At 47.4% G+C, this 143,115-nt stretch overlaps 2 protein-coding genes and 1 long non-coding RNA gene across 12 annotated transcripts; all 3 read right to left on the bottom strand.

Moving 5' to 3' along the window:
* Positions 1-68,667: 68,667 nt before the first annotated feature.
* On the bottom strand, positions 68,668-112,462 carry PFKFB3 (6-phosphofructo-2-kinase/fructose-2,6-biphosphatase 3). Of its 7 annotated transcripts, XM_030014605.2 has the most exons (18): positions 90,940-91,086; positions 90,628-90,902; positions 85,344-85,469; positions 84,923-85,019; positions 84,342-84,408; positions 84,113-84,187; positions 83,749-83,805; positions 81,806-81,930; positions 80,849-81,056; positions 79,843-79,989; positions 79,426-79,530; positions 78,272-78,401; positions 78,001-78,063; positions 77,778-77,842; positions 76,048-76,218; positions 74,877-74,899; positions 72,828-72,878; positions 71,691-71,808 (listed from the first exon to the last, which is right to left on the bottom strand). In XM_030014605.2, exons 2-18 carry the CDS (start codon positions 90,704-90,706, stop codon positions 71,802-71,804), a joined length of 1,596 nt encoding a protein of 531 aa, XP_029870465.1. In that variant the 5' UTR covers positions 90,707-90,902; positions 90,940-91,086; the 3' UTR covers positions 71,691-71,801. The 7 variants fall into 7 exon arrangements, 6 of the variants coding, with proteins under 6 accessions (XP_029870459.1, XP_029870460.1, XP_029870464.1 ...); XM_030014603.2 differs by lacking the exons at positions 90,628-90,902; positions 90,940-91,086 and adding an exon at positions 112,312-112,462; XM_030014598.2 differs by having other exon boundaries at positions 90,628-91,255.
* A 2,244-nt stretch (positions 112,463-114,706) lies between these two features.
* LOC121233284 lies at positions 114,707-118,277 on the bottom strand. Its single transcript, XR_005932320.1, has 2 exons — positions 117,699-118,277; positions 114,707-116,693 (listed from the first exon to the last, which is right to left on the bottom strand). It is a non-coding gene; the product is annotated as an uncharacterized LOC121233284 (long non-coding RNA).
* A 3,651-nt stretch (positions 118,278-121,928) lies between these two features.
* On the bottom strand, positions 121,929-137,999 carry RBM17 (RNA binding motif protein 17). 4 transcript variants are annotated; one of them, XM_030015331.2, is made up of 13 exons: positions 137,884-137,902; positions 137,372-137,575; positions 135,975-136,115; positions 134,348-134,464; positions 133,274-133,440; positions 131,229-131,326; positions 130,186-130,242; positions 127,452-127,593; positions 125,325-125,476; positions 124,541-124,617; positions 124,070-124,168; positions 123,666-123,738; positions 121,929-123,520 (listed from the first exon to the last, which is right to left on the bottom strand). In XM_030015331.2, the coding sequence occupies exons 3-13, from the start codon at positions 136,095-136,097 to the stop codon at positions 123,417-123,419; spliced, it is 1,209 nt and encodes a 402-aa protein (XP_029871191.1). In that variant the 5' UTR covers positions 136,098-136,115; positions 137,372-137,575; positions 137,884-137,902; the 3' UTR covers positions 121,929-123,416. The 4 variants fall into 4 exon arrangements, with proteins under 4 accessions (XP_029871191.1, XP_040979186.1, XP_029871190.1 ...); XM_041123252.1 differs by having other exon boundaries at positions 124,541-124,614; positions 137,884-137,899; XM_030015330.2 differs by lacking the exon at positions 137,372-137,575 and having other exon boundaries at positions 137,884-137,999.
* Positions 138,000-143,115: the final 5,116 nt, after the last annotated feature.

Genomic DNA, 143,115 nt, shown 5'->3' with positions numbered 1-143,115 from the left:
CTGCAAAGAAGCCTGAAGCTGGATGAGGGGAGGTGATCGCCCCTCAGTCCCACAGTGTGGGAATCACGCATCCTCCCAGATCCCCTCTGAGAGAGATCGGCGGAGCGAGAGCTGCCACCCCTGCTCAGGGCAGGACAACAGGGTGCTCACACCCCTCTGAACCGTTACAGAATGATGCATTCTAATACAGGAGGGCCACAATTGACTTTTTTTCCCCCCTCAGGCCTCCTCTGTGCTGCCTGTGCAAGAGCTGCACGGCTGGGGCTACTACAATTTATTTACAGGACAAGCCGAACTAATAACACCACAAACTCCTGGAAGATAAAACACTGCCTTCCTCCTTTTTCCTAGCTGCTAATATCACAGGTGAGCATGACACCAGGGGTCACAACACGGGAAAAGGCTGTCATCTCTGTCCTGCAGTCTTAAAATGACTAGAAAACCCTGGCTTCAGCAGAAGCCAGTGGTAAGACTCACATTAAGTGAGGGACACTGAGCAGGTTGGAAGCAAAACCTTCAAGTTTTGCTGTACTGCACTAAGGGGGGTCCCAGCCCCTATCAGCATTAGGTGATCAGATGCTCCCTTGTCTTGCAGCAGCCAGTCCCCTTTCTGCTCATCCTCCCCAATTCGCATACCCTTACCCTCAACATCTCTCCAAACCCCTTTATCCCTCTCCTTGAGGCCAGTGTGGCATCAAACGCCTTCATCGATGGAAATTGTCTCCTTGCCACAGATTGATAGATTGTCCTCATGGATATATCTGGTCGGCACCAGCCTCCACCACTGAATTACCTCATTAAGCCAAAACCCATCCAGTAACAGTTGTTGTTAACTCTGTCCTGGGAAATTGGTGACAGCTCTTCAGCAAACCTGGTTGGAAAAATCTCAGCTGAAGCAAGACCGTCAGAGAGATTTATTTTTTTTTAAAGACGTGTAATTGCAACCTGCCCTGTCCCTAGGTTAGAAATAATTGAGGGTCATTCCAACCCAGTGCGCAATCCATGTGGCTGGGAATGAAAGGGGAGGCTTTTACAACTACTCTCCAGCTGCATTATCTTCTCCCACACTGGCATGGCCTGGTGGGCAACACAGCTGGTAATGTCAGTGCAAAACCTCCTTTCCACTCATCGGGGGGAGCGGATTTTTGCCTCTGCACTTGCTGGGTGAGCTCTGCAGAGGCGAGCACGGTTTCCCAGCACCGTTCTGCCATGCGAGGTGTCTGCAGGCAGGGCAAAACTCTGCCTGGCTGCAGTGAGCAAAACTGCCTGCAGATGTGGTGGCGAAACCAGATTGCAGCAGAAGAGGTTGATTAGGAAAATGGATCAGTTTATCACAGATTTCTCATAGGGTAAGATTTCTGGACAGAGAATGAGACAGGTTAGAAAGCCTGAAACGATGCAAAGAAATGAGGATGGATACAAGGTCATTCCCAAAAGAGCACTGCTATTTTTTGCATTTTCCCTGTTCCTGTATCAACCTCTCCTCTCCTGTTTTCCATCTGGATTATAGAGCTTCCCACCTTTCCAGTGCACTGGGGTTAAAACCATCAACACTAATAATCTAAGTATGCCAGGGGATGCTCCCATGTACTGGGACCACCTGGCATGTTGTGGCTTGGCTCTGGGCTACTGACCTGCCAGCCGCCAAAGCAAGGCTGTGAGCAGACTGCCAGCTGGGAATGGTCCCTGGACTGGACTAATTGCCAAATGTGGGAATGGTTCGGGGGCAACTCTTAGTAGAAATAGGCCAAATTTATGCTAGGGAATCTTCTAACATTTCACAAACATGGACAGTGGCCAACAATGTTCCCAGCATATTTGACCGGTTTTTATCTACATGCCTATACATGGAGTGTGTATCTATACTGGTGTAGATATGTCCAGGGGGACCTGGTCCATAGTGGGAATTCCTAGTTATGCCTCAAAACAGATCACATAACAAACAAAATAATAGTACATGGTCAATCTTATCACTGTTTTCAAAACCATGGTCCCTAATCTTGCAGTTTTCACAAACAACAGTTAAAACATACATATTTTGTAACCAGCAGCGAATCTGTCATTGCTTCAAATCTGGCCAAATGTCACCTGGTTTCTCTTGCAAATGTCTAGTGCAGGTCTAGGTCAAAAACCAGGCACCTAGGTGACAGCATGGTAGAAATTACATAGAATGATATGTACGAAAATTGCTAGGAGCACCTTTTTCATACATACAGGTTCACTGGGCAAGATTTAATCTGGCAGTGCCCCACTTTTCTGGCCAGCTGGTACATAGTTGGCTTTCTCATGCAGGTACTTTTCCAGTGCAGATAATACTGGTCTGTGAGGCCAGGGGATGGGGAAACAGAGCCCCAGCACCAGGCTGAGCCTGGGAAGGTGCCTTTGAGCAGGGGCCCCTAAAGGCTCAGGACCTTGTAGTGAGCCCTGCCCAGCCATGGTCCCATCGCTTCACACCAGCAGACGGTGTGTTACATGGACATACCTAAAAGAACTTTGCACGCCTGCTCTCCTGCAGACTTTTTGCAGGCACCCAGAAAATTATGCACTCTTTCTCTGTGATTAAGGTGAATCCATCTTTTCTACCACCATTTCCCCTAAGTCCTTTTCTCTGACAGCCAGGTGATCAAAACACTTGGGTGATATTGAGAACCTCTTTGACCAGATAGGTGAAATCTCATGCCCCGAGGAAGTACTTGCTCTCTGCTCCCTCCTTGTGTTCTCCTGTTTTCCTGCACACATCTCAGTCCCTCCCTTTCTCTGTCACTCCTCCATCATCATATAGAGATGCTTACAATGCGATTTGGTACATCAGAACTGATGTGTCTTGGCGCTGCTCTGCAAATGAGTGAGACTTGATCTTACCTATGGGGAACCTGCAGATACACAGACATTACAAACTTGGGGGATGAGACTTGGGAGATCTATTCAAATATGCAAATGTGAAATAATAGGAGTCATTAATTAACCTCATTGTACCATATCAGTGGCCTGGGATAAAAGCTTTTTTGTACAAAGTCACTTTTAAAACAGGCTGAAACTTCCTTTAATTGTTCCAAGAGCTGTTTCTGGGACAGAATTGCCGGTTGGATTTAATAACATGTGATAATCAAGTCCAGATATAGCCCATCAGACTAGATAATGCAAAGTTTCTATGCATTGAAACTTTACAGGGTGGGAAAAATTCTCAGATGCCTGATCTTAAAGGGTGGTTCTAGTGAATTACCAGAGCATATGTGATAGGAATGAGCACAAAACTGAAGCACCACCCGGGATACAAGTGGCACACACCTTTTATCAATTCTGATGTGCAAACAAAAGAAAAGTGCTGGCTGGAGACCCTGGGTGCGATGGAGGCTTGGAGCCTGGCCTAGACTTTATGCCTCTAGCCCTGTGTCGATCCAGGGTTTGCCAATAGTTATTATTTTTCTCAGGAGAGCTGCCAAAGAGATTGTGAATCTGTTCAGTGATGAGAACAGTCTCTGTCCCTTCTCCAGAAGTGAACACAAGATGGTGCTGCCATCCACCGATAGACAGCCCTACATGTAGCTTTACACTGTTTCTACTTCTTAGGGTGTTTAAAACAAGCCCACTGTGGATCCTCTGTTGATATATCTTGCCAAGAAGTCTCTGGGATACTGAAAAGGACAAGCTAAAACGTCTCTCTGGCAGCCTGGCTCAAACGAGCAGGGTTAAACCCATGTTACACGAAGCAAAGATGCCGTGACATATTTCTCAAGGACTCATCTTAACTCTCATCCAGGGGAGAAAATTCCCCAGGGGACGATGACTACCGCAGTTACGTCCTGTGATGAGTCTCCGTAGGAGATGATGCCTACCATCCCTTGCCTAAATGAGCTGTGTTAATGCCACTCTGCCCAGCAAAATCCTCATTAGTCCAGGCAGAAAGTGCCAGATGGCAAATGCAATACAAGCTGAGCAAAAACTAGCAACAAAAAATGCACTGTCCAGGATTATACTGTAACCAAATTCAGATCTGCTGTGTCTGCAGTGTTCCCACCGCAGTCAGCGTTTGGGAAAGACTTCTCAATCCACTGCGGATGCAATGCAAATTCCCAGGCCAGTTCTTTGCCCCCCTCTAAGGAAAAGCTAATGACTGATGTATGTGAGACTTGAACTACTGGACAAAGCTGAGCCAACAGCAAAAAGAGCACAGGGAAAAGAGACATGACCTACGAGGGAGAGGGAGCAGACGGCAATTCACTGCTCCCAGAGTCGTGTGAATATGTGAGACTCCCTAGGAAAAAGATGTGCCAGACTAACACGTTTTAATGAAAATACTGGAATCCAATTCCTCATAGACTCAAAAAACTTCCTTGCCTGACTTCTGTGTCCAAACCACACAGACAGGTGATGGAGACTTTTATGAACCACACGACAGTGTCCATTGCTCTTGCATGGGGCTTCTTTGTGCCCAGTGACTGCCTTCTCCTCATTAGGAGCTCTTACAAGCCCCTTAGAGACTCTTCTTTCTACCCAGCCACTTGCTTGCAAAATCCATGGGAATGTAAGTTCCTGGGAGACATCTCCCTCTCTACTGAGTACAGTTAAAACCAGCCAACTGGTTCAATGGTTCTTGGTCAGACATGCAGCATTGCGTAAGTTGCTTTCCAAAGGAAAAGAGGCTAAAGGGAGATTTCTGTCCTCACTGGGGAGACATGCTTAAAAAGCATAACACAGATGTCCTTTCCATGAGGAGGGAGAGGGCTGCTCTCTGTTTTTGGACTCTGAGGCTTGCAGTAATTAGCACTGCATTAGCCCTTTCCCACTCCTAATTTCTTGGCTTCCCAGTGCAGAGTAGATTATTTACACGTCTGTCTTTCCCACCCTCGTGGGAGCTTTGCTGTGGCAGGACTAGGGGCTGCGGCTTGCAGAGATGTGGCTTTGACATTTTCTCAGGGTTTTTTTTTTTCCCATCAAAACCTGAATGTTTTCCCCCTCACATGGCCATGCCATTGGATCAGTGGAGGTGCCTCGAGTTGCCACCCTGGTAGCATCTGAATTGCTGTCCAGGTACGTGTCAGCGACACAGGGAAGACACGCAAGATGTTATTGATATTTGCACAACAACCTGAACCAAACCAATCTTCTCCTCTCAGCTCCCCCAAACTGCTTTGATGCCATTCCTAGATGTCTGCCCTCCAGGTTTCTTCCTACGAGGCACAGACACACATTACTAAAAGTCAGTTCTCCCCTGGAAGTGCCTATAATTTTAGGCCAGGCTAGGAGAATCGCTTGCAATTTGACAGTGTATCAAGTTAATAGCTGAGTAGCTGGAGGTGAATAAACCAAGCAGTACAAAATTGCAGTATGGCTCAGATGTGCACCAATTCGGTGGGTGGACCTTGAATACTACAGTCAAATCCTCTTCTTTAGATCTCTACTTAGGTACCCCTTCCCTGCAATTACCTTAACATTTGGTAATAACCAGTCTACTTCTTTGTGCTGGTTTGTCTTCATGGTCACTTGTTTGGAGAGACCTGCCCCTCCTGAAAAGGCTGCTTGCAATTACCTGATACCTTCCACTGTCACAGAAGCATCCTCCTTTTTGTCCCTATTTCTGTGACATCCTATACTTTTAAAATAAATATAGCATGAGTGGGGATGTGGTGAGAAAAGCCCTTCACAGGCAGACCCACACAGCTCACTACTCCTAAGCTCTGGATATTTTTTTAAAATTGTTAAGCAGGTGAACAGCTTTTAGAAAGGAAAAAGTAGACCAAGGAAAGCTGCTGGGGTACAAATCACACCAAGTCTGAGAACTTCTGGTGGCTGAGAGAGCATCTGCTTTTCTGGGTTACCTACTGGTACCACTTTAGCTTGTCAGGGACAGATGGGGAGGATCATAATATGCTTGGAAGTCTCCCATATCATGGCATTTGGGGCCAGGTCCTGGTGTTACAGGAAAGCTGATGCTGAAGGGTAAGACCCTCAAGAAATACAGTGTTGCGGATAAGGTACTGTGTGTTTGAGTCCCAAGCATGCCTCTTTCTATGCACATCTCGTTCACCTGCTAGTGCCACACATCAGATGATACCAGCAAAGGCAAATCCTGGATGGGATTGAAACCAGTGGAAAAGAGGTGACAAAAGTACACATTTGAACTTCCAGTTGCCAAAAAGTAATTCACTAGCAGGCTAACTGCCTGGCAGTGATTCCTCTCGATAGCATGATTGCACTTCATGTCCTACCGCGACGTCAAACCCTTCCTAGTGAAGAGGATAAGTGGACTACAAGCCCAAATTATCCAGTGATCGGGCTACAAACCCAAAGGAATTATCCAATGATCCTATGAAATAGGGCTAAAGCATGGGAGTTTACACTATGAAAAATTAATGCCAGCACAAAGACCATGAGCCATAGAGCTGGCCTGCTCCCTAGTCTCCTAGGGAGCCAGGACTCACCTCGCCCTGCAAGGACGAACATACAGCTCCGGTTGAACGAGACCTGTTGGGGTACAGACAGACAGCAACAGGGATTGTCCATGAGGAGACACAGCTGTCAACATGGATTGGTCAGAAATTCAGGTCCTTACAGCTGCTCATGTAATCTGCTTTATCACCAGTTGAAACATTTGGGCCAGATGCTAAGCAGGAATATGTTGTCCTAGCCACATCAATGGCCCGCCAAATGAGTTGAGGCATCTTTCCTCAAAGGTCAAGCACTGCTGTGCTCCCTGCCAGCAGGTATCATACATCTAGGAATACTGCTAGCAGCAAAATGATCTATCTCACAAGTCCTCTTGATTCTTAAAGGAAGGCGCAGAAGACTGACTCTGCAATGATATGGACATTTTCTGTCCAGGACCACACCAAGAACTGTCAAACTCATTCATCAGCTGCCTCTGTACAATGGTAATTGCATTCACTCACCAGAAGCTTGGCAGGGGTTCGGAGCAGTGACCTAGAAGTTAAAGGCTCTTTGTTTATTACTAATCCCTGGAGCTATGCAGTCCCAAAGCCCTTCTCTTTCTGTGCAACACAAGACCAGCTTTCACAGCCGTACCCTGAGCCCAGTGAAGTCAATAGAAAGGCTGTCATTGTCTCTGGTGACCAATGCACTGTCCCTGGATTCTGCAAAATTAGACTGGCTTCTGCTTTTGTTGTAATCAATACAAGTATTACCACTAACGACCGCTGAATCCAAATGGGACCACAGCATCCGTCCCTCAGGAGTCCCAGTGATGCTGAAATCTGTGGTCACCTTTTTCCGAATATTTCAGAGGATGCAGGATAAAGGCTTAGATTTTCAGCAGGTCTTTAATATTTTCTAGTGCTTTTACTCTCAAAAGGACTTCTTACAACCACACCTGGATCATATACTCCTTGTCCTAGCCCTGCATAACCCTTTCTGAATGCTGGCCATCTCCTGGGAGTTGCTCCTGGTGTGATGTGAAACCACTATTGGGGTATAGCAACACCTTTTCTACTGCAAAAAAGAGCTGGGAAATGGGGGTCAGGCAAATGAATATCAGCTTGTTGTTTTAAACCAGCCAAGAACCTGTTTTACTATTAGAAGCAAAATCCCCTGGGTTACATCCTTGAGCAAAATTTTTCTCCTGGACTATTGGAAATGCCTCTGCTCTCACTGGCTTTGCATCATTAATAACATCACTGATATTAATCAGTCCTTGATAAAGATTAGAATGATTCTCAGAACTGGGGAAAAAAAAAAAAAAAAAAGAAAGAAACAAACAAAAAACAAGGCCAAAGAACTTCACCCTGCAAGTCTGCAACTGGTCCATGCCTGCTGGTCCTTTCTTGGAGGACTTCAGGTGATGGAAGGGACTAAGATATAGGGCAGCATCACACTACCAGGGAAATGTCATAGGGGATTGGGGGCCTTTAGAGGTGCAGCTGGCTTTCTTGGCAAGTTTTATGCTGTGACAATCTATATCCAGCATGCTCTGCCCACCAGCAGTGCCCCATTGCTCATGACCCACTGCCTATGGCTTTTGCCCTGCTCCAGACCCGCATAGCTCTACTTGGCTCAGCCAAGAGCTCTTTCCTCACGCTCAGGTCCAAAGGACCGTGTGTTTAAGGGGAAGAGACCCAATCCACATTTCCTTTCCAACGGCACTGTCCTGTGTGAGTTGTTTCTACTACCACAGTTAAAAAGAAAAGGTCTTGTTTCCGTCTCTGGATAGCTCTTGCTCCTGCTTCCACCCACGGTGTCTCTTCGGAGAGAGGGACAGCCATGAAACCCTGAGCCAGGCATTCAAGAGAAGGAGGACAAATTGCCCTCTGGAGATGTCGCCTTCCCCATATTGGCTATGAGGAGAACAAAAACAATATTTTACACTAAGTCCTTACCTTTTCAGTGACAGAACCCAGGTGAAAACTAACCCACTGAAAGCTAGCCCACCCCACTGACCATGACCAAACCACGTATCAAATTTCTCCTGCGAGGTTAAGCTACAGTGGTTTGGGCCGGATTTTCCAGAACTTTCTTCAATTTTGGATAATTACAGCAGGTAAAATGGCTTCTCTAGGGTGAATTGGTGATCTGGGCACGCAAAATTTTGTATATTGTTATTTTCTACTTTTCTAGAATTTTTTCCACTGGAATTTTGGATGTCCAGAAATTATAATTGGCTCTTTATTGTTTTGTTTCTTTTCCTTTTTTTCTTTCTTTTTTTTTAAGAAAAAAGGGTGAGTCATTTCTATGCTAAGTTCAGTTTGTTTAATGCATCAACAAAAGGGCCCAAGACAGATGCTGGTCGAGGACTGACATTTCCCTTTACGACAGTAGATGGAGCTACATGCTCAGTAATGTCCATTTCCAGACGGGGAGCCCAGAAAAGAGGTTTAATGGTCGTGCTGGTCACTTCTCCCGGTCACTTCATCCAGAAAGGGACCAGCTGGAATAAGATGAATAAGCAGGGGTGGAAAGAATGAAATAAGTGCCAGGACTGGGAGCATTACCTACTTCTCCAAGGACTTTATTTACCAGACGTTTACTAAGGGAGCTGTAACCCCCTTTCACACCACCCGTTGTAACATGGGGACTCACGGTTGCACATATAAATGTTTGCACCTCTCCACAGCCTGGCTGCATCCAGCCCTGAGACCACCAGTCTTCTCCAAGAGTTTTTTTTTTTTACTCTTTTCTGTTCCATGGAAGAGCTGAGGCTCTTCCTTAAATTCCAAGGAATCCTTGTATAATTGCCTGGTAAATGACTTTACTAGCCTACAGCTTCAGTGTCCAGATCTGGAAGACCCTCCTTTCCCTGCCACGGACCCTGCGCTGTTTTGCTTCTTCTCCTTTCCCATGCAACTGGTGAAGTCCTGCAGATCTTTTTTGTTTATATGTGTTAAAACCTCCTCTGGAATATGGTCTTGCTTCACCTTCAGGACTCCATAAATTCCTTCAGTAAACTCTTCCAGACCTGCTACTACCAAGTTTTCATGCATTGTCCTCAAAAGAAGAACAGGGAGACACTTCTTCATCTCCCTGCACTGGCAGAAGCCACAATTTTTAATATTACTTCCTTGAAGTGGTCTAAAAATGAATCATTGTGTTAGCACAACACCTTCTTATTATTTATGGGTAGGCAAATCACAGAAAGGCATTTTAATAATACCGTGTTTATCATCACAAATGCACCAGCAACGTTTCCGCAAGACTGAGCAGCTGTAGCCCAAAGCCTTTAGGTTATTGTGAAAGGCATCTAGGAAAATGTAAGACCGTTTCAGGCTCTAGCAGATCCTGGGTGGGGTAGGAGGGAAAGTTTATTTATTATTTCTAAATTCACTTTATTCTAATCAGGGCTAAACAAACTGTTCCTGGATGACAGAACCTGCCTGGATTTGTTGTTTTGAAGCTCGTGATTGCACTTTCGGTGTTTGTGAGCTCCAGTGAGGCTTTTCCTCTACCTCAGGTTTTAATTTAAATTCCTTAGTGCCTTGTAAGGACTGAGTTCACGGCACAGTCCTTCCCTCAATGGGGACATTATTATGTTCTCTGTCTTCATTCTGGCCACCTATTTGCATTAAACTCCTTGGAATGAGTACTTTTGCAGCCTTTACCTCTCTACCAAGTTCAGTTTAAACAGTCTGCAGCATCCTGAAGCTATTAGGGTGTAAGGACTCACGTCAGCTGTCCGGCATCCTGACAGCCAGAAACTGGGGATGGAGCTGGCAAAATCTGGGATTTTGGCATGCTTCAAAAATGAGGCTGTTCCCATGAATGCGTCAGTGTCACTGGCCTCAGAAAGTCCAGCAAAAAAGTGAGATTTCCTGTGACATTAATTGCAGCTGTTGCCTTAGTCTCTGATTCACCTTGCATATCTGAGATGCTCCTAATTTGTGGATAGGGAGATGCTTGCAGAGCGGATTATCCCTCTCCAGTATATTCCTCTCTCTCTTTCCTTATCCCCTGCCAAGAAAGCAGAGGCAATGTGATTGCTCCCTGGTAATCAACGCACATCTATGCATTAAAAAGGCAGCATCAGGCTTATGTAGCTTTTAATCTGACCTGAAACAAGTTGGGGCCAGGCAGAAGGAAGCGAGCTTCGCTGTGCTCGTGGGAAAAGCTGGCAGACCTGTGTTTTGCCCTGTTGACAGATGACTAGAGCCAGGGCCCAAGCACGGAGACAATTTCAAAGGAGCCACGAGTCTGCGAGACACTCAGGCATTTCCAGCTCGGAAACGTTTCAATCCCCTCCAGCGAGGTTTAGGCTCCACGTGAAGAGAGGAGCCAGGTAAGAGAGGGAAAGCACTTGTGTTTTTAAATCATTCCACCCACCGCGCAGTGAGGGAAGAGCCAGGAACACATTTCATAACATCTTCTGATGTTTTCCCCTCTGCAAGAAAAAATTTTCTGTTGTCGTTCTACCAGTCAGATAAGATCAAGTGGTGCAGGGTGGAAGGGAGGCACTGACTAAAGCTATTGTAACTCGCTCCGAAGCTCTCCGGTCTCAGGTAGGAGCCCTGTGAGAGCAACACGTGCCATGGGAATTCAGGCAGGAGGGGCACTGAGGCTTGGTCTTGTTTATTGTTCTTGCCTGAGTCTGACCTCGAAGCCAAGGGGTAACTCAGGCCATGGTGTACCCTGCTCCTTTCCTGTGTCCACCCAAAGGCAATTTATTCTCAAGCTGAGCCGTGGCCCCAAAGCAAAATAAATTCCCGTGTTCGGCTCCGAACACAGAGTACACTGCAATTATGGAAACCGTCAGTGTAAAATGCTTCGCATGCAGAAAATGTTGATGGAAAATGATCGACAAGGGCTTGTCCCACATTATCCCTTATTGGAACTCCTGGCTGGAGCAGAGGCTTTCTCCTGCTCTTAGCTGGTCTTCACCAATACACTCCCTATTAGAAGGGATTTCTGTAGGGTTCAGGCTGTTGGCTTGCCTTCACTTTTAAGACAACTTGTAAATAAAAGAGCCAAAAATGTGGCTGGTGGGCCAACAAGGCATTCCCTTCCAAGCAGTCATTCTCCCTTTTGGGTTTCCCCAACTATCCAGCTTATGCCCACAAAGCTGTCCCTGGCTGGGAAGGACCGTGGATAGTTTAAGATGGTCATAAGAAGGTCTGGGAAGGATCCCTGGATGTGTTGATGCTGTAGGGATGAGCTAGGTGCTCCCCAGTCCTGGTCCTCCAGTTGCCCAGGCCGTGGTCTCACGCTCTCCGTGTCACACTGAAGATGCCTGGACACATGGGAGCCCCATGTCCCAGCAAGCAGCAAAGGTGTGTTGGTGGTGACCAGGGCTTCAGGGCAAATCACGAAGGGTACAGCACACTGTGTCTCCAGGACCTGGGTCTTACTCATGTTGGAACAGGTCAGTGCCTTAACGTCTTCCTCTGGAAATAAACACAAACTGCAGGAATTCATAAAACGATCTGAAAATGACAACACTGGCAGTGAAGAGTTCCCTGCTCAAAATGACTTTGTCTCTTGAAAATGTTCCCTGGGGATGTTCAAAATCCATTTTTTTCTTGTATTTGGAAGAAGGGGGAACAGGCAAGAAAACTGGAGATATTTATCCCTAATTATCTAGAGTAACACACAGAAACATTGGGCTGGCAGGGAATGACTCAGAATGAAGAAGAAACTCTTGCTATCACAATCTGAAAAGCGGTACAAGCATCTGTGTGGCTGTCCTGTCTGCACATTTGTCAAAGTAATGCAGTAGAGACTGCTCGCTCTATAGAGACTGAGCAGTCACCATTCTCGCTGTGCTGGAACTCATCAAACCAACCACCAATAGATGTCTTCCGCATAAAAAACACCAGGGTTAGGTTATCTCCACAGCCAATGAAGCCAACTCTTCCTGTACACAACTTACCCGCTACACATTTGTGTTTAGAAAACTGAATCAAACATCTAGACAACGTGGTTGATAGTCTGGAGAGTGACATAACTCTATATCAGGCACCTACATATGACTAGCTGGATCCCTACCTAGATTCTGTTAGCTATTTTAACTAAATCTCCATTGGGCTCCCAAATCCCACAGAGACACCTCTGTCCAGATGCCTACACTGGGTGTCTGTATCAGTAGGAAGAATTGGATCCCTGTGTTGGCTTTCCAAGGTGGAAGGAATAGCATGGTCATGACCCTTGTGGTCTCTGACCTTCACAGAGAGGAATTAAAAAGGTAAATGGAAATTTCTCCTGCCTTGCAAATGACCCTGGGATTTGCAGATCACTCAGTGCTTGTTCTGTGGACACAACAGGTGAGTTCATCGCCACTGCAAAAATAGAAGTTGTTTTTAAACTAGATTAGATTATCTTTATGGTAGGTTGCGTTACAGGTTTTCAACATGACTATGCGAGAACCTGGTGTTTCTCCTCTCTTGAAATGGCAGCACCTGAGAAAATATCTTGATAGTCTCCTACTTGAAAATAAGTGGAGGTGAAGTCTGGAGAAGTGAAACTATGGTTTTCCCCAGGGACATTCAGTTATTTGTAAACAGTGACTTGGTTTCTAAATAGGCAATGAGGACAAGGCAGGTCCTCCAGGTATCCCAGATTGCGGATAACCGCAGAAACTACTGTCAGCTCTGTTGGCGCATCACACCGTACCTCGGATCTGAAGAAGAAGGACCCGCAATTCATTTCATCCCTGACTGCACACACTGCCCTGGGGTCCTGGCCCGCCTGACTGCAGAACTTTAGGCAAGGGCCTCTGCGATCTCCACCATTAGAAAAATCTTTGCAGAGAGCTGGGTTTTAATATGTGCAAGTAGTAGCGTAACAGTGCACCAGTCCATGGGCGCCAGCTATTAAAAAGCAGTCGTTTTGCTTAGCTGGATCCGGCTCTTACCAAGACTGCCACCCCTCCTTCTCAACAGGATGGAATTTGCTGGCACTGCTGCAAGTCTATTCTGTCTTTTCAATAATTGCCACTGCAGTGCAGCGTCCCAGGGTGTTGGCAGATACGCGTTAGAGTAGGAGGGCATTGCTCCGCAAGCCTTTGCTTTGAGAAAGAAAATTCCCCAGAATTATCATATTAGGCCCTATTCCCAAAACATGTCTAGACAGAGTTATTTAGGATGGGCTGTATTATAGTGTCCTGCCCTAAAGAACTAACTACTGCTGAATTGGTTATTATTTGTTTATTGAGGGTATTGCAGTTGCACCAAGAGAATTGGAGATCCCTGTCTCCCTAGATGCTATTCAGAAAAAAAAAAAGCTTGAAGCACAGACACCCATGCCTCAAAGCATGTGCAGCCTAAAAAAAATGAGATAAATAAAGAGAGGAAAGAAACAAGTGCAGAAAAAGTGCAAGATTTTTTACTTATTAAAGACTTTGGATCAAGCACAGATAAATGCAAAGACAAAACTCTGATGTTTTTACCTGTATTTTCTCTACCCAAAACTTTCAGAATTCACTTTCAGGGCAGGTCTTTGGCAAGAGGGAGTGGGGAAAAGTATGAGAATTGTTTAGGTTTTGTGAATCTTTTGAACTTTCAAACTTAGAGCAAAGTGAGGCCGGATATTTTGTGAAACTCGGGGTATCATGAAACATTCCTCCCTGCAATTTAAGACGTTGTTTGTACAAGCGAGATGCCCTGATTGGTTTCTTTAACTTTGTAACTGAATGCAAGACTGTGTTATGCAAGCTATAATTATTCTTAGTTGGAAACAATTTTCTCTTTTACTTTCAGGATTCTTTGGGGAATAGGAGGCAGCTCAAAACAGCATGGCTTGCCAAAGTTAAATACAACAAAATCTTCCAAAAAGTTTCATTCTGTTCTAATTCTGTATTGTAGCAATTCTGATAAACTTTAAATTTGGCAGAAGAATGTCTCTTCTCCTAATCCTCTCTTGGGTACCAAATGTTATCCCAGCACTATTGCTTCAAAGTAAAACTCACTGGGGATTTAGTACAAATGAACACTTCAAGATCTGACTATTTCAAGAGAATAACACCAAATTCTCTGAGATTGGAGAAGCAAGTTTATTAACTTTGGGGTTTACACATTTGACAAGAAAAATAAAGGAGTGAAAAATCTCAGGCTGTCTGGAAATTCAACCAGGATTGAATCCTAGTTTAAGCCTCCACACCAAGGGCTTGTCTACACTAGACGTCTGGTTGAAACATCATTCTCTTGCAGCCACACTTTGCACTCTGCTTTTGGTAGAAGAAGCACTTCTGTAGCTAGTCAGCAACATTTATGTTAACTACCATGAAGACACAGCCCTGAAAAAGTAGAATCATGACTATTTAGTCTTTCCATTTTGACCTGTGCCATACAGAAGAATATGAGCATCCTACAGCTGTGAGATAGGTTAGCCTTCTAGGACAAGGGATGGAGGGGTGATATTTTTAATTCTGAAGGCCTCACTCCAGATCCTACTTCAGAGCCAAATGAGGATCGTGTTAGGCCATGGATTTATTTTTTGTTCAGGATGAAACTAGACTCAGCTGAGCTTTCAGGTTGTTTCCATCAGGTTGGTTTTTTTTCCCTACAGCATACTTCAATAGTCTGAAGTATGTACACAGTCTTGTAATTTGTCCCTGCCCTCGGCCACTCTGCTCCTCGGCTGCTCTGCTCCTAATGGCACAAGGGCAGTTTTCTGGGGAAAACTATCGTAAATGGGAGCACTGGGAATGTCCTAAATGTTAATCGGGTCATCTTGTCCATCAAGCCACCATTGCACCCCTGGGCCCTGCACCTGCAGGACCTGTCTACACCAGAGGACACTGCCATTGCTGGGAAAGCCATGCCTCCCAGTACAGACTGGGACAGGCACAAGCTGCTGTGGACAGGGGCATGACGTGTGATGGTCTAAGCCACAGCAAGGGGCTGCAGAGAGGGACCCAGACGGCCACTCTGCAGCAGAGGGGCCGGAGCAAGGGCTGCTGCCCACCCGTTACCCCACCCTCACCTCCCACCTGGGAAACGCAGACCTGTAGAGGCAACGTATGCTGACAAAGGCTTTTTAGCTGCTGAGGTAATTCTGCCACCTCTTTACAGAGATCTAAACCAGGCCAACACAAGCACTGCTAGCCTAATTGCCTCTGCATGAGGGATTTTGCCAGGAGAGCTATGGTGGCTCCCAATCATCTTCAGGCTCAGAGATGCTCAACGTCAGGATCAGGGTCGAGTCTGCCTGCAGGCAGGTGTCTACTTGTCCTGCCAAGGTGTTGCAGTTCGGTTCTTCCTTTCTTTCCCCTTTTTCACAGCTAGCAGCCAAAATATGAACCCCTTCCTATCCAAATCTCAGATATTTCCCACCACTACGTGCTGCAGATGACTGCACACACCCAACCAAGAGAAGACAGGGAGATGAGGGTCAGCTGCTCTGAAGCACTTTTCATCCAGACTCCTTGTTGTAGCCACATCCCACAGGTCCATGCGGTGCTTTGGAAAGGACACTACGTGTCCTTACCTACCCCCAGCTGCAGGACCAGGAATTTTTGACCCAGACCAAGGAGGGGCAGCCACCTCCATGTTGTCCCACGTCAGGCAGCTTTTCCCACTCTCTGTCTGAGATAGTGAGGTTTTCCAGTCCAGGCAGTGGTGTCTCATGCCTTGAGTACAGCTCCCCACAGAGCTGGCAGTGTAGGTATAGCCCCAACCCTCCAACCTCATCCCTCTGCCTCCCCTGGAAAATGACATCACTCTAGACCATTTACTGTTAATCAATAGGATTTAACAGAGCCAGATACAACCCCGAAAGAAACAGCTGATGCAGCTGTATCTTGTCAGCAGTGAACGCCTCGATGTGAACGGAAGCATGATCTGCCTTTGTTGGCATTTTCTGCTTTGTCTCTGACTAGCATTTGCATCTCCTAATTAAAGAAGTATGGGCAACTGTATAAAAATATATATAGCATTGCATTAAAGCCCTGGGATCTATCTGACAGCCCAGCATGATGCAGCAGCATTAGTAATGTTTGTTGTACCGTTTCAAATGACCTCATTTGGAGTGGAATTACTGTCAGCCTGTGCATGTTGTAACCCAGATAGTTGCAGGCACATGAGTGTTATTAGAAATACTTCCACTGAGTTGCATTTAGCCACCCTTTTCTTTATGAAGGCCATGAGTGCTCTAAGTAAACTCGATCTGTGCCTGTGCAACTAGGTACAGATTACATTCTTATGTTTTCCATCAGGTAAGCGAACTTTTAGGTTGAGATGGTAAAGTTAGAAGCTGACAGATGATTGATGTTTGGCAAACTGTAATTTGGCCTCCTCACACACCGGGACTAGGTCTTCAGCTTCTTCTCCCCAAAACGTCTTCCTTCTCCATGCACAGAATGAGCTACTCTTCAAGGATGGGTCAACGTTTTGCTGTGGAGGAAGGAGAACCGTGAATGAAGCAAAAGTGACAGGAGCACTTGTTATGGAAGGTGACTTTTCCTTGCTAGCTTTGCCTCTGAAGAGGATGATTTTAATCAGCTCCACAAGGTTTTCCCTATTTATTCCATATCACCTTTTTCTAAGCAACCAGTGCAGTTCCAGGCTCATTTACACATGGGTCACTTTAGTGCAGGGCAGTGTCATGTGCGGTCCGGGCTGGAAATGCTTTTCCACTGACATCAAGAGTTGAATTTGGTCCAGAGGTGACTTTACAATCTCAGGAGTCATCTTTCTTCTCTACTGAGTTCTCCTTTGTTCACAAAGCAACGTGACCTGTGTCAGCTATTGCTTAGCAAAAAACACACAGGGAAGGAAGGAATTGGATTTCTTGGATTACCTACAAACTGGATTTGGATTTCTTGGGTTACCTACAAACTGGTTCTTAAAGCATCAGTGAGGGTGACAACTAACCCTGCCCTTCCAGCTGCCAGTGTTTAAATATGTTTCTGAGTCTTAAAAGCAGGAAGCAAGATGATAAGTTAGATTATCTAATCATTATCTCAAGTAAGGAGGGCGGCTGGGTCAGTACAACACTGCTTAGCACGACAGCCAGTATATAAATAGGATCAGTACTTACAGATCAGGAGACTGTTGGTGACCAAGGTTAAAAGAATAACTAATGTATAAATATACTACGATCATGTTCAGAGTCTGCTTGTATTTCCTGGAGAATCTGTGCAGAAGGCTGAGCGTAATAAGCATTCATAAATGACCTTGTTATGAGCATCAAGGGATCTCTGAAGGCACCACGGACAGACAGGAGAGGGCTGGATGCCTGCCAGCTAAGGACGGTGGATCTGCGCTCCCCGTTCGCCATTGACTCCCGGGGCGATGATGGAAATCTGCTTTTCCCTCCCCCTGACCTGGAACAGACGCAGCACAGGACTGTCTTGAGGACCGATTAGTTAATAAGATACCGTCGTCCCCCGGGCAGGCAGGCAGTAACATGAAAAGATGCAGGGATGCGCTTGGGCTCTGCTATGAAGGCAGGAACACCGGCATGGATCTGGAGGACTTTCTCTGGGTTCACGCTTCAGCGAAAGCTGAGCCAGCGTCTCTTCTAGAGCCCACAGCGCCATTCACACAGCAAAGGACCTCATTTAATCACCGGGACTGCTGCAGCAACCAAAAGAGATGCAAAGGGGAGGCTCAGGCTGCTCGCTGCCAAGGAGTAGCAGACCTTGGTCCTCTACACTCAGTTGACAAAGGCAGGGAGTAAGGGTCAAAATGATCCCCAGTGAATTCAAGAGGCTTTTAGGCAGGTGAACGAGGAGCCAAAGGAAGGTCTCAGACTGGCCCCTGGGAAGCTGAGGATCATTTTTTCTCTTCCAAAAGCCATTGGCACTAAGTGCATGTTATCCCAGAGGGCTCAAGTTTGTGTATTTCCTGAGAAATCTCCCTGCCTTTGCTGCGAGCCGCAGCAGATGAGCACAGCCTTAGCTTTTGATGGTGTTTTTCCATCCTTTACTTCCCCCCCCCTGCAAAAATTATATAACCCCATCCATTATTAGAAACACAGACCCAGGGCTGCTCAGCAGATCAGTCTGATACTGATGGTTTCAGCCTGTGTGACTTCCGAAAGCCAAACTCTCCACGGGGCAGGACAGGGCTCGAGTCGGAGGAGGAGGGTGAGAACAGAGCACTTAAGGGGCACGGCAGCAGTTTTTTGTGTTGCAGTATGTGCCTTGGTGGAACAGAGGACACATTATCCTTCTTGCACAGCATTTTCTGACCTGCTTTTGAACCAAGAAGCATTTGCACCCCTAGGAGGTGAGGGAAGGAGAGGGAAGGAAAAGAGTGGGTTTGTCAAATCTGGGATCGCTGCAGGGCTTGGAAAGAAATCTTTCTTCTTCTCTCTTCCAGACCAACTGTAAACCAGGCTGCATCCAAGAGGGCTTGTTCATTAGTCTTTGAAATGGACAGTTCTTCCAAGACAGCTCCCCGGTCGGTGACCTTTGGTTGAGAGGACAGTGAAACGGATTCATGGGGTCATCCTGCTCCCCACCATGCCCCCAGAAAGGTGTTGACTGGATGACTTTGGGAGACTTTACCTAGTGCTGCTGTTCTTTCTGGGAGAAAAAGGCCTGAGAAGGATGTATCCCAGAAACTACCCACCTCTCCATTTCCCCACATGAGAGCCCAGAGAGATGGGGGAGCAGTCTGGGGACAACTCAAGGTGGGTGGTGAAGAAGAACATTGGAAGAACAGGAATGAAAGTCAGCATGTAACCAGAAAGGTTAGAGTACCATAGACACCCAGGCCCTTCTCCACATCTTGAACATGAAGCACAATTCTTGTGCTCCAAAAAAGACAAGGAAAACTGGAAGAGATACAGAGAAGAGCAATAAGGAGGGCTGAGATATGGCTCTGACCCTGCATGTCAAGAAATTAAGCATTTCAGCTAGAAATGGGTGGTTGTGAGTGGACTAAGACAGCTAGAAGAACGTGAGTGGCCTGAAAGAGGTGAATAGAGACTGATTGATCACTAGTACTCCAGCCCTGTTATTAACAGAGAAATTACGGGGTATTTAGACAGCCCTTTGGCCCTCCGTACCATGACCACTCCTCTACTATGTCGTGATGTGTGCTAGGCATTGCATGGAGCAATCTCGATACAGAAACTCCACCAAACCTCTACATGGAGAAAGCAGAGGAGCTATTGGAGAAATTCCTGGAGACCCCAGCAGATTTCTTCAAACCAGCCCAAAAGAATACATCAGGGAGCTAAAAAGCAATGCTTTGGGAAAACACAGATGATCACCCATCACTGATAGCTTGCTTTACTGCCAGCTGTTAGACCAAAATTCAGGGGGAACATCAACCCCATCTTTAGCTCCTGAGCCTTGGCCCTGCCACCATATTTGACTGACAGAGCTGTCAGTCTTATATCAGTGTGTCTTTCTTCACAAGGGATTACACTTGCTAACACAAGCAGGCCTTTAGCAGAAAGATAATGCTTTTTCTGTCGAAAATATTTTTTTTTTTTTTCAATGCCTGCAAGAGTAGCCAAGGCATGCTATGCAAAAGCAACCTGAAAGTCCTAGGGATGTACCTAAAGGACATCTACTCACTACGCAAAATTAAGATCTTTAGGAACTTGCTCTTGCTACATATAGCATGGGAAGTCCAGCTCAGCCAGATTGGGGTGGTGAGCAAAAGAGAAAAGGGCAGAGGGCAAAGTAATGTCTTTCATTTACGTCTTTCTCCAGTGAGTTTAAGTCACTGTCAGAAGCCATTTCTGTAACTGCTTGAGGAAATCTGCCTGGAGCAGCTCAGTTCAGGTAATGCTCAGAGGGGACTTTCTGCTCTCTCTTCCCAGTGGCTACCACCGTCTTTTGGAGACATGATTTCCAACCAGTGCAACGGACATCTTCGAAGTGCCAAGTGAGTGGAGCTTCTTAACCCACTGAGCACCAGTCGCAGTGCTTTGCTCTCACAGTTGCCCTCAGCTTCAAGGAAGCATTTGAGCAGTGCTGGGGATGCTTCTTGGAGTCCTGTGGTGACATTTGTGTCTTGTTGAATTCAAGAGGTACTGTGGCTTTTGTTTAGGATTTATCTAAGGTAAGGCAGCTCAGTGGTAAGCAGACATTTAATTTCAATTCCCTACTTTCTTTGCTGGTTATTTCCTCTGGGATCTTCGGTATGTGTCTCTGTGCAGTTCAATTTTCCCAGCAGTCGAACGGAAATAACTCTGACGTCTTGCCTGAAGAGTTGTGGGGGAGATACAATAAAGGTTGTAAAGAGCCGAGATAATGTTGTAACAGGAGCTGTAAAAATACCTACAGAAAATAGGGAGGCCTTTATATTACCATTGGAGTTGATGAGTAATGCATGCTTGTGTAAAAGGCAGATGACTGTTGGAATGTTCACTGGGGTATTCCAGTTACATGCAGCACCAAAATCACATCATCTTGTTTCCCAGCCTTTGACAGGGCAGCCAAATGTTTACACACAACTTCCACTTTCACTTCAGACAATGTAATCTCTGCCTGAAAGCTCATCTTGTGCCTGGGTAAGCAGCTCACATCTGAACGCATCATCCTTTTTTTGTTGCTGGTGGTGGGTTTGGGGGACTTTTTTTTTGTATCACACTGTAAAACAAATTTTGCTTGCACAAAAGCAAGCCCTAAGCACGAGGGTGAGGGAAAACCTGATTTATCGTCACCAAAATGTTCTTCCCCCTCTTTGCAGCTTTAGCAGAGGTGATGGGCTCCCTGCAAGGACACATTCCTCAGTGCCAGATCATGTGTCAGGAACCTGGACAGGAATAAGAGACACAGTCCTGTCACACTTGCATGACTGCTATCAGATTTTGATTCTCTGCCCCCGCCCCAGAACATTGTGCACGAATCATTTACCACAAGGGAATGTGCCAAGAAGCCCAGTTGCAAAAGGGCACAGTCCCAAGGCGGGTAGCACCCCAAGAACCTCAACAGCAGAATCAAAGTGCTCCCCACTGAGCTGAATGGCACCTGAGGAAGAGGAGGGGACATGTTGCAGGCTTGGGGACAGCCACTAGATGGGGGCAAGAGCACACACGGCCGCAGGGCCCCAGCTGGACCCCAGGAGCGTGAACACCAGGTGGTGACACATCACCGACCTTCTCTGCCCCTTGGCATGGCCCAGGTCTCTCCAGGGAAATGGATCTGCCATCCACCAAGTGCATCAGAGCTCAGCCACGCGTGCGCCCATCACCAAGCTGTCAGGGCACTCACAGCCCCTCCACTGGGATAAGACTTGACTGCGGTATGGCTTTTGGGGGCTTAGTGAAGGAGCCAGTGAAACTACGTTGGGGGCCACTTGGCTCCCTGACCCCATGGAGGGGCAAGACAGCGGAGAGCACCTTCCCTCCTTGTGTGCCCAAGGCTGCTCACATTTTTTGCAGAAAGTCAGCTTTTCCAGAAGCCATAGAGCTTTGCTCTTGAGATCTGCTCCAAAAGATTGCTATGCTCCATACTTCCAGCCAGGCGATTATCTCTCAGACTACGAAAAGGCGTCTGCCCACTTCTCTTGAGACCTCAGCGCTTCAAAACCATCCCTGGAAACAGCCTGTGGGGTTCTCTCTGCTGTCTGCCTCTTGATGACGTGTCCCACAAATTGGCTCTGACTGAACGCAGCGCTGCTTTCGTGGAGCCCGGAGGGACTGGAGCATGTGAAAGCTTCCCCCGACCCTGACATATCCTACGTGCCCTCTTGGTGAAGAAGCGAGTTCAAAAGGCTGCCAAACGCATCAGCCCTGGAGCCTGAGCAATGGGCTGAATCGGCTCTGCAAATCTGCCACGAACTGCATTTTATACACACACAGATATATTCCCTGCTCCAAAAGCAGCAGGGGAGGGAAGGGGAACTGGCCTCTTACTGGGAATACTAAGCCCTGTTTAGTGTTACCAGTTTTGCAGGAACATAAAGAGGCCTAAAGAGATTCAGCTAACGATGTGTCATCAATTAAACAGAGGCAAGTTTTACAAGGGAAGAAGCTTTGGCTAATGTACAGTCCTGATGACATATCCATGGAAAGGCTTTTTGAGCAGGCTCCGCTTCACACCCATCCTGCGGGTTACAAAGGAGCCAGTGAAACTACGTTGGGGGCCACTTGGCTCCCTGACCCCATGGAGGGGCAAGACAGCGAAGACCACCTTCCCCCCCTGTGTGCCCAAGGCTGCTCACATATTTTGCAGAAAGTCATCTTTTCCAGGAGCCCTCAGAGGCAAGCTCACACAGCCAGCCTGCCTCCTGAAATTACTTTTCTCACCCCCAAAACAGGAAGAACCCCATCATTTCTTGTGTCCCTGCTGAGCAACATTGGTCCGGTGAGTTTTCCCTCTGCTCTGAGGCATAAGAATCAGTGCTGTGCACTTTAAAAACCTCTGGGAATTTAGAGGTTACAATAAATCCACAACCCTTTTCATCCTCCAGCACCTCATGGCCTAGAAACATTTGATGGGAGATTTTGGACTTGCAAGTAATTCTGTCCAGGCATTTCCCAGCCAGCCCGACCCTTGATAGCCTCTGCCAGATGAGGAAACAGAGAGTTTTTCAGATGACATTGTTTTCTCTCTGGGCCTGAAGTTCCTCATTCAATGCAATAAGAAAATAGCTCATTGTGAAGCCTGTCTTTACCACCAGCATGTGACAAAAATATCTGTTTCTCCTTTTTGCTAAGGCCCGGCTGCTCCTTTGCTGATAGAAGGGAAATCCCTGCAAACAGAGAGCAAAGTCAACGGCACACAGTCTGTACCTCGTGAGTCAGCATGGCAAAGTTCTCCTCATTTCCCTTCTGCCAGCCCAAAGCTGCTGAAAAGATGTTGTTGTTGTTGTTGGGTGGGGTTTGTTTTTTCAGCTCAGCAGTTTCTGGAGTCTAATGGCTGACCCTGACTTCTTCAGTTATGCTTGTGGCGTCTTCATGTGCAAACATTGAGCAGGTCCAGGTCTACTTAGCATCTGAATTCAGAGAAAACAAGCTGTTTTCAGCCCTTGGTGGCAGAGGACCAAGAAGTCTTAGTTCTGCAAGTTGGTACATTTCACTTCGGGGTGAAGTTAGAAGCAACTTTTCCTCTGAGAACTTCTCTTGCCTAGAAACTCCCTTTTCTCTTTCGTCTGTTCTTTTCTCTTTTGTATTGAGATACAATCTTTACTGCAGTGATGGCTATGACAGCCGAGGATGGTGGCTTCTGTTGAAATTCTGGCTTGACTCCCCTTCTTGAGGGGCTCAGAGGACTTAGCTCTGCATGCTTGGAAAGGACCGTCTGGGCTTTGTGCCCTAAGATCGACAAAGACTTTCTACTTGATCCAAGGAGTTCCAGGAGAGTGGAATGGTCTTATTTGGCCAGTGTCGCCAGCCTCTTTAGTCTCTTCTTTGTATGCTGGCAGAAGAAAAATGCTGATTCAGCAGGCACAGGAGCAAATGTCAACAGAGAAAAATGCACAATGCATATGCTGGCCCAGTTTCTGCCCCTTATTTCTCTTTTTCTTTCTGATTTCCTTCTTTCCTGCACCCAACAGGTACATTTGAGAAAGTCAGATTTCCAAAGCCACTGGATGCACCACAGAGATTTGACCTTGTCCATTTTAAACACTTCCTATCCCAAACCACACAGGGGATTTGTAACTCTGCCTGGAGACAAACTCAAAGAAACCTAGTATGTCTCAGGAAATTCAGGCCATGTCGTAACACAACTAAACAGGGACAAAAATAGGTGGCAATGGCTTCTGTGAAGGTTTGTGTGCTCAGAAGTTTTGGGGTTTTTTTTTTTTGGTTTCTCTTGGTGTTCCCTGGTAGGACACGGAGAGTAGTGGCTGAAAAGAGAGGCTGTATCCACACACTCCTCCTGCAGGTCCTGAGATGTCATTCATTGATCCATTTTGTGCTCCAGCTCTAGCACCCCGTGTCCCAGTGACCCGCTCTTGGCCCTCCCTCTTGCAGACTGTCCGTCTTGGCTTGTTGCTTGTATTAGTTTCCAAAAACAACTCTGTGCGAGCTGTCACAAGCTCATGGCAATTGCCCATCTGAAAATCTTCTTTAGACATTTCTGGTAAAGTGTTTGTGCCAGTAACTGGCCTTAAGATGAAACTTTCAAATGAGCCTATGTCTTTTATTGGGTCAGTGCTCCTTCAGGCATATCTGCTTAGAGTAGGCATAAAATTTCTTCTCCCCTAAACAAACTCAGATATTTAGGCTGGAAGTGAAATCCAAAACAGGAGTTCAGTCAGGTCAGAGGGATTTGGATAACTTGCCCTCTTCAGGTGCTTTGAAAAAATACATCTTTGCTAGAAGCACCAGAGCCAGAGCAGGTAGCACAGGAGCAAGGCTGAGGTTTCATCAGCTGCAGGGGACTTTCAGGGTGAACTTGAGAAGGCATTTTACTTCTATATGCCTCTGTTTCCCCATCTGCAAAATTAGGATCTGGTTCCTCACCCTGGCCTCCCCTCGCTTTGTAAAGATCTTTGAGATCAAGGGCTGAAAACGCTAGATAAATCCTTGGCAACGTTATTATTTACCTACACAAACAAGGGAACTAGGTCTTGCAAAGAAAACATTTGGCTTTAAGTCATTCCCCCAGCTCTATAGGAAAACAGTCTATGCACAGACACGATGTTAGTCACACAAGGAAAACAAGCTGTCGGGCAAGAGTTTTGCTTTTCTTTTATCTCCACCTGTTACCCATGTTTCTTGTGTTTGTCTTAGGGAAGCATTTTCAGCCACTATTGCTACTGTTAGAGAAACATAGGAGTGTATGAGTGCATGAGAGACTGTGAGTGCTGCCTTGTTCCATATTTGTTTCAAAACATAATGAAATAGTGCAATGCTCATTGTTTCAGGCAAAAAAAAAAAAAAAAAAACCCAAACCTAAAAACCACTCCAGAAAATACTCAGAAATAATTGACAACCTTTTGGATATTACTTAGGGCAGCAAAGATGCTTTGTGTGTGCATGAAATGTTTGTCTTTGCATTACTTTCTTCCACATTGCTGTATAACCGTGCATTTCCTTTGCTTTCTCCTCTTCCCTATCCTCAGATGCCCGTGCTTTGCATGCAGCCTTCTGCATGGCTTCTACGTGCACATTAGGCAATTAAAACTAAGTGAAATTGTCTTCTGCCACCCCCGGCATTTGGAGCCACAGAAAAATACTGCGGGTTTTAAAGGAAGCAAAGGGCAAAGATCTCATATTACAACAAGGCAGAACTTTATGGGCTCATTAGAAATTTGCCCATTATTAATCCTGCTGAGAGTAAAACTGGCCTGGTGTAAAACAGCCCAGCAACAATCCTTTCAATCGATCATGCTGATTTATTGCAGCATATAGTTTGGTCCAAACTCAATCACAGTCAGTGTTGCTGGACCCTTGGATAACAGGTGCCAATCTGCCATGTGTGAAACATCTTCAGCTTGAAACCTGAGATTTAACTGAGGCAAGAAAAATCAGCCTGAAGCTGAAACCACTTGAAATACCAAATCTAATTTGAGACAGAGCAAACAGTGAGGAAGATGACAGGGGATGCAATGCTCTGTGGCGCATCTTCAGAAGCTTTTTCACACCCATATGAATATTTGTCAAGCCAGACCATAAATCAGACCCTGCTAAAAATTTTTATTTGCTTTTGGCTTCAGGCATCTGCTAGAAAGGACCCCTTGAGTCTGATTATGCTATGTACATCTTGTGAAATTTGCAGCGGTTTTATTCAGAATTAGGCAACAATAGACAATTCATCCCTTTTTTTTGTGTTACCAGCCTGCAAGAAGGGGAATAAAATTAACAAAACCCTGTGAGATCACTCCAAGCACTCTCATTCATTAAAAAATTTATCATTGCAGCCTGACGCTGCCAGGGGACTTTAGCACGGCTCTGTGACAGCCACTCCAGGTTACTTGTCCGAGTCCAGAGCTGGAGTGGGAAGGCAGGAGAGGATTTCATCCCGCGTTGCCCAGGGCAGGTATTGCAGAGCCTGTCACTCCTCTAAGCAGTGACACTCCGGCCGGAGCCCGCTCGGAATTGTTGACTTTGCTGCAGACAGTCGGGCTGGGGCAGACTCAGACAGCAACAAACCCTTTATGAAAGCAGCTGGGAAACAGAAGCAAAGACATCCAGTAATCGCCAGTTCCTGCTGGACAAATTTAACCAGTTCAGGCTGCAGCCTGGCCCCAGCATTCCCAAACAACCAGTTTTCCTGATTTATACCCACTCAGCTCCTGCCTTCACTCAATTAAACCCCTAAATTCAATGTCCCCAGAAACATGGGGCTAGAAAGATCTTTCAGGGCCCATTCCGCAGTCACCCCATAATCCGATGCCCACCTTAAGTTTATACAACATCCTTAAAAAGGCTGGTGTGTACAGGGGATAATTTACCCACTCCCCAAGCTTGCTGAGAAGCTGTCCCAGCACTCCCCGCCCCGGTGATTAGGACGTGTCCTTGGCCCTAAGGTCTTACGGCTCACCCAGGGCACACAGCAGCTTGGAGAACATGGGGAATAAGAGCCGGTGTTGCTTCTTTTCTCCAAGCCATGGTAGCTCCAGAAACTGTGAGCCAGGGTGGCCCCAGTTGTAGGTGATGGCATCAATGAGGCAGAAGGACTGGAGGAGACAGCAGGAAAATAAATCAGAGCAGAACCGAGGGAAGAGGCAGAGCTACCTTTAGCCTTGAAGACCATCTGCTTGGAGCTTTAACTCCTACCACAGTGCTATGGGTGCAAAAGTTGGCTCTCAAGAGGACAAAGCACAACACGGTTTACTCTGAACTGGGGTAACTCAGTCAATGTTAGACCAGCAGGTGACAACCCGAGGTGACATCCCAAACAAAGCCTGACCCTCCCATAAAGTGGGAGGGAGGGGGTTCTCCTCCCTGGGAGGGAGCTGGGCCTGCATTAGAAGCGATAACGTGTTCGTGCCCATCTGTTGCAGATGGCAACCGTGTCGTTTCGCAGCTTCATTTCACTAAGGGATGTCGGATTGCTGCAGCAACTTGCCCAGCTCTCCAGGGTTTCTGCCCCGGGGGCAGGTGGTGACCTCGGAGCAGAGAGCAAACCAAGCAAAACCGAGGGAGAAGCGTGGTGGAGTTGGCCACTACAATCACAGCTTGAGGTGAGGTGTTGGAGGAGCTGGACCGCCAACGACAACCTATCCATGCTCCTTGGGGACAACTGTGTTCTCCTCAGCCGTTGTGATAACCGCAGTCCTTGTGAAGGATCCCAAACCCAAGCTGCACGTGGGTTTTTGCTGGAGCAGTGCCAAAGGCCTGGGAATGTTCTCCCGCCTTATCTGTGTTGGTTATAGCTTATCTCTCCCATTTTATTATGTCTAAAATAGCTATTTCTGCCCCAGGATCACTAAGAGCAGACACATGCCATTCTGTACTCGCTGTCCACCCTCTGCTGAGGAAGCTGTCAATATTGCAGCATCTGCTGAAAAATGTAGAACCGATGTTTCTGTGCAGCAGGTCCTCATTTTAAGTCTCAGCACAGTGCCTCCTCTTCCTTAAAAAGGCACTCCATAAAATGTGCGTGCTGGATGCTGCCTGGTGTCACACCAGACATCAGTCTGCAGGAGGCACTTATACAAAACGCAAGTTTCATTAGGACTCCAGTGTACTGAAACTAAATCTACTGCACCAGGGCTTAAAATACGAATCTGACCATATAGATAGATTAAAAGTTAAATATATTACCATATTTGCATTTTTCAGGAAGTTTTATTTATTTATATCAAGCAGATGAGGGCTAACTGGGATTTGCCCTAGCACTTGCCTATAAGCCTTTTGGGGATTCCTGCATTCATCTTCCCACTCCCTGCGCAACATGTAGATACAACAAAAATGTTTTCTAGCACTTGTATCTACCAAAGAGATGCCACGTGCTGATAAGCGATTTTCTGAAAACCTCACATCATGATTGCACATGTATTAACATTGATAATTGCAATGATAAGAAGACTTAGCTTAGCTTATGCACAGCCCTGTTCGTCAGCAGGTTGCAAAATGCTTGCAGGGAAAGTCATCCTCTTATCCCTTTTTTAGGATGAAGGGATGTGAAGAAGCATGTCTGCAAACATGTACTTGAAATCAGGGAGCCAACCTGTTTCTGCCTGATACTGAGGTCGCAGTGTGAGGACAAGCTGCCTTTCATACCGTACCTTCAAAGACATCGAACCACCAGACACCCAGTGTCCCGCTGTAAGACAGACCCTTGCCCCATCAACTGGCATGAAGCAGCTGGTATATTTGCTTTCATAAGGTCCTGTGCCCCAAGAGATATTTAGGATTTCTGTTAAAATGCCGTGGAAGAGCCTGGCCTCCTCTTCTCCAGAAGGACCCACCTTACATCAGGTATAAGTCTATAGCTCCTTCCCTCCCCATCCTTCATACGATGAGGAGAAAAGGCCTTCCTCACTGTGCCAATTCACCATTGCTTGGCAAAAGCACTCAGGAGAGAGCTCCTGGGCAGAGCGCAGAAATCCAATCATGTCCTGGGACAATCCTGGCCCACCTAAGGTCAGCGTGGTGGGAACATGCTGCTGGGGTGCGTTCCTCCAGGGCAACGAGGTCCCCCTGCTTGTGGGACCTCCACCTCCACGCTGCAGGGGACTACCAGGACAGCTGCACTCACACCTTTGGAGAGGACTTTTGATCTGATTTATTTACCTTTTCCACTTTCTTTCCAGTAAACTGGAAGACTTAACTAGCTGTCTGACAGCTGCAGGAGAGTTCCATTTAAATTCACTGGAATTAATTTGCCTGATTGGTGTTAGCCAAGTTAATGGCCAGTGCATGAAGCAGTCAGTTATTTGGATATTTTTTGGCTCTGGGAGAGGTTAAGTGAGGACAGTGCTGAGAGCTGCATTGAGATTTGGCAGCCCCAAAGGGGAAGTCTGTCTCAGAGAGCAACAGCCTGTTTTTCAACTGAAAACGTATTTCCTCAGCTGCCTCTGAAAGTAAAGGTTAAATTTAATTTAAAGTGGAGCTTTAGCAGCCTGGATAATAAAATTAGCAGGAAAAAAAAACTTGTTTCTCTTTTCTGCCTCTTCAAATACTGGGGGTTTTATCATTGTCTTCTGTCCTGTCATTGTAACAGCTCCTCATCTGCTCTAACAGAGATTTTTTTTTTACTTTCAGCAAACCAGTCACCCAGCACTTCCAGCTACCGGGAAGAGCTTCCAGGTTTCCTCGCTAAAATCCAGGGAAGAAATTCACCTGAACACCTCTTGAGCTTTCAGATTTTGTTCCTCCTGATACTGGCTTCTTATGCAGAGGAATAACCGTTCCCACCTCATAAGGCTGTCGTGAAAAAAAAAAACCCAAAATACAACAAAATGTGTGGGAATGGTAGCCTGTGGTAACTGGAAACATGCCTGCAGTGGTGATAAACAAGTTTTGAGCTGGGATAGTTTAAATTGTTGTATTTTACTGGGGGATTGAAAGGCAATGCAGTTGATCTGCTTGCACAGAGTCACACCTGTGGAAGAGCATGGGACCTGAACCCGTCTGGAGCGGCCAGAGAAAGGGGGTAGAAGGGGATAAATGGGAAAAGGAGATGACAGGGTTTTGTTTGATCTTATGCTAAATAACATCAGGTACTGTCAGATGCAGGGTATCATGCAAGGGGCAGAAAAATCCAGGAGCCTTTGCTGGCGCCTGCACTGATCATGATTTTGGACACAGCCAGCATCATCAAACACCCCACAGCACATATAGGTTGAGAAGAAGAGTCTTTTTAAAGGAATTTCCCAATGTAGAAAAGCTGGCAGCAGGAATAAAATAATGACATATACAAACGCAAAAAAAAAAAAAAAAAGAGGTAAAAATCTTAGAATTTGAGGTTTCCCGCCCCTCCCTGTATAAATATGTACAGTTACTTTCTGACGTGAGGATATCTTGCCGCTGTTGGTGTGTATCGCTCAGCTCTGCAACTACCGAGTCTAACTTTAACTCAGGATAGACATAATGCAAGACGACAGCTGGCCTTTGAGATGCGAGACAAGCAAACCGCTCTGAATCTCATTAAGACCATGGTTTTGCCACTCGGCAGTGATCATTCGCAGAGGCAAAGGTTGGAGCCTGAGGGGGGTCATGGCAACCATCTCATCAGCCTGCTAGTGACTCAGCCCTGCTGTCCTGATTGAGTTGGACTACTTCATAGGAAAACATCTGGCGTGATTTAAGGTGCAGGGGTGGGAGTCAGCGGATCAAACACAGACGGCTCTATCAGGATCTGAGCTAGTTGTTTGCCTTGTCAGTGCAGAGAAACAGCCGTGTCCAGGTGGTGGGTTATTTAACCTAAAGAGGGAAAATGAATCACAATTTCAAGTGCCTGACATTTCCCAGGGATTAAGAGGGGCATTGTCAGTGGTTAGCTCAGAGGTGACGTCTGAACAGTATACATCAAGAGTACAATTTAGCTGCCTAAACACTGTCATCTAAGGAAGACAAGTCAACTAAATGTTGTCCCCTCAGTTTCACACGTCATTTCCCAGTAGTGCGTGGTTTCCTGGGGATTTCAGGAGGGTTAAGTGTTCGCTGGGAGCACTGGACTGGAAAGAAACACAGGCAGGGAGCTGGACGGCTGGGTTTCAATCACTGCCCTGTTGGATTCCTACAGCTCCGTGGATTTTGGAAGGCAGGTCCAGTCTGACCCTTGCCTCCAGCCAGTTCCCAATCATCTGTTGGCCTCCCTCACCAAGGACAGCATGTAGGGAAACAGCCTTCCCACATGAGTGCAACTAACAGGGCAGGTGTGGTCAGCATTGGCTTTTCAGTGGAGATCCCTTGTCTTGGGTAAAGACATGAACCACTTGGATGCAGCAGGATTACTAGAAATGGAAAAGCAAAGCTCTGTCCCTTTACTTCCTTTTTCAAAGCAGTTTTTATAGTCCAGAATGCCTTCTCACCTCCTGGGAAGGGGAGGTTAGGGGCCAGGAAATAGCTTCAAATCTCTTCCCTCATCCCTCCATGCCTGGGAAAAAAGAAGAGCTTTCCTCTTCTAGGGCATAGGTTCATCTGCAACCCCAGGGAGAGCTGACCCAAAGACCTTGCTGCAGTACTGAAAATACAGGGTGAAACTACTTGGCTTCTGATAGGCGTGAAGGCCAGATTAGATTATCACGATGCTCCTCTCTGGCCTGCAAAGCTGTCTGTGATTATTTAAAAAATAACACTCCGATGGGGGCCAGCGAGCCCTTACCTTCCGCTGTGATCTGTTAATTGACTGGTCTGTCTCTCAGTGCTGATGTGCAAAGACATGTCCAAGCCTAACCCATTCCATTTATCATCCAGGATATCAGTTATAATAATAAAAAAGAAACCATTGCCTTTCCTTGAACTAAGTGAGAGGGGGGATGATTGTTATCACAGCATTGTGTCCAGAACCTGCCCATTGTTTTTAAGCACTGGGAAATGCTCAGATTGATAAGGGAAGCTGTAAATCCTGGCAGTCACAAGTGTATTGGACGTGGCTGACAAAGTATTGATCTTCCCTTTTGCCTCGCAGCAAGGTCAAGGCAGTCCGGTGTTGTAAGACCAAGGGGAACTCCTGGGGGAACAAGAGTTGTCTCCATCCAGCCCAGAGCAGGTTACGCCAGGCTGCGGGAGGGCTTTTCCAGGCACAACTTCTTCTGGGTACTTCTTCAAGTCTGGCCAAGGCAGCTCCTGTCTTGGGTCTGTCTTGGGTATGGAGTCTATGGGTCTAGCCTGAGATGTGGGCTTCCCTCGACAGCATCATGCCCAAGCCTAAATCCCAACAGGATGCTTCCCAGCAAACAGCTGCTAAGCACATCTGGGCAGGTGAGAAACTTCAGGTACCAGGGTTGGATGGTGCTGGTGAATGATTGCCACAGGGCTGAAGGGGGTTGTCGCTGCACTTTTTAGGAAGGCCTTCCAGATTTGTCAGAGGGCTGTGCAAGTGTATCTCCAGGGTTTGTGTGATCACCCCATGCTGCCAGCATGAGACAGTCACAGCACGGGAGGGAAGAAGACATGAAAGCATCCTTAGCATTCTCTACCCCTCCTTATCTCTCCGGTAAATTCTGTCTGAACGGATTCAGGGAGAAAAGTGTTGCCTTTGGGTTCATCCCCTCCCATTCTTCCTTCAACCTCTTCTCTTAGACTCTCCTCTCCCTCTTCACTGCTGTTCTCAGTCCCCCACATTCCTGTCTGTCTAGGAGGCTGCTGATGTTGTTCTATTTCTCCTTATTGCCTTCTAGGTTGCAAGTGAAGCTGAGAATCTGCTCTTCTTTCTGGATAAAGAGGCTTTCCTGAAATTTCTCTGTAATATTCATTAATTTATCTTGAATAGTCTTGAAATCAAGCATGTCTGAGCAATCCCATCACTCCATTGGCTTGAGGATTGTCTACCCATTCCTGTGCAGTAGGTTCATGGAGAATGCAGTTTCTGTATAACTGAAGGTTTCTATAATTTGAATTTGCATGCCCACACATAGTTTTATTTTTTTCCCTTGGGGAAAATGAAAAACAACAACTTCATTTCTGCTTAAATTCACTTGAATCCATTTGTTTTGGTTTGTTTTGTTAAGCAGAAAAGAAGTATTTTGCTTGGGTCATGCTAACCTCATGCTCTGCCTATTTTCATTACACAGGGACTTCGTAAAAGTACTTTCTGGCGTCTTGGACCTTTTTCTTCAGCTGTGAGGCACCCTCCCAGTATGGGCAACAATTTCCATGGTACGCCCTGGACCTTGATTCCCACCATGCCCATGTTCATCCAGTGAGAGAAGTGAGTGCAATGCCTGGCCGGGGGTAGATGGGAGCCTGATACAATTAAAGCCAAACACAGATGGTCTCTGACAGCTCAGAAAGATTCAGGTTAATTGTTATAGAAAAATACCTCACCTCATCCGCCCCAAAAACCAACCAAACAGAAAATTTATTAAATTCAGGAATTTGAAAATATTTCCTTTGGACTAGAAATGCCAAAATGAGGTCTTCCCAGAGACATGTTTTAGGGGAGGGATAGTTATTCTGGAAATGCTAATATTTCAGTCTGGTTTTGACTTATTTGAGAAGAAAACAATGGCATTCCTCCAGGCAACAGTTCTTGTTTCAACTAGTTGTAATGCAGCCCCACATCCAGCAGTCTCCACACCTTCTTGGAAGTGAGCGAGCCACATCTTTCACGAGAAACGCAATTCACCCAGGCTTTTGGGAGGCTGGCTCCTGTCCTGGTGGGTGCAAGAGATGGAACAAGTTTGAGGAAAGGACTGCAAGAAAAATGGGGAAAGAAGACCATTGGAGAGCTTCTAAAGCCAATAGAGGAAATCATGAGAGTGGATTTCTTTTTGTACAAAAGGGGAAAGTGTAAGTTGAAATTAGTGTGCACAGCTGAAGCCTGCACCAACGATGCATTCTCTTTTCAGGATCATATGAAAGGCATGAGTCACACGCTGTCCCCATCTCTACCTTGGAGGGACGAAGTGCAGCATCGCAGTTTGCAGTGCAGTCTACTGGAAATAATCTCTTCTGGACAAAAGGCGTTGTTGGAAACGGCTGCCATTTCCAAATGCCAGCATTTGGAAGCGTGCAAAGAATGACAGTCACAGGAACTGATATTTGAACAGGAAAAACAGTGCCAAGTGCTATATTTGGGCATGGTTATTGCCATGTTTATTATTGTTATCACGACTGGAATTATAGTTCTGGTTGGAGACCGTGCCTGAAATCAGATCTCCTTTTAGCAAGGGCTGTCTGCAAATATTGCAAGAGACACCCAGGACAAAAATAAACAAAGCTGTTAAAAAATATTCCTTTTTAGTAATAGCAAGGTTGCCCTGTGTATACAAGAAGAATTGACTTCAGGATACACAAGAAAGCTATGCTAAGGGCAGCCCAAATCGTCTTTCTGAGAGATAGCTCCTCTTATCAAGTTTTATCTCCTAGTAGACAAGAGGTGGAAAGAGTGAAGTATTGCCATCTCCTTCTGAGGCACAGTGAGATGAAGCAACTTGCCTCAAAACCTACAAGAAGGTCTCCCTAAGCTCAGCCTTCCTAGTTCAGAAGAGTAGAAACCTAGTGTCTTCTAAACTGGAGCTTGGTGGCAGGACGATTTGGTTACAGAAGCCAGTGCCTGGGCTACCTGACCCAGGAGAACCCATCTCTTAAATTCAAGCCTTCAAGGCAAGACACACTAAGGTCATCAGGTTGGACTGGTCTCCTAAGGGATGTCCATAGCAGAGTAGGTGCCTGACTCCATGCCAATCACAGCCCCTACACCACAGACCAGTTTGTGCTTTTAGAGATGATTTTAAAATAGGTATCTGTTTTCTAGGGCACCAGAGTAGTAGGATGTATGGGAGACGCTGACTGCCTAAAATGGCACAGGGGCAGGACTCAGTTGACTTAACATAAGCATTGTGTGTCATTTTTTTCACCCCAGAGTTTCCCAGCAGGTCTCCAGCTGCTGCTCCCCAAGGGCATGGATCTCTCATAGACCTCCGTCATATCTGTCTGCCCCCATGTGGGAACATCTCAAGTGACAGCAGACACCTCTGTTTAAGCAACAGATCCTTCTTTATGTGCAGGTGTCTCCCTGGGAGGTGGACATCCCACCTCCTGTTACAGTCAATGGAGAGCTAGGGCTCTACCAAAGTGCCCACTCGGAGGTGCCTAAAGCCAGTGGAGATGTTCTGGCTTCCCTGAAACATCTAAGCAGCATAGATAGATGAGACATAAGACCTTCAGGAAACTTATTCCATTTTGGAGTGGTAGTTGGAGGCTGGGAGGTACTGTACGGCCTCACGTATGGCACCGGGCATCTCTCTTGGGAAACTGAATCACGTCCCTAACCTCTGAGCTAAATCCCAGCCACCCAGTGTACCCCTCCCTGTTGGGTCTTAAAAATACTTCATGGTCTTTCTTATATTGCGTCTTGTTATTAAAAAAAAAAAAAAAAAAAAAAAAAAAAAAGCTCATCTGTTCTTGTGACTGGTTTTTAGGAGCTATTTCACAGCTGAGGAAAGCGTGGCACAGAGAGGTGAGCTGAGATGCCTGTAGTCATCCAGAAGGCATAGCTGGGAACAAAGCCCAGTTCTCTTGATCTTCCATCCAGGCCTCTAACCATGAGGTGCAACTGTGCATCCCAGCCTCTGATCCTCAGATCCAGCACAGGAGCTAGTGGAGTCCAGCTGCTGGCTGAAGGCTGCCCTTTTTCCTGTAACCACAGGTTGAAAAGTAGTGAAGTTCCAACATTCAGCTTGTCTAAGCCCCTAAGCCCAGCCTCACTCTTGAACCTCCTGAAGGGCAGATGTCCCTCTCATTAATATTTTGGGACCCGCAAAGGAAGGTTTGGAGGACATGACCATATTACACTGCTTTGATGGGCAAGGAAGTCCCAGTCGCATTTGCTGCAAGGCTCTGAAAATTTGAAACTTCTCTCTGCCCATTCCCCCTCCTGGCTTTGTGCATTGATATTCTCCACCATCACACTGCACTGAGGTGACTCTGTGCACTGAATTTCAATTAGTGGGTAGGGGGTATGGTCCTCATACAGAAATCCATTAGAAGCTGCCTGCTATTGAAGGGCAGTGAACAGATAAATGTGATTGTCTATCAGTCTGAAAACAAAGGGAATGTGCTGTGATTTTACTGGAAGCAAGGTACTGTCGGTGGAAACAGGTCAATATAATAACGACTCTCAGCTACTGCATTGAAAAGTCTGGGAAAACTGAGATGAATAAGGAAAGCAATTTAGCTAGGAGGAAAAAAAAAGGAGCTTTATTTTATTAAATTACAGCTGTAGCTTGCTTTCTTTTTTTTAAAATTCATGGGTTGCTTGAGAGAGAGGTCAGGATCCTCATTCTTCAAAGCTGATGTTCAAGTCCCATGCACAGCAATTCAGAGCAGAGGTTGCCTTTTCACACTGCGTTTATAATCTGCTAGCCATCCCTGGGGCTTTCAGGGCAGGTTCGTAATAATTTTCTGACAGCGTGTCTCAGCTTTAGCTGGAGCAGGCACTTCTCCCTGGGTGAAGGTGAGTCAGATAAAGGCTCCATAGAGACCTGTGGGTGGCTGAGTTTGAATGGAGGTCCCACACCTCGTTATCTCTGTGGATCCAGCCCTTAGATTCCCACTCTACTGCCCTTACGGTATGGAAATCCCTTGAAGAGTTGGATATCCAGTGCCGATTGACATGATCTGTTTGGCCTCCAACTGCCAATCCCAAGGTTTGTTGTCTTGTAGATCCTGGGTCATATCTGCCAGCTCCATGTGGATGTCTTGTACCTGGGGCGAGTTTGAGCACATGAATCAAGGTCCTGAAGTGGGGTGAGACGGTTGCCACCTCCAACACTAAACATCTTTGGGCAATTCACCTGAAATCGGTAGGTGCAAAAGTAAGGCAGAAAGCCTTGCCAGCAGCAAGTCCCACAGGCTGTGCCGACAACTTCACCTGCATGTTCTCAAAGAGGTATGACATTCATTTAATTTTGATTCTGCATAATGGCTGTCAGAGATGGGAAAGCCAATTTCCTAGCCAGGGCAGGATATATTGCAAGCTATAAACTTACCCAGACTCACCTCTTCTTCACATTTCTGTGTCCTCCAAGCCTGATATTTCAACTTTTCTGCCCAGCAGGCTCTATTTCACAGCCTTCAAACTATATCCGTTGCATAACATATCTAAGTATCACGTCTATAACTTACACTTTAGTGCAGCCCGCCAGAGTTTTACAGAACTGTTAAATAGCGAGGATGACTCCTTGGTAAGTGGGGAAGGCATCCATGTATTGATGGTGTTTTCTGCACTGCGTTCTCCTTTGACTTTTTCTTAGACTAGGAAGCTGGTAATTGTAATGCAAAATGTATGCCCAAACCACAGAGTTTCCTGCATGGTCCACAGTGCTACCAGCACCAGTGCTTGAAACAGGAAACAAATGAGGAAGGAACCACAGGACAAGTGTAGAGACCTTGTTTTCCTGCCAAGCCACTTCCCTCCTGCCCTTCCTTTCTGCTCTCACTAATAGTTACAGTCCCTTGCTGCCTTGAGTCTTCACACGTCCGGATCCCACTGATCAGCTCTTCCAAGCAGACACAAAAATCCCATTTCTGGTCCCCTCTGCCTTGTGGAGCTGGCTGGGATCAAATTCAGGAGCTCGATTCAGTAGGTTGTTTCAATAGCACAGAGGTATCTAGTGCCATTTGAGACCCCCTTGGGTGCCTGAAATATCTGCAAAGGACTTGCAGATGTGACACAGCACCTGTGGGAGGTCAGGGGCAGCTGAAGAGGCACCTTGAAGCCACACAGGATACAGCTCAAGCAGCCCTGGATATTAAGCTTTCTAGATCCTATGGAATATGCTGAGTAAGGGCAGGATAAAGTTGATTAAACCTCTGGGTCTAGAAACGCTTGCAGTGCTCAAGAGTATCCAAGGCATTTGCCCAATACTGACACATACGACACAAGACCACGGAGGACATCGGCTCTTCTACAGCAGCAGTTGAAGACCAGAAGGGATGTATCATAGTGTCTAAGGTGGCAGCAGGCATCTGTGCCTAGGCAGCTGAGAGCTGCCCTAGATCCCCAATGCGTATTTAGGAGCTCAGACATCAGACTCATATGAGGACACCAACACCATAAGCATGAAAAGGGAGGTCTCTGACTCTGGAGCTGAATCCCACCATAGAGTGTAGACGTGTATATCTGAGGTGCTGTCTACACCCCTTTGGAAACCAGTGGATAAAATAGGCCCTTTTAGGACACAATTCATCCCACTGTGGAGCAAATATCTATAAAAGGTCAGAATCATACCCTAAAATATATAAAAAGCTCTATAGCAGACACAAGTCCTAGACAGCGGAACAAATATAATGTGAGTCCTCCCCACTCTTCCTGCCTGTTCCTCCATACTTCCCCACCCAAAACATAGCAGATAGTATCCATTTTCTTCTGACTCATTTGGTTTCAACTTACCTTCTGCATCGAGTTCACATTTCTCATCCTTCTCTCCCAATCATGGCAGGATTACACATCTGCTCTTATTTCTTACCCTCTCCTATCCAAGCAGCCTTTGCTTCAAGAATAAAGCTACTGCATACCTCCATCCTCATCCTAATTCCTGCCTCAGGACACCCTGTTCCCTGCCTGGCATGTCTTCCCTCGAACACCTCCTTAAAGCAGACACTGGAGTGGGGTAGCTGACACATCCCATAATTGAAACAAACAAAGCGGGGGAAAGGTCAACAGAATTTAAATTTGGATCAGTACAGAAGATCAGTGCATGGGGTACCACCACTAGAAGGTCTGAAGATCTGGTGGGGCTGGAGGAGAGTCCAGCCTTCAGTGCTTTTTTTTTATTGTTTTTGCACAGAGCACAATTTTATGGGTGCTGATTTTACTTTAAACACCACATGGTGAGAAATATGCATGTACTATGGGCTAAATCAAAACACTGCAAAGCCCCTTGTGGGTGACTGATCCTTTTAGAAAGGCAGACAACCAGCTGTGATCAGTCAAGTCCTGGTTTCACCTTTCCACCACGTAGCAATACATAGTGTGCTATGTGTTTTGGCTCTTTCCTAGAGAGAGCAACCAGAAACGCTGCTACTATCTCCCATAGCTTTTTTTTTTTTTTTTTTTTCAACTGGGCTACAGCAATGAAAGATAAGAGTGGGACTGCAGGGCGGCCAAGTTATTGGAGTGATCTGAAATCATGTGGCATTAATGAACCAGAGAGCTTAATGCTAAACTTGTCCTTTAATCATTAACCATCTTGTAAATAGCATTAATCTGAGTCTCGAAGGAATTACTCTGCAAAAGGCTTTGATCCCAGCCTTTTGGGGAACAAAGCTCTTTAGGAGTGATTTTAAAATCACTTTCATTATATCAAATATGATGAATTGAAGAGAACCAGCACTTCCTTTTGTTTTCACAGTGCTTCAAAATAGGCCAAAGATTTCTTTAGAGTTAGCCAAAAAAGGAAATTGCAAACACCTGAATTCTCCTTATTTTATTCAAAGTTTTTATTTCCACATGTGCTTACAAGATATTATGCCAATCTTCACTGCCTTATCTGGAGTCAGGAGTTACAGAAACAGACTTCCCGGAGCATATCAGAAGTTGGCATGGGGCAGAGATAAGCTTCGTAAGAGGTCAGAAAGAGTTCAAAGCAGCAAAACAAGGACAAAAGGCAAGAGGGACCTATGATACAAAAATGCAAATGCATCAGATTGAACAGGAAGGTATGTGAGATGCAGCTGTATCTGCTCACTTTGGACCTTGTGGAAGGGTAGGATGTCTAGACCGTGCGGCTGTACGAGTCAAGGGTAGAAGGAGCCACGTATGATGGGAGGAAGGGCAGCAGGAGAAAAGGGGACAGCATGGTCTGAAAACAGTGACGGCAGTTCCCGACTGCCTAAACCCATTTACATCCAGGCTTCTGGGTCCCTCTACATCTTTGGGCAGACCTTTGCCTCTTGTCCTTGGGACTGTGAATGCTCTAGGATAAGAGTTTGTTCTTAACCTGATATCTGGGATGTCAAGCAGTGAAGTAGTCCCTGTGCCACAAGGCCCCCAGTCTTGTGACTACCAGTGGACACAGAAGATACCGTGCTATGGATGCACCAAAGTCCCAGTATCTGCATTTTGTAATCCTGCAACTCATTGCCAAATCTTTCTGTGGCTCTGGCTGGCATTTTCAGTATCGATCATGCCTTCAGCCTCGGTGACATGAAGCTTAGGCATAACGATGCTAACTGGAAATGAGGATTTAATGCATGGCTTAGGCACCACTGGCTCAGGGTGGCTGTGGCTCTGTGGAGCTCACAGCACATTAACCAAGCATTTCCTCAGCTTCTTGGGCAGGTTTGGCAATTGACATCAGGTCCCACAGCTTCACTAAGAAGGTCAGAGAGGGTCCCACAGCCCGAGTACGCTGGGATGTACTTCCTCCAGTGAGGAGGAGGAGGAGAGGGCAGAGGTAAATCTGTAGCCCTCAAGATGAAGATCTCCCGTTTCTCCAAGTCCTGCACTGCTAAAACAACAGTCAGGGCATCTCTGTTTCTGGAAGACAAAGAGGGTTTGGTCACCCAAGCAACAACATAAACACCTAATTTTAGGAAGTTCTGGTGGGGTCTGAAGCCAAGAGCAAGAGAGGACGGAACACCGTTCTCGGCACGACCTCTTTGCTGGCTGCCTTCCCCTTGCGGTGAGGAGCACGTACCCACGGCATCACCAGGGCCTAGATGCCCCCGTGGATGGGTCTCAGGGTCTTTGGCATGGGCACCGCGTCTCTTTTAAGGCCATTCTTGTCTTTAGAAGTAACTGCTTACCTTCGGGCTCTGTAAAATGACATTAGTAATTACAATAGGAAAGATGCCATCGCTGAGCATCTTGATAGAGTTGTACTCTACCCACCAGAAAGTTCAGTTTAGAGAAATGCAACCTAGATTTTCACCAAACCACAGCGTCAAGTTTGGCATTTCTGAGAGATTATGAAAAGCTTCTTCAACGACTTTGGGAAACTGGAGAAAAAGTTCATGATTTCTGGCACAGGACCATCTCATTGCGACATTCCTCTTAAATTTGTTCACATACCTCCTCACCATCTCTCTTTATGTTTCACACACATGTCCCTCAGGAGCAAAAGATGTTCTCCAAGGCTAAACGGGTTTTTATTTCAGACCAAAGAGAGGTAAAAAAAAAAAATCACGTGCCAAAGATGAAAACAAAATGAGTCATGCTACAAAAGGACGCATCTGAAAGGAAACCTGAAACAGCAGCTTCCTCTTTGCTGCAGGCTGCAATGTGCTGCTGCGTATAAGGAGTTGAGAGAGGAAAGTGAGAATGTGTCCCTTCTGCTCCACGGCCAGGCACATCCAGTGTTGAAACCAAAGTACTGGACTCCCCCAGTGCTCAAACCCTCCATTTTCTCAGCCAGGGCTGCAGTGTCAGAAGAAAAAAACAAATTAAATTTTGCTATGCTTCAGCACAGGCAAGCAAAAGCTTTGTATCAAAACTATGCGATGTTGCAGGTGACAGCGAACTCAGACCACAGGCAAAGTTCCCACAGCGAAGTAAAACTTGAATGTCTTCAGCAGATCGGGCAAAAACATGCCAGCTTCACCTGAAGTCATCAGACAGAAGTTTTCTCTTCACTGACTCAGAAGAGGAGAAATCTTCTCTATTTACCTGGTCCTCTGCTTGTCTATACAAAGCCCTGCACCATTGTAACTAAGATGATCTCATGAGGAAAACCTGGAATTTAAAATAGGAGAAAAGTAAAAAAAAAAAAAACCAAAAAACAAAACAACCTTGGCATTTTGCTGTTGGTTTGGTTTTGGGGTTGGTTTTTTTTTTTCCTTTTTCAGAAGTCATGGTCTGCCTTAGCTCCACGTGGTTTCAGACACCCCACCAAGCCACTCGGATCACAGGCAGCTCAGCTTGAATTTATACACAATGCGGAGCAGCAGGGCCTCATGGGTCCTTTGTTGCTCTTCTCCCCCCAAGATTTTCCCCTTTCTTCTACTTATCTAGTGACAAAAAAACTCCCACCAATAAAGTGGGTAAAAATGAGGAAGGAAAATAAAAAACTGCATTAATTTTAGCAGGCAGTGACTACTAGAAGTTGTCTGAATCCTGGCTTTGAAAAAAAAATGATGTTTCCAAATTTTTTTTCATCTGCAATCATTTGCTGAATTCAGGCAGGATCCACAGGGAGCTTCTGCCTGTCTGAAGCTGTGCTTCATACCAAGAGCACCCTCTCAGCTCAAGTCCTGAGCCCTTGAAGTCACTGGGAGGTCAAAGCCCTCAGCATCATCCATTCCTAATCCATATATTGCAAGATTGGGTCTTGTAGGAAAATTAAGAGAGATGGAAATGGGTCAAACTCCCCCTCAACCCCCCCAGAGGAACTGATTGCTTTTCCAATTAGCTGAAGCTGTGAAGAGAGAAGACAGTTTACATTCCAGGACCATGGGTCATATTCCAGCATGTTGCCTCCCTCCTCCTTTACATCATTAGGTAATCACAACAGGGAGGCGTTCTGCCTTAATTTGTCAACCAAGCTGAATATTGGCATTTAACCCAAGGCACTCTTAGCACCGACAGCTTCTCATGCCTTCTTTCAGGAAGCTGCCACCAGCTTCCAATGTCTTCCACCTTAATTTTTACTTCTTTTTCTTCTGCTGATATTTCCTGGCTCTGCATCTCCACGTGACTCAGAGATTTCCCGGACCCCGACTCTGCGGTGACATCAGCTCCGAGAGCTGAAATTAATAAATAGCACTCACTCATTATGTCAAACTGTAATTACGGGGGAGGTGGGGATGGTTGGTTGGCTTTTTTTAGAGCGAGGACGTTGCGTTTCCTCTAAATCCATATTTGGACCTGATCTGCAGCACACCTGCTATACAGAATCGGTACAATTTTAATGACCAAGGGAGAGAAAGTGGAACACCCTGCTTTATTTTGGTCCCCAGTATCTCAAGACACAAGAAGTATGTATAAAGCAAACTGTGCTGCAAAACACCTGGTATAGACATAAGGCAAAAGTCCAGCAGAGCTTCGAGGTGACTTCCATGTCCTGAAGTCACCTCTGAGAGTGACTTCATCTCCATGAGACTTGGCAACTTAAAAAAAAAAAAAAGAAAGAAAAAAGAAACAGTAAAGGTATTTGAGACATGCCTAGCATCTGCCGGCTCAAGCAAATATTAGTAACTGTATGAATACATCTGCTTTCCCTGCTTGATCTTGTACATTCACTTTTTCCTTTAAAAAGGAGTATTTATGTCATCCTACAGAAGCAAGGTGAAGCCAGGACTGATGCAGCGCATTGATACCAATGCTGTTTACAGTGGGTCTCAGCACAGCAAATTTTGCACCGGCCCAAACACAGGTCATTTAAAATTCTTCATCCTTTTACAGATTCTCAGTTTCCACCCAGATTTATGTGAAATCACAGCTCTTCTATAGTTGGTAAGATTTTTTTAAATTATTTTTTCTACCCACGGTTTTTGGGTTCACTGCCCTGAAACCTCAGTTCTTTGGCCAAATTTCAATGGAGCCGCTTGGAACTGCATCACTTTTTCTTTCCAGGACAAGGTGATCACCTGCCCATTGCAAATGCTACCTGGAGCCGTGATGCAGCACCGCCGGGAGTCACGAGCCCTGGGGATCTGCCGTACCGCAGGTAACACGTGCTCATACCCACACGGGGGGTGAATTATGAGCTGTCACAAGAATAAGGTGCGAGCCCATCAAAAACTCAAGCAAGGCAATGCCTCTCCCATCTGTACAGGAACCAGTGAGATTACAGAGCTGGAGAGACTCTTGCAGCACTATACAATGCTACAGCAGGAGACTTTTAATCTGGTTTATTAGCAGGTCATATGAATTTCGGCAAAGTAATTGAGTCTACCTCAACTTTTTAAAAAAAAAAAAAATTAAAAAAATCAGACTTCATAACATAAGCAAGATGTTATGAGAAACGCCCCTGAGTTCTGGTAAGGATATTTGTTTTTTCAGTCTGGATTTCATTTTTTTTTGGGTGTGTTTTTTAATCTTTTAATAACTCTGTCCAGAGTTATTTCTCTGTGAAAACTGCCACCCTGCTCATAAAAGGTAGAAATAATCCTCTTATGCAAACGCAAAGGGGCACTTTTTTAATATTTAGGGATTTTTTTTTTTTTAATAAAGGGAAATTTGGGGTTGAGGGATCAAAGCAGGCAGGCCCAGGTGGGGAAATCTTGCCTACTGTTTGGACAAGAGATTTTGGCTGATATCAAACTTTCAGGGCAGAGAGTTTGCTGGTTTTTCCTCCAGGGTTGGTGCTGCTCCAGGCAGGTTTATTGACCAGGTCTGGCCATGGGTCAGCAGCACCCGCTGCCCCGCTCTCCCCGCTAAGGCGATGCTGCTCTGCTCGTGGATGCAGGTTGGGGCACCTCTCCCCGATGCTCCTCACATTTCTGGGCCTGGGCTTGAAGGCGATAAAAGCACCTCTTCAGTGCATGCAAAGGTAAACCTGCCCCCTGTCCTGAGCCCTCTCAGCTCTCCCGATTTATCCTCTCCGGTGCCTAATGTGGATACAACCGCCTCGACACCAATTGCTCATCGTTCCACAGGTCCCCGTGAATTTCTGCACAGTTGCCTTGCTGATATTTAAGTACAGGGCTTTACACTGAATAACTGGGAGCCAGCGTAGAAGAAACAGGATGATTCAAAATGGCCAACAGCTATGTCCCGAGCTGTTCAACCCCATTTTCCAAGCAGCTCAGACCAAGCCAAAGACACAGGGCAGAAATAACCCACTTTCCCATCAACCTCAGCCCTTCCAATGAGTATTTGTACGTATGCCTTGGTCTTATTGCCTCTATCTCCATTGCAAAGAAAACAGGAGGCTGCAGCAGGGACTGATGTATCCTAGCCTCTGGATACATCAGTTTGAGTGACTATGCAACAAGGATGCTGCAGCAGATTTTAGGGTGAATTAGCAAACACCAGGACCCAGGATGGGCTCTCGCTGTGCACGTCATTGGCAATGCTTGTCCATGACTGCCAAACTCAGAGCCACAGACCACTGGAAGGGTATCCTGGGAGAAGGCTCCCATATTCTGGACAGTCGCTGCTGGCAATGGTCTAGGTGGACTGTCAGTCTGATCCTGTACACGTGCTTTCATGCCCGTCATGTTCTTACATGTCTGTCTCCCCTAATTTCAGGGGTGGCATTGGACTGACCCCCTCTCATCCCACTCTTGTGCTCGTCTTGTGCACTGGGGGCTGGAACCCGAGAGTGCAAACAAAAATGTTGTATTTATTTTACAAAACAACATAAAAATGACTACACTATGGCCATCTAGCCCACTATTATCGTTGACAGCAGTGACCTAAGGGAAAATATGACAAAATAAACATACAGTCACATTTTTCCTGAACGCTCTCCCAGTGAATTTGTCCAAATAACTTTCAAAACCCTGAAAGCAGCAGGACTTTGTCCGTGGCATATTTGGAGATGGAAAATCTGTCCCTGGCAATGGAGAATATCCATGGATATGCACAGCTTTGCTTTTCATCCCCTGTGCTTTAAAGAGGCTGAGTCAAAGATGCTGCAGCCCCAAGAGCAGCACTTGCCCAGGGTAGGGATGAAAGTCCCAGGGAAACCGTACAGCAGCATGCAGCACAGAAAAGCCTCAGATATTAAAACTATGCCTTTTCTGTGGTCAGATCTGGGTTATTTGGGGATGACTAATGAGACTACTACTGTCAAATAAATAGGATTTCACTGGAGCTGTGCTGTCTGGAGTAACTCTGTTAAAGCCAGTCCTGCTGCACTGAAGCATGAGCAGCATAGGGTGAATCCAGCTGTTAGATGTGCTGGATAAGAAACTCTTTGTGTTCCCAAAAGTAGTCATGTCTGTGTTGTATGCCCTCATGGGCACATGTTACATTTTGCTGCTAGGTGTGCTGGTTATTTTAGTGTTTGCCTGCAAATATCCCAGGAGAGAGGCTACAACGTGACTGTGTCTCTTGAAAAAAGTCTGAGCCTTTAAAGACAACTGAATCATTTTGGAATTTAAAGGGCTGGAAAAAATCATGAGGAAGTGTGAAAAAGGAACCTGCGTAATGTAACATGATCAAATCACCCTTCCTTAAACATTAAAAACTACAGGAAAAATGACTGAAACTGCCCGGGCATTGTCTGAACAGCAATGTCAAGGTTTGGTTCAGAACCCATAGCAAGGGAAATATGAACACTGCAAACCTATGTAACAAATATCTCATTCTCAACCAACGACAGAGCCTGCCGTAGCAAACTAGTTCCTCTCATGCCACCTCACTGGAATAATCCTGCAGAGGAACTATTTTTGCCTGACACGTAGCAGAGAAGCAAAAGATTCAACGGATGTGAGAAAAGCGTCACTTGAAAGATCTTTGTAGGCCTAAAGTTTGGGCCAAGGCATAGTCACGGAAGAAAAATTGTCTTGGCAGTGCCTCGGTCCCTGGAGACTCACCAGTGTCCCTGTGGGTGCTTCCCTCTTTCTGGAACCAGCAAAACTAGCCTGCAAATAACACGAAGAACCTGTTTCTTCTCATCTTATTCCTGGAGTTGGGAGATGTTTCTCTGTAGGGGATCAAGGATCAGCATCATCAGTTAGACGGTGTTTCTGTTTGGTACCCACCATCAGTGTCACAGGGAGTTTGGTTCCCATTTAGCTCATTCAAGTGCTGTCTTTCCCATGTGGGGTCTTCTTTCACGGTTTTATTCAGCCAACAGCTCAGAGAGACCTTACTGGTCGTAACAGTCCTACCTTTTCTCTGTAATGAAAACTCCTTACATTTGTATATTCTGCATTTCTGCTAAGGCAGGCAAACATTCACATCTCAGCTCCAGCCTCAGCACATGGCTTTGCTTGGTGCCTTGAATAACGTCATCAGAGCAGAAGATGACGTCCACAGAGGGTTTTCTCCTAGTTGGGAATAAAACCTGCAGACGTGGGAAGGAGTAGGGCTCCAGGTTGTGACAAGGCTCAGAGGTCTCTGTGGTCTGAAGACAGGCGTGCAAACCCTCATGTGGGTGTCTACGTTCAGTTTTACCCCCATCCCTCTCTGTGGAGCTGACTGCCTTGAGCTAAGAGCTGGTTTGAAACCCTCATGGTTCTACTTGGTTGGACATACCAGGTGCTTAAGTTGTCCATGCCTTCTTGCCCACAGCCGAGGTATCTCAGGGACTCTCATCTGTCCTCCATCTGGGCGGAATGGCTCTTCCTGTGGTATATCAACCAACCCTGTGTGGATGTCCAGGGCAACCCTTGCACTTGGAAGCTGTGTTTAGGCAAATGAATCCTACCCCAGCTGTCCCTTTCAGGGCAGGATGAATCTCTCTGTAGACACGATCGGCTTCATTGGTTACATCTCATTCCCATCAGCTGATGGGAACTTAGACACACATCTCGATCTAAAACCCTCGGTGTAGGAGTCTTCCTGTGCAAACCAGAGGTAATTACAAGCCATTTCTGCCCCTTGTTCCTTTGTAGCCAGCAACGTGGAAAGGTAAAACTAATGACAGCAGGACTCAGCTAGTCTGACATTAGCGTAGAATAGGAAGCCTTCAATGAGTCTGACCCATTAACCTTAATCTCATAATTACCCCACTATTGATCAGGAAGTGTGCACTAATTGGCAGAGCACTCGAACAGAAACTCGCACCCAAGGCATGAATCATGAGCCTAATTAGCAACTCCTCCTCACAGGCCTCATTAAGGCTGGCACTGCAGCAGGTAATGCTATGGTCTCCCTCTCCTTTTGGATGGAAAGGGCACACAATTACATGAGAAAATGAGTTTGTCTTGCACCACGTTGTCCTTGCCAGCTGCTTAGTGCCAATATGGTTCCAAAAGAATTTACATAACACCATGGTCTAAATGTCAGCCCAGAGGAGTCCAGCCTTGGTCTTTGGATGACACTAACCAAAAAGGGAAGGTTGGTGGACCGATTCTTGTTTATGTTGTCTCATTTTCTTACGCAAAATGACCTATAGCCCGTGGACTGCCTAAGGCAGCCATGTAGAAATAACTTAAGACTGTCAGGCTGCAGGATGCACATTGGATACGTCTTGCCTTCTCCAGTCTTTCCCCAACTTTGCAGAGCTGGAATTCCTAATGACTCAGCGTGGCTGATCCTTGAAGAGGTCTCCCACTGGAACCGAATTGCTCTAGGTGGCATGTTTACTCCTCCTTGGGAGAAATGTGGGTTTTATCCAGCAACGTGCCCATCTGGTGGGCTCTTATGGAGGTCTAAAGAGAGAGTGCCTGAATGGTTTTACAAAGGCAGGATCTGCTCTGTTCCCAATGCCATTCTCACCAAGATGAAGGGAGCTATTGGGAAGGGAAAGCCTCCTTCCTGACATCTGCTGGGCCCAAGGGAATGGCAGGCCCATGGAAGGAGCATCCTGCTATCGCTGTACAGTCACACCGGGGTTTGATCTCTCAGGGGTTCGGGGAAGACTTCTTGTAGCAGACACATACTGCACAAGGTCCAGGTAAAGGTGTCATCCTTCCACATGTTGGTTATCTCCAGGAGAGGAGCTCTCCCTGCCTGCCACGTTGAACTTTAGCCCCACGAGATTTTAAAAAGTGTGGGGAGCTGGACCAACCCCAGAGCACCAATGGGGACAATGCAGAGGAGAAAAGCGCTTTGGGCTTTGCATCCTTTCACTTTTCAGCTCAAGTTGACAGTGCGTTCACCACAGAGGTGCCTGGGACCAAACAACCTGATTTTCACCTGTAGGGTCTTGTGCAATGCTCAAGGGGAAGAGAAAGAGGCAAATGGCCATTTTATTTCACGTCAGCATTCCCACTGAAGATTAAGCATTTCTAGTCAATGAGTCTGACGAGTCCTGTGATCAAGGGTTCAAGAAAGACCTACCGTAAGAAGGGGCTGCCTTTCCTCTTTCCCTTTCTGTTTCTCCTGGGGATGTCACACTGACCATTTTACCACAAGACACAGCATTTTGCAATAACTGCTCACACCAGCCCTCCCAGTGCTCTCTGCAGCGCTCAGTTTGGTAGTTTGGGGCAGTGACCAGCACCTGGGTGCTCTGGGCCTCACTTAGCAGGTGAATACACATGCAGAAATGCTGCACTGGTGAATTTTGCAACATCTCTGCACCTGCTGGGAAGGATCCTGTGGTGCTCCTTGCCAAAATAAGGTAAATTTTTTCTCTTTTATTGGTTAATGTTGCGGCCAGAGGAAACTGCGGTGTAGGGCTGGAGCACTTCATCGCTAAGGGCATCCCTAAATCAGTGCTACAGTAGTCCTCGAGCCCCAGCAATGAGCTCTCACATGCAGCCCAGACTGAACCCTTGATCCATGAGCATGAGTCAGGGCTGAGTACATTTTGCTTCTCATTTGTCAAAAACAGTTTTACTTCTGGTTTTATTTCTTTCAATTTCCAGTGTGGAATGAAGAGAAAGTTAAAAAACAAACAAACAAACAAACAAACAAAAAAACCAAAACCAAAACCAAAAGCCAAGGAAAAAAAAAAACACAGTATTTTGCTATTAATGCCGAAAAAGTGAGAATAAAAATTTCCAATATTCCAGCAGCTGCCTAAGTCCAGCTCAGTTCCCACACTAAAAGATTAATTTGCTAAGAATAGTGTTATTCTGCCTTGTGTCTTTGAGAACTTTATGAAATTCAATCTCAGGTTTTTCATCCCAGGCTGACAAATTATCTGCTTGCTTTAAAACCCCATTTTCAATTATTGTAAGCAACTTGTGACTGGAAATGTTGTCAGAGGTGGTACAAAGTCCCCTCTCTAATTAGCAGCTCACCCTGCAGCAAGGATCAAATTCCACTGCTGCATGTGATGTGTAGCTCTGTTTTGCCCTGACCTTGGGAATCTCGCTACTTCACATGCCTGGAAGGCAGAATTGAAACTGGTAGTACTGATGTTCTCGCCCTTACACTCTGTCTTTCATGCAAGGATCTTAAGGTGCTTTAGAAAACCTGGGAGGCTCTGGCCAAGTTAAACATCACACCTCTCCCTGAATTGTTTTTATTCACTATTGTTTCAAGCATCACCAGGTTAGCATGCTCTAAACATCAGTGAGTGGTGAGAAAAATGGAAACTCTCAGTGTTGGATGGCATTGTACCATGCATGTGACTCATCTTTATTCCCATGATTTCGGTGTGATTCTTCACAGTGCTGCAAATGGCCACGTCTTCATAGGATCTGTGTGTAAGTGGGACTGAAAAGGCAATTCTGCCTCGACTCATCGTTGGAACCAGGCTGAAAGACACATGGCAAACTGAGTCAAAGTCATGTCCTTCAGGCTCCTTTATTACTTTTACATTTCTTCCACACATCAACTCAGAATGGACAAGAACCTGAAAAAAAAAAAGAAAAAGAAAATGAAAAGGAAATAGAGAAAAAAAATTGCTAAAGTGCTACTGACAGCAAAGGATGAATGGCAAGTGTAAGAGATGAACCTGTGGTAGATGAGAATGGATTAAACATGTCCCTTTTCTCCCACAGGGGAAAATTTAGCTGCTTTTAACTCATTGCTTGGAAATGCTTATCTCCATCAGTCTGAAAATAGCCGTGTCTCTGGGAAGGTGGTCAGAAGCTGCAGTATGACTAATTCAAGCTGTGTTAGAGTAAAAGAGAAGCAACTTCTAAGTGGAGAAATGCCCTGTGGAAATCACCCAGGGGTAGAGTCAACATGACAGACACTCTTAGCTCTGACCAGGAGACCACGTCAGCTGAACTTGATTGCCACGACCATTCATGAAGAAAAATTCAGTTGTTCAGCAAGTTAGAGCCTATTAATATACGGAGCTTTAAAAATCTCCATTACTGTGTGTTTGGAATAGGGCAGAGTAGTCCAAGCTTTTTCTTTTTTCCCCTGATTTTGGAGCATTTTCTACTAGAGGCATGGATCCCGTTGTTCATGTTGGTTGTCGTAAGCCAAATACAAACTTGCTATCACAGGCCCCTCCAGAGCACAGCATGGATGCTGAGACCACAAACTGAAGCCACAAAGAGGAAAATGATAAGCATTTTTACATTCCCTGGCACTCAAGGCTTCTAGTCATCTTGAAGACAGAGGAATTCATGCTTTCTACAGAGTGCTCAGTATTATTCTCTCTGTTTTACATATGGGTGACTGTTTTACATATGGGTAATGTGAGGAGTAACAGTCACAGATTCAGGAACAGAGCTCAGATGTCTCCTCTCCAAATCCTGCTGATTGAGCACTATAAAAAGTTTCTTGTCCCATCACTTCAGGTAGATTCCTTTGTGCTAAATCACTGGTAGTAAAAGGGCATAATGATTAGAATAATTAACTCCTACATAAGCAAGACATGATGCAGTTTGCAAAGATCTCCAAGAACTCCTTATCACCATTTTGCATCTAGGTAAATTGAAGCACTGGAAATTCAAATCATTCAACCCCAGGCCTGTCCTTTTCAGTCACAGGTATGTCCGGGATCAGAGAGACTCTGTAAGGTCACCATGAACTCCTGAAACCCAGGTCTCTGCACGCCAAGCTGCAGGACTGCCAAAGAGAGATGTAAGGTTTGGCAACAATGGGACACCAAAGGTGGGTGAGACACACAGTGTGTTAATCTTATCACATGTCTACAAGCCATCCCAGGAAGGCTGATTGCGGCACGTCATCCCTGGAGCATTCAGCAGGTGATCAGGGTCACATTTTGCATGTCAAATTTCCCAGCTGGAGACCTGGGCGATGCCCACTAGGAATTTGGGTGTGTTTGAACAAACTTACTCTTCTCCTGCCACTCAGCATGCCAGGAAGAGCAACACAAGCTTATTAGCTAGAAGAGATGCTGCTAAGAAATTGGTGAAAAACGTAGTTTTTCAGGACGTTATCTCTGGTTGAGAGAAGTCCTTATTACTCATGCCCTTTGTAGAAGTGGTCAATGGGGCTGTTCTTCAGCGGAGATGGACAAAGCCAATGTTTCAACTGGAGTTTCATTCCTGCAGAAACCACAGGCTTTTTTGTTTGTTTTTCTTGGAAAAAGCCTGCAGGTTGCTATACAGAGGACTCCTAATTTACCCAACCATCTGCAGCAGAAGGCTGGTGATGAATCAACACCAGCTGGAGCTTAGCAGAAGCATTTAGGTTGCAATTATGCTAGGCTATGTTCTGAACCTTCGTTAATGGGAACTTCTCAATTGTTTCTAATATCTACTGCTTTCCTTACAACAGTGCTGAATCAAGCTGATCAAATCCTCACTAGAAGAGCATGCAAGAAATTCTGAGGTTGTATTTAACTCCCAGACCACAAGCACTCCTAGATGACTGTTGGTGGTACTAAGCAAACTGTTTTTAATTAGTTCAATCTCCAGTTTTCAGTTTCTCCTCCAAAATCCCCCTGCTTTTGGCTTACAAGTTCCTCAAAAGCCACTTCCTTCTATTTTCCAGGTCCCAGAGGATCTGACAGCATATCAGACCTTGGGGAAGGCAAAGTGTTTGTGTGGGATCATGCTGAGATCAGTTCCCAAATCCCTCAACCACGAAGTTAGATGAAGTCCAGGCCACCTGTAGGATTCCCTGCCCTGTTCAAGGATCACAGGAGAGAGATTTAAAGTTGAATGTGCACACTTTGTCAAAATGGTGACTTGGAGCCATCCCACAGCCCCTTTCATTAGCTCAGACTGATCCCAATTCCTAATAATGGTTTCATTAACCAGAAGAATTAAAAGCAAACAAACGTACATTAGCTTCTTGGCTATTGGCAAACACAGGAGCAAAAAATGTTGCTGAGCTGGGATCAGTCATTTATGCGTCTGGAAGGCTTTGTACTCCCTAAATAAGGGCAAGTTCTTCTAAAAGATGATTGATGGGTTTTCTGGAGCCCCAGACACCTTCACTCACACCAGAGGCCATACAGAAGATACCCAAGTCCTCCTCATTTCCATTACATTGAAACCCTTACAATGCTCTATGATAGCTTTACAGGTGATGTGAAACACTTTTACACTTGTGGATCATCTTCCCCCTCGCCTAGACTGTGGACTGCTGAGGACTGGAAGACACTGAAGCTTCTGCACAGCCTTTAGCTTCACCTACAGAAGAAGCAAAGTTGAACAGGCTCGGTTTTGGGTCTTCGCTTTATCAAATTAATAACGAGGCTCATGGGCAGGTAGAGAGGATCATGTGTATTTCGAACCACTGCTACCACCTGGGAGTGCAGGGGAGGAACATACCCCACAAAATGCCTTAGAATGACACCAGCTCCCAAATAACTAACAAGATGGGTTTTGTGGCTGGTTGTCAAGTTTTTTCTCGCATGGATGAATTCCTGAGACACGTTAGAGATGACTTGGTGTCCTGCTCCATAAGTTAGAGCTTTCCTAGACCTGGCAGAGCTGTTAAACCTCCACGTTCTTCTACCTGGGAAGAGCACAGAGAACCAAGTTCTGCGCTTAATACAGGGGCTGTAAATTCAATGTAATTCAGTGATCTCAGCTGATTGGTTCAAGTTGATTGAGATTAGAACATGACATAGAGACAGATACATTGCTTCAGCCACAACTATCCTATCAGATGTTCATCTAACATTTCTTTGCTGCTTAATGTGAGGGATGTTTCGTACCTGATCACAGGTGAGTCAATGAACCCATAGTGATAACCACTCAATCTCTGTTTCCCTCTGACCTTCACTGAATGGTCTACTCAACCTTCACTTTGTAACTTCATGCTGGCAGTGGAGGACATCCTATAGGCAGAAGCAGATCAGAAGGAACAGCACCGTAGCTCCCATTTACTCTCTTTTGCCTGGCTTTTGCTCGTTTCCAGATAACACTCCTCAAGTATTTGCTTTTTCTTGCCCTTTGTATAAATTTGTAAGGGAAATAGCACCAGGTTTTTGTCTCCAGACACTAGCATGTTTCTTAGTTTGTACTCAGCCCATAGGAACAGCAGGGCAATAGATGTAGCTACTAATTATCTCCATCCTATAAGCCTGCAAGTATCCCCTAAACCCGTTCCTGGAGGGATGACAAGGGAGCCAAGACTCCGGGCGGCAGTAGATGGCGCTGAAGACCTTGGAGCCCATCAAGGAGCCTTGGCCAACCCACACCCACCTTGTAGGGCTTCCCAAAAAGCCTTCCCCCCACTCTGTTCCTCTCCTACAGTGAAACCACCGCAGTGGAGCACAGGGAGACCTTGTCACCGAAACCTGGGCCACTTCGGGAGTGGCTTATGCTAAGTTCAGAGATACTTTTATCAGAAGTGGGATCATTCCACACGGGGTTGATGGTTAGAGGGTCTAACTGGGAGTATGAAAAGGGCAGAAAGCCATGGACCACAGGAGAGCCTTTTTTCTGGACAGCAGCCGTGTTTAATGCCTTCTCAATAGACTTTGCTACCAGGCTATTTAGAGGGTTCAGCATGATCACAAAACAGCTGATGGCCTTCTTTCTCTGATCTCAGTAATCTCTCGAGATGCAATTACATTTATAGCTTCAGAGGTGTGTCTCCAATTATAGAAGTACTGCAAGTCAGCTCCAAGCCACTGTCTGCCACTGTTACCAAGAGACTGCTGGGAACTTGTGACAGCCTGTGCCCTGGGATTTCAGGTCAGGAGCCATCATACCTCCTCTTATCTGATAGAACGTGCTGTATCTTAAGTGGAACTTGACACATCTGACTGAAAAAATCTACCTTGACCTCCCAGGCTTCCCTGCCTGTTTTTCTGATGGTTTCAGGAAAAAAAGTAGAGGAGGATATTTCTCTGACACACAATGTAACAGGTGATGTACACGTGGTATGGCTGGAGGAACACCATACCCTATGGTGGCTTGGCTCTGGGACCACAAAGGTTTCTTAGCTGGAAAATGCAAATTTGTGTCTATTCCACTGGTGGGTAGGTATGCCTGTGGAAGAAAAGCACATTTAGAGGCACCCGTGGCAATGAGCAGTGGAAGGATGACTTCAGGTGGAGCATGTGTCATATTGAACCACTTTCTGGTATGACTAAGATGAGTTGTGCCTTCTATCCGTCTTAAAAACAGAGAGCAGATCTGAGCTGCCTGACCGCAGCTTCCTATCCAGTCAGTGGAGTCAATGGCACACGGACATTTTGTCACCTATGTCTAAACTGGGCATCACCCCCCTTTCTCTTGACGTTAAAGTGCAATGTGGGCACTGAAGTATCTTGCAGGTGCTGCAGTGGGATATCTCAGTAAAGTCTTGTGTCTCCTTAGCAAATTGCTGTCATAAAGACTATAAAAGCAGATTGTTGCTGATAAGGATAAAACAAGTCCTTAAGTACCTGTTGTAGGGGTGTAGGGGCAGACAGACTTGGGCCAGAACAAGAGTCACCATATTGCCTTCAACACTTCTCTTGAGTTACTAGTTCAAATTCACGAGTCTCACCAGGGCAATGGAGAATCACCCCAAGGATCACTTCTGGTTAAAATCCCAGCTCCATAAAGTATTCAGATATAGCTGAGAAATCCTCTCCTTTTACATCCTTGAAGACATTGAAAAAACCCTTCCCCTGGGGCCAGTTCCCTGACCTCTAGCAGCCCATCATTATTCATCATATCACAGGTCATCATGACCATTTTAGGCAGGAAATTAAGCTTCTCACTAAACAACGTTATCTAATCGCCATGGTCAACATTTCAAACTCACTTGCCCTAAAGATATTTCCCCTAATACCCATAAAGCTGGGACAGATCAAAGGGTAGTTATGACATGTTGTGTGTGCTCACCATTCTGGAAAGCTTTTCTCCCAGGTGCCACACCTCCACATTTTACCTGCAGCCTAATTCAGTCTATCTGTGGATGAAGCACTTTAGTGGTCATGGGGGTCAACCAGGAACTTTTCCTCTTTAGTCATACAAGGACACTTCATTCTTCTCTTGGTAGTTACATCAAGATGATCAGGATATTGATGCATGCATCAGATTCATATTGATTCAACAAAATACTGCAGGCATATGATTTTTAATTACATGGTTCTGCTGACATTTACTCTGGCTGAGATAACCAGTGCTGCGTGCTAACTTAATCCATCCACATTCCCATATAAGAACATACCAGTGTTAAGCACACCTATAAACTGGCATGTTCATAACTAGACAGATGGAGAAAAGATGTGTTTGTGTATATGCAAAGATTAAAATGGCATCATGTGCCACGTATTCACTGATGCAAACATCAGATTTATGCATTATTAATGCCAAGGCATCCAGATTATCATTTCCAGCACTGTGTATTCATACGTAGGTGAATGTGGGTGGGTAGATATACATATATGCTAAATACATAAGCACACACACACATATATATGTAAAAATTTGCGAGTGCATGAATATAAATGGATAGACAAATGTGTCATGCAGAAGAGTGTTTATGTGGAAGTTCAGATATCCAAAAAGAAATATCCTTGTGCATCTAGACACCAAATTGCTAGAAATCCTCGCATATTTATAATGAATCTTGCAGGCAGGATCTCTTTCCTCCCCTGCCTTAGCAGGTAGAAGTGTGCCCAGGTTCGCTGCGAGCGAAGGCATCTGGCAGGCAGCGTGAATGTGAGTGTGGGCCCCTGAAACAGAGAGAAACAAATATTTGGATGTTGAGTGGCAATGAATAAATACTTGCCAGTGTTTATTCCACACCCCAGGGTGGGGCTGGCACTCAGGCTGATCAAGTGAGCCTTTTTTTGTGTTTGTTTTGTCAGTCTCCGGGGGTTTTTCCCATCCTTTCCCAACCCTCCGGTGGGATTTGGCTTGGGAGGTAGGTCCTCTCGGACAAAGCTACTCCATGTAAGAAGAAAAGCTGCAGAGGTGGGCTGGGGACCGGCTGATCAGGGAGGTTTAATGAGCGGTGTGGGGAAAGGGGAAGCATCCCTAAATACAGAGTGAGTCAAACTCACCTCTGGGGAGGGGAGGCGAAAACCTGAAGCAGAGAAGAGGCGTTGACGAGGCACCGTATGTGCTCTCAGTCACATCCTCTGCTGTTTACTCAAGCTGGAGGGATGTGAGCAGAAGTAAAACCTGATTTAGGTCACATATGCCTTTCTCTTTGCTCAGTGCCGGAGTCAAAACATCCCTTGGGCAAGAGAAGGAGGAGACGAGGAGCCGGTGCATTGTCTGGGAGATCAGATAGGACTTGATGTACAGTCCTGGACTAGCAAGGATGCCATTTCTCCCAGCTTCAGTGCTCCAAGCAGAGGGCGGGTTTTGCATCTCTCTAAACACTTTTTGGTTTTTGTGGACCTCATGACAGGCTAGTTTGGCTTATCTGAGACTTTATTTTCATAATCATGCAGCTTTGCATAACTAATGAACAATGTTCCCAGCATGTTCGGTAAAGCAAGCACTAGCTGGCGAGGAATTTGCTCGATTTATGCACCTAAACAACGGGCATGGTTTGGTTCCTCATCTCCTCCCCTTCCACCCACAGTGCCTGCTTAGTGCACAGCCTCTGGGCTCTGCATAAAACCTTCTGGATTGTTAATTCAGCGTGGCAAGGGCCTAACTACAGCTCCACATCCATGCAAGGCTTGGCGCAATATTGGTTGCAGCTTGGTCAGCCTCTAGGCACTGCCCTCATGACTTAATTGGCCTCACCTCTAATTTACTGACTTGAGGACTTGAGTTTCCCAAAGCATCGGTGTCCTTGGGTGTTTGGCACCTCTGACATCCATCTGGTGAGCAAAGCCAGAATGAGCTGTGCCAGGAGCCCCATTGCAGGTAACCCAAAGCACCTGACCCCCATCTCATGCACTTTAGATGTGGGACGCTGGTAGGACCAGACCCAGGTCCACCAATGCCTGTCCTCAGGCATCCAGGGCCAAGAGAGCAGTTCTGCCAGACCAGTAATTCAAGTAAATTAACTGGAAGAAACCTTCTCACCAGGAGATCACATGTAGAGATGGATCACAAGATCAGTGTTGCTGGTTGCCTCTGGTTGGGGCAACAGCAGAGAAGAAAAAGGAGACTTCAAGCCCTGTGCCCAAGTAATGGGAGAGCTATCCAACATCTGCCTGGCAGCAAATTAAGCACGAGCTTTGCCTAAGCCGTGCAGCACACACTGATTACTGGAAATGACAATCTGTGACACGTGGTGACATCCTCCCCCTTGCTTCCCCTCTTCCCCTGTGCTCGCAGCCACGGCTCTCATTTTGAGCAGCTGCGCTGCTTCTCGCCTCTGAGCCAGCGCCAGGCAAGGATGCAAATCTCAGTCACTTCTTCCACTCACCGCATGTGAGAAGACTGCATTTACTGGCGGAAACTAACTACCCACAGCTTTAAATACCGCTGTACTCAAAGCCTCTGTCTGCCTCCAGTTTCTCCTTCAAGGGAGGAGCCAAACCCGCATGGTTTCTACAGGGTTTATTGGAAACGGATGGACAAAATGCACCTGAAGTCGAACAGCCTTATTGCTTAGGCTGGCTGCTGCTAACTTTTTCCAACCTGGTGGAGAGTTAGGCAATGCGACAATTAAAACCTGGTCGCCAGCTGCAAAAGAAGCTGCAAACATTTGCCAGTGGCAGTACCTGCCAGGCAAGGCACAGGTTGTAAATCAAAGCATCAGCACTAATAAATGCAATGTCAAGAAGCTAAAGACAGTGTAAATATCCAGTTTGGACACCAGTTACAGGTTCTCCTCTGTTTTGTGATTCCACTGGTCCATCATCCACTCCATTAGACAACATCGCTTCTGGTGCAATTCCCCAACCCCAGCAGATTCTAAACTAGAATCTAGTGGCCAAAGTGAGGTGAACGCACAAGATGATTGATGTGCCCTGTGGGAACGCTGTTTCCCCAGGATTGCTTAATGCCGGGTCTCAGGATTGCAGAAAATCCATAACTGGGACCATGGGGGAGGAAGGGGGATGTTGGCTCTGGAAGGCAGGGCAGATGTGTTTCCACCTGGGCTTTCTTTTGGGAGATGCCCTGGCTGATTATGTGTGAAAGCAGAATGGACTTCAGATCTAAACCCTGGCTTTTGACGTCTTCCCCATGCAGGTTCATCGGTCACTCAAACTACTGGAGATCCAGATGGGTACGTGACTCTTGCTAGAGGCTATAACAGAAATTTATCCCCCCAGGGATCAAAGAAGTATGCCTGGGGATCACAGAGGATGAGAAATGAGGCAGTTTACCACCTCTTTTCCCAGAGCCTTCCCAGACAAAGAAACCAAATACAGGATTTGGGCTCCAACAGAGCTATACTGAATCCACTGTGCAGCCTGGATCCCTCTCTGACCTCCTGGCTCCTAAGATGCACAGATGAGCATATGCCACTCCCAGACTTAATAGTAGTAATAGTAACAAAGACAACAATAATAATAAAAATAATACTAATACAACTTTTCCATTCATTGAGGGGCAGACCTGCCCTGGGGTGATTTACACACATACAGGCTCAGAGACCAGCAACTTTCAGTGGTCCAACGACCCCAGCCGTGCTTTTTAGCTGGGGGCTGCTGTTCGGGAACGGAGGTGGCCACAGAGGCAGGGACAGCACAGAGATTTGTCAGCGTGCAGCTGAGGGTAAAACCATTTTCTGCCTCTGCCCCAAAACCCTGTGAAACAGGTGGTTTCCCACAGCTCTCCCCTTCCACACGCAAGCGGTGGGGACGCGGCCGTTGGGATGGAGTTTCGCTCTGAGCGCGGGGACTTTCCCGGGGCTGTGCATGGCACGGCCATGGTGTGCATCACGCTCACGTGGCCCCCTCTCTGCTCCTCGCCCAGCTGCTCCCAGTCTTATCCAGTTCATCCATCATGGAGGGGCATTGGCCTCTTGACAACAGGCTGCTGCCCTCAGCTGTGTTCACAGACCCCTAGGTTTAATCCACATAGTCCTGCGGTCCACGGACTGCATCTGTAGTCAAGGTCTCGCTCAGCGTGCCTTAAATCAGGAGCTGATAGGAGCACTCTGATTTATTGTAGGAGAGTCCCTTTGGAGAGGAGACCCCCCCAGCTGGTGCACGTACCCAAGCTGGGTGGTGGGTATAGTGCGGCTGCATCCAGGAGCCATCCCTGAGTCACGCCGTCCCCTGCACCCATCAACCACGGTGCCCAGTTAGCCCAGGCCAACACCGCACCGGGGAATACACCAAAACACCGCTGACGGTCACGGCCCCGGCTCCAGCCCTTGCCCTGACCCTGCTGGTTTGCCAATACAAACATAGCCTGGCATCTTGCTGCAGAAAGCTTCAATTTTTGACAAACCAACGTTTTCAGCTAGGAAAAAAGCTCATCCGGAAGAATCCTGCCTAGCTTTTCTGGCGTTCCCAGCCTTACTTAAACACAGCTGATTTCTCCCATCAGCCGCAGCCCCTGCTATGCTCCTTGCCTGATCAGATGAGCTCCTACAGACAGCACAGCTATAAATAATCCCAGCCGGCATAAGAAACAACCTCCTTGACAGTTTTATTTTCTGCAGGCATGGCCAATCCACAAAGATTTAATTTGCTATTTGTGCATATTTGCTTTGGTCCCTTGGTTAATTACTTGAAAGAAGACGCTACTGGATTTCCACCCCGGAATATATCTGGTTTGCAACTGAATGCTTCAGCGTTGTGCTTTGTCTCATCTGCCGCAAGCAGAGGTGATGATAACCCAGAGCGACTTGGTTGCAGCTAATGGGATCTATCTAAAACATATCCGGTTCAACAGAGGAGACAAGGACTGATTCTGCAATAGCTATTAGGCCCATTTCCTTCAGCGGATTTATTCCTAAGCCCTTGCAGCAAATGGCTACTCATCCAGAGGTATCCTGACCTCTGGCATTTGTGTACTGAAGCATGCAATTTGATTGTGAGTTAGCGTGGATCCCCCACACAGCCTGGCTTTGAACATCCTCCTATGAAACTGGACCCAGACCCCTTCCAGCAATGGGTCCCACAGCTGTTTATCTCAAATCGCCTCTTCAAAACAATAGAGGGATGTAGCAGCTGCTTGATACTTCATCTGACCTTTGCACTGGGGCAAATGCAGCCCCTTTTGAAGCAGATGGCCAATTTGCTGGTGCTCATTAGCGCTATAAATACCAACTTCCCAGACAGTATGTATTTATTAGTTGTTGCTTGTATTTCTTTTTGCACTGATGATTTAGTTTTAAGTAGTTCTGTGAGGAGCAGGGAGTTGGACTCGATGATCCTTACAGGTCCCTTCCAACTTGAGATATTCTATAATTCTAGGACTTTGATCCATAACCTGCAAGAGATGCACTGACACAAGAACTCCTGTTATCCCACAGCCAGCTGATGGGCTGGACATTGCGATCGCGTGGGTTCCTGCCTGCTCTTGGCAAACGTCATGCTTTGCGAAAAGCCTGGCTGTGCCAAAGACAAGCCACGAAGCCCAATCCTCTCTCCCAGACCAGCACAAAAACCCACCAGAGCAACCAGAAACGGAAATATTGTGCAATGCATTGCACTGCCGCTGGGAAATATCAGAGGGTTTCAGATTTCCAGGTTGCATGTGAGAAGAAAAAAAAAAAAAGCCTCCCAAAGAAGCTGCAAAATTCACATTACAGGCTCAGACACACAACCAAGCTATTGCAATGGCAGCCTGTCAGCCAAAGCCCGGCTGCCCAACACGTGCATGTTCTCACCCCGTGGCAGGCGTGCGATTGCCTGGCTTAGCATAACCCTCACAGCACCGCTGAGTCAGCCTCTCTGCAGGTAAATCGGCTTCAAGGCCATGGCAAAAAAGCCTTCGTGGGCTGGCTGACATCCTCGCAGCCCTTAATCAGCACCGGTCCCATCCTTCCCGGCCCTCAGAGCGGCCGTGCGAGCACGCAGACAGCAGCAGTTTTGCTAGGAGCAGCTTCAGGAGGAAGCATCCAGCCACAGATCAGCTTAGCAGATAGGAAGGTAATTAATACCCGAGTTAAAACCACCAAGGACACACAGGTGGGCTTTTTGTTGGCGACTACCTCTCCCAACCTTTCTCCCTGTCCAGGGCATTGCTGGTCATCCAGCTCACGTAGCTTCCAAGAGCGTTTCAAGGGTTGATAGTGAGATGCCAGAGATGCTACGCTGAGCTGTAGCTCCTCTCTGCTGGGTCTCCCAGGTGGGCAAGGTGGGCATCCACCCTCATGCAAGATAAGGGCAATGAAACCCCCATTTCATCTTTCCTGAGTGATGAAGGGCCATCCCCCATTCTCTCATCAGCGGTGCGTCGTCCCCCAGCGTTCCTGCGAGTTAATTCAGTGCAGTGTTTTCCCAAAAAGGAGTGTTTTGTCAAAAAAAGCCAACGCTGTTTAAAACGTCTTCAGCAAAACAGGGAAAATGATATGTCAGTTCATGGGGTCAAAAGGAGCTTTGGAAATTTTGAGAAATAGTGGTTTCCATCCCATTTGGACAGGAAGATATTTTTATTTTTATTTACGTTTAAAAGAGAAGATCTCTGGTGAACCGAAAGCCTTGGGTTTCAGCCAGCTTTAACCATGAGTCTCGCAAACCCCTTATTACAACTATTCTGACTTAATTCACTTTCCTCCCAGTCCCATCTCTCTCCAGGGTTTGCTGACTCTTGCAAGTGATTTTATGGAAGGGATGCAGATGGACTTCTCTCACTTCTGCAAGAGATGCAGTCGTGGGCAAAGATAAGCCAGAAGAAGACACTTGAAATTAGTCTCTGTGCAATGGCCATGCTCAGAAATACTCACTATAAGCCTGCACGCTGGTTTAGCAGGTCTGCAAAGGCATCCCAGTCATTATGACAAATTAATTATAGTGAATATTAGTGCTTTATTATTTTATTATGCCTTGCTTATACAGCACCCAGTCCCTGCTGGGTAATTTATAGCCAAATAGGAAAATAACTTCCCTGCCCCAAGTAGCTTCTAAAAAGTGGGCTCATCCACACCAGTGGGGCCTGTAATGGTGCAAAAATGTCACTGAGAACGTGCCCAAATAGATTATATCCTCTTAGGGAAAACTTGGAGAAAATATTAAAAAGATAAATCAAAGAGGTGGCTGGAAAGACATTGGGATTTTGTGGCAATGATTCTGACACTGTAGATGGGTACACCTCAGGTAGAAAGGGCAACCTCCTCCTCCAAAAAGCTCTCCTGGGGATGACTCCCAGGTCTTTTCTCTCACCTTTCTCCAGTAGGTTAAAGCCACCAGCGCAGACCCCCAAAAACCTGACATCTAACCCTTGTACCCATACAGCAGAAACCGGGCATGGGGAGCTGCTGGTGGTGGTTGAGCAATTACAGAGCGGGTTAATGAGCAGGATGTCTGCAGTCTGTCAAAGGACAAAAGGTGGCCTTGGGGTACTGCGCAAGGAGGACAGGCTCGGGAGATGCCTACACACTGCGTAGAAAATACAGAGCGAGAAGCGAACGTGTGGCGCCGCAAACGCCCAGCGAACGCTGAAGGATGGGGCAATTAGAAGGAGTAAGATGGATGCGTGGCAGGAGAGCACGTCTGCCGCTTGTCACAGATGAATCAAGGCTGGGCAGAAGGAAGAGTGAGTGAGTCAGGGCGCCTGGTTGGTAGGGTGGTGTCACCCATCGGAGCGGGTGACATTAATACTGTCTGGAAGGTAAAAGAGCAGCCCAGGAACAGCCAGAGTAAGTCACAGTCCTTGCAGCATCACCAGTGGGAGAGCCAGGAAGGAAATCAGCCATTAACCCTTATACCATCACCCTGAAATCTAGGTCGATGGTGTGATTTGCTTGCAGAGAAACCCCCGAGGACAGCGTGCTCGCAGCACGGAGTGGATGGGGCGACCAGGTACCCGTATGAGAGCTACAGCTTTGTTCCCCTCCTTTCTTACTGGTGCACCAGTGCCCTGGAGTAAGGAGCAGGTAGAGATGGACCAAGAACCAGAGAAATGCACGGTGACATTTGCTTCTCCACGCTGCCATATGGTGGGACTCCTGCTCCCAGGGGAGGACATCAGTATTTTTAGGTACTCCCCACCTCCCCTAAACCAACACATTCCCTGCTAGCCAGAAAGCCTTCTCCCCTCTTCATCAGGAAAAGGCAGCTCTGCCCGCAGGTTGGCATCCAGCTTTGGTGGAGGCATCCAAAGCAGGCTAACGCAAGCTCTTCAGTCTGGTTTGGATGACATTTATCAAAATGCTGGGTTTTCTTTCTGCTGATGCTGAGTCAGTTGTTTTTGTGGATAAAGGCGGCGGAAGGCAAGACGCAGCTCTGGAAATACCTCCTCATAATGACCAAAATCACAGCTTAATTGTGGGGTTTGAGCTGCAGCTAGAAATATCTGGATTTGGGGCTGTGCTCATTCTCGAGCTGCCCTCCACTATGGTAATTATTCGTTAGGTCTTAATTACTGTTTCTCTCTGTAGCTCTAATTCAGCCATGCTTTTCGGTCACAACCTCTGCTGCCATCCACTTTTCTAACTTCTGCACCAGGCCACCAGTTGGTACAAATTTTTGCCAGCATTGATTTCAGTACAAAGAGCACTCAGATAGCTCTCGTGGCAGTAAAGACCAAGTAATGTTTGCCAGGTATCTGACTGGGAATGGATGCAGTATAAGAGTCTGTACCTTGTACTAGAGAGAGAAGCAATTCACAGAGCCTGTGTGATCCTGAACATTGTCTCCTCACCATCCCTTCAGATCATGCTAGCTCTGAGTCTTAGATCAGCAAGACCTTATCTTCTCACTTTGCCAACAAGTTGAGAGGACAGATGCTTCAGTTGGGTTTTGTCTGGCTTGTCATGAAGCTCACCAGACTCAAGGAACCTTGTCATGGTCTTATCAGGTTGCAAATTAAATTCCCCTTAGGATAGTGGGAGATAACATTCAGGAAGACCTCTCAAGGCATTTAGCCCATCATCAGTTGGGTTGGAGCTGCTGGGTCCTCAAGGGATAATGGTGGCTCATGAGGAGGTGAGGAATGTTGGGCCTGGCAACACCCGGTACACCATTGACCAATTTCTTTGTATTCTGTTGCTGTGTGGACTGTCTGGTCTTTACACATCTTGGCCGGTGCATCAGACCACAAGGAAAGCACGGAGCAAACCTTACAATGAAGGTTTCCCGGGGCACAGAGCCCAGCCTGGCCCCAGCAGCAGCAAGGACTGGTTCCCCCCATGGTCTCCCCAGACCAGGCACAGGTCCTGGGGGTGGACCACGGAGCAGGACAGAGGATCAGCAGGGTGCAGCAGGGCACTTTCAGGGGGAACATGAGACATGAAGCCAACTTTGTGGATGTAGGCACTGTACATGAATTTCAGGGGTATGTCAACCATTTTGGTATTGACTTTTACTACTATTCCTCCGCCCACATGATGTAATTTCTTCTAGCATTGCTGACAACTAGATTCAGTTTCAATTCTATTTTTCTAACCGTTTCCCAGAAGCATTCCCAGCAGAAGCCAACTGACCAAACCTTTAAGGTCTCCCCTGGGTCCTGCCATGGCTGCAGAGACCTGCAGCTCTGCAAACTGCAAACAGAGGCCAGATCGTCCACAGCGAACAGGTCATACACCAAGAGGAAAGAGATTAGAAAGGAAAGGCACATGGCTGGGGAAATGACACAGCCTGATTTCTCAAGTGACCTGTTTACTGTAAAAAAAAAAAAAAACCCCTCTCTGTATTTATCCAGGAAGTTGCAAGGGACTGTCACAAGGTAGAGGTCACTGGCCAGCTATTTCTAAGCAGCACCTCAAAGGCAGAACTGTTTCCAAATGGCTCTGATGGCTGCTCCTCGTTGCTGCGCAGAGTGGGAAGCAGCGCTGGGAGGATGCTCTGCAGTGGTCAGGAGGGTAACAGAGGGGCTGCAGATGGAGGTTTCTCCAACAGGACCAACTCACAGGTCTTAGGAGCATCTGAGCAGGTCCAGCTGCAGACTGGATGGCTGTTACTGGTGGCATGGCTACTGTTGTCCCCTTTCTCTCCTTCTAGATGAGTCCTTTTTTACTTGACCTTTTAAATTCAGAGAGGTTTTCAAAAAAAACCTCAAAGTCTGTGCGGTTTTTAGAAAGAGCAGGACTTCAGTGTCATAGGTCTTCCCGTCTACTGCTGGTGGGACATTGCCCGGTGAAAAGCCAAGGCACGCACGGCCAAGGGTGGAAGAGGCTCTCAGTGCCACGACGGGCAGGTGGGAAGAAGGGGAGCCAGCAGCTAGTGGTGACTCCCATGAAGGCAGGTGAGCTGAAGGACGGGACCAGTGTGGGACCCTTGCCCACTTGACTGGGCAGGCCAGCAAAGATGTGCAGTGCGAGGGCCAGAGGACCCCTTAATGGGCTCCGTACCAAGATCCACAACAGAATGGTTTTACTGGGGGCGTGAAATTGCCGGGTGTGAGCTTGCACCTCTTCCAAGATCCACCCTGAGCCTGACCGCTCACGCAAAGGGGCTGTTTCACACCAGGGAGGGGGCAACTCGGGGAGAGGAGGGTGGCACTGCCCCATCGCACCCCTCAGTCTCGGAGAGGAGAGGACACAGATGCACACACAAGTAAGGGAAATGCAAGGGTCAAATATTCACGTCCATGCAGCCTTCCCTTAGCCACAAACGAAGCCTGGGCTCTGAGCCCACCCTGGGGATGGGGAAGGGACCCCGCCGCTTAGAAGGGTTTAGGCACGGAGCAGCAAGACTGTGATTTACACAGGTCTGTGCACAGCTGCAAAATAAATTTTCCATATTTCAGTAGAAATATATGCCTTCCCAGGACATGTTTGTCATAGCAAAAGTGCATAAATGCATCTAGATACCTGGAGCTGTTGCAAATAATTCCTATTAGAGCCATAAGCAGTAAGTAAGTTGTTTCCCCTTGCAAAATATCCATTTCTTTTTATTTTTTCTCATAGGTTAAAAAAAAAAAAAAGAAAAATCCCTCCAATCCCATGACGTGATGGCAGTCACTCCCCAGCCGGAGGCAGGTGAGTGGGGTGCCGCCTGGGCTTCATCCAACACTGTAAAGGTTTGCCCGTGGTTTATTTAATCTCTTGCACGTATCAGACACATTCCTGAGCCATCAATCAGAGCTGAGTCAGCCAGCGTGACTGGTCTGTTCTTTTTTTTTTTTTTTTTTTTTTTTTTTGCAATCACAAGTTCTCTAGCCTTGTTTGCCAGCAGTGAGCTAGGGTTTTTGGTGCTTTTTTTTTTAAATGAAAATGGGACTTGACTGGGAGCAGGGAAATGTTCCCGCTGTCAAGTATAACCTTTAAAGCCACCCAGCCTCGAGGAACATCTCTTCTCTGCGATGCTACAAAATGCATCACATGAAAGAAAAATAAAGGATGCTGCCTGGGATGGCACTGGCCCACGAACCCCCTCCTTGCATGGCTCTCCTGCACGACACAAGCTCCATCGTGCCCCTGCAGAAATAAAAGGCTTTTTGCAGGGGGGTGTTTTCTTGCAGAGCAACCTTGAAAGCGTTGCCCACAGCCACGCTCTGGGAGGCAAAGCCTTCCCCCTGTGCTCCCCCTGCAAGGATAAGGTTATCACGGCTTCAAAACAGCCCCTGCCCACCCAGGGAAGGCAGAGGAGCAGCGCTGCTGTTGTGGCTACACGTAATCTCAGCCCACCGCAGCTGGCTGCCTTATCGAAGCCCCCCGCATCCTTTGCGGGACGCTCTGCAAGGCAAGGCCACACTCCCTGCCCTAAAATAAGGCAGGAGCGTTTCGTCTCTGCTTGGGTCAAGGAGACAGCCAGGTTGCTGGAGACTTTAAATAAATAAATAAATAAATAAATAAATAAAATTGTGGTTTCTGGCTTTCTGGGAGAGCATGGGTCCTCCCTGCCCCCAGGATGCTTGCAGAGGGGTGAGCATCACTCTAGAGCCTCACATATCTGCATGCAAGCCTAGAAAAAAAGTTATTGCAGATGCCTCAATCAAGCTTAAAATCAGAGACACCCCCCCCCCCTCCGTGGTGAGGGGTCCTGTTGCACAGAGCAATCAGAAGGGAGAAGGCAGACGGCCCCTGTGCATCCCGGCTGCATTGCAGCAAGCCCCAGCCTAAAACAAGGCTCAACCTGCTCTGAAAGCCCAGGGAAGATCAGAGCAAGGGTTGCACGTCAGCCAGCGGTAGCTAACCACAGAGCAGAGCTTGAATATAAGGTGGTCCCCACCTTTTTAGCTCTTTTGCTCCTCTAACAAGATTTCAGAGGCACAACTGCTTGGGGGGGAAAAGCCTCCAACCACATGAGGAGCGTCCACCCGATGTGCTCCGGAGCATCACGTCCAAATTACACCTTCCCCTGCCTCCCCCTCTTCTTTTAATTTGGAGTCAGAAAAAAAAATAATAAAAAAAATAAAGCAACAACCAACTTGGTGGGGAATTTTACAACTTTGCTTGCAGGTGGCATCTGCTGTTTTCTTACCTTCAGGGCAAAGACAACCATGATCTCAGAGGACAGCTCTTGTCCAGCCCTTGGGCTTCATTTAGCATCATCTTAAGCAGGTATTTTATTTCAACTGTATTAGGTTTGAATAAATGCCTAGTCCCACCTACCTTGCAGCCTAGATGAACATCGAGGCAGGACATACTCCAGCACGTCACCTTTATATGATGTAGTGGGTAGAGCTTACGGGGTATTCACTTGCTCTAAGGAGGTGTCAACACTTGGTTGGAGCAACAACACCCTCAACTCCACTGATCATAGAATCATAGAATCATTGAGGTTGGAAAAGACTTTTTAAGATCATCGAGTCCAACCATCAAATGATGAGCTCTTTACTCACCATACCAGAAACCTTAAAATCGCTGTAACGTGGTCAGAAAAAAAAAAGGACCAACCCATAGGATCCAAATGGTTTCTCTCAGAGATGATCCTCAGAAAATCCACCGCGGGGTCAGGAACATAAGTGCAAGGCAGGACAGCATGGCACATGGTGACCCTTGGGGCCACCAAGCCACAAGCGAGACAGGCCTGAGAGCATAATGCCTAACGCAAGGAAGAACTAGGTCACGTCTGTATTTCAACAAGATATTTTATTGGTCCAGCAACTGCAAAATATACAAATTTCTGAAAGGCATACCCTGTTTTTAAGCTGGCACAGCTTTATATCAGGCAATTATTCCAGACGTATATACAGAACAGTTAACATACCACAAATAAAAAAAAAAAAAAAAAAAAAATCCCAAGTAACTACCCTTCTCTCCAAGCTTTGCAGTATACATTAAATAAATAGAGCGCTTTGCTATCAAAAAAAATAATAAAAAAATAAATTCAAGTATCACAAAGGAAAACAAAACCAGAAAAAAAAAAGGGGTGGGGAAGAAATCATTGGTGTGGTTTGACAAGTCCCCTCTCCCCACCCGCCTTGGCTGCAGCATCGCTACCTGGTCCTTGGCTGTTAACCAAAAATGATGGGCAGCGAGTTTCTGGGGCAGCGTGATGGCACAGGGCTGACACCATCCCACCTACCGCCAACCCCTCCAGCACGAGAGGGCTTCTCTGCTGCTCACAGACCAATTTTACCCTTGCTGGAAAAAAATACCAGGTTCAAACGTCATCTTTTTGTAGACCTACCGAGACCTCTGTTAGTCCCAAAGGAAGAAAGTTTAGGGTCATTAAGTTTTTTGCGGTTTGCTTTTTTTTTTTTAATATATATATTTTTATTTATTTATATATATACACACACACACACACACAAATACACACCAAAACATCTGCAGAATTACATGTGTACCGGATTGATCACGGGGCAGTCAGACGTCATGTTTACATTTGCCAGCTTATCTTTTCTTAGCAGGAGGAGAAAGATAAAACTCCCCAGGAAGGAGGCTGAAAAGACAAGTGACTCGCCTTCCCAAAACATTCATTTTTCTCAAAGTCAGAGAAACCGAAAGGGCAGATGTCAACTGTGTGCACAGGGAGAAGCCTGCTTTTAGTGCGGTTATTAAAAAAAAAAAAAAAAAAAAAAAAAAAAAAGAAAAAAAAAAGAGGGGGGGGAAGTGTTCTTTATTTCATCTGTACAGGAATATAATACACATATGCACAAGCTCACACAGGCAGGGCACTGCCGGGACCGTCTCCCCCAGTCAGATACGGACCGAGCTCGGTCCCGGCCCCCTCCCGCCGTCGGTGCCGCTCCGAGCACGCGCTTTGGCTGCACGAGGCTGAAGCGCTAGGCACTGTGGTTCACCTTTTCCCAAAGGAAAAACAGACCGAACCCCCCGAAAAACATACACACGAAAAAATTAAAAAATAAAAATAAAATTAAAAAAAAAAAAAAGAAAAATCATCCTTTCTCCCCAGACCTCTCTGTTCCCATCTGTAGGGTTGTTGTTTCTTACACAAGGGTTGGGGAAAGCCATGGGAAGGATGAAACCGAAGGGCTGCCCATCTCCAACCCCCCAGCCCAGCACCGCAGGGGAGCTTGGCTGCCTTCACCTCCTGCCTCCAGCTCAGCCATGCAGCCAAAAAAGCATGAGATGGGGATGAAGGTGATACTGCACATAGGAGTGGGGGGGAAAAAAAAAAAAAAAAAAAAAATCACAACCCCAAACCCTAAAAAAACAACCATATTCGAAATCCACAGACTTTTGCACAAAGCAATAGTGGTTAATTGCCATTTTTAACCACTGTCTCGCAGCCCGGGACAGGCTGCCAAGAAGGGATCTTGCGTTATCAAACCACTGGGAGTTGGCTGATGGCGGCGTCTAAGTCAGGACCTCGCCCCCTTCTCCCCCCACATACACACCTCGAACACCGTAACTACTATTTTTTTGTAGTCCCAGCTTTCCAGCATGTGGAAAAAAAAAAAAAAAAAAAAAAAAAGTTGCCTGTATTCAGGCTTCCCCTGTTAAGGGGCACGACTCAAAAAAAAAAAAAAAGTTATGCTCCTGCCACAAATAAAGTGCAAAAACCAAGCGGTTTCTAGATATACACATATACGCACACATGTATGTGTGCATGTGTATATATTAAATAAAAAAAAAAAAAAAAAAAAAAAGAGAACACAGACAAAACTGTCCCTTCTTGTGGCTTTTTGCAGCCACACAGGGACTTCTGCATTCCGGCCAGACCTCTGGCCACCTCCACGAGACCTGTGTGTCTGCAAAATGCATCTAGCTCAGCCCATCCACCTGCTAGACAATCCCGTGACGATGCAGGGATTCAACCCCCCCCCCCACCAAACTCTCCGCTTTCCTCCAAGGCGGAGGAAAGGGGAGATGAAGTACTGGCACAGCACCTCAACCGGTGCTCAGGCTCCCCAAAAATCGACACGATCCCGAACTCAGACCATCCCCGGGTGCTCCCCGAGATGAAAGCATCACCGGAGCCAGCATCAGCGTGGGTCCCTCTACACCACAGGCAGCTCACAACCAGTTTTAGAAGCAGATCTACATTCTCTGCAAACCCCTTTAAGGTGTATTGATTGGAAAAAAAAAAAAAAAAAAAAAAAAAAGAAAGAACGTTTTGGGGTGGGGTTTTTTTTTTTGTTAAACCCGGCAGTTCTTGCTGTGGAAGACTTCACACAACTGCCTTCCTGGTGCTCACAGGCCTGGGTGAGCCGGGCTTGCGTGTGCAACAGGTTGTAGCGTGGGTAAAGGACTGCAGCACAGCACATTAGGGGCTTTCTTGAAAAGTAATTAATAATAATAATAATTAAAAAAAAAATGCGAAACCCCTTCATTCCCCACCCCTTCCCCCTATTTCTCTGCTAACCCTGCACCATCCACATATATACACCCCACCCAGAGGCGGATGGGTACCAATCGTCTATACAAAAGGAGATCAAAACCACTGACAGAAGAAAATTAAAACTCCTGTGCGCTAGAAGCACTTTACAGCTTGCTACGATTTAACAGGACGCCAGAGAGGAGAGCAAATGCTGCAGCCTAAAGATCTGGTGGTGACCCCGGGGAGCTTGGCTCCTCTCCTCCGCTCTCCTGCATCTCTCCCCCCTTCAGCAGAGCGGTTTGCAGATGAACGGGCACGGGTAGAAACAGCCGAGGGTCGACCTCACCGCAGACGGAGGAGACCGGTTTATAAGCAAGCTTCGGAAATGGCGATGGGATGGGAAGCTGGCGTCGCCGGTGACGTCGCTGGTGGCCTCGCGACAGCGCCAACAGAGTCACAACGGCTTCTGCGAGTTGTTCATGTTCTGCAATGAGAGGGGAAGGACCGGGGTTGGGGGTCACGCTTGGGTCGGACCCCATCGCGGCAGCATCTTCTATGTGCACGTCAACAAGGGGACGGGGGGAGTAACAGAAAGCCACAGCACGGGTCACTACGAAAGCATCCACCACAGAGGAGAGGACACTGTCCACTCAAGGAGGCAGGTGGGGGGGGGATGCGCTGACTTGGTACCCACATCCCTCCCCCTCCAGCATCACCTGGCTTTAACTACAGGGTGGGAATTTGGCAGAGATGTCCCTAAAAACTGAGCTAAAAACCAAGACAACCCTCCCACCCCACCTGGTCTGCGCTTCTGAAGCTGCTCTTTGGTCCGTGCAAGACAAGGTGACAGGGGACCATGGTGTTCGTTCAAGGAGCCCAATTAAACCCTTCTCTCTTGCTCCTCTTGAGGGTGGGCAGCGTCCCCCACCCGCCTACCAAGGAGGTCACTGTTTGTCCATCCTTGGCACTGCCAAGAAGACGCAGCTCATGCCGGCCGTGCCAAGGAGTCAGCATGGGGACCAGCCGCTGGCAGGAGCGCCTGCTCCCCCGATGACACCCCGTGAGGTTTCATGGGCCCTAGAGCTGCTTCGGACACAGCCCTGGTACAGGGTGATGACAACGGGCACCCACCAGCGCGTGGGGAGGACCACGAAACCAGAGACAACCAGCTAAACACAAGCAGGACCAGCCCCAAGGGTGGTGGCTGGAGGAGAGCATCCGCTAGAGGAGAAACCCAAGGGAAGATGATCACAACAAGAACATTGCCCAATTCACAAAACTACACGAAACGAGGTAGGGGAAAAAAGGACTAGGAAAGAGCTAGGAAGGTTTCTTGACTTTTTTGTTTGTTTTCGGTTTTTTGTTTTTACTACCTAAACTGCCTCTTACAATCACCAAGAATCCCGGCCAGGCTACGAGGCAGAGCGGGCTGAGCCATTCTCTCTGTTATCTAAGGAGACAGGAGGAGGGTTAGGAAACGCCACATGCACCACAGCCATTTACCTTGGAAATATTAGTAAAGAGAAAACTTTGAGAAAGTGACAAACGGGTCGTCTTTAAGCATGAAAAGTGAAGGGGAAGAAGAAGGGAGGGGATCAGGTTGTTGTTAAAAAGTGCACTTTGGATCACAAACCAAGCAAAACGAAATGAAATCATCGCGCCAGGTACTCCCATGACCCCAAACCAGCTCGATCCCACAGCCAGGAGGACTCTGAGGTACACAGCCATGACCCCAGCCTCTCCACGTGTCCCCTGGTCCTCCTGGATGGTGGTCAAGACCCCAACAGTGAGAGCTGATACAACAAAGCCCCCACTGCCAACCAAGTCCCACAGTGCCAATTAGGAAAGAGGGACCTTCCACCTCCCCTGACCCCATACAGGTTGTGGTGGGACACAGTGAGGGACCAAACGCACGCACGTACGAGACAACAGCCTCCAAGAGAGGTGACAGCAGTTTGAGTGCCACCAAGCCTTTGCTTTGGGGTGTCTTCGTGGCTGCCCCAAAAGCAGGCTTGCAGTCCCACACTAGTAGGCGGAGGCAGGCTCCCTTCAGCTGGAGATCTTAAACTTGCTGCTGCCAGCCTACACGTGGGATGGGTAACCATCACTGCCTGCTCCAGCAGAGCTCCTGATCTAGCAAAATCTGAGGCAGCCATCTCCCAAACTCAACATCGGAGCGTGTTTTCAGTGTCCCAGCCAGCACTGAGGCATGCAGTGCTTTTTATTACAACATGGATGGGAAAAAGCTGGATGGAGGGATGGACAAAGAAACAAAAATGCTCTCAAAGCAACCCAAGAAGACCAGGCACTTCATCGGGGGCTTTTATGCCCATGAGCAGCAAGGGAAAGAGCATAGACATGCAGGCCATGCTGAGCAACTCAACCGCTACGTTAGCCCAGGAGCATGAGTGTGATGATCTTCCCCAACCCATCCACCAGCAAAGCCAAGTCTGACCTTCCTAACTTCCCTTTTTTCAAAAGCGTTGACTCTAAAAGGGGAAGAAACGTGAGGTTCGCCAGCTGTTACATGCAAGCAGGGCTGAGTTCTGGCCTGGCCATTTTATAGGAAATCCCTCCGTCTTCAGCCCACAAAATGAACCAGGACAGGGATGCACATAGGCTGATTGCCTACAGGCTGTCTAGAGAGAGCAAAAAGGCCCCTGGGCACTACTCCAACCTCAGCTCAGCCCCAAAATCTCCCTGGTCTTTGAGAAGACATTCGAGCACAGCTCAATGACCGCTGCTCTCAACTCAATGACGTAGCATGAATTAAGTCCAAAGGCTTCACATTTATCCAGAAGCTGTCCTGTCCCTATTACACAAGGATCTAGCAGCACTAAGCCAAACTGTCAAAGCCTTGATTATTCACAATTAGTGCATTAAATGCTCAAGGCATCTTGCTTTCTTAATAGAGGGAGAGGAGGACAATATCCTTGCACCTACTCTGCCCAGGACATCTAGGCAGGCTGTTCCCAACATGCAGGTTTGTAGAACTGCAGATGCCAGGACCCAGGATCAGTCTGGCTCCAGAAAACACACTCCTGCTCCCACGCAGGCAAGAAAACCCTGCTGGGGGCTGAGGTCAGAACCTTCTTAGATATCTCTCTGGTGCCATCACTCATAGACATCACAACTGGGAGCCCTCGGGAAGGACAGACCACCTGGGTCTATCACCTACAGCACAATGTGCTATCAGAGAGGAGAGAACTCCAGGAAAACCAACAGCATCTCCCATCCTGTGACTGTCCAAGGAGGAGGCAAGGAATTTTGACATCATCAATAGAGGGCAAGTGATAATTTGCTTCATTTCTCAACAAAATTGGGACATTTAATCGAGCAAGGATACTTAGGGGTTGGACAAAGCAGCATCATCCATAGTCTCCTCTTTACCCTTCCTAAGATATATGCAAATCCCCCCCCCCCCCGAGAGATATCAACTCCAAGAAGTCCACACCCTGGCCGGGTTTCACAGCAACAACAAAACAACCGGTGGGATGGCAAGAGACATGGAAAGGGGGTGAAAGGAGGAATAAGACGCAAGAAGGTACTTACAGGCATGCCTTCCCTAGTAAAGGCTGCAGAGAGACAGAGAGAACGGAGAGAGAGGTGTCAGTAACGCCGCGCGAGACCGGGCAGAGGACACTGGACGGCAGCGAGGGGCACCCGAACAGCGAGAGCTTCCAAACCCGAAGCCGGGAACGGGTTTGTTACAAGACTCAACCAGCCCAAGCGGAGCCCTGAAAACCCAGAGACCAAGTTGTCCCACTCGGTGCTTGCTGGGGTGGGAAGGCTCATGCGAAGCGGCCACCAAGCAGAGCAGACGGAGGAGCACGGCACCCTTCCTAACCTGCCCGGGACCTGGCCAAGGAGGGACCAGAGGACACCAGACAACACAGACAACGCGAGGAGGGGCTGGGCGAGACAGCGCGATCCAACAGGCAGCTGGTGGCAAGGGCAGCACGGCGAAGGGGCTCCTATATATATACATATGCTACTTCTCCGGTACCACCCCAGCTCCTTAATGAGCACGGGAAGGGGGGTTTTGTTCCCGGAGAAGCGTGCGGCAAGCAAGGTCTCTCTTTCTACATCCCTTCATGGGTGGGTGAAAGAGGAGAGGACACATGAGCATCACGGCAGCTACCCACGGGGTCTCACCCAGGGCCGCAGAAGGCAACCGGGTTCACCGTGCCAAGAGGTTTCTACCCATTTTTGGTCCATTTTGCCTATTGCTCCAGGAAGGAGGAGACCCCTCCAGCCAAAGATAAGTCTTGGCAGCTCCTTCCCGAGCGAAGCAAAAGAACATTTGCTTTATTGCAATGCCCAGGTCTACACCGGAGCCGAGCGCATCCAGAGGGAAGGCAGGAGCCCTTTGGTCCTGCCCGCTCTAGAGATGCGGCTCCTCAGGAGGTTGACACCACGATGCCAGATGGTGAAGGCACTAAATTAATGCAGCCTAGAGCTTTGAGGGGGGCGGGTTATGATGCTCTCAAAACCCGAGAGAGGATCGACAGCAACCCTTCGCCGGGTGCTGCCGAAACCAACCCAAGGCGGGGAGGGACAGCAGCCGTGGGAGAAAGATGCATCTCAGAGACAGCAGCACAGGTTGCGACAAGTGCAAGCCGTTCCCCAGCTTCAGGAGCGACAGGAGGACGACAAACAATAAAACAACAAGAATAACAACAAAAAAAAAAACAAAAAAAAAAAAAAAAAGAGTTCAACTAACTTGTCCCGGTAGCTGCGTGGGCACTTCCTGAGGAACACAGCCTGGCAGGGCGGAAGAAACAGCCACATGCTCCTCAAAGCTGTTGATGCGAGGTTTTTTGGTGGGCTCTGGGCTTGCTAGAGGGGTAACGCTATTACGTCTCATGAGCGGGTTAGGTCCCTTCTTTGCTTCCTAAATTAAAGTGAGACAAAGACAAAAAAAGTAAATAAAAAAAATAAAATAAAATAAAGGGAAGAAGGCGACAGTTATAAAGGAAAAAAAAAAAAAAAAAAAGAAGCAGGTTCTTTTGTTTTTTTTTCTTAAAGCGGCCTCTGCTTTTCCCCCACAATCACTGTCAACGTGCAAAGGATGCATTGAAAGGCTCTGGACACCGAAAAAAAAACCCTGACACAAAACATTCAAGAACTCAGCATGATTTCCTAAGAAGGGGAGGGGAGGGGAAAAAAAAAAAAAAAAAAAAAAAGACCCTGCACTCAGAAACGAGACAGACTTTCTCCTCACCTGAGCCTCTGCTCACAAAAAAAAGTAAATACAGATTGCTAGAAAACCCCTAGCAGTAATCAAAAGACATGACTGCAAGACAGAGATTGGCGCCCATCGGTCTCCTCCTCGAAGCCGGTCCCTCCAGCCCAGGGAGAGATGTGAAAGCAAGAAGAGGGAAGATGAGCCAGCCCGGGCTGATAAGAAGATTTGGGAAGTGGGGGCAGAGCAGCCAGCGAGGGTCGGAACCACGGCAAGCTCCAACTCAAGCGAGGCGGGATGGAGGGGCAGCGCCGGCGCAGCCGAGCAGAGGGACCCAAGCGCTTCGCACGCGTCTCGCTCCGTCCTACCCGCGGCGCGCGGCCCTCCGGCCATCCCCAGCGAGGGTGCTGGAGGAGGGCATCGGTGGTCCCCACGGCGGGGGGGGAAGGACCGGCTCCCACCCCGTTACGGCCGCGGGGAGGGAGAGGCGGCTCAGACGCTGCCGCCTGCTGAGGTCGGGAAGCGAAGGAAAAGGAGATGGGGGCCAAAAGGGGATGGTTCCGACCGTCCAACATCCAGTTGGGCTCCGTCACCGCTAAGTGCAAGTTGGAAAGGTCCCAGAGGCTGGGACGTGGGTGCTGCCAGGGTCCCTGGGGTCCCCTTTGGGTGGCCGCCCAGCCCCGACACCAAGCTGGCGTCCCCCTGCTCTGGCCTCCGAGCTCCCGGTGGAGCACGTGGCAGATGGACCTGACCTTATGGGAGTTTTCCTCCACGTGAGGGGTCTCCTCTCTGCAGCACCCCACCGCCACCCCCTACCCTACAGAACGGCACTCTGGTAGCCCCACGGAGCGGTGGGCATGCCAGGAAAAAAAACCACAAAGGCAGATGTTGGGCAAAGTGTTGAGCCTGGGCTCTGCCAGCCAGCTGGGAGATCTGGGAGAAGTCACCTTCTCCATCTGTGGCTCCGTTCCCCGCTCGGGCAAGTGGATGACTGCACAGGTGAAAGTCAAAGACCAGGGAGGAGCTTTCCCTGGGCAAACACATTGGGAAACAGGCACACGCAACAGTCCTCTTCCCTTGGAAAACCCTCAACCGGCCACATCTTTGCAAAGCAAGAACCCGTCTGATGCTCCAGTCCTCCAGCAGCGCTTCCGAGCGCCCAACTGAGCCATCTCCCCATGCCCACCCCGGGCGTCCTCGCTGCCGGCTGACCGTAGGGGAAAGGAGGGGGACACCAAGGGACAGCTCTGAGGAGAAGGAACACTCACCTCTGGCCGTTCCCTGTGGGTGTTAACGGCTTCGATGTTCAGCGAGATGGACTCCACCCGGCAGCCTGCAGAAGGGAGCACAAGGAGACAGAGCGGCCATCAGCAAACCCAACGAGCCCAGCATGCCACCCCAGACCCCAGCTCTTCTCCCACAGGCAGCGTGGATTCAGGAGGAGGTACAAGTCAAACCCCTTGGCACGTTTAGTAGAAAGGTCCCACTTACCATAGGCCACCGGGGTCAGCTTCAACACTGTGTGAAGGGGACATTTCAGGTAGGGCATTTCATCTGCAGAGAAAGCAAAGCAGGAGGGTTATCCCATCCCCTCTCCAAAAGCAGGCTCAGACATCTTCCTCAACAGCCAAGGCCATCCCACATCAGAGACGTATGCTCCAGGCCCTGCATGGACCCAAAAACATCTCTCATCTCCCCAGAGCTCTGTCTATCATCCCTCCTCCAGCAGGATCAATCCCCTTCCAAGGGACGGCGAGCCCACCTGCACTCTTGTCCAGGAAGTATGCCAGGAGACAGCGCATGACAGCCTGGTGACAGATCACAAGGACGTTCTCTTGTCTCTCCAGCTCCATGATGACCGGCTCTAGGCGCTGCACCAGATCTTGGTAGGACTGGGACAGAAGAAGGGAAGGGAGATACAGCATAGAATCAAGGAAACAAGGACCTCATAAGAAATGACGGTCGTTGTCTTTGTCCATCTATTGATTTCATGCCTCTAATTAAATTAAACCAACATAATTACTGCTAAAGACAAGAGAAGTTCAACAAATCCTCATCTTCAGGCTAGCCTAGAACATAGCTACTTCTTCTGGTCCGAGGAGAAAGAAGCCATTCACATCTCAGTTACAGTTCTGGAGAGTTTATTAAGGTAAGCAACAAATGCAGAGCAGCTTTGAGCATAGTGTCTCCCTATCATCTTGAAATTTGATTTTCTATAGGATTTCTAAGTTCAGAAAAGTCTGGAGCATCCTGAAAATTTCCAGGGTTTTGAACAACTTCATAAAGAACCATGACAGGCAGCCAGAAGGAACTCCAGACACCCAGTGTCAGTGTCAGACATCCCCAAACATTCTCCTGTTAGACACGCTGTCATTGGGATGCCTCCAAAGATTTATTTTTCCCAAATGTCTATGGACATGACTTAATTTGAGGACAAAAAGCTCAATTCACAACCTAAACTATCATCCAGAACTGATGTCAATTCCCACCTCAGTGTGTCACACCCCAAAGCAGATCACATTCCCCATGCCAGGAACAGAGATACCAACATCAACCCAAGAAGTAGAAATCCCTTCTTTGAGGAAATGAAAAGGAAATCGGGGCAGCACAACACTTTGAGTGGATGTAATGGAGGATGTTGGACTAGAAACCTCCAGAGCCCCCGTTCTACTAGTTTGCTATCAAGTCAGTGGGACTGTTTATTAAGCCATACGTTTCTTAATAAGATCTTCACGCACCACGATTTCACAAGAGCTCAATACAAAAGGTAAATGGGAGCCCTGACCCTTCTTGATTCCAGTTTCTTGGAGCACTTGCTGCTCCCCTGCTCCAAGTGTAGAGGACAGCATGAAGACGAGAAGGCCATGTTTAAAGTAAGAGTCACATCTCTGAAGGTATGTATCCTTGCAGACCTACCTCCCCAGAAGGATAGCGGTAGTAATATTTATCCTGATCACGTAAAGCAAATTCCTCTGGATGCTGCTCCCTGATTTCTTCATATGACATTTCTTCACACACACCCTGTCAGAACAGGACATCCACGAGTTTACTGGATGTGCTTAAAAAGCATGAGCACACTCAACATGCAAAACCTTCTCCAAAGCAATTGTCTATAACCTTTTGAGGGGTCAGCTACAGAGCATTTCCAAGCAAAAATCATTTTAATCTACTCACTCAAGTCACCATCTTGACACATCTGCACAAGGTAATGCTAAGATCATCCCCACAGAAGGTGAGATTTAGGCAAAAGTGAAAAGGCCGGTGCTATCACCCTCTCTGCCAAGCAGCAACCAGCATAATCTAGCTGTTCCTACTGCAATCAAAGATACTTACAGCATCTATTTCATTGAGTGCCTTCCACTGCTCATAGGGCAGTTGGAGAGCTTCTGCCGTTTGGATCGTCCTCTTTAGTTGGCTGGTCCAGACTTTGAGGTCCTTCAGGTTCTGCTCTTCAACAAACTTGTTCAGTGCCAGTGCAAACTGTGGGCCACAAAAAAAGAGGTTGATTCCTGATCCACAGCTTCCCAGTAGGCCGCCTTCTTCCCTGCTTCCCAGTAAATGTTGCCTTCTCCAGGTCCTTCTCCGGGACCAATTTTGCCTTCCATAGGCAGACATACTAGCCTTCTGCTCTGAGGTGAAGAGCAGCTTCACACGCGTTCATCCCCAAAAGCTATGAGGGGTATGAGAACAGAGAGAACAGCAGAGGAGAAAGCGGCAACCTAACGTCATCAAGGAACATCAGCACCCAAGAAAAAGCACCACAACCTGGGGTCTCTTACAATGCTATGGAAGAACCCTGGCCACCCCTAACCACAGCTCTGCTTATTTGTCATAGAGCTAAATCGATGTATCCTGTAGTCCTTGATAATAGTCACATGACTCCATTTGGACTTCAAAATCACCTGGCAAGCCAAAATAGCTCTTAACCCTCCCTGAAGCAGTGCGCTTGACCATGTCTTTGAAGAATCAAGCAGCGGGCAATCTGAAAGCACCCTCGGAGTTGGCTATCCCTACCAAAGGGTGGCAGCAGTCCTTGTACATCCCGCCCGGGTTGTGCAAGGTCTGAACCAACCCCATGAAGATACTCATACCTTTCTCCCCTAGAGATTTCTGCAGTCCAACCTCTGTTAACCCCTAACTACATGCAAGCCTACACGCAATGTTGATGGCTGGAAAGTCTTGTTTTGAGGCCGTGCCTGAGCCCAAATTTAACCAGCCCTATAGATGGATCCTCTGAGCAACCAAGCTGTCATCAGATATACACTTAACGCAATGTATGGCATCTGCTACAGCCAAATCACCCCTAGAAGCCGTAAGGGAATATTCCCTTCCCCCTTACCTTCTTGCCCCTGTTGGAGAGGCCCGAGTCACCTCCAATCTTCCCCTTGAGGTTGGACTCGCACTCGCCGTGCCGACAGAGATAAATGGTGCGGGGCTGGACATGAATGTTCATCAGGTAGTAAACGATCCTGCTCTGGATGTGATCCTGAACCCTGTTGACCAGGAATCGCCGGCCAACATCGATGACTTTGATGAGAGAAAGCTCCCTAGGAAAAGCACAGCAAGGATGAGGGGGTTGCCAGTGTGGAAAGCAGAAAGAAAGAAACACCATCCTTGAAAAACAGCCTTGTGAGGTATCTCAGTCAACATAATCACCCAGCTAAAAGGATTTCCTGCAGGCTATTTTCAACAGGAAGCCAACAGGTAACGGCGATTCATGAAGAGCTAAGTAACACCAGTGTAATCGCCATTCCTCCTTGCAGCAGTAAAGAGGATTAAACAAGACTAGCAGGGAGCACGTTCCTCCCCAGGACAGGGCTCAGCAGGACCGGGATTATCCAGACAGGGCACACAGACGTATTTGTGAGCAGTGGAAAGGCTGGGAGGCGCCTGCATCGTCATGCAAGGCAGCAAAGGTCTTCCCAGGGCACACAACTAGATGGAAACCACAGGGCTTGCTTAACCTTGTGGTTTGAGCCTGTTCAAGCAGTCCCTTCCTTTAACTGACAAAAGCATCTCAGAAGCACTCAAACCTTTGTATTTAGACCCGCAGAACCAGCGTATCTGAGCCCAGAAGAGCCTGGGAAGGTTTCAGTGCCCAGCTCCCTGGCACAGGGCTGGGGAAAACCAGCATTCTCAAGGAAGACAATGAGTTCACGATGAGGCTTGGCCATACATTATTCTAGTGCAGTCACATATTTGAAGACAAAGTGAGATACAGCTCCATACTTCATTCCTCTTCTCCCGGGAGAAGAAAGGCATTCAAGCCAGTTCAGAAGTCAGCAAAGTTTCCTACCGGTCATAGTCATCAGGGTCGAGCGGCTGGTAGCTGGCTTGGTAACAATTGATCCTCTTCATGAAGTCCTCCATGGCATCGGTCGAATTACAGTCCCGGTAATCAGGGCTGGACAATTTTACTTCCTGCGACAGGGGAAAAAACATGCCGCAAGGAGAGGTTAGGAAGCTTTCCAAGCCAGACCATACTGATCTCAATTTTCAAAGTCCTGCCAAGATCCAGCTATCAGCTGAGCCACTTTATAGTCATCACTTATCATATGACAGAAAAGAAGCAAACTAGACCTAAAACTAAGCACAAGGTGAGAAAATCGGGTATAAACCATTGCATGACTGGTATAGATGCATATCAGTCCACTCAAGTTCTCCCAAGAGTTGGGGTAGCACCTCACCACCCAATACAGCGGGAAAACTGAGCTTTCTTATGGCTAAAGAAAAGGATCAGGTTTAAGCAATTCAAGCTGAGAATGGAAAGTGCATGCGCTTAGACAAGATGCTTATCCCGGGCTTTTTGAGCGAATAAAGTTCCCAGGAGTTAGGGGTCAACCTGGCTGTCCACCATCTGAGGTAGCAGGATAACAACATTCAACCCCTCTCGGTGCATTATTTGCTACAAGCTACTGGGCTGCAAGATGCTAGAAACAGGCGATGTGAATATCCAGAACTCTCTTGGACTAAGTTTTGCCTGAACTACTCTATCAGGCTATTTTTCCTGAAGATTTGGGTTTCAGCAGCAGCATTACACATTAGTAAATTCACAAGCAATCCTGAAACCAACAGGATAACACAACCGAGCGACACGCGGCAGCGCCCCAGCCCCGCAGCGTATTTTCCGCGCTGATCCCAGCACTAAGAGCACCATTCATCCGCAGCGCCTCGCAGAGCAAAAACCTACACTCAGCTAGTAATTCATTTTTCTCTCCCTTCAATCATTAGTTTCCAAAAAAAGGGATTAAATCCTCCAAAAAAATCCAGCTTCAGGGTGTTGCAAAGGAAAAAAAAAAAAAAAAAAAAGGAGGGGAAAAAAAAAGATGAAGCAAACTGAGCATTTTATTAGCATCATGGAAAAGGCTGTGTGCAACCTCCCAAAAAGCTGGTCACTGGCCATGGGACACCAGCTCCCAGCAGGAGCAAAAGCCCCAACCCCAGCACCCTTTGTGGAGCCCACCCCAGGGGCAGAACAAAACCCTTCTCGCAGACTTTGGGTGTCTTCTGATGCATTCCCAGACACCTTAAAATGGCTCACAAAGTTCAGATGTACAACTGGAGATAAAGCTGGAGCAGAGTCCAGTGGAGGAAAGGACACTTCATTCAAGTTAATCATGCCTCGGTAGACCAATTAACATCTACCTGCCCTAGCCAAGCCTAATGGACAAAGGAGTTCTGCTGGTGGTGGTGGGAAATCAAAGATCCAGCAGCTCCCAAAGGAGCCGGGAAGCAATGTTTTATGCTCCTCTCCCAGCCCAGACTTCAGCTAGTGGCAAGAAACCTCTAAGCTGAGCTGTTATTCTTCTCAAAGCAGATCCCAGTAGATTTTGGGAAGCTGCATGCGGCCAAAGACACCAAGTCTGACTGCTCTCTGATGGGATTTAAACCTCTAACCACATCCACCACTTCCAAAAAGTAGGACTTTGGTGGAGGTAACCAAAGCATCCTGAATACATTTCTGTCCTCGATATCAAGTTAGACGTCAACAGAAATGCAGAGAGCATGGAAGGCAACCAGGGAAAGGCTGCAACAACTTTTATTTTCATTACTTCCAGGTGGCCTTGGGTCCTGGGAGACAAAAGCTCCTTTCTCATTCCAGGGCAAATAGATCATAAAAAGATAAAAACCTCCTAATCCTCAACCAACTCTGGCAAGATGTTCAGACAAGAAACCGGCCGGGTGCAAGTGGGAAATCCTACACAAGGGAAAACAAAAGCAAGACACTTCCATGCTTACCATAACGTTGCTGGCAACTACCGTGGGATCATTGCAGACAGATTCAATGAAGAACACCTGCGAAGCAAAGCAAAGCTCAGCTGAAAGCCACCAAAAAGGTTTGTAACATTCAACCAGCTCCTTGCTCAACCCAACCTCCTCCCTGCTTGACCAGAGAGCTCTCCCTCTGCCCCACTCCCATCTTTTCCTTCTCCAGGGCTCGGTACTGGGAATGAGGGAAGAGTTTCACATTTTTAATCAAACCCAGCAGTGAAATCTCCCTTACACAGGAGCATCATGAGGACAACACGTTAGTGAAAGAAGATACGCCAACAGTCCATTAACATGGACTATGCAATACAGGCAGCAGCCCGATGGTACCAACCTTGAACCCATTTTCTTTGGCAAAGTTTAGGATCATCCCTCTCCTCTCCCGCGTGGTATTGGTGGCATCAAATACCTTTAAAAGCAAAGATTTCGATTAGAACCAAGAATGCCTGGTTTCCTACTGAGCCCTTGCTGAGAGAAGGAACCACAGAGCAAACTGCACAGGGCACAGCGCCTTCGGGACCAGGACTGCTGCCAAACCCCGCGGAGCACAACCCTGAGCTTACCGCAATCTGGCCAGCCTCCTCCGTCAGGTACAGCTTGACATCCCTCAAGGCAGCCAGGGCACATTGTCTGCAAAAGAGGCGAGACACCCATGGTCCCGATGTCCTCAGAGACGCTTGCGGCAGCCAGCGCACAGACCTCCACAAAGGCAGGCAGGCTTTGCGGCTCCTCCTCGCCACCTCCCCCCTCTCCCAGGGACGTTTAGGAAAGACACAAAAAAACCACAAGAGCCACGCGTGTCGAGCAGCGTGCTGGTCTTCACAGCAGAGGCAATGGTAGATGAAGAAGCAATGGCCAAACCTCATGGCAGACCTCATACCCTACATTGCTGAGCCTGAAGGTGAATTTAGGGCACCACTGATGGAGGATGCGTTGGTGACCCTGAAGCTACCAAGCCCGTACAGCTTTTCAGTTCTTGCCACCCAAGTCAGGCACTCCTTGCACAAGCAGGGAAAATTCAAGCTAGAGCCCAGTTTTTCTGTTCATCACCCCCTAAACAAGCTGGGTAACCATGCTGCCAGCCATGGGCTTCGCCACCCATTTGGGACCCCAGTGCGAGCATGGACACGGTGCCCACACTTACCTCCTGACTTTCATGGCCTCCTCATTGTCGGGGCGGAAGAAGTCATAGGAGCTGTAATGCTTCACCGCTTCGCGGCGATACTCTCCCACGTTGAAAACTGTGGGAAAGGCAAAGACCATCAAAACCAGGAGTGGGCGTCAGCACAGCTTGACTAGGCTGTGCAGTTTCTGCAGATAACGCTTTCTAGCAATGGGCCAAGAAGTGACCTCTTTAGAGCAAAAGGCTCAGGGACATCGCTTGGCCTTCAAAGTCAAAGAGAACCTGGGCTGCAGCAGAAGCAATGGGAGGACATGGATATTTGGCCCATGGGATCTTGGAAAGATCCCCCCATTATCTCCCACCCCCCAAGGCACTGAGCTCCTAGAGCAACTCCCGAGGACCAGACCTCATGCTTTCCCCAGGCAGCCAGCGAAAGCCTCACCTTTTGTTGGGACACCAATCCAGTTGAGGTAGCGAGTCAGCTTCTTGGAGATATAGGTCTTCCCGCGGGCTGGGAGGCCAACCATCACTATCACGGTGGGGGAATTGGCAAGCTGCGGCCCACAGGCTACGAGAAGGAGGAGAAAGAACAACATGAGCTGCCATGAATCCTTCAGCTCCTCTTGCATCAACCCTACAAGGCACTTGCTCTTCACCCAGCCTTCCCCCAAGTCCTTCGGCAGCTAGAGGAAACCCAAAGCCTCTGCTCCCTGTTCACCATCATCATCTCTGCAGTATCTCCTATGCATCCCTCTCATGACCCTGGAAAACCAAAACCCTGAGCAGGTGAATCCAGTGACTCATTTTTGCAATGGGATCTGCTGAACGAGCATATGTCAGAGCAGGGGGCATGGCGGATGGCTCCATGGCTGCCCATCGGTGAGACACGACTGCCCCAGCTAAGCCATGCTGACCCAAATTCACCCTGGTGCCACACAAACCAGGAGACCAGAGTCACAGCCTGACAGCCACGGCAAGGAGAACATCCCAACGGCTGCAAAGTGGGAGAAGAACCAGCAGCTGCCCCAGGCTCCCTGCAGGATATCTGTGCCTCAGTTTCCCCATTTGGGGAGGAAAAAAAAAAAAAAAAAAATCAAGGCAAACACAACGTCCCATTCCCACAGTTCGGCCAATTCTGTGAAAAACTAGAGAATGGCCAAGGGCTTTAGTTCAGTCCCCGCAGCAGCACACTTCAGACATGGCCGCTGTGCTGAAATCCCAGGTCTGCACCAAGATCTTCACCCACAGAGAACACCTTCCAAAACCTTTTGCTAGCTTTTTTAGCTGATACACATGCAAATGCAACCAACTAACTGTTTTTTTCTGAAGACAAGCAGGGCATGAGGACTACAGAACAACTGGCATTTAAAAGCAGGTAAGTGACTTATTCCTTTTTCCTCATAAACCTGTTTTAAGCTGGCTTTGTTGTTGTTGTTGTGAAGAGGGTCCATGTCAAACGGCTGGAAATAAATCCAGAGGCATTACTTAGTGATGACTTGGCAAGTGAAGAGAAACTCCTCTCCAATTCACCCTAACGGCATGGCCAAAATGCAGACAAATCAGCTGCAGGGCTGCCCAGGTGAATCACTTCTTCCCCCCATAAATCCTTCAGAAAGTAAATTCCTGGTTCCGTCTGGAGGAAATTGCTGAGGTTGCAGGAGTGGGAATGCAGTTTGGGAATTTTTTTAGTCTTCCGCAGCCCAGTCCCAGCACGACGGGATGCGTCCGGACTACCCGGATCGCACGCCTCATGGACCGCATAACGCGGCAGCATCCCTCTCCCGTGGCAGCATCCCTGCTCCTCTCCAGGGTTTGCCCTGCAGAATTCCTTCTCACATGGTGCTGCACACCCGAAAGGCCAAGGCACAAAGCCAAGCCCTTTCAATAAAGGCAAGGAAGATCTTAACGATGCCTAATGGAATTTGGATTAGCCAGCCGCCTTTCATGCAGGCATGACACACCAAGAGCCCTCCCGGCGAAGGCAGGATAGGCGAGACCCTCCGGGGGATTTTCTCACCCACCCTTCAATCTGTCTGGTGAGCCTGGAGACCTCATGGGAAAGGAATGCAGGGAGTGAGTGGCTGGTGGCAGAGCCATAAAAACGCAGCTTAATTATGGTCTGGGTGGAGAGCTCTGCCTGTCCCAGCTGCCCGCAGGTGGGCAGAGCAGATTTTGGGGATGCGAGAGGCTCCCCGGGGATGGAGACCGCGGAGGTGGGTTGGGGTAGAGTTTTCTCAGTGGAGATCTGGGAAAGGCAAACAAAGTGAGAGGTATTCAGAGAGCATGCAGAGCACGCGGGATTTCCCTCCCCTTCTGCGAAAAAAAAAAATAATCCAGCAGCTAAAGGAACCAAATTAAAGCCACAAGGAAGAGTTACGGCGCTGGTACCCAGAAGGGCAGAGAAGAGCTACCCATCTTGCCAAAGCAGACTCAGCAGGCAAGAGATGAGAAAACTGTCTTAAAAGAGGTTTTCTTTTTTTTTTTTTTTTTTCCCCTAAATATTCCACATTCCTCAGGCTGGAGCTGCCCTCATACTCGCTCCCTTTGTGTGACCTGCATCCCCGGTGCCGCGTTTCAAAAGCCCAGGCCAGCTTCCACTGGTTTCGGCAGCAAGCGCCGATTTTGCGTGCTGGGGTACCAAGGGAGCTGTGCAACGTATCCAGAAAAAATATTTTTTTCCTCTCTAACAGTCTCACATCCTTAACCAACCTACGGGTGCAAGTCTTGTTTTGCACAAAAACCAACCACTTATTAGATAAAGGGAGGGGGGAAGAATAATACCTGAATAAAGAAACTCCTCCTTTCCCTACCTGCCAGCGGACAAAGGATCTCAGAGCAGAGCCAAGAGGATTTGAGGCGAAAAGGTGTTGCAGGAGTTAAACACCTGTATTTGAGGAATCTCCCCCCCAATTCAGTTTGCTGCCAAAGGTAAGATCCAGGTTCCCCCTGGACCATGAAAAAGCATCTGTTTTACAGACCTGGGAAGCACCTCCCAAAACTCCCAGGCATGAAGCGTGCAGCTTTTTATCAGGAACCTGAGCCCAAACCCAGCTAAATCACAAAAGCCTCCGGGAAACTTTGCATCAGGGATGTAACAGAAACCAGTGTTTTGCTCCCAGTGCTTCACAAAGACCTAATTCATCATTTCCTTTCACCGCTGCTGGAAAGCTATCAGGGATTTCAATGCATATTTATTACTCGTTATCGACATCTATCCAGGTAAGTCAAGGTCAGGGATGACTTTTGAAAAGCTCAATCAGGATATTGAGAAGTAGCTCGTCACTTGTGCCTTCTATCTGCTAGAAAGCTGGTGTCGGTGCGCTCTCATGCTTCACCGGAGTGGGTGGAGGGAAGCAAAAGCAAAAAAAAAAAAAAAAAAAAAAAAAAAGGGAAGGAAATTTGCTTCTATAAAAGGTTCGATAAAATAGCTACCTCCCCATTTCAGGTATTTTTACTGTCTTCTCGTAAGAAGCGTTCCCCCGCGCCTCCCGCAAGCCCACGGCACGCGTTCTACGTTAGCCCTACGTTCCCCTTTTCCAGCTTCTTCCCGTTGCAATTCCCCGACGCCTTCGCGGATGCTCCGAGCACGCGTTCCTGCGCCGCGCGCGCAACTGGTATCGCCCTGCCGACGCGCCAGCTGTGGTTCTGCACGCGCGTCGCCGGCGTTATTTTGTTTTCCCATCCCCTCGTCCGCCGAGCCGGAGCGACGGGAGGAAAGAAAGGCAGCGGCAGCCCCTTTCCTCTTCCAGCATCCCCCACCCGAGCCCCCTCCCCTCGCCTGGCTCTGCCCATCCAGCCGCCTGCGACGACTTGACTTTCCCAGCCCCTACGTGAGAGACGTGCAGCTTGACAGCAATTTAATGGATCGCCGTCAAAAGGCCAGATGAAGGCATCACTTCGCATCCATTCCAGTTGACGGGGAAGCGGACAATCGGACTAATTATTTCACACGCAAGGAGCAGGCAGGCGGGAGCTTTGCGAGGATGCTCCCAGGGATGCTCCCGCTCCCTCCTCCCCTCCGGGGACCACATCGGCCTCGTGTCTCTCTTATACCTCCCTTCCCACCCGGCTTTGTGGCTCTGCTCTTTGTTGCTACTGAGGAATTAATAGCACCTCGAGTTTAAAATAGGCACCTTGGGTTTAAAGAAAGAAAAAAAAAGAAAGACCTAAAAAAGCCCCATAATGCTCTTCCCATAGAGCACAGTGAACGGTGCCCAGCATGACTCGTTCCCACCCCGAGAGAAAATAATTAGAAGCCACATCACGGTATTAATGAGCCCCTCGGTGCCTTAATATATTACAGTATGTTAGTTTTCTACTCTGCCAAGGAGGGAATTCTCTCCTCTGAGAAACCAGTTGACTAAAGCGGCAAAAGACACAGGGAGGCTCCGCGTACACGAGGGATTTCTTTCAAAGGTATCGGCCCCTGAGAAAAATCAAACCGAACAGATACATCTGCAAAGCATTAAGCCAGGAGACATTTTACCCCGCTAAAAGCAAAGCCCCATGGCAACCCAGATGTTCAGCCTGTTGCTGAAAGCCATTTCCTCAGCAGCTTCTGCTGCAGAGCTGCCCTTGCCAAGCGCAGGCTGCATGTGCAGACATCTGCTCTAGGGTTCAGACATCCCTTGCTGCATGCCTGACCCATAGCCATGGGGCAACAACACGTGGCAAATTCAGAGGATATTTTTTATTATTATTATTATTTTTTAAAAGGGGGAACTTTCCAGCCAAGGGAAATAAACATCCAAAGCGACTTTAAAAACGCCTGCTCAAGAAAAGCATCGGAAAGACTGATTCACCCAACTGCCCAAGCCACTTCCATCCTTTGCCAGGCTGCGAAGTGCCACCTCCTCCGTCCTGGCTTTCCGCAGCCCCGGATCTGCGGATTCCTGCGACGCTTATTTAGAGTTACACGGAGTTGCACAACTGGCAGGTTGTCAGTTTAGCTGTTGGGCGAGTTAAAAGAGCTGTCTCTCGAGCTTTAGTATTGTATTATGATTCACGATTTGTTTTATAGTAACACCGGGATGACCCAAGAGTTTTATTTTATTTTTTTTTTTAAGCAAGGAGGTTGGTTTTAAACACTCGGGATGCTTTCTGAGCTTTGAAAAGAAGGGAAGCCGCTGCAGAAGTTTCAGCATTAATTTTTGCCCTCCCCTCCACCTGCCTCCTATCTCATCCCAAGCACAGCACAGGGGTAAAGTGGTAAGTGCAAACGCCTGGTGTTTTTTTCCCCCAAATCCACTGCCCTTATCCTAATCTGCTCCCCCCGCCCCCAAAAAAATTTAATAAATCACCAGTAAATCTCAGCGCCAAGTGCCAGACACCCTGGAAATCCCAGCTGAGCTGGTACCTGGGTGTTGAGCTTAGATTCCCTTTTAATCCCAGGGCTGGAGGTGGCGGCGGGGGGGACGGGACTGGAAATTGGGCCACGCGTGTCCCAGCTCCTCTGAGAGCACCGGGAAGCTGCCATGTGATGGTTGCACCTTCCTCCGGCTCCCACGGGTGGAAGTGAGTCACGGGATGGCAGCGGGTGGGATGCGGACACGGGAATGATGCTGGAGGAGGCAAAGGCGGAGGAAAGGGGGGGGGAAAACACGGGATGCTGCATGGATATTTGGGGAAAAGGGTGTTGCAGAGAGTCCCCCCACACACTCAGGGAGAAGGGGGGCTGTTTCCCACCCCAGCCCACCCCGCGGGGACGCTGCGGTGCCCGTACTCACAGCGGCGGGGCAGTGCCGGGCGGTTGTCATTGGGAAGCCAAATCTTCTGGATGCGGCTTTGCGTCAGCTCCATGGGCATTTTTAAAACAAAGGTCTTTTTGCGCTCCGCGTCCACCTTGATGCGTTTGCGGGGGGAGGAGGGAGGAGAAGAAAAGAAGAGGAAGGAGGGGAAAAAAAAATAATAATAAAAAAATAAAGGGGGGTTCGTTGCAGTCGTCGCTTCGGGGGGGTGGTTTAGGACAAGCGGCTGCGGCGCTTTCGGATGCTTCTCGGAGTCGCGTTAAGGCTTTACGGCGGAGGAGGGGGGGGGAGGAGGAGGAGGAGGAGGAGGAGGAGGAAGAGGAGGGACGGGGCTTCAGGGCACAAAGCCGGCAGGAACGGCACAAATTCCGCCGCTGCCTGCTCGGAGAGAGCGAGGGCGAGTCCTGCCGGTAATTTTGCTGTAAATCAGGATGCAAAAAAAACTAAATTAAAAAATTTAAAAATACTTTAAAAAAAAAAAAAATCCCTTTGAATTTGCAAAAATAATTAAAAAAAAAAAAAAAAAGGGGAGGAAAATCCCAACGCTAGGCAGCCGGGGAAGGGCTGGCCCTACCGCTTCTGCTTTCCCCCCGCCTTCCTGCGCTCGCAATGAGCCGGCAGCGGCGGCGGCCGCCTATTTCTAGCCGGGCAGGCCGGGCGGAGGAGGAGGAGGAGGAGGAGGAGGAGGAAGAGGGCGGAGAGACATGGAGGGGGGGTGTCGGGGCTCGGCCCACGCTGCCGCCTGCCGCCGGCCCCCCGCACTGCAGCGGGGACAAAGGAGGAGCCGGGGAGGCTTTGTTCTCTTAAGGGGGGGGACACACACACACAGCGACCCTCACCGTGTCTTCAGGCCTGCGCCTCGGGGGTGGGGGGAGCGCAGGCGGGCCCCGAGGTGAAAAGAATCAAGCGGAACGCGTTGGGAATAAAAAGCTACAAATGAGGTAGATGAGATGATAAACAGGGTGAAGCTAGTGAAAATGGTGAAAGGGGGAAAAATGGTGAAAGGGGGAAAAAATGGTGGAAAGAGTAAAAATAGTGAAAGCGGTAAAAATGATAAAAAAAGTGGTAAAAACGATAGAAATGATAAAAAAGTGGTAGAAATGATAGAGATGATAAAAAAGTGGTGGAAATGATAGAAAAGTGGAAAAAATGGTAAAGATAAAAACAATAAAAATGAAACAAAAAGAAAATAAAAAATAATTAAAGAAAAAAAATCCAAAATGAAAAAAAACCCACAAATAAAAGAAAATACAATAAAGAAAAAAAAAAAACCCCAAGCTGAACTGCGGTGGCATGGGGGGGCATTTGCAGCGCCCCCCCCCCTCCCCGCCTTTCGCTGCCGGGCCCGGGGGAACCGGCCGCGGCCCTTCCCCGGCCCGGGGGGGGCCCGGGGGGGTCCGGGGGGTTGCGGAGGGCCGGGGGCTGCGCTCCGGCACGTCGCTCACGTCGCACATGGCGGGGCCGCCTCCCCCCCCCCCGGTCCCGTCCCCGTCCCCCCCCCGCCGGGGATGCCCCGGCTCCGCCTCCGCTCCGCCCCGCTCCGCGGACGCGGAAAACGCTCGGGCGGGTACCCGGGGAAAGGAGGAGGGATGGGGGGGGGGGGTGTTCGTAACATCCCCCCCCCCCGCAAAAAGCTGGGGATGCTCCCCGGGGAAGCTTGGCTTTCAAACGGGCACGGTGCCGTTCATTTCTTATTTTTATCCTGTTGGCGGTTCGGTGGTTTTGTTTTTTTTTTAATTTTGTATTCTTTTTGTTATTGATTATTTCTGTTGTTTTAGCTTTTGTTATTTCCGTTGTCTCATTATTTGTTGTTTTTTATTTTTATGATTTCTATTGGTTTTGCGATTTTAATATTTGTTGGTTTAATTCTTTATTATTCCAATATTTGACTGTTTATTAATTTTACCCCATTATTGTATTATTTCTAATACTTATTACTTCTTTAAAATATTTTATTATTTCATCACTCTCATTATTTCACGATTTCCATTATTCTATTAGTTTATTACCCTTATTATCACTGTTCTTAACCCAGCGGCCAGCTTCCCGCACCTTTCCTTCTTAAATGAAGCTGCGGAACAGCAGCCCAGCAATAATAACAACCCGAAGCAGTCGGCGGTCGCAGCGCAGGGGGGTCAGGGACATCATCCAGGGGCCTCTCGGAAAACCGCTTCGGAGATGCCGAAGCCCCAGATGGGCAGGTGCTCCCCCACCCACCCCGCAGCCCCAGTGATGGGGAGGGTCCCGCTTGGCACTGGGTGCTGGGTGACGAACGTGCCACGGCGGGGAAATGTGGAAATAGATCATAGCTGGGAAGAGTTGTAGAGGTGGGAGCATCTGCTTTGATGGGGTTTAATAAAGCAAATTTTGCTTGAAAATTTAAAGCCCCGTAAGTAGCATCTTGGATACTTAAAAGTGTTTAAGAGCCTTTTTACTTCAAGCGTTCAGCAGCTTTCTTTGATTATATAGGGCATTTTCCTCCTTATATTTTTATCGCGGATCTAGAAAGAATGTATTTTTGGCTGTCACCTTACATGGAGCCAAGATGGATGGAGTAAAAAAAAGTGCACAATCGTTCCCTCTCCTACGCAGGAAAAAAATATTCACAGGCAAAAAAAATTTTTTTAAAAATAGCTACTATGAGGGAGCTGGAAAAGAGCCAGAGATTTGGGATGTGGGATGGAAGATGGGGCGGGTGGAGAGCAGCGAGCGCTCTGGCTGGCAAAGGTGGGGATGGGGGTCAGACCCAACTTTGCTCCCTGGACCACCATACACAAAATCCATCCTCAGGAAAGGGTAGGAGGATTTTTATTTTATTTTATTCCAAAATCCCAGACTTTTTCCCATGGAAGGCAACAAAAATTTGGTTCCCAGCTTCAAGTCAGAAGAAGGAAGAAAATTCACGTGATGTTACAGGACGAGTAATTTGGGCATCCCCCTTTCTCCAGCAGCTCAGCTCTCCTTTCCGTGGCTCTTCTCCGCTTCCAAAATCACCACCCCCACAATATCGAAAGGAGCCCGAAAGCAAAACCCCGCCTGAGTTAAAATCACAGTCACTTCAAATTAGATCCACCTAGTAATTCTTGGCTTAAAAACTCCTAAATAACTGGAGCGGAAAGCTTCAACTCCTAAATAAATGGCCTGGTTTTCAAAGGCACGAGCACCCAGCTGCTCCAAGCGAGGTCAGCTGGAAGAAGAAGCATCATTACTATTTATAAAGCACTTTCACCGTGGGGATAGGGTGGCGGGCAGGACGGCACTAGGTGCACGGAGAGGATTTATTTTCCCCTCTCGAGTCGTGCTGTGCAAAAGCACAACTCCCTATAAATAGAGCCAGGACGGGTAAATAAGCTGTTGCTCACAGCTGCTGTGAAAGGAGCCCACGGGGTGCTTAGCTCAGCGATTTTTCGAGAAATCCAAGTCACCGACGGGGCCAAATGTTGTCAGTAAGAGGTGCGTCGGCTTGCCGAGAGCCCCCCGCGGGCACGGCGTGCCGTGGGACGGCCAGCGATGCTGTCCCGCATCCTCTGCTTCTCCGGGTGACGAAAGATGCGGAGGGAGGAATAAATCACCCAGCGTTCGCCGGAGGTGCTGCCTTACCTACCCCGTCGCAGGAACCTGCGGGGATTTAATAAATGTAGAGGGACAGGGGTATCAATGTACTGTCAGGGCTCGAAATCTGAAGGTCCTGGTGGTAGATGGGGGAAAAAAATGACCTCGAGCATCCGAGGGATGGAGGCAGCAGGTCCAGAGGAATAGGAGAGGGGAGGGCAGCGCAAAGGAGGGGAGTCTGGCAGAAAAGGGTGGAAAAACCCGGTTTCTGCGAGAACGGGACACCCGTCTCTGACGGGGTTTACAGGCTGCGGACTTCTCCAAAACACCAAAGCCAAACCTCCTCAAGTCCTTCTTTTATTTCTCACCGAACTGACCTAGCAACCTGCCCCGACCAGTGGAATTAGGCTCTGGATATGGCCCAAAAATCACAACCCTGGACTAAATTCCCCATCCCCTTTGGAAGAACCTACTGGTACCAAGGAACCACCAGCCAGCCTCCCCTGGCACCCTTCCCCCAGCATCAAAACACAGGCAACGGCAGTGATTGCTCCGGCGAGCCCCAACTCTGACTAAGACATGATTCATCCTCCTCTTTTTTCTTTTTCTTTTTTTTTCCTTCCCCCCCCCCTAAAGGAAACTTGGAAGAAAAGGACAAGTCACGTTCATGCCTACGTTCAGTGCAACACGGACTGTCTCCTTCGGAGGTGGCATGGAGGGGACAGGGTGCAGCGTGCGTGACGCCCGGTGGGATCCGAGTCGTGCGGTCCAACCCCGCACCCGGCAACACTTTGCACGGTTAAAATTTGGAGGCGGTGGCTGGGAGCTGTGCATACATCACCATATAGATGCAGCCATACGTGTGCTTGGTTAACGGTGAGGCAGCTTGACCCGCAGCAATTTCCAGCACGGCCTCGGTTTACCAGCCTGGGACATGGGCACAAATAGTTCTCCCTACCCTGGGAGGGAGGTTGCAAAAGTCAGGCAGCAGCTGCCCAAATTCTTGTTAGTGCGTTAACGACACACTCTTGCAACAGAGAAAATTATTCCTCTGGGCTGACCGAGGGGTATTTATACACTTATTTGAAAAAAAACCAAAACCAAAACCTGCCAGACTTTGCACTTCCTAAAAAATCAGTGGGATTCTGGAGAAGCCAAGAAAATTGTCTACAATGTATTAGGGGAATTGGGGGCTTTCAAAAAGGTCAGGGAGGAAACCAAGTGGTTACCCCCTCCTCTCGCCCGCTGGATGCTGAGCTGGTTTCGCTGTTGATGGCACTTTCTTTGGAGGGACTTGAAGTTTGCAAAAGCTGCTGAGGGTCAGGCTCACGGTGGGGAGGGTTTGGCAAAGGCTGATAAAATACGTTTGGGTTTGGAGAGGCAGCTGGAGTTCACCGTTCTTTGTGTCTGCACGTTTCAATCGCCTCCTTCCCCCTCGCCCCTGGCAGGTATTTCAGTTACAAGAATAAATAAACGAGGAGCAAAGTGCAAACTGGGCCGATATCATCGGGATGTCACTGCTCCCTCTTCTCATCTCACCCTCTCCCTCATCACCCTGCTGCCCCGGGGACCCTGACGAGCTCCCGCATCAGCCCCTGTAACACATCGGGGTGTTTCTGCCATGGAAAACAGCTTTTTCTCACCTCTCCTTTGAAGGAGATGGGTTTTCCTTCCTCATTTCTTGCCTTTCACCCTGCCTTGCCCTCACAATCACAGGCTCCCTTTCCTCCTCAATGGCATCAACCCCGCTGCTGGCCAAAGAGGAACAGAAATCGGGGAAAAATGGTTTCTTCACGATATTATTTCAAGGCAGGGTTTCCTGCAGTGATGACGGGATGCTGCTCAGCACGGGACTCGCAGTCCCCTACCCTGAAATCAGAGGAGAGCTCCTGGTTGACACCTCTCCGGTCTGAAACTGGGAGGGCTGAACCCTTTCCCGGGGTGCAGGATCAGGGCAAGGCAGGGAACATTGCATTTTTGGGGCTGCCCCTGAGCCATCCCTCCCTTCAACCCACCGGCGCAAACAGACGTTCCCCTGGCCGGGGACAAGCCGTCCGGGTTTTGAGACTATTGCACGCTGTAACTGGACGTGATGTGCTCATGCAACGTCTTCCTTCCCCGCTCGTAAGAAATTCAGCCAGTTGCTAACAACAGCCAAGCACTGAAATACCAGCAGAGCAAGCACTCGGGGCTGCATGCCTTTGGGTACAGCTTTTCTTAAAAATAGCTGCAAGCAAAGAAGGGGAAAATTCCAAGGGGTTCAGTCTCCGACGCTGAGAAACAAGTGCTGAGCCTGAGCGGGGTAAATCCCTGCAGAAGCACTAGGCATTGCTCATCCCTGCTGTATCAGCCCCAGTCGAACACCGTGGCGAGAGCTGATCTTGCCTTTCCTGGCAGCCACGGGGCAGGAAAAGCCACGAAGGGGTTGCAGAAATGCACAGGACCGCTGTTCCCACACTCAAGCAAGAAGCAGCAAAAATCAGCTGTTCTGCACATGACCTCGCTTGCAACGATGGGTACTGCCCAGGCAGTAAAAAAAAAAAATCATTCCACTGTCCCCTGGCAAAAAAGGGGCTCCCTATAGTTTTCTTTAAGTGCTTTTTCAGCTGCATTCAACTGATTCAAGCTTGAGGACCTGCTTGCTTTTGCTCAGCGCTCTGCTCTGAGCTCCCTTGCGTGCTGTCGTCGTCGCGCTCGGTGCAATGCAGAAACTATTTTCCAGGGACAGTAAATTCCGCCTGAAGTCAACCCTCTGTAGTGTTACGCCATCAGCCTTGCTAAAAGCAATTTTATTTTTTTTTTAAATCCCTTTTCATTTAGGAGCCCTTCAAGCAGGAGGATGAGGGTTCAAACCTAGTTTCTTTTCAGCTGCCAGATTTGTGCCCTAACTAGAGGCGTTTGGTTATAATCAGGCGAGTTAAAGGTAGATGGGAAAGGAAATGGGGACGTTGCAAACACATTGCCTGGCTGTGATGAATATGGGCAAGAAGGAAGGATGAGAGCCTGCATCTAATCTCGATTCCCCAAATTAGAAGCAAAATCACTCAAGGATCCCTCCATCGTCCTCAAGGAGAGGTGGGTGCCCCCGACTGTGCTCAGGTCTTGGAGAGTCCCTGGGAAGACCCAGTAAAGCTCAAGGCCAGAGATGGGGGGGACGTAAGATGGGTGTCCGGTAGCCAGGACTGATGACCCCAAAGGAGCCTCCCAGGCCGATGTTCTTATTTAAAATCCCAGAAAAGGTGTTTCATCTGTACTTTTCGAGAATTACATTCTGTAATTGTTGAAAAAATAAATTTAGAAATAACGTTCTGAACCTGCAACATCCATTGGAGCAGGGAGGTTTCTCAACGCTGGCAGGTCTGCTCAGCAACGGGTCCAGGAGGATTGAGCAACGTCCTGTGAAAGTTCCTGACCTTACAAGACTGGTGCAAAACAAAACTCACCCCATAAACAGGCTAAATCATAAAAGATAATTGACTCCATAGGTTGCAGAGACAAATAGGGGTTTTTAAAAGTGGTTAGAGGGTAATTAGATGGCAAAACGTTGGGGATATTCCAGTCTTGGGAATCTGATACCGGTTCTCCTTGAAATGAAATCTGGCTGCAAAATTTCACTCATGGTCCCAACAGAAAGAGTCAAAGGGTATGGATCAGTCAGAGAGCCAAATTTCAGGTTTTGGCGCTGGCTGTGACTCCAAGAAGCCAACATTCACATTAGCCTGACACTGGGTTGTGCCTCCTACTCCCAGGTACTTTTAGTTACACCAAAGGAACACCTCCCCATTTGCCCTGTGATTTTTAGGGTGTGAAATTCCCCACTGGCATTGATTTAGGGTGTAAATCCACAAGATGTCAAACTTGACTTTAGGTTACCTCGTCCGTAAGCAAGATGCCACAACCACCTGCGACAAGGCACCGATCCAGCACAAAAATCCTGCTGGTTTGAAAGAAAAGCGTGTTTACAGGTTTACTCTGTCCCAGCTGCCAGATCAGATATTACCCGTCCTGCTGCTGCCAGCATAAACCTGGCATATGTTACCACAGATAAATCAGCAGAAATACAGCCATGGGCTCACACCTGAGCTAGACCTAATTTGTGCTGCAAAGCGATACAGCAAGTTGGAGATCCAGTGGGAAGGAGCTAAAATCCCAACCCTCCTCTGAGCCCAGATTGCTATAGGAACCATTTCCATGGAGGTGCCCAATGCTTGAAGTTGGTTGTGTTCATGAAGAGCTTAATTCCCGGTCCAGTGGTGCATTTGGGATGCGGGTCTCCGGGTCTCCTGCCTGCAGGGCCTCAGTGATGGATATGAAACCCCCGACGGATGAGTCTCTTCAACCCATTTAAGGTGGAAGATGGTCACCCTCCGGAAATCACAGCCTGTCATTATCCCATGGACTTTGCTATTGAACTGTTTCCTAACATCTTATTAACACCCACCTTTCATTAAGAGCCTGGATCGTTATCGCATCATTGCAGGTTATTAAATCAAACAACGGCAAAGGCTGTGGCCTTTCATTCTGGGGCTGACTCACCTTATGATGTAAGAAGCCCAGGCCAGTGACAACCTCAGCATTGCCATGGTGACCAAGAGGCTTCTAAAGAGTTGTAGGCAATGATGTCATGAGGCCGGACACCCTGGAGATGCCGGGGAATCTCTTCAAAGAAATGCAAGAAGCTACAATACAAAGCTCTCGGGAAGAAAACCGTGGTGGTTTGTATTCCTGCTGATCAAGGAGGAGGCGGCAGCATGCACCGGAGTAACCGTAGCCTAGGAAAAAGGATATTTTTTTATCCCTGCTGTCAACCCCCGCTAATATCAGTTTGGCTCCTGATACAGAGGCTTTTGATCAAGGGGTGATAAAACGCCGTCCTAGGAGGCAGCATCCCAGGAGGATCTGCACTGCCTGGGAGGCTCAGATGGAAACGTTCCCTCGGGGATGCTAAGCAGGGAAGAGATGTTGCAGCCCCACACGGCTCCTGCTGTGTCCGCCTCCATCCACGGCAAAGCTGTGGGTAGTATTTGGGCAGGATTTATGTCATTTTGGGTGTCCACAAGGAACGGGTCACCTCTGACCACTTCTACCGTCCATGGAGGGAAACGGGCAGTCCCAGAGCAATTCACATGCCCTGCTGTGGATATTGATTGTAAACCAGGATGAGAAGTGTCCTGGAGGTGTTTGTAGCCTGTGAGCACGGAGGAAGACCTCAGCGCTATCTAGGTCCAAAGCCATCCGACGCACACCTCGGTGCGCTCCAGCACGAGGTGACCCAAAACACAATTCCTTGTTCAATCCAGAATCCCATGTAGGGAGGAAGAGTAATACTTTGATGAGGAGATGCATTTCGAAACCGCGTACGTGCAGAGGATCTTTCCACCCACACCCTTGTGAGCACGTCTGCCATATCGACAACCTGCTTGTCCCTGCTTCCTCGCAGGGCTGGGATGATACAGGCAATGGCAGGTGATGGTTGCCCAACAGTGTCCTACGCACCTCAACTCTGGCCACGAAGAACCACTTTTCGGACCAACACCGCTCCTCGGGTTGAGCTGTTCCCTGGATCGGCCTCCCTAAGGGTTCCCCTCTCCATTCAACTGATGGAAACCACAAGGCATCAAGAGGTGAGGTCTAAATGTCCCACTTCTCCAGGCTGTTGCCATGTGCTTTTAAACCTGAGACCTGCGGGGACTGCTTTTAGGAGGTTTGTGAAAGACAACCAAGAGAGAAAGCGTATGGTCAATAGGTTGAAATTCAGAACAGTAAGGTCCACAACTACACTGAAAAACGCCCCAGGACCAACCAATTGAAAAGCCATTACGAGATGGCAAAGATTTCTGAATTCTCTGCACCAGGAACAAAAATGATCAAGAGATGAAAGACTGATTGAGGCTCTGCCCTTCACACAGCAGCTATCTCAAGGAGGCTTTTTTTTTTTTCAGCTGCAGGAGTCAGTCTGAGTTTCCATATCTTTCGCTGGAGCTCTCTACAGTCAAAGCCTCCCCCAGGTAACCTTTCAGATCTCCGATTTCCTAACAGCTCTCCTAACCAATTTTTGGAGCCAAATCACTGGAATCAGATCACACAGATTGCTGGAATGCAGAAGTTAAATAACCAGATTTCCTTATCAGGGTTTTCTTAAATTTTTTCTGCTTATAGGGCAAAGATTTTAATTTATCTAATTCCTATCAGATGTTTTTAATTTGTGCATTTTGTTTAATCATTTCCATGCCATGGAGACCTGACTGGGGAAGAAAAAAGAAGGCTAAAATTGTCCAAAAAAATCGACAGAATTTGTTTCTTCTTTCCCCGATATTTTCCAATCAGACATGAAAAATATTAACGGGAAATTTCTCTGGAATTTTGGGGCAAGCTGAAACAATATGGGGAGCTGGCTGCCAACATATTTTCTCAAATGCATTTAAATTTTCCAACCTGCAATGACAAGCTGTTAACAGCTCCTTGGATTAAAAAAAAAAGAAAATTCAGCTGAATGTTTAGATTTCTGCCCTGGAGTTTAAAACAGAGTAGCAAACCGGCACTTGGGTACCTGGCAGTTTGGTAGGGATCACGAGGGAAGATGCTGTGCTTCATAGCACTAGGGAGTGTCCCAGTTTCCTTCCAAAACAACTGCTGTTACTTGAGCTGAAAGCCAGAGCCATGAGGGGATGGCACAGGTGGAAGCACACGTTGGCCGTTGACCACGACTTGTCCCCACCGAATACGATGGAGAAGGGGGAAAAAACCACTTTCATTGCATCTGCTTCGGTTTTTCATGGCAAGACCTCTCATCAGGGAATCACAGCACAAACTCTGTGCCCCATATAGGGTTCAATTTTTCCTTCTCACTCCTTGAAAACCAAACAAATGACTCCAGGAGACATGGGCTCACCCCACACGTTCATCCCCACCGTGCCCACGTGCTCCTCTGCACCGCGCCGGTGGGTCCGTGCTTCTCCGCTTGCACCTCCCCGGGCTGACGCCTGCGGCCACGGCAAGCTCCGAGCGAGGGTTTCACATTTCCCAGCCCGGCTGTTTACCCGGCACTCAAGCTGAATTAAAACAACTGCTAGAGAGCGGCCTGAGTCAACAAGAGATCTGACGGCCACCCGACTCCCGGGCAGGCTCTCCTGCCAACTTCCCAATGAAAAAGAGAGCCAAGCTCAGGCTCAAGGCACGACCTTCCTTCGCTTCATGTTGTGCATTTATCACCCGGGCTTGGATAGTCCCGGGCACCTAAATGATGGGCACCTCGTCCCCACCGGTGGGTGAAGGCACCTGTGGTGCCTCGTGGATCAGACGGACGGGTCGGGTCTCCCGACCTGTGCCTTGAGCCAACGGGAGCTACGGTCTGTATCCACTGGGGTGCCGAGACCCACGGAGGTTTTTGTGGGCAAAGCCCAGAGCATTTCCCAAACCTGCCAGCTATGCAAAAGCAAGGTCTTTCTGCAGCTGTGGCTATTGAGGATCTCACCAGCATGGGTGTGGGGTGAAGGCAAGGGTGGCCAGAGGGTCACGGTAGCTGCAGTCCCCCATATCTGAGCACGGACGCGTTGCGTGTCCCCTCCCTGTCCTGCCTTAAACACAGGTGCTCATTCCAGAGCTGACCAGGTAAATAGCCCTGGAAAACCCATCTCACGCAGGGTCCCAATCCAGCCCTCCACGCCTGGACAAGCACAGCTCCCTTGGACACGTGCAGGAGCACACGCAGCCGCCTCGATCCCTGGCAGCCTGTGCCGCTGCTGCCTTCAGATACTACTCAAAAATCTGGTCCTTTTGCATTCAGACGGAGTCAGTCATCGATGAAACGGGGTGACTAAGACTCGGTGCTGGCACATGCCAGCCTCATCCCACGTTGCCTTGTCTTGTCTTGTTTGCAGCCGGGCCGTTAGCCATCAAGGCCACCAAACCCCACCGCTGCAAGCACAGCATGGCAGAACATCCAAACCCAAGCCAGAAAAGGCAGCCATAGGGTTTCTGAAATTTGGACTGGTAAAGCCATACCCAAAAAAGACCTCTTGCCACCCTCATGTCCTCAACCGAGAAATTGCCCAAATTGCTGCCGTTACAACAGCCATAAACCATTTAATGGTTTATTAAATTGCTCTCGTATTTACGGCACCATTTTGTTTGGCTTGAGTTAGTTTCTGAGCAGCTCAGCTGCACTCAAAAATTACAAAAAGAAAAAAAGGAGAGGGGAAGCATGGCAGCAACTGGAGGTGATTTCATGTTTAAGAGAACCGAAGGCTTTGCTGACTGTGTTCCCCCATGTACATGCTCTTCACAGCTGGTAGGAGGTGGAAATCCATTCCCTGCCTTTGGCAAATCAACCTTGGAGAAATAAATAAACACAAAAATCACTGCTGGCAGGTACCTCTTCTGTCTCGACTTGTCCTGCTCAGGTCGGCTCAACAACATGGAGATTTCGGCGACAAAGCCACTTCCAAGTCCCTCTTCCCACCCCAAAGCCCATCCTCAGCTGTGAACAGGATCCAGCCCTCCAGCTGGGAAACGGACCCAGGCTGGGAAAAAAAACCAACCAGCTTTTTCTTTATTGTTTTAATTTTTTTTGCAAAGGGAGTGTTGTTTTGCAAGCACGGATCCATCCCTGGAGCACTGGTGTTGGCACAAAGCGGGGCAGCATCCCGCGGTGCTGGGGGTGGAGGGGCTTCGCTGGGCTGCCCAAGCCCAAATCACAGCCTCAGCTGTGTCCTACTGTTCCTGTTAGAAATCCCTTGTTAATAAGGAGGATTTCTAAGAAAATCAGTGAGTGGGAGAAAAAAAACAAGTCAAAACCTCAAATTTCTGCACCAGGCATGCTAGAGGCTCCTATTAGCATCAAGGTGGGATGCTTGCCTGGATCATACTTGGGATGAAGGGACAAGTTTCCTCCAAATAAATTTATATCGGTGACTTTATTTATATCGGAGCCTTTGCTCTCCACTTGGGCAGGATAACCCAGCAGTGCCTGTTTGCATTTTTAGGGGCAGAATAATTCAATCTCCTTGGGCCAGGGACTTAGTCCCTGCCTTCAAGCCCACGAACCAGACACGTGCAGCACAACCCATCCTCCTGCTTATCCTCCAGTGGAAGCAGCTGGAGCACCCCAGCTCCGGAGAGACCGAAACTGGGAAGTCACATCCCCCCTTTGGGCTTGTGGCCAGATCTGGGTGCAGGACAGCAGGATGCCCAATTTTTCTCCCAGTACCACCGGGAGAAAAACACCTCCCATCCCAGTAGCGTTAGCCCTGTTGTTTACCAGGCTCAGCTCTTCTCCAGGTTTCCTGGAAATACCAGCAAAGCCCGGCAGCCCCTCGGCACCGGCGATAACTGCTCATGCCCCTTTCGCGTGTCTCCGGAGGAGGTTCCAGCTGCTGGGAGGGACGGTGGCGGTGCTGGGCGACGGCAAGGTCAGGAAAACAGAGCCCAGCAGCTTTTCCTCCCTCTGTGCATGCGAACGGAGCGTGGACAGCCCGTGCGGCTTCCCGGGGCCGGCACATGCTCCGGCATCCCTCTCGTCCCTCTCGGGCGGCCGAGCGTGCGTTCCCGCCGGCAGACGCGTGCCAGTGGGTCGCGCACGGCCAAAAAAACCCGATAACGTAAATCCGTAAACAAGCTCCCCTCGCTGCCCTGCAAAAGGCTCTCCCCGCGTCAGGTTGGACAAACAAACATCGGAGCTGAGTGCCGAGGCGTCAGGGAGGGGAATAAATCAGGTTGTCTGAAGGGTTGCAGCCATTTAACACCAGCCCTGCCGCGTCCCTGCCCAAATGCCGGCTGCCGAGGGCTGCCAGCCCCACCGGGAGAGCCCGAAGCGGAGCTGGGGCTGCAAGGGAACACAGCAGCACCTCCTTTTCCCAGCAGATTTGTCACCAACCCTTCCCCAGCCTGGAAGCAGCATCGTTTCTCCCCAAGCCATTTCAAAGAGAGATATTTGTCCGTCTCAGACTCCCCACCCCATCCTCAGATAAGCTATTTCAGGGCTGAGCAAAGCTTTCCCCAATTTCCAAGCCAAATCCCTCCCCGTGGGGTTTTAACGCCCTGCTCCTACCCACATGGGATGATTTCAAAGCTCCGCATTGCACTACGGTAAGGTCCGGACCAGCGATGCGCACCAAAACGTACCAACATGGGGGGACACAGCAGGACGCTCAGGCATGGTCAGGTTTGATGCAGAGTGCTGGATCTGCAGATAAGAGCAGCTAAAGCCACAGTCACAGCAGCTTCCAGCATATTGCTGCACCCTCCTGTGCCTCAGTTTCCCCTGCTTCAAGTGATAAAGCTGGAAATCCTCCAACGAGGACTGAAGGACTGGGGAGAGGAGGAATAAAAATAATCTCGGCAGCCAACTATGGACAAACAGTGTGATGACCCCAAAGAAAAAATAATAATAATGAAAAACCAAAAGGAAAGCCCAATTCTAGGCTGTTTTAGCAGGAGGGTGCTATAGAAAATGCGGGAGGTTGGGTTTTCTGGCCCGGATGGTGCTGGTTTCTCAGCACCAGGGAAGGGCACATCTCACCCTGGGCCCCATGCTTTTGGGAAGAGGTTTAATCTGGGACGGGGCAAGGTGGGCAACAACCAAGGAGATGTTTCCAGAACGGGGTATATGGGAGAGCACAAAATGAGAGCGGTTTTGTGCTCCAGAAGGGAGAAACCTGGGGTGGAAAATGTGGGAACAGCTTTCAGTCTGAAAACAGGTGTTATAAGGAGAATGATAACTGTCCTCGATAGCAAGGAAAGTTTAAGGTAGATATAGGAAAAGTTGCCTAGGTATTAGGGAAAGCCTAATAATTCTTGGGAGGACAAGGAATCCCGCAGGGGAAAACACAAGGGAAATTTGAAACTACTTGTGTAGGTTTGATCTTGACTCCCAACCAGGGCCTGTCCCCCATGCCCTTTTTTTGTCAGCCTTAAAACGCGGTTACGCAGTAGAAAAAAAAAAGCGGGGTGCCCCGGAGAGGCGTGCGTGCCTGCGTGTGCGTGTGTGCGCGCACGCACCAGGCAAACAGGGATCACGCCTCGCCGGCTGCTGGTTTTGAAATCCTCCCACGTCGCTCCATGAAAAACCCGTGGTCACCTGATTTAAAGCCTTTGGAGTCATTTTATGCCGAGGTGAATTTCTCCATCGTTGAGGGTGTGTTCGGGAAGGGTTCGGCACGCCAGCCGCCCTGCCAGCACGAGCTCTTGATGGCAAAGGGAACGTCAGAGTTGGTGGGATGCGAGGTGGGGAAGCGGCCCGGGGGGTGTCGGTGGTGTGATCTGAGCGCTGGGGTGAAGCCCAAGCCCACGCTGAGCTCCCTGCAGAGGGGTCGGACCCTTCTCCACGGTCCGAGCCCAGCCTAGCCCAGCCAGCTGGGTTTTTCCTACGTAACGCGACCGCCAAGCCCCGTCTTCAGACGGCGAAGTGGATAAAAAGCACCGGGGTCACGCCATTGCCTGTTCACCGTGTAAATACAGCATAGGAGAGACCTTCTCCATCCACGCAAGAGTAAGGCAAGACACCAAGGGGAAGGTTTTCCAGCGTCCCAAGTTGCTTGGTGGGTTGCTGGCCCTGGGAAGGCAGGTTACAGGCGTATCTGCCCACTCCCAAGTTAGGAGATGAGGAGATGCTATCAGCAACTGCATCTTGACGTGGTTTCAATTCCCAGACTCGGGAAGTCTGAGAGGCTGTAACAACCCATCTCTTACCACCGTCTGGTTTCTGTGGAGCGATTGGGGTGCAGAGTGGGTCCCCAAAACCCCCCCTGGACCTTACAGCTCTCCCACAGGGAGCTGCACACCCTTTACAAGCCTCCTACCCCGGTCAAATTTGGGTGGTGGTCCCACCTCTGGCTGGTGGCAGCGAAGGGCATCCCACCTCCCCACCACAGCCTGGCACGTCCTCCCCTGCATCAACACCACAAGACGTGGTGGGCTTTGCTGCTTGGCTGTGCACAACCCCACGAGCACCAGCGAGAACACGACCGCTAGGCACGGTGGCTCCTTAAACCCATTAAAAACTCCCCATGAGTGATCGTAAACGGTAAAGAAAGTGTAATGTCAAAGAGGCAGTGGAAAGGTCATGCTCACCACGTGCTTTCTTGGAGCTGCAGGGAGCAGGGACGTGTCGGGGCGGGTGTGATGGGGGGACAGACACCTGCTCCTTTGGGTCATTTACTCGTGTTTCGTTCAAGAGGCCAGCAAGGTGAAAGGGGATGAAACGAAGCCAAAAGCCAGAAGGAAAATACCCTGGCAAGAAACACCGGCTAGGGGGCAAAGCAGGACACGAGGGGGTTTCCAGCCTTCCAGGAAAGGTGTTCATTGAAGACAAGGCGATGGTTTGACTCAGGCACGAGCTGGTGAGTCAGGAGAGCCCGGGCCAGCTCTGCCGCACGTTTCCTCCCTGCCCTTCGAGCAGACGGCTGCGAGCGGACGCCCACATCATCATCGTCACTGGGACAGCCCCCACGGGGAGCTGCAGCGGGCAGGACCCCCCCCCAGGCAGCTCCCGACTCCCCATTTGGCTTCTCCGCATCAGATGCATTGCTCACCAGCGCTCGTAAATCCTCCCCGGTGCCGTTGATGGGAAGCGCTGGATAAAATGTTTTCCTGGGCTGCCAGGAAAGCACGACATCAAGGAGCGACGGGTGACGTGACCAGCAAACGCAGCAGCATGTGGATTCGCAGGGCATTGCCAGCAAGCCAGAAAGCATCCCAAAGTGACAAAATTATCCCTTTTAATACCAAAAAGCTGCAGAAAGGTAAATCTCCGCCCTTAGTTGTAATCGCTCTGCAAAAGCAGATAGTTTCCCATCAGAGGGTGTTATAATCTGACTATCTGCACGAGTTGTGATATAAAGGAAGCGCTTGATAGAGAAGGGGACTTGCAGCAGAAATAATAACACCGGGATGTGGCACTGTCCTGCCCTTTCCCTTCAGGCTCATGTGCAAAAGGCACCTCTGCTCCTGCTAACAGGAGCCTCCTTGATCACAGCAAGCAGAAATGAGACCAGAAGACGTCATAACCTCTACTAACAGAAAGCAAAAAGGCTTAATAAAGAGCAGTATTGTTATAGCAGCCGGGCTGTCTACCCACTCCCCCCACCACGCGTCTGGAAATTGCAGTGCTTGGTAGCAGAAATCACCTCTGCAACGTCATCCCCACCGGAGCATTTCTCCTGCCAAAACAACTCCTGTTATCAGTTTCCCCACTGTATAATAACTTCTGCTACCTTTGGATAGGAGCTGCTCACAGGAGATCGCTCTGATGGTCACCGGGAGAAAGGAGCCAGGGGAGGGTGGACATCAGCAGGGCTTTGTGCAGGTCTAGCAGGTGCTTTTTTCCCCCCCTCTGTCGTGGGACGCTGCAAACCTCCGTGCAGACAAGCACCCCGTGGTGGCTGGGATGCGGTGCACGAGGGACATGCGACACAACATATCTGCAGTGGGGTCAGTAGATGTGACACACGGTGAGATCTCTGCAGGGCAGCTCCGTGCCCTGCAAGCATCCCGAGGGCTGGATTTGGGGGTTGATGTTACAAAGTCTCCAAGATCTCCAAACAACTTGGCTGATGGTGAGCGAATCAGTCCTTACGGCGGTAGGTGTGATGTGGGGAGGAAGGACCCTGGGAAAATTAGGGATGGTTTCTCAGATCTGCTGCTCCCCTCTGCGTGGTGGGGGCTCAGCTCCCCCAGCCCCTCGCTAGCCCTGAGGCTGTATTCATCTCAACTGCGTGCAGCCACCTTGGAGCCAAGCGTCTGGCTCTCCTTGCGGTCAGTGGCAATGGGACGGTTGCCACGGGGGCCGCTGAGCCCATCCATCAGCAAACCAGGCTCCTGGGGGTCCTGGACGCCTGGCTTACGCTGTGCACCTCACTCCAGAGGGCTAAGGAAGGTGAGAGCCATCTCACCCCATAAGACATATGCAAGGACACCCACCAGATTGTTTTCAACCTGGGAAGAGATGTTTAATCCAACTCATGTGTGCAGCGACCATGAGGCACAGCTTGCTTTCCCACTGCCAGCCCCGCAGGTGAAGGACAGAGTTCAGGTTTCAGCCACAGACCCCTCAGAAGCTCCCCGACCCCCGTGCTTGCGCTTTTTCCAGCATCCCTCCTTCTTCCCTTGCCTCTGCAAGCTCTGGCTGCTCCTCCAGATGCTGCGCAGGATCCCAACACTGGTCCACCATGCCCATGGCTCTTCCGATCTCCACCTTGCTATGAGTTCTTGTTTATCCTGCAAAGACAGCGTGCTCGGCACAGTCGTGCAAGCTGCCTCTGCTTGGGGTTGTACCGGTGTTGCACAACCGCAGCCGATGTCCATGTCAGCAGAGCCCCTTTGCAGGAGCACGGTGTCCACCATCGCCTCTCCAAACCACAACCCGCATCCCTCCAGGCGCACCTCTGCCACCAGCGTGATCCTCCTTGCCCGTCCCAGAGAAGACCATCAACAGACAAAATCAACACCAACCGCTCCAGAATCTGCCCCCTCACCAAGGACAAAAGTCCTCTTTCTTGCCCGATTCGAGCCACGCATCACCACGCAGGATCCTTTGCTCGCACCAGTCCCACAGTAACGCGCCCTGATGACCGGTCATCCAAACAGCACCCAGCGGGTCCCCTGTCCAACAGCTCAAAGCCAACCTACCCATAAATAATACACTCATGGTGTCACGCATTTTCTTTTCAGCTGGGAAGCACCTTGCACCACGCATCTGTCGCGCCCTTGCCAACTTGCTAATGGCTGTACCCGTACCCTGGGGAGCCAGTCACTCCCAGCATCACGCGTTCAATCTCCGCTCGCTGGCTTTCAGTCTTATCTCCAGCTCCTTCCCAGCCAGCGATACCGCCAGGATTTCATTTGTCCTTTAAATAAATGACAAACGTCCTGCTCTCTGGCAATATCCTGGCTGCTTATTACCTGCACGCTCCCAGGCTTCCTCGTGTCAGCCGCAGTAATTAAATCATATTTTTCAGGCGGGGCGAAGGGCATTTTAGGTGAAAGCTCCCAACACCTCCTGCCAGTAAAGCTGTAGCCACGGATGCTGCTTTGCCAGGGTAACAGCATCTCTTGGGAATCAGGACTTTTTCCAGCGTTCCCAGCTGATGCGGTGATGCTGTAAGAAATTAATTCCTGCCATAAGCTCATTCCTTCTAGCTGTCCTCAAACATCTCTGCTAGAAATACCTTTCTTTAACATCTGAAACTGCCAAATGCCTTGAGGTCGGCTAAATGGCAACTGTTGTACAGACACGAAGCGGGGATCCTGGGGCAATGCCACTGGCTACGATGCCCAGAGAGAAAGGAGGCAGAACAGAGCCAAGGCAATGAGGATTTAGCGCAGACTTGTCGGGCAGACCAGGGAAAGTGATGCCGAAGCTGCAAGCGGCGAGAAGCCGGCAGAGCTAGGGTGGAGTTTGCATTTTTTTACTCCCCAGGATACTCCATTTCCACACGCAGGGGTGTGCAAAGACGGCTCAGGGCCTCCAAAATGCACGTCACAAAGTCTCCCTGTGCCTCAAGCTACCTGGGGTTTGCAAAGCAGCAGGCTTTAGGCAGAGCCTTCTCTTCACACCCCACATCTGGGTGGCGGTGAGCAAGCCCTGGGGTGGGTCGCTGCTCCCAAAAGGCTCCCAAAGGAAAGGCACAGCCTCCTCACTGAGCTGGCTGGAGTCCTCCTTTTCCTCTGGGAGCATCGGGCAGGCATCCTGACTCTAAATCAGACTGAGGCCACCACCTTCAGCAAGGATTTTTAATGCACCAAGTTGAACTACAGGGAAAATACCTTCATGCCCAACTCTCCTGCAAACTAAGGATATGCACAGCTCACCCTGTGCGGCTTTTGAAGGGCAGCCAGAAGACCGTGCTCTCCACAACCCTCCCACCTGGTGGTTTATAGATGTGTCCATGGGAAGCCCAGGCAGCCCAGCTGCAGCCACCGAGCAGTGCTCCAGGCACGGCTGGTGACGTGGGGTCCCACCAACCCAACGGGATGCTCTCAGCGGGGGTCACGTCTACACAGACTGCAGCCAGGCTGTACAGAGAACCTCTACAAGCATTGCCATGGCCAAACTCGCACAGGTCTCTTCTAGTCTAAGCGAGTCTTACAGCCTCCATCTGCAAGAAGAAGGGGTCCTTGGGGGGGTCTCCAGCACGAGCTGAGCATGCACGTGCACAAGCGACAGACGAAACCCCTCCACGCTGGCCTCTGTGCCATGTTGGACCTTCACATGGTGGAACTGCAAGTTGACGCAAGGAGCTGCTGGCAGCTGCTCTGGCATTTCAAGGTTGACCTCTAGAGGAAGTTTGCAGAGGAGGTATGGCTGCGAGGGTGACGCGATGGTTGCAGAACCGAATTCCCCATAGCGGGGTCCAAAGGACTTGCAGATTAGCTCTGCCCCAGGTATCTAGCGGGGATGGCAAGCAAGGCATGGTGCCCTGACAAATAGGTCCTCCCCAATTCAGGTGTGCTGGGCAAGACCGCATGGAAGTGCATCCTCATGACTGCAAACCCACCACGTGTCCCCAAGCGCTGGAGACCTGCCCATCGTTCTTATCACTGGGATCCCTGCTGAGGCTGCAGCGGGGCCACTCGAGCTGCCCTCCAACATGGGAATTTCCCCCCAAGCTCTCCGTGCCCACCCCCAAGCGCTCAGCGCTTTTAAAGCCTGACACGCTCCGCTTTCCTCCAACCGCCCACCCCCCCAGCATCTCTTCTTCTGCTTTAAACAAATCCGTTTATCGCCTAAAATTAAATCAAGACCTGAAGTCTGCTGTGCTGTCGAGATGCGAGGGTGTGAACCACATCGCGTTTCATTGAGCCTTAAAAGGCAACATAAATCTCTGTGCCTGACATCACAGGCTCCGTGAACATCACTGCGGGCAAACTGCCGCACACCCAAAACATCCTCCCCAGAGCAAGGAGACGTGAGAAAACCAAATCCAACCTTCTCTCCCAAATATTCATTCCCTCCCTGCTGCCCTTTCATGCCATGCCAGGCTCAGCGTGTAACATCGCCGCCGCGGTACCCTCTGCCCCTGCCCCAGCACAGCCAGCCCTCGGCGCGGCACTGGGCTGCCCACCGGTCCAGAGGCACCGAACCACTTCGGCAAAGCACCTGGGTTAGAGGCTGAGCAGCATCTTCTCCCCCGTGCCCTTGCGCATCCCGACTTAACCCTGCCTCCCCTGGCTTTTGTGTCTCTTGGAGAAGAGTTTTTCCCCTCTGTTTCTCCTCCCAATAGAGTTGCTAGGACAAGGGGCCACCACGAGCATCCTGCTGTGTGCCCCCCCCAACGCCCGCACTATGATACCCCGCCGGGATGAGGAGGAGGTGACACCAAGGGTCTCTGCTTCACAGCAGGCCAGGGAGGATGGAAAACTCCTCCATCCACCTCTGGGGAAGCACAGGAGCACCTTTCGGGGCTTTAGGTCTCCTAGCTGGGTCCTTCTTGGCCCACGCTTCCAAGCCAGGGGATGGCAAGGGGGGGATTTCTGCCAGCTGCTGGGATGGAGCTTTTGGGAAAAGAGATGGTTTGGGGGGCAGATTGGAGAGCACCACGTCGTGAAAGAGGGCTGCCCAGGTGGGATACCCCTCTCAAATCCCATTTACCCCCCCCCCGTCTCTCCTCCCAGGCTCCCAACGGCACAACTCCTCCGGCTGAGCATCACCCAAGGACCACCACAAATGCACGCGGGTTGCCCGTTCTCAGCCCGCATCGCCCAAAACATCCCCCAGCAGCATCCCCCTGCCCAGAAACGTCCTCCTTCCTTCTCGTCCTCAGCCTTCGCACCACCCAGAGCAGCTTAATTCCCCCAGAGCAGGGAGACACGAAAAACCCCACAACCAAGGGAAGGCGGAGGGGAAACAGTTACCCTTTACAGGCTACATTTCTTACCCCCCCCCCCCCCCCCCCCCATCCCAGCATCGTGTCCCCCATCCGCCCCCAAAACCCCGCGGTGCGGCAAAACCGGGCACAGCCCGCTGTTCCCATCTCCCACCCACTGCCAAGAAGCATCCCACGGGACACGGACCCCAACCCCAACCCTGGTCCCTTACGTGTCCCCCCCCGTGGCCGGGGGGAGCATCCCGGGGTGCTGTATATGTGTGTCCCCCCCCCCCAGTCCAGCCCCTACCTTTGCGGAACGGCATGGGGGTGGGCTGGAGGCAGGGCTGTGCTCGGACTCCTGGGTGCCTTGCTCTTAAATATATATATATATTTCTTCTTTATTTTTATTTTCTTCCTTCCTCCTCCTCCTTCTTTTAAAAGGAAACGGACATATTTGGGCAAAGCCCGGCAGAACCCAGCGTCATCTGGAGGCAGGCACTGCAGAAAGGAGGAAGTTCTTGCAATTTCGGAGCTTTTAACCCTTCGTTTTCGGGAGGCAGCAGGGCTGGCAGAGAGGTGACAAGGAGCTGATAGCCTTAGAAAGGAATGGGAGGTAGTGGGAACTGTTTTTTTCGTTTGCTTTGTGGTGGGTTTTTTTTCCTGGTAGGACCAGTACAGAATTGAGTGTAATGGATGTGGGTGGGATAATGGGGGTTTGGCCTCCTGCATCACCTCTGCCAATCTTCTGAGCTCAGCAGAGCATCGATCCCATCTTCTTTGTGGTGGAACAAGGCTCAGCTGGGAAAACTCAACTGCTTCCAACACCAGGGAGGCAGAAACTCAGATCTGGCAACCCGCGTGCATTTGTGGTGGTCCTTGGGTGATGCTCAGCCGGAGGAGTTGTGCCGTTGGGAGCCTGGGAGGAGAGACCGGGGAGGTAAATGGCATTTGAGAGGGGTATCCCACCTGGGCAATCGGAGGTTCAGATCCTGCCGTGCTAACCCCCATGCTGAGGGTGTGCAAATCCCCTTCTCCTGGGATCACAGCAGGGACAGCTGGCGCGGGGCTGGCGTGAGCCGCGAGCCGAGCCTAGACTTTTGGAGCACGATCAGGTCCATGTGGCTTAATCTCTACCATTCAACCTGCAGCTCAAGTTGCAGCTGGACGTGAAGGTGGAGCATTATCACCTGGGAGAGCTGTTTATTTTTACTGTGGTTCCTTTGCTGCCCTCCCTGGAGGTAGAAAGAAGCATCGGCTAGGAGCTAATTCTTAAGCTACCCAGGACTGGACCCTGTCCTTCCATCTTGGTGGTTAACAGTGATACCATGAGCTCTCTGCTGTGTCTTTGCTCCCTGCAGAACTGTTCCTCCTTCCTGGAATCACCAAGACCTTCCTCAAAGCATCCCTGTGCCGGTGGCTGTGGTGGTACAAAGCCTCCCTGCCCATCTACTGCAGGCTCCAGCCCCATCCAGACCACCGTGATGCTGAAGGTGAACACTCTTCATCCGCTCCAGTGCAGGGTCTGCCAGATTTCGCTTAACCCCTCTCTGGAGAAACCCGTTTAAGCCAGTGGGTGAGGAGGACTCCATAAAAGTGCTCCCCGGGCTCTGTTGTGAGAGCTGTAATTCCAGCAGGGGTGGCAGGGACATCAATGTCTTACATGGCATTGCTGCCTCTGCCCTGCTCTGGGAGCGATGGCTGCTGCATGGGGAGATGTCCCTGAGCCTCAGCACTGTGTGAGGGACAAAAGCATAGAAGATTTGGTGGCATGGGCTGCTGGGCTTCCTTCCAGCAACTGGAACCAGTTACAGCAGCTGGTTTCTTTCCTGCCCCCAAAGAACACGGCGGGACAGTCTGGGGCTGGGTCTCTGCCCAGGCAAATTGAGCAGGCAACCATTTTCTCGGGGAAAAATCATCCAAAAATGGAATTTCCCGGGACATTTAGCAACCCTAAAGGGCCACAGGCAGGGAAAATTCAAGGCAGCTGGGCTAGACAGCCACGTGCCGCTGCCAGACATAGCCCAGCAGGTAAAGAAAAGCCCTTTTTCGCTCCACGTGGCCCAACACCCACGTGCAAGAGAAGGACACCCCAGCCATGCCCCAGGCCAGGGCGGCATGACAGCAACCTGCCTTTCACCGCGTTTTCCAGCAGCAGCCAGCGCTTTCTGGAGGCAGTTCAGCAAGCCCTGATGCTACTCCACAGCCCGTGAAGCCCCTCTTGCGTCCTTCAGGCTCCTTCCACCCCTTGCTGGAAGCTGCTGAGCCCCACTCCGCGCACAGGCTCTTGAACCCGTCCCAGTACAGCTCACGGCTCAGCAATGGGGAACAACTAAAGGGAGAGGGAGGGGAGCCCGGCGCTGCCCCGGCTTGCTCGGGGAACCCAAGCGAGCAGAGCTGCGCTCAAGCGCCAGCATCTATCCATGAGGGTCCCTGTGCAGGATCTGGCCCTGGGCAGGCACCTCCTGGGAGGGTTGGCAGCTTGACCTAATGCTGCGTCTCCAAGCATCCTGGATCCGCAGGGCATCGTGGGGGACATGCTGTTATCTTGCTGGTAAAAGTTTTTTCCCCCCAGTTCCCTGTCTACCACCCAGGAGCTCGGCTGAGCCACCCCCGGCAGGAACAAGAGCTCGACTCTAACCCGGTGCTGTACTCTGGGAAGATTCCTTGAAGTGATGAGCTTCTGAATCTCTATAAAACACAAATCCATATTTTTACAGGTTTATTGGCTGGGATAAATAGGGATCAGCAGTTCATCTCTGGAAGAATATTTCCAGCACATGATTCCAGGTCATGGCAAAAGAAACAACATGATATACTCAGGGTTAGACTCAATAATGAAATTGGGTGTCGTGTCCATCAAAATCCATGTTTGGATGCTTACGTCCAAATTTGTTGTCCATAACATCCTGCTCCGTGCCTGCATAGCTTGGAAGATGCCTAACTCCTCGGCTGGTTTTTTTTCTGCAACATTGATCTTTCCTGGACACTGTCAGTTCAGCTCCAAAAACTTCCCAGTAGGAGCACCTCACAGCATCGTAGGTGCGTTCAGGTCCTGTATTAGAGGCTGGTGGTTAAGTTTCCCATTCAGGCGCTTCCACCACCTGGTCAGGGAGGCAGAGAGGCTTTGCCACCCCCTTGGATGAAATGGTGAAAAGGCTTAAATAATCCCTGGGCGAGCACTCAGCCTCGAGGCAGCCGACTGGATGGAGGGCTGCTCCTGATGCTCCAGGAGCGTTTTGGGATTTAAGAGGTGCCTGTTCAGCAGCGAAACACCTACTTCTCTGCATTCCATGGGCAAAACCAAGGCCATTCACCCAGGACCCAGCTGCTCTTCAGAGGAAGAGGCTTACAAGCTACATCCTCCCTTGAATCTGGTCCCCAGGAAATCATCTTAAAGTGAATAAAGCGTCTCGTTGATAATTGGGATTTGCTCCAGTCGCTCTGTGCATTGGCCTAGAAAGATCTCAGATGGGACCATCCTTGGTCTCCACACATCTGCTTTCTGTTTTCCCCATGGGCAATTTCTAGAAAGCAGCTTCCAAGCTCCAGCCAAGGCCATCGTAGGAGTTGGAGCACCTCATTGCCTCATTCCCTATATTAGATACTATTGTTTTTCGCCCACAGAAAGCACCTTGGGCATCTAAGTGGTGCCAGGTAGTTTAAATAAACAGGGGAGCCTTCACACATAGTCTGGGGATTTCTGGTGCACTAGGATCTTCACCCCCTTACTCACTGTTCAACAGCATTTCTGTCTGGGATCTAAAAAGAACAACATTAAAAAAAAAAAAAAAAAAAAAAAAAGAAAACGGCTGAGAAGCAAGCTGGTCCCAAAACCAGGTTTAGATTTTAGATTAAACTAAATAAAATACGGTCCAGGATGGTGAAATGAGGACATCTCTCCTCTTGACAGAGTACAAACACCAGGCTGCACGGTCAGAGAGGGTGGCGGGTGGCTCAGCATCACTTGAGGTTTTCGGAACAGGTTGGGCAAATACGCTGGGAACAGTCTTAGCCAGCACTGATCCTGCCCCGGGGCTGAGGGATGGTCCATATGGCTTCTCGAGATCTTCCCAAGTTCTGGTTTCCACGAGACAGGCACTCGGAGCAGCGATGTTTGCCAGCACCTTTCCCAGCCGTGTCCTGTAGGAAGCTGTCTCCGAAGCAAACAAAAGCATAATTTAATGACCGTTAATATTTTAGGGAGGTTGTTTAGTTAAAACTGACCCAGCCAAGAGCCCTTTTACCTTTCTCCCAGGTTTAAAACCCACATTTGACCAAGATGCTGTGACTGCAGCCCTCAGCTTCATCCTTAACTCCAGAAAAACCCTTTTTGGCCAAGATGGAGATTTAACTTCCCTTCCCCACCTTGCACCGAATCAATAGGTGTGCAGAACCGGGCTTTGTATCAAAGGGCACAGGAGCTGAGCTAAGCTACTCGGCTTTTCTGCACGTATCTAAGGGAAGCAGAGACATCTTTACCTATACAGGGAGGAACGGAGCTTCGTATCGGTGATTGCCCAGCCAGGAAATCAGTATTGAACTGACCTCCCTTTCCAGTTAGTGGTACGGTACGATAATGGGTGGTAGCAATCTGTGAGACAGGGATGTCGGTGCTTTTCTTGAGCTGGAGCCATGCAGTCATTTCAGAGAATCAGTCACGGGGATCTCCTTCACTACCAGGGTTGTATTCTACAAGCAAGTAATGCAAACAGCTTGTTTAAAATATTTATAACCTTTTGAATGGCTTGCGTGGCACAAACCCAAGAAAGACAAGGGTGCTTGTAATTGCTAGCGCCGAGTATGTCGTGGGCCATGCTTACATGATCGATCTGGCTCGCATAATCCTATTTTGTCCTTTTATAAGACGTTCGAGTGCTCAGGCAGACTTTTATCCTCACCCCCTGGGTTACACGTTGCTTGAAGGTGCTGCTTTCCCAGGCAGCATCAGGCCCCTTATCCCACTGCTCAGCCGTTTTCTTGCTGAGCTGCTGCTCTGACACCTAAGCCAGTCTCTCAAGGTTGCACTTCAGTGACCAGTCACTGACCATCAGCACGTTGTTTATAGCCCCGAGGCTTCTGTTTTCAGCCCGTGCCCACGTTTTCAAGGCCTTTTTGCTAATCCTCCCACGCTCCAGCAGCCACAGAGACCTGGTACCCAGCTCCCTTTCACACAGCGAGCTCTCCCCACGTCTTGATCGCCAGCCGGACGCTTCAGCCTTGCAAATTTAACAGAAGGGAAAGTTGCAGAGAGGCTTGTGACCTCTCGCTAGCAATGGCAATGCCGTTTCTGCTGGGAGAGCGGGCAGCACAACCAGGTCATCAGGGCTTAAGATGCAGCAGGGACTGGGAACGATGAGCTTTTGGAAACTTTCCAGCCAAACCCCATGTGCGCTGCAACCTGACCTAGACAGATTACTTTTTGCTAACCTCTGGTATTAGAGCTGGCATCTTCATATCACAAAGATTAGGTGCTCTATAAAGGTGTTGAGACAAGATTGGATTAGAGAGATACAGGTCAAACACTTCGGAGCAGGTACTCTCAGTCCCTTGCACAGCTCTGGATCCTTGGTCTCCCGTTTTGCTTTTGGGTTTTGGAGAGAAAGGTCCCAGTAGGGAACTGGACAGCATTTCCCAGGAGTGATCTACATGCAGTAATTATCGCAGCAGCACCACCCGCTGTCAGATGTCACATACCTTGATGGCTTTTCTGCAGCTGCCGGCTCAAGCAGGTTTTTAAATGTGATTTTGCTCTTCCCATGCAGGAAGCTCAGTCTCCCCTCTCCACTGATTTCCGTGGCTTTGAACTGCTACCACACACCCACCTGGCACTGAAAAGAAACCGTCACATTTGGAGAAACATCTCCATCCTTCTTCTGATGCATCCAGAGTGACAAATAATCAATTCTATTTCACACAGTCCAGGCTTGGTGAGGCAAATCCTTGCTGTGCAGTTAAGCCCCCCCCCCCCCCCCCCTTTTTTTCCCCCTTAAATCAGAAAAAAAAAGTATGTATTGATTTTATGATGTCCACATCATTATTTTTTAATATAAAAACTGATAGCAGCCTCAAGATCCCAGGCTTTTATGTTCCCCAAGCTTTGCCTGCAGAAACGCTGCAGGAAAAACAAAGACCGTTAGGCTTTGCCCATAAATAAAGCAACCTGCTGGATAGAAATAAAACTAAGAAAAACACTTTGAAATTATCAGGTAGAAAGCAAAGTGAGGAAAGGGGGACGAAGTACATGAATAGCACTGTGATACGTAGCCACATTTTCAGGACAAGTGCCTCATCACCTAAAGGCATGAATTCTCCAAAGCAGCCAATCATTACCACATCGTACTGCAGTTACTGGTACAGAAAGTGCTTGTAAGCAGCATAGTAAGTTCTCCACGATCACAAGCAGCTCTTGCTTTATTGGGAAAAGGAACAGGGTTATAGTCCTGTACCAGGTCAGGAACACACTATCAATGCCAGATGCATCTGTAAGCGGCCCTCAGCTGTATGGATGCTCTTGCTCTTTCCCAATTTTTAGAGAATTTTCATTTATTTCTAAGATTCTGGAGCAGCTATCTTGGAAACTGTTTTCATGAAGGACAAGAAAATCATCAGTAGTAGTCAGCATGGATTCAGCAAGGGGAAGTCATGCTTGACCAACTTGATAGCCTTCTACAATGAAATGACTGGCCTGGTAGACAACGGGAAAGCAGCGTATATTGTCTACCTGGACTTCAGTACGGCTTTCAAACATTGTCTCCCATAGGATCCTTCTCATAAAGAAGCTGTTGAAGTATGGGCTGGATGAGCAGACACTGAGGTAGATTTGAAAACTGGCTGAATGGCCAGTCCCAGAGGGTGGTGATCAGTGGCACAAAGTCTAGTTGGAGGCCAGTAACTAGTGGTGTACTCCAGGGGTCTATACTGGGTCCAGTCCTGCTTAACATCTTTGTTAATGATCTCGACGATGACGCAGAGTGTACCCTCAGCAAGTTTGCAGATGACACCAACCTGGCAGGAGTGGCTGATACTCCAGAGGGTCGTGCTGCCACCCGCAGGGACCTTGACAGGCTGGAGAAACAGGCTGGCAGGAACATCATGAAACTCCACAAGAAGCACCAAGTCCTGCACCTTAGGAGGAACAACCCCAGGGATGAACATGGGATGAAATTTAATTTAACATGGGATGAATCTGAGTCTTGCTCAGGGCCTCCTGCACTAAGTGCTGTAAGGACAGAAAGTACTCCCTCATTAAACTTCTGCTTGCGGAGCAGGAAAGATTTAAGAGGTTTAAGAACCTCTTGGAAGCCTTCCGTAATTTTCCTTCTATCTTTATAAAAACTACGTGGTGTTACAATGCACATTTTCTCCTGCACAGAAGGGTAAAATACCCTGACACACTCAGACAAACCTACCACAGGAGCTTCAGTTCAGGTAAGCACCTCAAAAGGCAAGCGCTTACGCAGACTCCAGCACACAAATTACATCTCCTGCTCAGCTGAATTCGCTTCCGAATCCAAAGTTCAAGGCTAAGAGCGCTTACCATTTTCTGTTGTTAAAATAAAAAGCAACTCCACAAGGAATATGGGTTTTGGTTGCATAGTTGCAAGTATAGGGCAATAGGGCATAATCCCAACTCTCCAATCAACCTTCTGCATGACCTTGGGCAAGACGCTTTTGTACCTGCCTCCCTCCCTCTTCGTATGGCTGTTCGGACAGCAAGTTCTTCGGGGCAACAGCTCTCACCTTTCACATAGTATTGGCAAAGCAAGCTTAGATTTTGACAATAGTAATGTTACAAATGTTCCCTGTGAGCTCCATCTCATCAGATTTCTTTAGTGTGACACCGAGCAGGCAAGTGATAGACTGATCACTGAAATTCAACACAGGTTAAGAGCAGAACAGTGCACATAAGAAAATACAATCATAATTATGTACATAACGATGGGCTCTGAAATAGCTGTTACCACTTAGGAATGAAACGTTGAGGTTGTAACTACAAAAGCATCAAGTCAATACTTCCCCACTGTTAAAATAGCAGCCAGGGTTACAAATTAGGAAGAAAACAAGGCAGCAAATGGTTATGCCACTATGCAAATCCTTGTTCTTAAGACTTCAGGGTTGATAATGGACTCGGGACACCTGGTTCAGCTCTGGGCTAACACGTCCTACACGTCCCTCTCAGCTTGCTGCTACCTTCAGGACACTGCCAAATCTCTCTTAAGTAGGCATCTAATCTAGATTCCCAGAAGTAACGAACAGTTCATACTTAGACCGAGAGGAGATTCAGTTATTCAGCCCATTAGAGAATCAGAGTATTTACAGGGGTACTTAAAACATGGAATTAAAGCTTAACTTGAGGAAAACAGGCCTGAAAAATACCAAATGCTTCATCTGAAGCAGTAAAACCAATACCATACTGCCAATAAGGCAAATGTATCTTAACAGGCCACCATCCTCTTAATTTTCTGCAAAATCATAACCTTTTAAGGCACCACACAGAAACAAAAATATTGCTTCAGACCAGTTGCAAGTACATACCTTACAGAAAAAGGGGGGTGCACAATTTCAAGTATGCAAAGACAAACAAGTAAAACTTTGTAGCTGCAACAAAGAACTCCAAATTAAGTGCCGCTGAGCCTTTTGAGAAGATGCTGATTAATCATGGAGGGGAAAAAAAAGGACGCGTAAGCAGAAAGAGCTGGAGGTGTGAAATAAAAAGTAATATGAGAAACTACTAGAAATAGAAGTAAGTCAGTAACAAGATTCCAGAGGAGGTAGGAAGTAGAGAGGTAAATTCAGAACTAAATTTTTAAAGGCATGCAAGATGCAGCCATGCCTGAGAAAGTCTGAGCCAGCACATCAACATGGGCTAAAGTGGAAGAATGTGCATTTGCACAAAAATGCTTCCTACCAACTACATTACCCGTGACAAGTAAGGTCTGACTAAGGACCTCAGTCAGTGTGTCTGATCCTTTTCAGGTTTCCACACCCGTGTATGTGTTTGCATTTCCTGTGGCAGCGCCTAAAGGACAACTGCTTACAAAGCAGGCTCCAGCGTCATGTATTTGTACAGCATCCACCAAAGCGAGTACCCACAAAGAGATGAAAATAAGGCAATGTAGGGCTGCTAACACTTCAGAAGGAGGTATGCTTATGCTTAGTGACCCCACGGTAGAGAAAAATATTTTATTTACAGCATGAATCTCCTACACAAAACACTAAATGAACAAGTCCTCCCCACTACATTTCCAGGGGTAAACTTTACCCATAAGTCTTCAACCACAATAAGGATTTTTAAAACTAAATGGTTCAAAACTTGCCAGTAAAGCAATTTTCAGAAAATGGAAGACCTCCAACTCATCAAAGTTTTCTCAGAAGCTGGTATTACAGAGAAAACAGCAGAACAAGTGGTTAGAAGACACAAAAAATAGTCTGTATACCTCAGGAAATGCTTACAGCTAGTCACTCAGAACAGAGGTATTTGCTGAAATAAGAGACATAAATAAATCATGTTGCTTAAAGCCAAGTCATATTTCAAGCTAAGTTCAAATTATACTAAATCTGTTATCAGTGCTTAACCTACAGTGTGTCACTCAAATTATGTGACTCCTAGAAGCAAATCTATGCCAATTCATATTAGGCTAATTTCTTTGTTTTAGTACATAGTAGCAAAGGCCTTAAAGTGTTGCTCAAGGTCAAATAGAAAACTAACAGCAGAGCCAATAACAGAATCTAGATTCTGTTATTGCCCCAAGTCCTGCGGTTTTTGTATTAGTCAGGCCGGTTCTTCACCTCTGCTGCAGCAGAGGTTTTCTAATGGTGGATTACAACTACTGCCAACAGCAGCACACGTGGCGTAGGAGCAACTGACTGTGGGAAGGCCTTGTGCAACAGAAGAGGACAGTAAGGAAGCCAACACACAGTAGGTAAAATACAAGTTTTTTTAAAAATTGTTTTCTGTTTTACAAGCAGATGTTTGTACAGAGGTTGGCAGAACACAAGCAGACAAAATAAGCAAAACACAAGACCAAGGGTTTGTCATATAGATCTGCAGCCAAAACTTAATAAAAGGGCAATAACTGGAGATATTCACAGCGTTGATCAACTACAGGTCTATACCCCCTCCCCCCAATACATGTGTATAACAGGAAAAAGACATCCAGCTTCAGCTTTCAAACAGCTAAAATGCCCTCAGAGCTCACTTCCATTTTAATATCTGCACAATTCTAGGTGCAATGGAGCACAGAGGCAACTGTCATCGTTGCATAGCCACCTCTTGCCAACTCTTTGTCACATACTGTTCCCAAACCAAAAGCAAACATAAAATCAGGAGCAGAGTGCTATATATTATTTTACATCAGATAAAAAAAAAGTTGTAGTGTTTAGTAGTTTAGTTTGTCAACTCTTCAGATTTTCACAAGAGAATTTTCTTCTATCACCTTCTACTTTGAAAACTTCCACTGGCACTCCTCAAAAAAAAAAAAAAAAAAGCCTAACCCTGATGCTATTTGACCTCAAATATAGAAATAGAGAGATAGAGAGCGCAAATGCGAGGTTTGAATCAATTAAACAAAGTTAGTTACCTATGTGTGATGTTAGAGGAAGTGAGACTCTGATAGCTGGCCAGATACAAGAATGAGTTTCCCTCAGTTCTACCTATAGCATTTCAGTCATGACCTGTAATCAGTTAACCCTGGATATTTCTAGCAAAGACCATCTGACAGCACAGAGTTCCTGCTAACAGTCCACTCATTCTGATTCAAATGGCTAAGCATTTTAAGTTCCTTCCTCCTTCCATTTCCCTGGGTTAAACGTGTATTTTCTTTGGATTTGGGAAGAAAGACTCATTCCTTGTTACTTTAGGCTCCATTCTGACATAGAAAGCATTGTCCTGGAGTCAGGAAAGAACAAACTAGCTGCCAACTGTCCAAGGACCCCAAATCACTCTGGCGCGCAGAGACGGAGGACTTAGGAGAGCAAGGCTGTAACTCTGAGAGATATCATCAGGGAAGAGAAGTATGATAGCACATAGTCCTTTTCCAAAGCTTCCCACTTATTGTGGATGCAGCACAGGGACTCCATGATGAAGCACCAGAACAAGGAAAGCAGGAATACAGACAAAGCATCTCCTCAGCAGTGGGTTTTCAAAAGAACAAAGTCATCTGAAAGCTCAAAAAAACCAGGATCCCCAGAGCAGTAAGCAGAATTGTGCAATTCAAAAACACACAGACGTGAATCTTACTTTCAAAGGGCTTTATATTACAAAAAAATGTAAGTCACAACGAATGCGAAAAATCCATTCAATGAGGCTTGTTTCCAGTTTGCTAGGAAAGCTACTTTTCTCTTCTTTATTCCCAGCCTACTGCTGAAAACATGATTGCCAAAACAGTGACACCTCGAGCTAGATTTTTAAAATCAAACTTGCTCTGCCAGATCCAGTACTCTGAACTTGTCCAGGTTGTAGAAACAAGCCTTCACGACTCTGCCTCCAAAGTATCTTCCATTTAGATCCACAACAGCTGGAATCGAAACCAGGAACAGGTCAGCAAGCAGCAATTCAATAAAATAAACATTTCTTTAGCTGAACAGTCTAATCAGTGAGACTGTTTAATCTCTCTACAGAAGTTAACGCTGAGGTTCACAGGACACAATATAGTACCCTACCTTTGATGGCAGATTCAACCCGTTCAAACTCTAAAAATATTCTTACAGCTTCATCATCAGGGGCACCAGGAATCTGAAACGAAACAACCCCCACCCCCCCAAACCAGACGTAATTAGAACAGTAGCATAAATACTATTTTAAATTGCTGTTCTTCACAAAAATAGTGAAAAGAACACAATAAAAGGGTTCCAAAAGCACAATACCCAGAGATTTTTGCCCAGTTTTTCACATTAGAAGTTTGTATCTCACAGATACGGAAAATACAAAATTATAACACAGCAAAGGACCCTGCGAGATCTTCTAATCTATGCCCCTTCTCTAAGGCAGTAACAAGCCAGTTGTGAGGGACAAGCGCCCAATTTGCTTTCAGAGCAACCACAAAGAGAGACAGATTATCTCTTACCTCAAAGATGACACATTTCCCAACCTTGCCATATTTCTCGCATTCCTCCTTAGTTTCAACTTCTAGATCTTCATCCACCTCCCCAGCACCTACCATGTTCTGAAAGTTAAAAGAATAAACCCAACTCACTGGATGTAGTGTGTACAGATGACTATGCAGACAAATCACAGATGCATGCAACTGTGACCATGAATACTTTAAGCTTCTGTTTACCAGTCAAGAGCCACAAGAGGAGACAGTTCCCTAGTACTAAGACAAGGTAATTGTATAATCTAAAGCAGTGTTGATTTACAGTCACAGCTTGCATCTCAGGAAGACACATATTTTCTCCACAACACAAAGCACCATGTAGTTGCAGGCCAGAACCTTTTGAACTGTATAGAGTCATTGTAACAGGAACACAGGTTTAAACGTTTCAACCAGTCACATATGCTGCAAATACCAAGACATGTTCCCTTACTCCCAACTTACCCTTAGTAAGACCACTTTAGTTGGGCATTTCAGTATCTCAGTCAAGGGGTTAGAATCCGCTTTCTTGCCCGTTTCTGCTATGAAGATAAAACAGTGAATCATGGAATAATTTAAGATTAAAGCTCATTTAAACCTTATATGGGGGCTTTTATCAGAATCTTACTGTTATCAAACACTGGAATAAAAGCCACAAAATGTAGTTTCATATTGGTGAGGAATTCAGAACTCATAGCTATTTGGAAGGACAATAAGCAGAAAAATCACTGCTACAGAATGTGAATTAAGATAGAACACTGACGACATACTATTTCTTTGAGGGAAATCATTCATAACTTCAGAATTCTATCAGATCCCCTAAGAGCTAAAAATCAGATCTCCTGACTGCCAACACTTGTGCTCAGGCAGAGGTGCTGTTCTCGTAAGCCTAGGTATTGTCTCTAGATGAGGCAACAGCAGGGAAATGAGAGCAGTATCTAAAGCACATGATAGGGAGAAAGCCAGCAGAAGGAGAGCTGGATCACCCCTTGAAGAGAACAGGCTTCCAAACACTAAAGGAAGACAACTGATGGGGAAGGGGAGGATGAGCTAAAATAGTTAATAGAGGACAACTTTAAAAAAAGATAAAAAAGATACATTTCCACAAGAAGGAACACAAGTCATTCTTCCAATTCTATTTTCTGCAAGGACAGATAGTAAACAAAAAATCCAGGAGCTTCCACAGAGCCTGAACTATTATTTTTCCCTGACTGTGTTTCACAAACTTATTGGTGTAGGACAAAATTACCTTTCTCTGCAGAATCACCAACAATGATCTTGCCACCCCTCTTGCTCGTTTTCTCTACTGACAGTGCTGTGCTCAGCCCCTGTTCATGCTTTCCCAGCCCCTGGCCCTCTCTGAAACCATACTTCTGCATGATTTTATGAGCTACTGTCCCTCTGCAAAGAGAAAAAGCATCAGTTAGTAAAGGTTTATTACACAAAACATTAACATTGCATTTCTCCTGAGTGCTCAAATACTCCAGCTCCTAAAATATCATTACACAGAGACTGAAAACTTAAGAGCTTCTATGTGACTTCACAACCTAGCCATTTCACAGCACCCTGTGAAGATGAAAAGTGTTACCCCTAAATTACAGATAAAAGTTGTCAGAGAAGTTGACTAAATAAAATTGTTCATACTTTTACAAACACAACTCAACTTCCATTAGCAGTGCAAGTCAGAATCGTACACTCTATAGAATGGTTTGGGTTGGAAGAGACCTTTAAAGACCAGCTAGTCCAACCCCTCTGCCACGGGCAGGGACATCTTTCAGTAGATCAGGTTGCTGACAGTAAATCACAAAACAGGTTAGACCAAGATCTATTTAGTCCAGTTTCTTGTCTTTGTCAGTGGCTGGTATCAAAAGCTTGAGAGAAGAGGCAGATGTAGAATATTTACTTTCCACACAAGATCACATTCCACTATCTACTAGTTCAAAGCTGGCGTAAGTTCCTGAATACACAGCTTTGCTAGCCCTTCCTATAACAAATCTGGGTATCCTCAGTATTAATTTAAACATGTCTCACCTTTCTGAATTTTCAAGACCATATTGAGGCAATAAAGTCCCCAACCTATTTAAAGGTACCCTTTTTTTGTATGTACCTTACAAAAAGCACCTCCACTGACAGGTTTTGAAATTCCCACTAAATGAATAGATAGAATCAAAACATACCTACACGTGTTGACATTTCTTTGGAGACCATAGCTACATAGGCCAAGACACAAAAGATATGCCATGGTATAGTAGCTGACACCACAGTGAATATTCTATGCTCAGTCACACCCATTTTACCAATGGGCATATACCATTACACAGAAAATGCAGGATCAGTGACTACATGACTATTTTCTAAGCATACTATATGAAACATACAAAGACATATCAAAAAAGCCCAAAAAGTCTGGTTATGTAATGCCAAAAGGTTAAAACACCTAAGTCACAGGATAAACAGTAGCCAATTGTGTGGACAAAGTAAGACAGGTTAGGTCATATTTTTAGCACTTCCTTCAGTGAAGTGAAGGTCCCAGAGCATTGCTAACCAGAGATGGTAACAATGCATAAACTGGTCCAACAGTACTGAGTTTGGTTACCCTTTTTCTGGACAATGTAAGAAAAGAAAAAAGCGTTTCTATAAAAAAAACTGCATGAAAAATTGTCTCCAAAATGGAAATGTAGTCTAATAACATAATAAACTACACTTTTATGTCTATGTTCCTCCTGGATACAGGTCTGACTCCACTGAGTCTGCATTTCCACAACACCTGATGTGATTGATAAGAGGGCCATACCTAACCACTACACCTTTCAAATGAGGTCTCTAAGCTGTTTTTAACTATAAATTCAACTTCTCTTTGTTGCCACAGTAGTAACACAAGCATTACACACAATGCTAATCCAAGGCAGAAAAGTAAATGGACAGATTTGCAGCCACAGCTGCCACATTCATGCAAATATGCTTTGAATTTTTGAACAAACAAACAAAGCAGAGCTGAAATGACTTGCCCACTGGTATGTAACAAATTTAAGACAAAGCTGGAAAAGAAACCTAGAGGAACTAACATGCCATCTGTGTTTTCCTGTATACTACACTAGCTTGGCTTGTACTAGCCATAAACACTTTATACTGGAATGTGGCTTCAGAACTCGCTTAAAAGCACTGCATTGAATGCAACCACCTCAAACACATTTCTCTCAATCGAGTAAATCCACTGCTTTTTCTGTATCCTGGCAGTTAGGACTACATGCACTCAGACTAACCACATACATGCAATGGGTTCTGTTCTTCTCTACCGATGAACTATTTTAACTTTTGGTTTCCACCACCTTCTAATGCCTTTTTTCCACAAAATGTGCGTAAGTCAATCATTTACCCCATGTTAGCAAGGAAAGAGTTGCTAGGTCCCGTGGGGGAACGAGGTCTTTCTGGCTCATCATACACTGGAGGAGGAATAGCTGCTTTGGAAGATGGTGCCCGCGGTCTTGACTCCTCTTCAAATGGAAATGATGCTACAGCTGAAGAAAACAGAGGTATTTGCTTTTTCAATAAAATACTTTGCATGAACTACCTACTTGTTATGAACACTAGAGTACTATGCCTTCAATCTAACTCTTTTACAGACAGCTCTTCATCTACAAGTTGTACTATTTTCTGCTTTTATACTAACAAATTACAAAAAAAAGTCTTCCACGTAAATCCAAATCAGAAGAATGTTTCCTTTACACATGAATCATAGAATAGTTTGGGTTAGAATGGACCTTTAAAGGTCATCTAGTCCAACTCCCCTGCAATGAGCAGGGACATCTGCTCAAGTAGACAAGTAGATCAAGTTGCTCAGAGCCCAGTCCAACCTGACCTTGAATGTTTCCAGGGATGGGGCATCTACCACCTCTCTGGGTAACCTGTGCCAGTGTTTCACCACCCACATTATAAAAAATTTCTTCCTTATATCTAGTCTACATCTACCCTCTTTTAGTTTAAAACCATTACCCCTTGTCCTATCGCAACAGGCTCTGCTAGAAAGTTTGTCCCCAGCTTTCTTGTATGCCCCCTTTAGGTACTGGAAGGCTGCTATAAGGTCTCCCTGGAGCCTTCTCTTCTCCAGGCTGAACAACCCCAACTCTCTCAGCCTGTCCTCACAGGAGAGGTGCTCCAGCCCTCTGATCATCTTCGTGGCCCTCCTCTGGACTCGCTCCAACAGGTCCACGGCCTTCTGATGTTGGGGGTCCCAGAGCTGGACGCAGTACTGCAGGTGGGGTCTCGCCAGAGCAGAGTTAAAGGGGCAGAATCCCCTCCCTTGACCTCCTGGCCACACTTCTTTTGATGCAGCCCAGGGTACGGTCGGCTTTCTGGGCTGCGAGTGCACACTGCCTGCTCATGTCCAGCTTTTCATCCACCAAACACATGCTGCTTTAACATCCCCTCATCTCTCACTCAAAAACAAGATTTGAGTTGAGTTATTCTGGATTTTCCTCATAGGATATACAATGAATTTGTATCTGTGGGTCTACAATGCATTTATTAACCTCTTATCAAATGGAGAAAAGAAGCATTAAGAGGCCACCTGCACAACAATGAGTTTACCCAGACAGAGGGCAAGCAAACTTAAATGCCCTATTCATCAGGAACAGAATTATGACAAAAATGGATTAATGCATGCAGCTTGGGGCCTGAGGACTAAAGAAAAGTATACTGTACGTTTACACAAAAGAGAAACGAGTCTATTAAAAAGAATGAATGCAACTTGAAACAAAGTATTTATACAATTTTAAGAGATCTCACTGACAGTTTTTGAACTGTAACTTTTCCTGGGGGATGAAGAGATATATATATATATATCTCTATATCTATACATAGATATCTCAATCATACTGATTAGATTATTAAACTATCTTCCACTGACAAGTCAGATGGGAAAAATGTAAAAAAACCTCTACAGAATACTAAAGGAAATATGCAGAACACACTTTTGAACGTACTTACGGACTTTTAAACCGACTTCATTTTAGACTGTTTTCTTTTGAACTACTACTTTTATCTTACCGAATAAAATGTGAGATGTGAAGTTTGGGAATGTCATATGAGGGAAAAAAAATCCCTATTTAAGCAGCAGATGGACTGAACTATGGGAGTTCTGCTACAGCAATATTTTCTCAGTTTTTTCCAGCCTAGCTTTGAGCATCAAGTAACAAGCCGTACAAAGGCTTCCTTGTGAGATCACGTCACATTTTAAAAGCTCTCCCCCTCAGGATATTTCTACCATTTCCAGCCTATATTTACTTTTCCTTGACATCGCTCAATTGCTCTTAATTATTTACTCAAAACAATCTCTTTCTGTTTTTAATGTTTACACACTTCAAATGCTTTCAGTATTGTATCATCCACTTACTCCGCCAAGCTTCATTTTTTTAATTTGAATCTTCTCATAAATAAAATCAGGACTTCCAAAGGAAAGTTTGTGTGCATAAGATTCTTTTTTCTTATTATTTTTTAACGTACACAACATACTGTTCCTTATTTTAAAAATTTAGAACAATTAGACATGCAAAAAAAGGGAACAGTTTTGTTCTTGTAGCAAGACTATGCCATCTGGTGGACAACTGCAATCTTCAAGCTATCTTCATGGAGGGAAACACTAGTGCATACACCCCTCTTTAACAAATACTGTATCCCTCAAAAACTTACAAAATTGTCTGTAGCGCATAACCCCTTCAGGGAAGATATTCATAAAGTACCTCCTAAAGCAAAGGGTAGTGGGCAAATTCCCCCTCCATGCTGTGGAGGTTTCCAGTCTACCCAGAGAAATCAGTCTGCAACATTTCTTCTTTCACATCAGAAATGAGTAACTGAACACGGTTATAACAGACCAGCTTGCCAAACCACTTCTCTAGCAATACAGAAAGAATCCTTTAGAACCAAGATGTGAAGCACAGTAGTATCGCAGGTTCCCCACAGCTTCCCCATCATCAGCAAAGAACTAGTACAAGTTCTTCTGCCAAAAAGAATCTTACGGGAAGAGCAGCATGGTGACTTAACTGAAGAGAAGGTTGAGTGAGAAATAAAACACCACTGCTAGGTTTTAGAGAACAGGATTTTGGTTTACTTACGTTCTTTGTCCTTCTCAACAAGAGAAGTGGGTGGTGCAATGGCAGCTCCTCCCATACCTATGAGCAAAATGGAAGACAACACATTCATATGATTAGGTTCTGCTGCTCGGAATAGCTTCACTGAATCTTAATACAGCTGTTGGCTCCTTACAAGCCAGTTCTTAACATATATCACTATCAACAGAAAAGTAGCAAGAGAGCAGTCTGAGAAGTTTCAATAGTGGTAAACTAGAAATGAATGAAAGGCACATCAAGGGAGACAACAGCGAACTGCAGTGATGTACTACATATGGCGTCTATCAAACATGTTTCATAGGATTTCAAAATTAAAGACTGCAGTGAAACAAATCTTCAGTTCTAAAACTGCTCGATTAAGTCAAATGAAGAAGACAGTCTGTTCAGGATTAACTACACTTTCATGAGAGTAAAGTACAAAGCCCCTTCCGTATTTTAATAGGCAGTATTCTAATGTAGTCCCAAACTTCCAAGGCAGAGCAAATATTTCAAATGTCCCGTCAGAAATTTTCTTTTCTAAAATAAAAACCAACCCCAATTATTTACTGTAACATTGTTGCTGAAAGAGAATAAAGTTTAGTTTTCTTTATGCAAAGACATATCTTGTCACCCAAATGCACATTTTGCTAACTAGTTCTAAGGGCATTCAAATAACAAATGTAGGAATGGTAAGCTTTTATAGTGAAAACTCAACAGTGATTCTCATAGCCTGATTTTATCTCATGCCTCAGCCTTTTCCCGGAACTTACATCACGCAGAAGCTTAAAACAGGTATCTACAAACTAATGTAAAAAGAGGTCCTTCCACAAATAATGTAGCTGCCATCTCCCTCTGCAGAAAGAAGTTTTCTGCATTACAACAGTTATGATGTAATAAAATGCTAGGTTTATTCTAAAGGCTCGGAAATAATAGTACACTTCTCCGCTGAGAACACAGAAATACAGAATCCATGAAATGGGAACAGGATTGTAAATTCCCCCCCCTTTTTCTTCTCTTTCCCCATCAAAGAAAATAAAAAGCTCCCTTACTTCTTTTTCGTCTCTCCCTTTCATAATCTTCATCTTCATCAGAATCTGGATCTGGTCTTCTTGAAAACCCACTGGCTTCATGTCTGTCTTTACGTCTTCTAGGAGACACAGTAAGTTAGGATAAGAAACCATCAAAGTTAACACTTTGCTTTAATTTGCGATATCACCTTTGCAGTGTGACTTATACTGCTACACTCTAATTGGCACTTTATAATGTTTTCCATGAAGGTGTAAGTAAACACCTTTACTTTCTGTTTCTTTGCTTTTATCCTCATAGAGTATTTTTTGTAAAATATAAGATGATCCAAAGCAAGATCATTTTCCACTTGCAAGTCAGCCAAGGAGAATGTATGGAAATGAGGAAGCATGTGAATATATCTAGTCCAAACTGACTACAGTGACTGAATAACTACAATGGAAGAGGTATTGGATAGAATCGACGGGAAGGTAACAGAGACATTAATCACCCTGCTTTGAACAGAATCCCTTTTAAATTCACCATCACAGGCTATACAGAGTAATATCCTTGACTTGGTCAATTTAAAAAAAATCATCACGCTTAAATCATCAGATTATTGAGAAGCTAGCTTGGCAACTAAAATAAGATGCAGGCAAGTCTATCAAAACTTTTAACATTTAGCTGAGAAATGCTTCAAGAACTGTTTGCACTTCAACTGTTATTTATTGTGATCACAAAATTACTCATTCTAATACTTTAGAAAAACAAAAAGTATTTTTCCCCAAAAACTTAAAGAGCACACCTTGGGACATAAATCAGATCTCATTCCCAGCACAGCCATCAAAACTGTGCCACAAGATGCTAAAAACAACACTCTATGGAACCAGACAAAATTTCTGAATCCCTACACTGTGAATTTAAAACAAATGTATACTCTATTCAAACACCCAGGTTATCACAAAGCATACATCTGATCCAGGTTTGGCTGAGATTGTTTCCCCAATTTCAAAACAGAATGTATTACATATTTTTCACTTCCTCTCTCTAATTTTATAGATAAAGACTACCCTCTTGGCCCACATACAAGTTACAAGCACAACTAAATAGCAATCAACGCTGAAGCTGTGGAAATGACAGCTCAGATTTGAGATCTTGCATGCTAGTTAAAGTATGACAGAGCCTCAGGCATTCCTCCTCCACCAGCACAATGAAGATATAAGCGAGAGAAGACACAGAAGTCCGGATGACTAGACATATCAATTAATTTCCACAATCTAAACAGAGCACTAGAATACCCCTCTTGTAATTCCACAGACTTTAGATGATTCATACCATGATGAAGTTGGCTATTAATTTCACTTAAAATAAGCAAATTTAATCTTACTGCCTGGCTGGCTGGTGTTTTACCACCTATTTCAATAGGACATTGAATCTGCATTCAACTTCTTTAATATGATTAGAGAGATTCCTTATTCGAGGGAAAGGGCATTAAGGTAATAAAAAATAAGTAATATTTTCTTTTGTTCAGAGACAAGAGAGTAATAAATACACAATTAACTCACTTCAACCGAATGCAGAACATTGAAAAAGAAAACATAATTATGCCTCTCAAAGGCTGTGCTAGCTACATCTTTAAAATTGAAACACATTCATGTATCAGTTTGGAGTATTTAAAAGCAGAAAGGATGGTTTATCTTTGAGTGTTGAAAGGTATTTCTGTAGTTGGGTTATAGTGACAACAAGTACTCTATAATACCTGCAAGGTCAAAGTCTGATAATGCATGAAGTACTCAACTACTGCTGCTACTACTTGAAATGAAGTAATATAGAAAAACTTGACGCATCTTTCAGTCAAAGAGGCTGTAAACATGATAAATCTTACAATTTTTTGCACTGTTAGGTGATTTTTGCAAGAGCATTAAAACCTATTAATTAAAACACTGCGCTTGTATCTACAAGGATACAGTATTCTTCACAAAACCTTTAAGAATTTCCCTGAAACTGTTTAGAGGGATAAAACTAAACAAACCAATGTGTCTATTCTTTATATAGTCGTCAATATCATGAGTTTAAACAAAAGCCTTACTTTTCTCTTTCTTCAATCTCTTTTTGCCTCTCCAGCTCACGCTGCCTCTGTCGTTCCTCTCTTTGACGTTTTACTACTTTTTCATAGTCATTTGGGAACATGGGATCATACTCATCCGCCAAAGGAATCAACACATCTCCCGCAGAAAAACCACTAGGTACAGGATCCTCAAAAAAGAAAAAGGAATTTTTTCAGTTGAGATCTGAAAACAACATCCAGTTGGACACTAAGAGTTTAATGCTTCCTTCTTACTCCCAACAACACAAAACTCAACTCCTGACAGGTGATGGCAGGTAATATCCTAATCCGACCAATACTAAAGAAATCTTCACTTTACTTAAAAACTAACATTTCACCCACTCTCTCACTGTCTCAAATTTTTCCATGAAAAAAGAATCACCCCCACCCACTCCCCCTGACAAAAACAACACAGCAGCAAATCAACGTGGACAAGAATTTTTCAAAACCCGTTAATTCATTATTAGAAGTATTATGGTGTCTTGCATCTGCAAGGGGTCCTCCCACACAATCTCATCAGTCTTTTTCATCATGTGCCTCTCAGATGTGTACATACTGTTCTTTTCTCATCTGAAAGAACTATTTCAGAACCATCACCTTTGAAAAAGTTTCAGGCAGAAAGTTTCTTTTGATTCCTTACCAGGAGAAATCAATTTTAAAAGGTTACAAGGCTTTCCTTTTATTTTTAAGTTGATTGTTATACAGGTCCAGTTCCAACACTGGTGCAATTACAATTACATTCATTATTTACCCGACCAAATTGCTGTCTTGCAAAGTACTTTGCAACTGTCCAGGAGAAATACGCTAGGAACACTGTTTTATTTTAACTGCACATCAACCTTGGTAATTCCATGTTGTGTCACATGGAAGTCTGTATAAAGTTGAAATGTTCGTTAATTAAAGAACCTCCGAGCAGAGAAAATGAATTTCAGAAAATGATCACTTCTTTCACCACTAGGAAAGATGATGAAAAAATAAAAATACAGACTGCAGTCAAAGAATTCCGATTTTAAAACATTTGTTAACAGCTGGCCTTCTTAGCTGCCTTGGTCTTACCTTTAACCCAGCTGCTACATGAGGTGGTGTGTCCACAATCTGTCTCTCATCAGAAGAGCTACCTCGTTTCAGGTCAATCACTGGAGCAAGGACTGTTGTTTGTTTTGTTCTCTGACTCTGAAAAAATCACCAAAACACAAAATGTCTAAAAAGACAACAAAACAGTTTTCTAAAAAGCAGCTTTCTTTACATACTTGCAGCTGGTATTTACAATTTTTTTTAAAAAAGGATGAAAACCACAGTCTCAAATTCTTCACTGTGCAAAGCTCAATATATCATTTCTCTCCAGTTTATCAACATACAGTAATTCTCAACATTTCTAATAAACCCGGACATGGATAACTAAGTTTATGTTATGTTTCAGGGGTGGCAAAGGCCACTCGGTTCTGAGACAGATGCTTGCCAACTACGGTTAAAGAGCTGCTACACAAATACAGACTGACGCAATATTTCAAAGAACGCTTCAGTGAAACCAGTGCATACCTTCCTCTTTTTAAACAAGTGAGATCAGATTTTGCTTGTGCATGTACTAGAACATATAGTGGTAGGTGAATGGTCCACGGTTTGGACTAGGACCAGAAACACACATTAAAAATTCAGACGAGTTTGAACCAAGTGGGTTTTTTTAAGAAGGCACTCAGTCTTATTCCAAAGATCTACTGTTCTTCATATTTTATGATCTGATAAAATGTTCTAATCTATTCTGAGCTCCGAATTTTCTAATCCTATTCTATTCTTCCGTTACTCTGTGCACACACTGCATATCAGTTACATAGACAAAGAATATATCTAATACGGTAGCCATTTAGATTTCATTCATGCAGGTTGTTCCAAATATCAACTAAATCCTGCCCTCAATTTTAGAAGCATAACTCAGGAGTAATTCCAGTGGAAAAAAACCCGCTGTGCCTACTTAAGTGTTCGGTATCTATCCCGCTACTTTTTAAATTAAGTAATCTCACTCTAGAACCTACACACCACAAAGAACACGTGTCCTGCCTGAACCAAAATATCAACACTGCTTAAAAAAAAAGGGTGAAATACTGTAGCAATAAAAAGAAAAAATGGCTCCATCACAGTTTAAGCTCAAGGAATTAGCTTGCACTCCTCCCTTTCACGTACACCGGAAATAACTTTCTGCAAAAATTTCTAGTGCACAATGATTTGCACTTTAGCACCGAAAGCCTTTCGAATAGCAAGCATAAAATGATGCAAACATGTAAATAACAACCGATACAAAATGCCAAGAATGACCAACAGCCAGTACTGTCAACTACCTATCACAGTATGATGCTTAATTACTTAAAAAAAAGAGCTTAATCTCATTATCTTTAAAGTTAGATTTGAAGATCAGCTTTTGGTTCTGCTAGTTAAAGGTCTGAGGTTTGCAGCACACGCATCAGTTCTTCATTCAATTTTAATTTTGCAAGACTCCCTCTAACAGACTTCAAGAAACATGCGTCTCGCTTTCCCCCCCCCTCAATTTTGCTACGCTCCTTGCTATAAACTCAGACAAATCTCAGCAAAATTACCCCACATTGGTATTCTAAGGTCACAAACTTTCCTCAATGCTCTGAGCACAAAAGAACTTCGAATAATAGAAAGCAAAAATACAAAGGGACTATACCTTTGCTTGTGTGAGAGCTGCTTTCTTCACCTGCAGTTGAGACTGTAGTAGTTTGAAATTTTTGGACCAGCCTTCTGTTTTAGAATCGCTGGTCTCAACTCCCAAGTCATCGTAAAGTGACATTTTCTCTTCAATTTAAAACTAAAAGACAAAAGAAAAAATTCAGATGACATAACCAACCGATGTCCAGGGCTTATTTGCGACTAGTCTGTATATGTTTGTACACCTTATTTTTATATATCTCTTTTCCAAAGCCAGAGAAAATTCGAAGTAGTAACATTTTTCTGGCTAGTAGCAGATACACGTGACTACAGTAAGGCTGTAAAAAAGTAACTGTTTTAAAGGTCATGAGTACTATTCAAGTGTTAACAGGTGTTGGAAACTTCCTAAAATTACATTTGTAGCATTAGATACCAATCATTTCAGGCTTTGAAGAAGTTACGCTATAGTCCACACTGGTATTTTGAGGTTCACAAAGAAATTCAACATTATGTATCACACAAGCCTCAAGACTTCTGAATTAAACACAAAGGAATTATTGTCTCTGCTGACCTTAAAAACTATCCACACAAACATATCAACATTCCAATCATCTTCTTAAATTTCACTATTTCTTGCATCACTGTAAAGGAATACCTTTCTTATACTAAATATACCCGCCAGAGTATTATTAACTATTTCCATGACAGTTAAAGCCTCTCAAATACATAGAGCTTTTACATGCATACACATACAACACACACACACATATATAAAATTAGCTAGGTAACATCAATAAAATGACATGAAATGCATCACATTGTCTGATACGCATCTGACATGAACGGAACAAGAGAAAATTTGAATGTAATGAGAGGCCTATCACCTGTGGAACAACCTGTAAGCTCACTGTTTAGCGTCTGATAGGCCTGGATTACAGTATCTTCACCCCAAAACTTTAACTTCTTAATTTTCTGCAGGATCAAACATGACTGATTAACGGTCTGCAGCAAAAGCTTATAGACTCATCAGCAAGATCTTGATCCCACAGATTTGACAGATACTTATATCTGAGGGAACCGGCCTGACACATAGCAGATTACTGTTGCTATAGATATAACTTATATGCATTAAAACCTGTGGAAAAAGTCTCAGATGCAGCAGACAGCAACTATATTACCACTCCAGAAGGCGGCAAGCTCACCAAAAAAAATTTTTAAAAAAACAACAATTTAACCCTGCAGTGAAATATATGAAACAACCAGGGCTCGGCAGAACAGAGTTCACTGCAAGAAAATGGAGGAAGTTGCATTCATTGGAGATTATTACACATACGGGTACAGGGAATGAAACGTATAGGGGAACACCGTAACACCTATGGGAACAGGACGAGGACAAGGCGCTACAAGAATTCCCACCTGCCACAGGGGAGTGAAGTTTACGCAGCAGGAGCGCAGCTGTTCTGGGGCAGATATGATGCACTTGGGGTAGGTCAGGCTACGCGTATGGATATGGGGAGGGTGCTGCCATGGCGGGAAAGGGACTTTCTGCCTCAGCGCCTGGAAGGGAGGGGGTGCACCACAGCCGGGGCGGGGGGAGCACAAGAGAGCAAAGCAGAGGACCTGTAACCACGCCGACAGAAAAAGCGGGCTGTTATATCCGTCCCCCGGGCGGACGGAGGGGGCCAAGGCCCGGGATGCAGACAGGCCGCGCAGCGGGGGCTGAGGGGCCCTGACCGCCCCCCCCCCACTCTCCACACGGGCCTAGCCCCTTCCGAGGGGAGCAGCCGCACGACCGAGGCCGCTGAGGGGGGACAGCCGCCCGCCTCCAGCTCCGCCCTGCCTCCCCACACCCCCCCGGAGCCCGGTGCGGTCCCCCCGGGCAAACCCGGGCAGACGCGGCCGGCCGGGGCCCACCGCCCGCCGCTCACCCGTCACCGCGCCGCCGCCGCCATGAGCCGGCCGCTAAGGCAGCCGGGAAGGGCCGCCCTGCACGGCGGCCGCGCCTGCGCACAACCGCCCGCCCGGTGGCACACGCCTCGCTCGGCCAATGGGCGCCGAGCGCGCTGCGGCAGCGCCGCCATTGTACCGCCCCCTGGCGGCGGGCGGCGGGCGCAACACCCCTTCTTCCCGCCCCGCCCCGCCCCGCCCCGAGGTCCGCCCAGTGCGAACCAGTATGGCACTGGGAGGGAGCCCCCAGTCCTACGGGAGCTACGGGCTGGGGAAGGGTGTTCTGATCCCGAAAAGGAGGGAAGGGAGGAAGCGTTCGGATTCCTGACCTCCCCCTGCACTTGCAGCCCTAATGAAGGTGCCAGACCCGCAGCTGAGCCGCCTTTTACCTGCCCGGTGCGGCAGGCCAGGGCCCTGCCTGCCTGCACCTCAGACTGCCTGCACCTCAGAATTATTTGTAAACCCCAGTATTCCTGCACCTCAGACTGCCTGCACCTCAGAATTATTTGTAAACCCCAGTATTCCTGCACCTCAGACTGCCTGCACCTCAGAATTATTTGTAAACCTCAGTATTCCTGCACCTCAGACTGCCTGCACCTCAGAATTATTTGTAAACCTCAGTATTCCTGCACCTCAGACTGCCTGCACCTCAGAATTATTTGTAAACCCCAGTATTCCTGCACCTCAGACTGCCTGCACCTCAGAATTCCTAAACTTCAGAATTTGTAAACCTCAGACTGCCTGCACCCCAGACTTCCTACACCTCAGTATTCCTACACCTCAGACTGCCTGCACCTCAGAATTCCCAAACCTCAGAATTCCTAAACCTCAGAATTTCTAAACCTCAGTATTCCTACACCTCAGACTGCCTGCACCTCAGACTGCCTGCACCTCAGAATTCCCAAACCTCAGAATTCCTAAACCTCAGAATTCCTACACCTCAGACTGCCTGCACCTCAGAATTCCTAAACCTCAGAATTCCTAAACCTCAGAATTTCTAAACCTCAGAATTCCTACACCTCAGACTGCCTGCACCTCAGAATTCCTAAACCTCAGAATTCCTACACCTCAGAATTCCTACACCTCAGACTGCCTGCACCTCAGAATTCCTAAACCTCAGAATTCCTAAACCTCAGAATTTGTAAACCTCAGTATTCCTACACCTCAGACTGCCTGCACCTCAGAATTCCTAAACCTCAGACTGCCTGCACCTCAGAATTCCTAAACCTCAGAATTCCTAAACCTCAGAATTTGTAAACATCAGTATTCCTGCACCTCAGACTGCCTGCACCTCAGAATTCCTAAACCTCAGAATTTGTAAACCTCAGAATTCCTACACCTCAGACTGCCTGCACCTCAGAATTCCTAAACCTCAGAATTTGTAAACCTCAGAATTCCTACACCTCAGACTGCCTGCACCTCAGAATTCCTAAACCTCAGAATTCCTACACCTCAGACTGCCTGTACCTCAGGATTCCTGCACCTCAGGATTCCTGCACCTCAGACTTCACAGCACGTTCTTTTGGCAGGCAGGACAGGGCCGGACACTGCAAAGTGGGGTATGGGGATGAACTCTGTGAGAGCAGAAAGACGACAGCAATTTGCACACCAGATTTTTCATCGCAGGTGTGAAGTTTGGGCTCCCGGCTTCCTCAGTCCCAAAGAAACACAAATTCTTTTTGGTTTTCACGGTGCACATCCAGTGTAATTGGCGCTCTGAGCTTTGTTTCCCTCCTCATGCCGGGAATCCAGTCCCTGATGTGCCTTGTGGGTCCTGCAACGGGGCGAGACCGTGATGCTGGTGGGAGCTGGGGTCCCCCATAATTGAGGTAGCCCCAGAATTTTGAGTACTTTGCTGTGGTGGGAGATCACAGACCCACTCTGGGGGAGTTCCCAGCTGAGCTGAATGAGACGGGAGTCGTTCATCTCATGGTCTGCATGGGATGTTCGGCACGTCTCTGTAATGATCCCTGCAACAACCCTTTCAAAGAAGGTGCGTGAAACCATGGGAATAGAGACAAACAACAATAAACATAAAGTAAACTTTATTTTGGCAGGATGGTTTAATGCCAAACAGCAAACACTGTCGGATGCTCCGTATAGCTCACATAAAGACAGCCACTTCAAGTCCCAGTGGCAACAGCAATACAAAACTCTACGTTAGTTCTGCACTCAGACTTTGAATGATCGTTAAGAGCCGTCAGGGTTTTTCAGGTTTAAAAGCTCGTATTGTATCGCTGCTGAGAAGAATAATCATTATAGATGAATTGTGAGGTTTTGGGGAGATGGAGTCCAGCATGGAGATGTGTCCCTGAAATACAATGAGCTGCCGCTGACCCTTATTTAGTTGGAGCTATACTGGAGTTTGAAGCAGATTTAGGAATTCTATTGCCAGAGAACAGGACTGTATTTATGCCCATCACTGTATTTTCTCTGTATGTTATATCACAGTTCTCTATACTGTATTTCTAACTCTTTAAGAAATCTGTGGTAGCTTCTTAAATGAGTGATCTGGCAGCTTGGCTCCTTGGGCATTCAGCACTTCTAATTACTTACCAAGCACACCTTAATTTGGGGGGAAAAAAATGGAAACAATAATATGAGCCTCTTCTGAGTTTGACAACACAGTTGTAGCGAAAAACTTCAGAAGAAAGAAAACTTACACTCACATCCCATCAAGTGTATTTCAAACATCCCCATCTACTATTCAGGCATGATTGTTACCATTTCACTATGCTATGGCTCCCACTAATACTGAGGTCACTGAGTAATCGTGTTATTGCAAAGTATTTGGCTATTAGAAGTATTTTTAGACTTATGTCATTTGGGCCTAAAGTGGGCTGGTTTGGTTGATTCTCTGATTGTCTAGCTGCAGAAATAATTTTTTTTTCCCAAAACAATCCCTAAAATTCTGTATCTGTCCGAGCCTGGACACACCTATTTCCCATCTTTTCCAGGTAGCTCACCCCAAAGTCTTGCAATAATTATTTGGAGTCTTCCTTTTGACAGCAGCAAGAATGGATTTTCTTTTTTGCTTATAATGGGCAGGTGTATCTCCAGCTCGTACCAAGCATGTCAAATTGGATGAGCTGAGAGTTCTAAGAATTATGGCCACTCGCACCACATGATAAAGTGGTGCAAATAAACATGCAACATTGTCTGCAAAGCAAAGCACAACCTTCAACCCCAAAGCCGACAGCACTGTCACTTCAAACTCAAAATACTACAAGCACTATCTCTATATTAGTCAGAAAGTCCTTATCTCCAGCATTGCTTTCGACTGTTGTACTATGCAGTTTATTTCCCCATGGTTAGCTGAAAAAATGGTGCTAGTAAGCAAAGCTACTACTTAAAAAAGATCTGATTTCAAGTTCTAGACTGTACTAGACTGTTCCCCTCCTAGTTATGCTGCTTTCTACTACAGCAATCTTTCTAGGCAGTGCATTTACAGATGGGTCTATTTTCATAATAACAATGAAAGCTTCTTAAATATAAGCAGAAATTGTCTTCACTTTATTTATGGAGGATCTCCCAAGTATCTTCCTTTGGTTTCCTGCCCTTGCAATGCCTGCATTTTTAAAGGAAGGATTGATATAATTCACATACCTGTAACTTTGTGGAAGAAAGAAAATCAGCAGGACACTTGAATACTAATTTTACAGAATGACAGAATGACATTGAGAAAAGAACTGGTATCCTATGTTAAAGGAAGGAATCAAATAGTTAATTGTATCAAAAGGTACAGAGAGAAATCACTGTGGATTGAAATGTCACAAAGCAATATCACAGCATGACAGTCACTGGGAAAAACTAAAAAGAGACTAGAGTCTGCAAAGGTAGAAAACACAATAATAACGGGAGATTTCAATTCCCTCTAGGAACAAGTCACAACAGGGAGGGCAAAGGCTAAATTATTAGACCCATAAATAACTACCTATTAAAGCAATGAATCAGATAATTCACAAGAAGAGAAGCAGCTCTTGGTTAAGTCTGGAAAGTGCATTAGGCGTGGATCAAAATTTATCCATCACTGTTTGTAATAATAACCACAATATACTTGTACACACCTGTATAGGAGCAAAGAAGCCAACAAAATCCACCTAATTAAATTCAGGAAGGCTGCAGGCAGGTAGAGAAATCTCACACAGCTGCCAAGTCTAGAGGTCCCAGACAGACTGGAAATGCAGGAGACATTTGCAGGGCCATCCCCAGCACTACACATCTTGGAGGCAGGTGCCTGAAATCTCTTTTTCAGCTATATCTGCAAAGGTGGGGAAGCATTGGCCAGCTCTGCACCCTCCAACAGACCCTCGATGATGCTGAAGTCTGATCTTCCAACTATCTTTATTTTTTTCCTTTAGGATTTTAAACCTTTCCATGTTGGTGTTTTTCCTCTTGAATCCCACTAACAATTGCCATCTCATCAGTCCTACCTCTGTACCTGTCTTTCTTATCTCACCTGGCTCCGCTCTATACCTTTTCTTGCAGTTCTTTCTCCCAACTTAGCAATTTTCTCAGCAGTTTGAGATGAGTTTGATGCAGCTGGGTCTCCTAAACTCCTGGGAGAGGAGAGGAGGGGGATTATGGAGATGGAGTTACAGGCAAGACCAAAAGGCTGTGAATGAACTCTTGATTTTCACACTGTGAGAAGTGCCACCAGCCTTAGTTGGGACACCTCATCATACCGACAAGCAACCTGGAAAAGGTGAACAGCCAAGGTGATAAAATTTGCTGTGGATCCTAAATTATTCAGAGTAATCAGCCAAAAGCTGAAAGCAAAAAGTTGCAGAAGGATGGCATAACGCTGGCTGGGTGATGAGATGGCAGATGGGACCCAGTGTTAATGAATGCAAAGCAATGCACGCAAGAGAAAATAGCACTAACAAAACACACACAGCGGCAGGCTCTAAATCAGCTGCTTCCATTAAGGAAAGAGATGCACCATTCATTGTGGATAATTTTCTAGAAATGCCTACTCAGTGCTCTGAAGGAGGCAAGAAAGCATACAGGCTGCTAGGAAGCATTAAAATAAAAAAAAAAAAGGAGAAAACATACTCATAAATCCAACATGCACATGCACCTTTGAGTGGCCATCTGCACTCCTGGGCATCGCATCCCCTCCAAGAAGCAGCAATACAATGCAAAAACTTAAAGAAATCAGATGTCTTGACTGAAAAGAGACAGCTGAAGGGGACCCTGAAAGCATTTAGCAT

This window comes from Aquila chrysaetos, chromosome 5 (genome assembly GCF_900496995.4).
Source record: "Aquila chrysaetos chrysaetos chromosome 5, bAquChr1.4, whole genome shotgun sequence".
NCBI classification, from domain to species: domain Eukaryota; kingdom Metazoa; phylum Chordata; class Aves; order Accipitriformes; family Accipitridae; genus Aquila; species Aquila chrysaetos.
The sequence above is the reverse complement of the archived record's forward strand: the minus strand, read 5'-3'. Positions and strand labels throughout refer to the sequence as shown.

Coding starts and splice junctions, on each gene's coding strand:
- PFKFB3 (XM_030014598.2), bottom strand. CDS start 90,706: ATGCCCATGGAGCTGACGCAAAGCCGCATCCAGAAGATTTGGCTTCCC. Junction 77,843..78,000: donor GCTGACCCCGGTGGCCTATG/GTAAGTGGGACC, acceptor TCCCTTCTGCAG/GCTGCCGGGTGGAGTCCATC. Junction 74,900..76,047: donor CCACGCAGCTACCGGGACAA/GTTAGTTGAACT, acceptor GTCTCTCTGCAG/CCTTTACTAGGGAAGGCATG.
- RBM17 (XM_030015330.2), bottom strand. CDS start 136,097: ATGTCACTTTACGATGACTTGGGAGTTGAGACCAGCGATTCTAAAACA. Junction 124,618..125,324: donor TGGTGATTCTGCAGAGAAAG/GTAATTTTGTCC, acceptor TTATCTTCATAG/CAGAAACGGGCAAGAAAGCG. Junction 123,521..123,665: donor GGTTGAATCTGCCATCAAAG/GTAGGGTACTAT, acceptor TTTCGATTCCAG/CTGTTGTGGATCTAAATGGA.